The following is a 144179-nucleotide window of genomic DNA, read 5'->3' on the forward strand; positions in this document are numbered from 1 at the left end:
TCATTTAATAATGTATACCTAACTCTTCCCTTTCTTCTGCTTGGACCAAAGGCATTTTATTTTCGCCCAATAGTGTAGTATTTGCAACTTCTGTTTTGGAGTCTGCAGTGAGTGTTTCATGCTTAGCTGTGCATGCTGGGGAGGAAAGATATTTTAGTGGTTCAAATTAAGCATTTGGGTGAGTACAGAATAGAGGAGAAACATGTCAGTACTTCAAAATATTATTCAGCCATTTATTCCAGTCATCTGGAGGACTATAGGTGAGCTTTGGAACTATTAGGAAAAACGAATGGGATCTTTTAGCAAAGGAGATAACTAAAATTCAAGACATTTTCCCATCTAGTATAAGCTGAAGAAAGGTTAAAATTTGGGGAAAGTTTTGGGTAACCTAAGAGTCTTTGAGAGTAGGCTTATAATACAATGATGAGAGACTAGTCTTGAGTTTGGGAGCCAGGCCTGTGGGAGTGGAGGTGGAAACACACTAGTGCATCATTAGTTAAAGGGAGAATGCTTGGCTGGGAGGTGGTATGCCACTGGAGTAGCATCACAAGTTCCTAAGTCAGGGACCATATATCTATGGCAGCTATGTAAATACGCTTCTCAGATTTCCTACCACATAGGGGGACATAATTGACTGATGGCCCACCTGTACTGCATTGTGCATTGACTATTACATTTGTATGAGGCCCTGCTTCCCAACTAGTTGCTCCTAGCCACTGATTAAGCATGGCAGGGATATTAAGGCAGATACATTTCTGTGAGATGAGCCTCAAAGACTCCCCATTTGCTTCGCTGAAACTTTCTTAGAACCACAGCAGAGAGAGAGTCTAAGACTTTTCCTACCCAACCATCTTTCCTTCCCTCCCTCCCCTGCAGAGATCAGTCCTTCGTCATGCTGGGATGGCTCTCCTAGGCTCCCCTGGCTCTCTCTCTTTTCCCTCCAGGCATTTCTCCAGTAAATACTTGCACATCTAATTCCACCTTGGCATCTGTTTCTGAGAGGACTCAAATGAATGCAAGTGATGTCCGGAGTGGTCTGATAAAGTAGGCAGCAAGGTGGGGCACTGGGATGGTATATTCACCATCCGGATGGCAACAAGACACTTTCTGAGTGGTATGTGCAATATGGATAGTCCCTGGCACACGGTGGCGGTCCTATTCTTAAAGATCTCAACTGAGGTCACTTGGAAAAACTTCACAGTGGAGTGGAATATCTTCACAGGTGTGATGATCCAAGCATTTGAAAGATATGGGGCAAGTAATGCCTTCAAACATAGTTTAGTTGTCTGGTTACAGCTATGTTGTATTAACACTCTACAGAGAGGACAGTAAAAAACTGTATGTCCATTAACAAGCAGTTAAAGAATAAATGTGAGGACCAGAGTGTCTCTCTGGTAGTTTATTGAAAGGTCTTTATCTGTTGCAGTGGAAGAGTGGACCTTGTTAAGTGGCAGTTAGAGGGTCTAAGAGCTAAAGTTGAAGAGCTCCAGAGGTGAATAAATGATCTGTTAAGGCAGGTCTGCTATGACAAAGTCAAGGCACAGGTTGGGGAAATCTGAGGCCCTGGAATGTGTAATGGCACTATCTGGATATATTTCCCTGAAGGTGTTGGCTCTGCAGATTCCCCTGAACCCTAGGAATTTGCAAGGTAGTCCACCCTTCCCCTGTGCTGGAAGGTGTTGCAGAAGCCCTTCCCCTTCAAGGCAACAGGTGCCCTCCTCAGGAGCTGCCCTTATCTCCTCTCCTAGCTACTAGGCCATAACTAAGGTTAAATCCTAGGGTAACCCAACTGGAAAAGTGTTAGGCCACATAAGGCAGGAAAGAGATTATATACAGAAAGAACTCTAAGAATTAGCTAGCATGCAGTGTCATGAGAAAGGAGCATACCCCAGAGATTGGATTTTGAGGTGCTTGATCAAAGGGTCTGAAACGTAAGACTATAGATAATAAAGAATCCATAGACATGGAGGAACTTTCTTGGGATACATGGGAAAAGGGGAATACTCAGGATTCTTGGACACAGGTTCTGAGTTTACTTGGATATCTGGAGCCCCAAAGCATCTTCAAGGCACTCTGATTAGAGTGGGGACATCTCAGGACCAGGTGATAAATGGAATCCTGGTTACAGTCTGGCTTACAATGGGCCCACTGGATCTACAAGCTACTCAGGGGTCATTTCCATAGTCCCCAGGAATATACCTGGTATATACCTGGTAGTTGGAGTAATTTCCACATTGGATACTTGTCATTTGGGGTAAGGGTTCTCATAGTGGGGAAGGACAAGTGGAAATGTCTGAAACTTCCCCCTTTTCCCAACCAAGGTATTAAATAAAAAAAAAAAAAAAAACAAGATCACATTCTGTGGGATGCAGGGAGAGTGGCAGAGATTAGCACCACCATTAAAGATCTAAAGGATGCAAGGATGGTGATTCCTATCAGACCTCTGTTAAATATACCACTCTTATCCCTGAAGAAACTAGATGGATCCCGGAGAGTGATCGTAGACTACTGCAGACTTAACCAGTAGCCCTGTTTGCAGCTGCTGTGCTAGATAAATATCATTGGTAGAGCAGGAACATGATGTGTAGCCACTGATGTGGCAAATGCAGTCTTTTCTATCCCAATCAGAGGTCAGAGACAGTTGCATTCACTCAGGGAAGATAGTGTTCATTTAGTTTTGCCTTAGGGCTATGTTAAGTCTCCTGCCTTTCATCATAGTGTAGTCCAAAGAGAGCTGGCCTGCTTGGTCATCCCACAGAACATCACAGTGATCCATTACATTAACAATGCTGATCAGGTAAGTCAAACAATAGATGGCTAGTACTCTGAAAGCCTTGATAATGCACATGTGCTCCAGAGGGTGTGAGGGATAAACTGCAAAGTTTCAAAGACCTGCTTGAATTTTTAGTGAAATCTTAGGATTCCAATGAAGAAAACTTCAGTGACGTTTTTAGGGTCCAGTGGTCAGGAATATGCCAGGATATCCCCTCCAAAGTAAAAAAAAAAAAAAAAAAAAAAATGCATGCATCCTGATTCCCTTACCACAGAAATTGAAGCACATGCATGGTGGACATCTCTGATTCTAGAAAAAAACACATGTCTCACCTAGGAATGTTGAACTGGTCCATTTATTAGGTGACATAGAATGTTGCCAACTTTGAGTGGGACCCAGTGCAGGAAAGAGATCTGCAATAGGACCAGGCTGTGGTGTAAGCAGTCCTGCTGCTTGGCATAAGATTTGGAAGACCCTATGGTGTTGGAGGTATCAGTAGTGGGAAAAGATGTAGTGTGAAGCTTATGAAAAGCTTAACACAGCCCCCATAATAGAATTATAAATCATAGTAGAATGATAAATTTATGTCTACATCAAGAAATAAAATGCCTTTTGAGAAACAGCTCCAACATGTTTTGGGGCTGTGGTAGAGACAGATTGCTTGGTCATGAAGTACCAAGTGACTGTGAATCTGAAACTCCACTTTATGAAAAGAATTCTGTTGAACCCATCTAGTCAAGAAATTGGAGTACCTTCAGCAGAGTATCATAAAATGGAAATAGCACATCTGGGAAGGAAGATTAAGCAGGACCAGAGAACACAAGCCACATGAACAGGTAGATCACCTGCATCATTTGTACTAGCTCCCCTCCCCCTGCTTGCACCTATGGCCATATGGGCAGTCTCATACAACCAGTTGAAAGAGCAGGAAAAGTCTGAGCTCTCTTTGGATGGATTGGCTTGATCATGGATGCAAGCCAATATATATGGTGGCAGCATGACAGTCTTGTTCCAGAGTGGCCCTGAAAGATACTGGAAAGGGAAAAGAGCAGAGTTGAAAACAACACACCTGATCATCCACTTATTATAGAAGTGACTCACAGTGAGAATCTGTATGAATTCCTGGGCTGTAAGCAAGGGCCTGGCCATCTGATCTGGGGCCTGGTAGGAAAGACTGGAAGATTGGAGACAAGAAGGTCTGGGCTAGAGGCTTATGGTTAGACATATGGGAAGGGGCACAAAGTGTGAAGATTTTTGTATTACATGCTAACACTCACCAGAAAGCATCCATTCTGTGTGTTTGTTGCTTCACAGCAAATTATCCCCAAATTTAGTGGCTTAAAAAGACACACATTTATTATCTCAGAATTTCTATGAACCGGGAATACAGGCACAGCTATACTGAAGGCTCCACTTCATGGTCTCTCTCAAGGCTGCAAAGTATCAGCTCAGCATGTGTGGTCTTATCTGAAGGCTCAACTGGAGAAAGACCTACTTCCAAGTTCTCTCATTGGTTGTTGGCAGCATTTGGTTCCTAGCTGTTAGCTTATGGCCACCCTCAGTTCCTTGCAATGTGGGCCTCTTCAAAATAGTGAAAATATTGCCATCACTTTTATCAAGTTATATAAGTTTGAAGCAAGTCACTATGTTTCTTCTGTATTCAAGGGCAAGCAATTACATGAGGATGTGAATACCAAAAGTGGAGATCATTAGTGACCACCTTAGAAATGTACCTACCACAGATTTTTATTTATTAACTCTTAAGAAGATTTAGTGGTCTCTTTAGGGTTTTCAATATACACCTTAAGTTATTCAGCCTACCTTCAAATAACCTTTTAGAGCAATTAAAAATAATAAAAATGTGAAGTATATATTTACACTCATGCCATTTCTAGTGGTTTTCATTTATTTATGTTTATTCAAGTTTCTGTCTGCTTTCATCCTGACCGAAGAACTTCCTTTAACACTTCCTGTAGTGCATGTCTGATGGTAATGATTACTCTTATTTTTTGTTTTTCTGAAAAAATTCTTTATTTTGTTTTCATTTTTGGTGAATATTTTCCCTGTTTAGAACTCTGGGCTAACTTTTCTTTTTAAGCATTTTATGGATGATACTCCATTACCTTCTAGATTGCATAGTTTCTGATGAGAAATCTGCTGTTTTTCTGTCTTTGTTCCTTTGTGTGTAAAGTTTCTTTTGTCTCTGGCTGCCATCAAGAGTTTCCTTCTATTTTTGGTTTTCAGTGGTTTGAATATGATGTGTCTAGGTTGTGGTAGTTTGTTTTTTCTTTTTATCCTTCTTGGTGTCCTCTTTTTGGATATTTCTTTTGGTGTTAATACTTTTGGGCAATTCTGGTCATTATCTCTTCCATATTTCTTCCATTCCATTCTTTCTTTCTTCTTTTGGTATCCAAATTATACATATTAGACATTTGATATTGTCTCACAGATTGTGGATGCTCTGTGCTATTATTTTTCATTCTTTTGTATCTTTGTTTTTCAGTTTGGGCAATTTCTATTGATTTATTTTCATGTTCATTGATTCTTTCCACCACTGTGTTAAGTCTGCTGACGAGCCTTCAGAAGGCATTCTTCATCTCTGTTACTAGCATTGCACTACATTACTAGCATTACAAATTTTTAATTCCAGCATTTTTTTTATTCCTAGCATTTCCACTTGAAAATGGAAATAAAAACTTACAGTTTTTATTTTTCTGATGAAATTCCTTATCTGGCCAATGCATATTGGCAATCTTTCCCACTAGACACTTTGTTCTATTTATCAGACTTATTTTAAATTCTCTGTCTATTAACTCAAACAACAGCATCACATATGAAATTTTTTCTTTTGATTGCTTTGTGTGTTGAAGTTTTGTCCTTGCTTCCTCATGTGTCTCTTAATTTTTGGATACATCATCAGTGCTTAATTCTTTTGCTTTTAGGGGAGATAGGGAAGAAAGATCTGAACAGGATTTTGTGCCTTTCTTTCAGTGCTGCTATTTTCCTATCCAAGTTCTACACTATAAGGGAGGCTGTCTGGGGTCTCTGTTCTGTCTGAGGTCTTTCTTGTGAGCACCTGGGAAGATATGTGTAGAAGACTTGTGAATAGGTGAAAATTCTCATGTCTGTGGTTCTGGGGGATTCATTCTATACTTTCACACTGGCTCACATTAAGCTTTTAGCAATCCATCAGAATTTTAAGCTGAATTGTTCTTACCTATTTGTACAATGTCTGGCATTTACCCTAGGTGAGCAAATGCTAGCACCTTGTTTCTTCTTGGAGGTGCCTGTCTTTCCTTAAATTTCAACTAAATTGTTTGTACTGCTCCCTCAGCAATCTGATGGATTAAAGAAAAACTGTGACTTTGCAGTTACCCAGCTTTCTTTTTGTTATGGTGGGAGTGATGCTCTTTCCAGTTTGGCACATACTAAGCTGAATTCAGAAATTTGGTCCATTTACTCTTAATTGATTATGATTAATTTCATGCTATCATGTCATTATAGCTACTTTGTTCTTGCTTTTTCTACTCAAGATAGCTACATTATAGCTACTTTGTTCTTGCTTTTTCTACTCAAGATAACTATCATACTGAATCCATGCATATGATTTCTTTATTTTGCTTTTTATATAGTTTTATTGCAATTATATGTCTTTTTAAAACTTCATTATAAATCTAGGTGTTTAATTTTCTAATAAGGACATTAGGTTACATATAATCTTTTTAGACTTTTAATATTACATTAATATTACTTTTTAATATTACATTGGTAAAATTTATGCATATTGTTGACTGTCATCATGGTTCATTTGTTTTATTCAGAACTTTCTAAAAGTCAAGTAAAGTGTGGGGAAATATCCACATTCCTGGGAATAACACAATTTGAGCCCAGATTATCCCACTTTTCCTCATGATCATGATAAACTCATTTACCACTTGCTTAATTTGTTTACTTTTATTGATAATAAATGACAATAACCCTAAAAGAGACCTCTGATTCCTATGCTTTTAGAAATCTGATTGCATGTATAAAAACATTTTATATTCCTAGAAAAGTTACAGTATAAAATCAAATTAATATATAGACTCCCAGTTGAAAGACCTGACATGAAATATCCTCATTTACCCTATTCTCTACTTTCTAAGAATCTGAGTATGAGGGAGTTTTTTTCAGATTTCAGGACATGCTCCAATATGATCTCAAATGACTCCATTTAGTTGTCAGTTCTCATGTTGGTCTTTCCATGACCCTAATGTGTCCTTATGGTACCTTATTATTTCAGGAGTCTGGTGAAGTTTAGAGAAATTTTTCAAATAACTGGAAATAGCCTAGTTGACTATGGATGACTCCATTCGTCGCAGTATTTTAATCTATGAATTATGTAAGTTGGTATATTTCAGAGAGGAAATATCCTCTCTGAGCCTGACCTTTTATTTTCTTTTTAAAATATCACCATGAAATGGAATCTTCCGGACATCAAGAGAAAAAGAGACCAACTGAAAACTGAAATTATCTCAACAAAAGGTAATACTAGGTAGTTACCAAACATGTGCTACCCACTCCTGCCTGAAGGTGGGAGTCTTCAATTATATAATGGTCTAGGATAGAACTTGTGGAGGAGTGGTGACATCCAGCCCTAACTTATGTGAGTCAGGTTCCAGTGGGACATTCATTCATTTACTCATTTATTTATGTAATATTTATTGAGTCTATATCATGTTCTAGGCCTGGGGCAACAGAAGTGAATGAAATATGATAAAAATATACTATGGAGAAAAATAAAGGAGATGCAGGTATGTCAAGGGATACAGTGTTAAGTACGGAGGTGAAGAGAAAGCCTCACATAGAAGGTGACATTTAGATAAAAACCTGAAGTTCGGAAGCCAGACGTGCAGAAAGAGCATAGGAACGTTCTGGGTAGAGGCCAATATCCTGAGGCTGGAGAAAAGGAAAGAAAAAAGAAAGAAGAGCTCAGGTAGAGTAAGAAAGATAGAATAGTAGATGAAGTGAGAAGTTAGAGAGTGAGGTGTTCTATTTTGAGGACTTTACTTAGATGGAAAACTACTGGAAGGCTTTGAGCAGGGGATTGACACGAACTGACTAACATTTAACAGAACTACTTTGGCAACTGTTTTGAGAATGAACTGAGAGGAGGCAGGCCTTTCTTACCTTATATGAGTCAGTGGGGGGTAGTTTTTCTCCCCTTCTTTAACATGAATGTAAAAAGTAAAGGAAGTAAAATTTCTCTACAAAAAGGAAATTTTCACAGGGAATTTGCAAATATTATAAGCTCTCACTCCTTGGTGGAGATACACAGTCCATTTCCTGGGAAGGGACACTCATATTCTGGTGGTACTTTAAGAACAACAGGTATATGAAAAAACACTAAACATCACTAAGCATCAAGGGAATGCAAATCAAAACTACAATGAGATATCACTTCACACTTGTTAGGATGGCTATTATCAAAAAGACAATAGATAAAAAGTATTGGTAAGTGAGTGGAGAATAGGTAACACTTGTGCATGGTTGATGGGAATGTAAATTGGTCCAACCACAATGGAAAACAGTATGGAGGTACCTAAAAAAATAAAAAATAGAACTACCATATGATCCAGCAATACCATTTCTAGGTATATACCCAAAGGAAATGAAATCAGTGTCTTGAAGTGATATCTGCATTTCCATGTTCACTGCAGATATATATATATATGGAGTCAGCTCCATTTTTCTTTCTCAAGATTGTTTTGGCTACCTGGGGTCTTTTGTGTTTCCATAAGAGTTGTGAAATTTTTTGTTCTAGTTCTATGAAAAATGCCAGTGGTAGTTTGACAGGGATTGCACTCAATCTGTGGATTGCTTTGGGTAGTACAGTCATTTTCACAATGTTGATTCTTCCAATCCAAGGACATGGTATATCTCTCCATCTGTTTTGTATCGTCTTTAATTTCTTTCATCAGTGTCTTATAGTTTTCTGCATACAGGTCTTTTGTCTCCTTAGGTAGGTTTATTCCTAGGTATTTTATTCTTTTTGTTGCAATGGTAAATGGGAGTGTTTCTTTTATTTCTTTTTCAGATTTTTAATCATTAGTGTATAGGAATGCAAGAGATTTCTGTTCATTAATTTTGTATCCTGCTACTTTACCAAATTCATTGATTAGCTGTAGAATTTTTCTGGTAGCATCTTCAGGATACTCTATGTATAGTATCATGTCATCTCCAAACAGTGACAGTTTTACTTCTTCTTTTCCAATATGGATTCCTTTTATTTCTTTTTCTTCTCTGATTGATGTGGCTAAAACTTCCAAAACTATGTTGAATAAGAGTGGTGACAGTGGGCAACCTTGTCTTGTTCCTGATCTTAGAGTAAATGGTTTCAGTTTTTCACCATTTATAACAGTGTTAGCTGTGGGTTTGTCACATATGGCCTTCATTATGCTGAGGTAGCTTCCCTCTATGCCTACTTTCTGGAGGGTTTTTATCATAAATGGGTGTTGAATTCTGTCGACAGATTTTTCTGTACCTATTGAGATTATTGTATGGTTTTTATCCTTCAATTTGTTAATATGGTCTATCACATTGATTGATTTGCGTATATGGAAGAATCCTGCATTCCTGGGATAAACCACACTTGATCATGGTGTATGATCCTTTTAAGGTGCTATTGGGTTCTGTTTGCTAGTATTTTGTTGAAGATTTTTGCGTCTATGTTCTTCAGTGATATTGGCCTGTAGTTTTCTTTCTTTGTGACAACTTTGTCTGGTTTTGGTATCAGGGTGATGGTGGCCTTGTAGAATGAGTTTGGGAGTGTTCCTCCCTATGCTATATTTTGGAAGAATTTGAGAAGGATAGGTGTTAGCTCTTCTCTGAACGTTTGATAGAATTTGCCTGTGAAGCCACCAGGTCCTGGGCTTTTGTTTGTTGGAACACTTTTAATCACAGTTTCAATTTCAGTGCTTGTAATTGTCAGTTTATTATTTTCTATTTCTTCCTGGTTCAGTCTTAGAAGGTTGTGCATTTCTAAGAATTTGTCCATTTCTTCCAGGTTGTCCATTTTATTGGCATATAGCTGCTTGTAGTAATCTCTCATGATCCTTTGTATTTTTGCAGTGTCAGTTGTTACTTCTCCTTTTTCATTTCTAATTTTATTGATTTGAGTCCTGTCCCTCTTTTTCTTGATGAGTCTGGCTAATGGTTTATCAATTTTGTTTATCTTCTCAAAGAACCAGCGTTTAGTTTTATTGATCTTTGCTATTGTTTCCTTCATTTCTTTTTCATTTATTTCTGATGTGATCTTTATGATTTCTTTCCTTCTGCTAACTTTGGGTTGTTTTTGTTCTTCTTTCTCTAATTTTTTAGGTGTAAGCTTCGGCGTTTTATATGACATTTTTCTTGTTTCTTGATGTAGGATTGTATAGCTATAAACTTCCCTGTTAGAACTGCTTTTGCTGCCTCCCATATGTTTTGGGTCGTCGTGTTTTGTTGACATTTGTTTCTAGGTATTTTTTGATTTCCTCTTTGATTTCTTCAGTGATCTTCTGGTTATTTAGTAGCATATTGTTTAGCCTCCATATGTTTGTATTTTTTATAGTTCTTTTTCTTGTAATTGATAACTAGTGTCATAGTCTTATGGTCAGAAAAGATACTTGATACAATTTCAGTTTTGTTAAATTTACCAAGGCTTGATTTGTGACCCAAGATACGATCTATCCTGGCGAATATTCCATGAGCACTTGAGAGTAAAGTGCATTTTGTTGTTTTTGGATGGAATATCCTATAAATATCAGTCAAATCCATCTTGTCTATTGTGTCATTTAAAGCTTGTGTTTCCTTTATTTATTTCCATTTTGAATGATCTGTCCATTGGTGAAAGAGGGGCGTTATAGTCCCCTACTATGATTGTGTTACTGTCGATTTCCCCTTTTATGGCTGTTAGCATTTACCTTATGTATTGAGGTGTTCCTATATTGGTGCATAAATATTTACAATTGTTATATCTTCTTCTTGGATTGATTCCTTGATCATTATGTAGTGTCCTTTTTTGTCTCATAATAGTTTTTATTTTAAAGTCTATTTTGTCTGATATGATAATTGCTACTCCAGCTTTCTTCTGATTTCCATTTGCATGGAATATCTTTTTCCATCCCCTCACTTTCAGTCTGTATGTGTCCCTAGGTCTGAAGTGGGTCTCTTGTAGACAGCATATATATGGGTCTTGTTTTTGTATCCATTCAGCCAGCCTGTGTCTTTTAGTTGGAGCATTTAATCCATTTACATTTAAGGTAATTATCAATATGCATGTTCCTATTACCATTTTCTTAATTGTTTTGGGTTTGTTATTGTAGGTCTTTTCCTTCTGTGTTTCCTGCCTAGAGAAGTTCCTTTAGCATTTGTTGTAAAGCTGATTTGGTGGTGCTGAATTCTCTTAACTTTTGCTTGTCTGTAAAGGTTTTAATTTCTCTGTCAAATCTGAATGAGATCCTTGATGGGTAGAGTAATCTTGGTTGTAGGTTTCCCCCTTTCATCACTTTAAATATGTCCTGCCACTCTCTTCTGGCTTGCAGAGTTTCTGCTGAAAGATCAGCTGGTAACCTTATGGGGATTCCCTTGTATGTTATTTGTTGCTTTTCCCTTGCTGCTTTTAATATTCTTTCTTTGTATTTAATTTTTGATAGTTAGATTAATATGTGTCTTGGTGTGTTTCTCCTTGGATTTATCCTGTATGGGACTCTCTGTACTTCCTGGACTTGATTGACTCTTTCCCGTGTTAGGGAAATTTTCAACTATAATCTCTTCAAATACTTTCTCAGTCCCTTTCTTTTTCTCTTCTTCTTCTGGGACCCCTATAAATCGAATGTTGGTGGGTTTAACGTTGTCCCAGAGGTCTCTGAGACTGTCCTCAATTCTTTTCATTCTTTTTCTTTATTCTGTTCTGCAGTAGTTATTTCCACTATTTTATCTTCCAGGTCTCTTTTCCATTCCTCTGCCTCAGTTATTCTGCTATTGATTCCTTCTAGAGAATTTTTAAATTTCATTTGTTGTGTGTTCATCATTGTTTGTTTGCTCTTTAGTTCTTCTAGGTCCTTGTTAAATGTCTCTTGTATTTTCTCCATTCTATTTCCAAGATTCTGGATCATCTTTACTATCATTACTCTGAATTCTTTTTCAGGTAGACTGCCTATTTCCTCTTCATTTGTTTGTTCTGGTGGGTTTTTACCTTCCTCCTTCATCTGCTGCATATTTCTCTGTATTCTCATTTTTTAAAAATTACTGTGTTTGGAGTCTCCTTTTTGCAGGCTGCAGGTTCGTAGTTCCTATTGTTTTGGGTGTCTATCCCCAGTATGTGACGTTGGTTCAGTGGCTTGTGTAGGCTTCCTGGTGGAGGGGACTGGTGAATGTGTTCTGGTGGGTTGGGCTGGATCTTGTCTTCCTGGTGGATAGGGCCACGTCTGGTGGTGTGTTTTGGGGTGTCTGTGAACTTAGTGTGATTTTAGGCAGCCTCTCTGCTAATAGGTGGGGTTGTGTTCCTGTCTTGCTAGTTGTTTGGCATTGGGCATCCAGCACTGGAGTTTGCTGGCCGTTGGGAGGAGTTGGGTCTTAGTGTTGAGACGGAGATCTCTGGGAGAGCTCTCACCGATTGATATTATGTGGGGCTGGGAGGTCTCTGGTGGTCCAATATCCTGAACTTGGCTGTCCCACCTCAGAGGCTCAGGCCTGACCCCAGTCTGGAGGACCAAGACACTGTCAGCCCCATGGCTCAGAAGAAAATGGAGAAAAAAAGAAAGAAAAATAAATTTTAATAATTAAAAAATAATAATAATAAAAAAAGGAAGAGAGCAACAAATCAATAAACAAATCCACCATTGATAACAGGGTCTAAAAACTAAGATAAACATAAAAATCAGAAACAAATCAGTCACAGACAGCAAACCCCAAGTCTACAGTTGCTCCCAAAGTCCACCGCCTCAATTTCGGGGTGATGCATTGTCTATTCAGGTATTCCACAGACGCAGGGTACATCAAGTTCATTGTGAAGATTTAATCCACTGCTCCTGACGCTGCAAGGAGAAATTTTCCTTTCTCTTCTTTGTTCGCACAGCTCCTGGGGTTCAGCTTTGGGTATGACCCCACCTCTGCATGTAGGTCGCCCTCTGGTGTCTGTTCCCCACCCAGAGAGGAGGGGGTTAAAGCAGTGGCTAATTAGGGGGCTGTTGCTCATTCAGGCTGGGGCAGGAAGGGGTATGGTAGTTATAATTGGAATGCGGGGTGAGCCTGTGGTGGCAGAGGCCAGCATGACGTTGCAATAGCCTGAGACACGCCGTGTGTTCTCCTGGGGAAATGGTCCCTCAATCACTGGACCCTGGCAGTGGTGGGCTGCACAGACTCCCCTGGGGTGGGGGTGGGGGGGCGGCTGGGGTGTGTGTGTGTGTGTGTGTGGTGTGGATAGTGACCTGTGCTTGCACACAGGATTCTTGGTGGCTGCAGCAACAGTGTTAGCGTTTCATTCCCATCTCTGGGGTCTGAGTTGATAGCCGCATCTCGCGCCCATCTCTGGAGCTGGTTTCGGTGGTGCTTCGAATCCCCTCTCTTCGTGCACCCCAAAACAATGGTCTCTTGCCTCTTAGGCAGTTGCAGACTTTCTCCCGGACTCCCTCCCAGCTTGCTGTGGCGCACTAGCCCCTTCAGGCTGTGTTCACGCCAACCCCAGTCCTCTCCCTGGGATCTGACCTCCGAAGCCCGAGCCTCAGGCCCCAGCCCCCAACCCCGCTGGCGGGTGAGCAGACAAGCCTTTCAGGCTGGTGAGTGCTGGTCGGCGCTGATCATCTGTGCGGGAATCTCTCCGCTTTGCCCTCTGCACCGCTGTTGCTGCGCTCTCCTCCGTGGCTCTGAAGCTCCCCTAACTATACCCTGTCTCCACCAGTGAAGGGGCTCCCTAGTGTGTGGAAACTTTTCCTCCTTCACAGCTCCCTCCAAGGGCTGCAGGTCCTGTCCCTTTTGTCTCTGTTTATTCTTTTTTCTTTTGCCCTACCCAGGTACGTGGGGATTTTCTTGCCTTTTGGGAAGTCTGAGGTCTTCTGCCAGCATTCAGTAGGTGTTCTGTAGGAGTTATTCCACATGTAGATGTATTTTTAATGTATTTGTGGGAAGGAAGGTGATCTCCACGTCTTACTCCTCCACCGTCTTGAAGATCCCTCCTGGTCTTTATCTTTTAAAAATAAAGAAGAAAAGCCTCAAGAGTTCTATACAAGGAAATAACACTACCAGAATTTTATTTTATAGAAGTTGCTTGGACTATAGTCTAAAGAATAGATTGGTGCGGAGGAAAGCACAGTTGTCAGGAGACTTGTTAGGTAGGGAAGTAGAGAGCAATTAGGGGGAGTCATGGACATAGGGAGGGGTGGACTGGTGTGAGAGATACTTGGGAGGGAGAATTATCAGGACTTGGTGATTGGATGTAGGAGTTAGGAAGACCTCAAGGGTCCCTCTCAATTTTCTGATTGGAGCAATGGATGGATGATGGGGCAATTCACTGAAAGACAACACAGGACGAGGAGCATTTTTGAGAGAGAGAGACCAGGAGTTCAGTTTTGGACATGTTGAGATTCAGGTGCCTGTGAACCATCCAATGAAGATGTCGAGGAAACAGTTGTATATAGGGGTCTGGAGTCTAGAAGAAATCTATCTGTTGGAATTTAGGAGTTATTTATATATGAATGGTATTTGAAGTCTCAGGATGTGATTGCCAAGTGAAGGAATATGATATGAGGACAGCCTAGGATAGAGCCTGTGGTGGATGCTGTGCTCCCAGATAGATCCCCCTTTAGGATGGAAAGTCTTTTGTCCCTTGGCTGTTGGCTGACAGCCTTAGCTATTAACCCTCTCCAGGAATTGCCCTTGGCTGAAGAGTGACACTTTGGCTGAGGTCTTGCCCTCTTGGGAAGGGCGTTCACTTGCATCTTAACTCAGGACAACTATGAAGGGCCATCCCAGCTTTATAGGTACTTGTGAGATTGGCTGAGGGCTTTGTTGAGACTGTATCACCATTCAAGTGCTCCCTCTAACCAATTCTGCTTCCTTCCCTTCCTTTCTTTATCCTGAGAGCACTCCTGAATAAAATTTCTGCATTCAAACTCTCAAAATTGGCTTTTGGAGAAACCTGTCCCACAACAGAACTTTCCACTCAGTTGAGACTTATTTTACAGCATAGACTGGGAAGCACTTTGTTAGATGAGACAGATGAGAGGATCGATTATTTAACAGGAAGAGAGCCCCTTGGAATGCCTTTTAAACCATACATTTCCAGGCAAAATTTAGAAACTTCTCAAAAAACCTTTATTCTTATCAGCTTATTTCTTTCTAAGTGGATCCCCAGCCCTTAATTGGAATGGTTCTTTGTAAGCCTTCCTGTATCAAGCTGATGTCAATTTTCACCCCCAGGGCTTGCCTCCTTTACAGTGTCTCCTTCTTCATCTATTTCTAGCCAACTAGAGGAGACATTTGCACTGGGTTTTCTGCCACTTGCCTTTCTGTTTCTCTATTGTTCTTTTTCCCTTTAAATCAAAAGTAGGCAGTGTCCCCTTCCCTTTTTAAGAAGAAAGAGAATCTCAAGCTTTTCATAGCTTTCTGACTGCTGTTATTTGAAATTTAAATATAGAGCTCCTAGCAATAATATGAGCCTAGCTTCCCTTTATGCTTGCCTCTGGGAGAGTCTTAGGACAGATTTCTAAAAAGCTTATATTCCTATCATACCATTAAATTTGGAATAAACTCTTAAACTGACAACTAAACAAGATTTATAATGAGACATCTAAAGTGCTTTTCAAAAAAAAATAATTTATTTATGGCTGTGTTGGGTCTCTGTTGCTGCACGTGGACTTTCTCTAGTTGTGGCGAGTGGGGGCTACTCTTCATTGCGGTATGCGGGCTTCTCACTGGGGTGGCTTCTCTTGTTGTGGAGCACACGCTCTAGGCACGTGGTCTTCAGTAGTTGTGGCATGCGGGCTCAGTAGTTGTGGCACACGGGCTTAGTTGCTCTGCGGCTTGTGGGATCTTCCCGGATCAGGGCTCGAACCCGTGTCCCCTGCATTGGCAGGCAGATGCTTAACGACTGCACCACCAGGGAGGCCCCTAAAGTGCTCTTAGGGACTTCCCTGGTGGTCCAGTTGTTAAGCATCTGCCTGCCACTGCAGGGGACACAGATTTGGCCCTTGGTCAGGAAACTAAGATCCCACATGCCATAGGGCAACTAAGCCTGCATGCTCTAGAGCCTGCGTGCCACAACTGAAGAGCCCGCCTGCCACAACTACTGAGCCTATGTGCTCTGGAGCCCGTGCCACAACTAGAGAGAAGCCCACCCACTGTAGCTCTGTAACAAGGAGTCTGAACACCACAACAAAAGATTTCGCATGCTACAGCAAGGGTCCCGTGTGCTGCAATTCAGACCCAATGCAGCCAAATTAAATAAATAAATAAATAAATGAATATATTTTTTAAAATGTTACTTAACATGACCTAGTCAAGAAATAAAGTCCAATTATAAAAGACCAGTAAGAGCAAAATACAAACAACAGAAGGAAGGGTTTGCAATTATATTTTACATAGAAAGGAATCCAAATCATGAAATATTAAATAGGACTAATAGGTTATTTTACATCTATAAGCAAAACTCATAAGAAGATGTGGCATCATGAAACTATGTGCCAAATAATGTAGCTTTAATGCAAGGAGAAACATCACAACAATAATGGAAAACAGCAACACCCCTCTCTCATTTCTTGACCGATCAAGCAAGTAAAAAATCAATGAAGGTATAGAAGATTTAAATAACTTAAGGAACAGACTTGATTTAATAGTTATGTATAAAAATCTGCATTTATATAGAATATGACTTCTTTCTTTATGCTAAGAGAATTTTAACAGAAATAGTTCATATGTTAGGCTACAATGAAAATTTACTACATTCACCAAATCAGAAAAAAAACAGAAAACACTCTTGGACTACATGCAATGAAACCAGAAACTAGTCTCAAGAGATGTAAATTAGTAACAATGAAAACCAAGCATTTAGGAATTAAAATGAAACAAAATTATTTTACTGAATGACTCTTAAGTCAGAGAAGCAAATCTTCAGTTATACAACATTTAAAGGAGGATAATAAAAAAGCAGCACTAATCAGAGATATATTAAAGTAATAACATTAATTTATTTTATTATAGAACAGGAAGAAAGTAAATCAATAAACTAGGTATTTGTTCCAGGAAGTTCAAAAGAGAAAAATGAGATACAAACAAGGGAGTGAAGAATAAGAAAATAATTTAAAAAATAAGTTAATAAATTATAAAACTAAAAAACCCCCCTGAGCTAGTTATAAAAAATGCTTATCTAATAATTGAATAATAAGAGTAAATATTTATTTTTCACTTATAGTTGTTGTTCTAAGCAATATATATATATATATATATATATATATATATATATATACACACACTCATCTAATCCTTATAATGAGCCTATGAAGTATTACTAGTACTCTCAATTAACAATGAGGACATTGAGGCACAGAGAGGTTAAGTAACTTTTACCCCAAATCAGAAATCTAGGAAGTGACAGAGCTGAGATTTGACCCCAGACAGTCTGGCTGCTAAGACTATGTCCTTAATTCTCACACTATACTCACAATTATGAAGGAAAATAGTTACAAGCTCATGGAAATAATAAATAGCAATTTAAAAATTTATAAGTGAAAACAAGCCATATGATATTATGCTAAAAACATGGGTAATTTAAACATATTCTTTATAAGTAATATATGGTAACAGTCACCTGGAATTATCAGGTAATGCTCAAAAGAATAACTATTTCTTTGTTTTATCCAAGCCAGTGCCTATACACTACCTTAAGTGTGTATTATTAATTTAAAAGTAAAGTTGATAAACTAAACTGTTCATCAGGGGATTGTAGTATACACACATCAGTTTTGGTTGTTGTTTTTTTTTTTTTTTTTTTTGAGTGCTCAACACTCCTTCCAACTTTTTGAATACTCCCTTCCTTTCTTCCAAGAAATGGCTTTGTCCCCATCAACCATCTGGTTTGAGTAGGGGGTCATCTTCAGATCTCATTTCTCTTGTCAGAAATGGGCACTGGATTCAATTGTGCCCACCAGAGTCCTTCCTTGGAAGTTTTGAACTTAGGACCTGAGAGAACAAGTCTCATGTTGTTCTTTGGTATGAAGGAGATTATCTTAGCAATATTTCAGCTGAGAACAACTAAAATTTTGGTTAAAATAAAACCAGCTGTTTGAAACAGCGATGAGATACCACTACGTACCTATTAGATTGGTTAAAATTCAAAACACTGACAGCACCAAATGCTGGTGAGAATGTGGAGCAACAGGGACACTCATTCATTGCTGGTGGGAATGAAAAATAGTTCAAACACTTTGGAAGATGGTTTGGCAGTTTCTTTCAAAAGTAAACATACTCTTACTGTTCTATCCAATAGTACTGTTTTTGGTATTTATCCAAATGAATTGAAAACTATGTTTACATAAAAACCTGCACATACATGTTTAAAGTAGCTTTATTCATAATTGCCAAAAGTTGGAAGCAACCAAGATGTCTTTCAATAGGTGACTGGATAAACAAACTGTGGAACATCCAGAAAATGGAATACTATTCAGTAGTAAAAAATGACCAGTCAAATCATGAAAAGACATGAGGAACTTCAAATGTATATTGCTAAGTGAAAGGAGCCAATCTGAAAGAGCAACATACTGTAAGATTCCAACTTTATGTCATTTTGAAAAAGTGGAATTTATAATCTGTGGTTTCCACAAGGGATTTTTAAGGCAGTGGAACTCTTCTGTATGATACTGTAATAATGAGTATATTACATACTTGTGCTAGTGGATACATTATACATTTGCCAGAACTCATAGAATGTACAACACAAAGTAAACCCTAACGTAAACAATGGATTCTAGTTAATAATAATGTATAAATATTGGCTCATCAATTGTAACAAAGGTACCACACTAATGTCAGATGTTAATAATAGGAGAAATTGTGTATGTGTTTTGCTGTGTGTGCATGTGTGGGGTGGGGGGTGGCAGGAGAGAGGATATATGAAAACTGTACTTTCCACTCAATTTTTCTGTAAACCTAAAACTGCTTTTAAAAACAAAGCCTGTTAATTAAAAACAAAACAAAGCCCAAAGTAGCTGTTTGAAAGAGAGGGACCAATGAAGCAAGGAATTGAAGAGCTATGGTTCTGGAGAGAAGTTAATAATGGATTGGGGCAAGCCTCAGATTCTCTACTGCTTTCCTCCTTCACACTGCCAATTCTTGATGGCAGACCTAGAAGCTGAGAAGAAAGCAGTGGCCGAGAGCTTTCAGCAGTCTCTTGGGACTGGGGAATCAAACATTGGGGTTCATTGCTACCAAGATATCCAGGACTGGAAGGGGACATGTTCCCAGAGAAAAGGGAACTGCTGAGCAGTCAGCCCAAACTTCCCTACCGTTTTTTTTTCCTCAAGATGTTTTCTGATTCCTAATCTGTACTTGAGACTGATGGCCCAAATGTAAAGTGTATATGAAGAGGTTAAGAAACTTAAACAGAACATTTGAAGCCTCCTGGTGCCACAAGAGACAACAATTGGAGTTCAACGTCTGCCTTGGAGGAGGAGTCTTGGTAAATGACCTAGGCTTCTGTTTGAAACCCCCAAGGGACTGTTGAAACCCCAAATAGACCAGACCTTACAAGAACTGAAACTCAGCCTCTATCTCAATCCCTAAGTGGACCAAGGTGAATTGCTCCTACTTAACTCCCTGTGAGAATTAATTTAACTTTGTTAGAAGAAAATAGTATCTAGTTCCTTTATACTTTTTTTCATATACAATGTAAGACATTCAATAAAAAATTAATAGGCATGCCAGAATCTAATTAGTAAAAGTCAGGAGAGAAAAAGACATAATAGAGATTCACATGAGATACAGATACTAAAGTTATCAAACATGGATTTAAAAATATATGTGAGTAATAGCATCAAAAAATGACAAGATGCAGAGTGTCACCAAAGACCTGAATTTGATAAAAAGAACTATAAAAACTATTTAGAAAAAATTTAATAACTAAAATCAAGAACTCAATAGATGATTTAACAGTAAATTGGATAAATTAAACAGAAAATAAAACCCATAAAGATTACACAGATGAAAAGATTAGTCAAGTGGAAGATGGAAAATATTTAAGTATGTAGAAGAAAAATAAAAATAGATGAAAAATGCAGAAAATACCATAAGAGATATTGGGCAAAATCTAAAGCATATGTAATTAGCAAGCCAGAAAAAGAGGATAAAGTGGTGCTAATAAATATCTGAAGAAATAAAGTAACAGGAAATCAACAGAGAAAATCAATGAAACCAAAAGATGATTCTTTGAAAATATCAATAAAATTAATGAGCTTCTTACCAAGGTAACAAAGAAAAAAAAAGGGAAGAAATAAATTACTAATATCAGAAATAAAAGAGGGTACATCACTGCCGATCCCATGGATATTAAAAGGATTATAAAGGAATACTATGAGCAACTCTTTGCTCACATATTTGATAACCTAGATGAAACGGACCAGTTCCTTGAAAGACACAGAAAAAATAGATAATCTGAATAGGCTTATATCTATTAATGAATCTTAATCAATAATTAATAACCTTCCCTAACAGAAAGCACCAGGCCCATATGGGTTCATCAGTGAATTCTACCAAATACTTAAGGAAAAAATGATACCATTCTCTACAATCTCTTTCAGAAGATAGAAGCAGAGGAAAAACTTCCAAACTCATTATCCTAGTCCTAGTCTAGCATCATCCTAATGCTCAAACCAGACAAAGACACTACCAAAAAGAGAAAACCACAAGCCAATATCTCTTATTGAACATAAATGCAAAAATCCTCAATAAAATATTAGCAAATTGAATGCCATAATGTATAAAAAGAATTACACACGCAGCCAAGTGGGATTTATCCCAGGTATGCAAGGCTGGTTCAACATTTGAACATCAATTAATGTAATCCATTACCTCAATAGGCTGAAAAAGAAAAATCACATGTTCATTTCAATAGGTGCAAAAAAGCATTAGATAAGATCAAACATCAATTCATGATAAAAGCTCTCAGCAAGCTAGGAATAGAGGGAAGCTTCCTCAACTTGATTAAGATTATCTGCAAAAAACTACAGCTAACATCATAGTTAATGGTAAGAAACTGGAAGCTTGCCTACAAAGATCAGGAGCAAGGCAAGGATGTCCCCTCTCACCGTTGCTTGTTGACATCATACTGGGAGTACCAGATAATACATTAAGACAAGAAAAGGAAATGAACGTTATACAAGATGGGGAAGGAAAAATTAAAACTGTTTTTGTTTGTAGATGAGATGATTGTCTATGTAAAAAATCCAAAAGAATCAACAAGAAAATTCCTGGAATTAGTACTCAATTACATCTAGGTTGCAGAAAACAAACAATATGCAAAAGTCAATTGCTTTCCTATATACCAGCAATGAACAAGTAGAACTTGAAATTAAAAACACAGTACCATTTACAGTATCACTAAAATATGAAATGCTTAGGTATAACAAAATATGTACAAGATCTATATGAGGAAAATAACAAAAATCTGATGAAAACAACAAAAATCTGATGAAAGAAATCAAAGAACTAAATAAATGGAGAAACATTCCATGTTCATGGGTAGGACAAATCAATTTTTTCAAGATGTGGTTTCTTCTTAACTTGATCTATAGATTGAATGCACTCTCAGTAGAAATCCCAGAAAAAGTTATTTTATGGGTATCAACAAACTGCTTCTAAAGTTTGTGTGGAGAGGCAAAAGACCCAGAATAGCCAACACAATATAGAAGGAGAAGAACAAAGTTGTAGGACAGAAACTACCTGACTTTAAGACTTACTGTAAAGCTGCACTAATCAAGACAGTGTGATATTGGTGAAAGAATAGACAAGTAGGGCTTCCCTGGTGGCACAGTAGTTGAGAGTCTGCCTGCCAATGCAGGGCACACGGGTTTGTGCCCCGGTCCGGGAAGATCCCACATGCGGTGGAGTGGCTGGGCCCATGAGCCATGGCTGCTAAGCCTGCACGTCTGGAGCCTGTGCTCCGCAACGGGAGAGGCCACGACAGTGAGAGGCCCGCGTACGCAAAAAAAAAAAAAAAAAAAAAAAAAAAAAAAAAAAAGAATAGACAAGTAGAATAATGTTACAGAATAGAGAACCCTGAAATAGGGCCTACATAAATATAGACAACTGATTTTTGATAAAGGAGCAAAGGCAATAAAATGGAGAAAAGAGTCTTTTCAACAAATGGTGCTGGAACAATAGGGCATCCATATGCAAAAAAAGAAAAGAAAAAGAATCTAGACACAGATCTTATACCCTTCACAAAAATTACCTCAAAATGGACCAAAGACCCAAATGTAAATTGCCAAAATATACAGCTCCTAGAAGATAACATAGGGGAAATTCTAGATGACCTTGAGTTTGGTGTTGACATTTAACATACAGCAGCAAACAAATGGCTCATGGAAGAAAGAAGTAATAAGCTGGACTACATCAAAATTAAAATTTCTGCTCTACAGAAGACACTGTCAAGAGAATGAAAAAACAAATCACAGACTAAGAGTAAATATTTGCAAAAGTTGTATCTAATCAAGGACTGTTAACCAAAGTATACAAAGAATTCTTAAAATTAAACAATAATAAAAAACCCAATTAAAAATGGGCCAAAGACCTTAATTGACACCTACACAAACAAGATATATGGATGGCAAATAAGCATATGACAGCACCAAAAGCTGATGAGAATGCGGAGCAACAGGAGCTCTCATTCATTGCTGGTATGAATGCAAAATGGTACAGACACTTTGGAAGAAGTTTGGCCATTTCTTACAAAAGTAAGCATACTTTTATCATTTGACCCAGCAATCGAACTCCTTGGTATTTACCCAAATTAATTGAGAACTTATGTCTACACCAAAACCTGCAAACAGATGTTTATAGCAGCTTTATCCATAACTGCCAAAACTTGAAAGCCACAAACATGTCCTTCAGTAGGTGAATGGATAAACTGTGGTACATGCAGACAATGGAATATTATTCACACTGAAAAGAGATGAGCCATCAAGACATAAAAAAAACATGGAGGAAACTTAAATGTATATTACTAAGTGAAAGAAGTAAATCTGAAGAGACTACATACTGTAGGATTCTAATTATGACATTAGGGAAAAGGCAAAACTATGGACGGAGTGGTTGCCAAAGATTGGGGGGAGGGTGGTGAATAGATGGAATAAAGAGAATTTTTAGGGCACTGAAACTACTCTGTATGATAGTCTAGTGGTAGATGCATATCAGTATAAATTTGTGCAAACCCATAGAAGGTACAGCACCAAGAGTGAAACTTAATGTAAACCAGGGACTCTGGGTGATAATGATGTGTCAATGTAGATTCATCAATTGTAACAAATGTACCACTCAAGTGGGGGATGTTAAGAATGGAGGAGGTTATGAATGTGTAGGGGCAGAGGACACATGGCAAATCTCTGTACCTTCCATTCAGTTTTTCTGCTCTAATATATATATATTTAAAAAATGAGGTAAGAAAATTTCTCTAATCTGACAAAAGACATCAAACCACAGACTCAAGAAGTACAATGAACCCTATTCAAGATAAAGTAAAAACGCATTTTGGTACATCATAATAAAACTTCTGAAAATTAAGCCATGAGAAATATTAAAAGGATACAAAGTAAAAAAGAAATATTATCTTCAAAGGAGAAACAATAAGATAGACAGTTGCTTTATCAAGAAAAATGAAAGCAATATGATACCACCTTTTAAAGGGCTGAAAAATAAAATCAACTGCCAACCAAGAACATTATACCGAGCAAAAATATCCTTTTTAATAGAAAGCCAATGTCAAGCGAAAATGAGGGATCTTATTACAATAAAGCTATACTAAAGTAAATACTAAAGACTATTCTTTTTTAGAATAAATTTGAGAATAAAAATGATCCTAGATGGAAGTGCAAAATGCAGACAGCAATAAAAAGTGATATAAAGGATAAACATCTGGGTAAATCTAAATGAATATTGACAATAAAACTTAATTAAAACAATATCTATGTTGGAGAGGTTGGTTCAAGGTGGCTGAGTAGAAGGAGATGTGCTCACTCTTGCGAAAGCACTGGAATCACAACTAACTGCTGAACAATCATTGACAAGAAGACACTGGAACTCACCAAAAAAAAAAAAAAATACCCCACATCCAAAGACAAAGGAGAAGCCACAATGAGATGGTATGAGGGGTGCAATCACAATAAAATCAAATCCCATAAACTCTGGGTCGGTGACTCACAAACTGGAGAACAATTATATCACAGATGTCCACCCACTGGAGTGAAGGTTCTGAGCCCCATGTCAGGCTTCCAAACCTGGGGGTCCAGCAACAGGAGGAAGAATTACCAGAGAATTAGACTATGAAGGCTAGCGGGATTTGACTGCAGGACTTTGACAGGACTGGGGGAAACATAGACTCCACTCTTGGAGGGCACAGACAAAGTAGTGTGCACATCAGGAACCAGGGGGAAGGAGCAGTGACCCCATATGAGACTGAACCAGACCTACTCTCCTGCAGAGGCAAGGGGTGGCTATGGTTCACTGCAGAGACGAGGACAATTACAGCAGAAGTTCTGGGAAGTACTCCTTGGCATGAGCCCTCCCAGAGTCCACCATTAGCACCACCAAAGAGCCTATAGCTTTCGGTGCTGGGTAACAAGCAACAGGAAGGGGACTCAGCCCCACCTATCAGCAAACAAGTGGATTAAAGTTTTACTGAGCACTGCGCACCAGAGCAACACCCAGCTCTACCCACCACCAGTCCCCCCCATCAGGAAGCTTGCACAAGCCTCTTAGATAGCCTCATCCACCAGAGGGCAGACAGCAGAAGCAAGAAGAACTACAGTCCTGCAGCCTGTGGGACAAAACCCACATCAACAGAAAGACAGACAAAATGAAAAGGCAGAGGGCTATGTACCAGATGAAGGAGCAAGATAAAACCCCAGAAAAACAACTAAATGAAGTGGAGATAGGCAACCTTCCAGAAAAAGAATTCAGAATAATGATAGTGAAGATGATCCAGGACCTTGTAAAAAGAATGGAGGTAAAGATCGAGAAGACGCAAGAAAATGTCTAACAAAGACCTACAAGAATTAAAGAACAAACAAACAGAGATGAACAATACCATAACTGAAGTGAAAAATACACTAGAAGGAATCAATAGCAGAATAACTGAGGCAGAAGAACGGATAAGTGACCTGGAAGACAGAATGGTGGAATTCACCGCTGTAGAACAGAATAAAGAAAAAAGAATGAAAAGAAATGAAGACAGCATTAGAAACCTCTGGGACAACATTAAACACACTAACATTTGCATTATAGAAGTCCGAGAAGAAGAGAGAGAGAGAGAAAGACCTGAGAAAATACTTAAAGAGATCTTAGTTGAAAACTTCCCTAACATGGGAAAGGAAATAGCCACCCAAGTCCAGGAAGCACAGAGAGTCCCAGGCAGGATAAACCCAAGGAGGAACACGCCTAGACACATAGTAATCAAATTGACAAAAATTGAAGGCAAAGAAAAATTGTTAAAAGCAACAACGGAAAAATGACAAAATACAAGGAAACTCCCATAAGGTTAACAGCTGATTTCTCAGCAGAAGCTCTACAAGCCAGAAGGGAGTTACACAATATATTTAAAGTGATGAAAGGGAAGAACCTACAACCAAGATTACTCTACCCATCAAGCATCTCGTTTAGATTTGATAGAGAAGTCAAAAGTTTTACAGACAAGCAAAAGATAACAGAATTCAGCACCACCAAACCAGCTTTACAACAAATGCTAAAGGAGCTTCTCTAAGTGGGAAACACAGAGAAGAAAAGGACCTACAAAAACAAACTCAAAACAATTAAGAAAATGGCAATAGGAACATACATATTGATGATTACCTTAAATGTGAATGGATTGAGTGCTCCAACCAAAAGGCACAGGCTTGCTTAATGGATACAAAAACAAGACCCATGTATATGCTGTCTACAAGAGACCCATTTCAGACCTAGGGACACATACAGACTGAAAGTGAGGGCATGGAAAAAGGTATTCCATGCAAATGGAAGTCAGAAGAAAGCTGGAGTAGCAATAGTCATATCAGATAAAATAGACTTTATAAGAGACAAGGAGTGACACTACATAATTATCAAATGATCAATCCAAGAAGAAGATATAACAATTATAAATATATATGCACCCAACATAGGAGCACCTCAATACATAAGGCAAATTCTAACAGCTGTAAAAGAGGAAATCGACAGTAACACAATAATAGTGGGGGACTTTAACATCACACTTATACCAATGGACAGATCATCCAGACAGAAAATTAATAAGGAAACACAAGCTTTAAATGACACAATAGACCAGACAGATTTAATTGATATTTATAGGACATTCTATCCAAAACCAGCAGATTACACTTTCTTCTCAAGTGCACATGGAACATTCTCCAGGATAGATCACATCTTGGGCCACAAATCAAGCCTCAGTAAATTTAAGAAAATTGAAATCATATCAAGCATTGTTTCCACCCACAACGCTAAGAGATTAAAAATAAATTATAGGGAAAAAATATAAAAAACACAAACACATGGAGGCTAAACAATACATTACTAAATAACCAAGAGATTGCTGAAGAAATAAAAAATACCTAGACAAAAATGGCAATGAAAACACGATGATCCAAAACCTATGGGATGCAGCAAAAGCAGGTCTAAGAGGGAAGTTCATAGCAGTACAATCCTACCTCAAGAAATAAGAAAAATCTCAAGTAAGCAATCTAACCTTACACCTAAAAGAACTAGAGAAAGAAGAACAAACAAAGCCCAAAGTTAGTAGAAGGAAAGAAATCATAAAGATCAGAGCAGAAATAAATGAAATAGAAGGAAAGAAAACAACAGCAAAGATCAATAAAACTAAAGTCTGGTCCTTTGAGAAGATAAACAAAATTGATAAACTTTTAGCCAGACTCATCAAGAAAAAGAGGGAGAGGACTCAAATCAATAAAAATAGAAATGAAAAATGAGAAGTTACAACGGACACTGCAGAAATACAAATCATCATAAGAGACTACTACAAGCAACTCTATGCCATAAAATGGACAACCTGGAAGAAATGAACAAATTCTTAGAAAGGTATAACCTTCCAATACTGAACCAGGAAGAAATAGAAAATACGAACAGACCAATCACAAGTAATGAAATTGAAACTGTGATTAAAAATCTCCCAAAAAATAAAAGTCCAGGACCAGATGGCTTCACAGGTGAATTCTATCAAACATTTAGAGAAGAGCTAACACCTATGCTTCTCAAACTCTTCCAGAAAATTGCAGAGGAAGGAACACTCCCAAACTCATTCTACGAGGCCACCATCACCCTGATACCAGAACCAAAGGTACTACATAAAAAGAAAATTACAGACCAATATCACTGATGAATATAGATGCAAAAATCCTCAACAAAATACTAGCAAAGAGAATCCAACAACACATTAAAACGACCATACACCATGATCAAGTGGGATTTATCCCAGGGATGCAAGGATTCTTCAATATATGCAAATCAATCAATGTGATATACCATATTAAATACTGAAGAATAAAAACCATATGATCATCTCAGTAGATGCAGAGAAAGCTTTTGACAAAATTCAACACCCACTTATGATAAAAACTCTGCAGAAAGTGGGCATAGAGTGAACCAACCTCAACATAATGAAGGCTGTATATGACAAACCCACAGCAAATATCATTCTTAATGGTGAAAAACTGAAAGCATTTCTTCTAAGATCAGGAACAAGACAAGGATGTCCACTCTTGCCATTCATACTCAACATAGTTTTTAGAAGTCCTAGCCACAGAAATCAGAGAAGAAAAAGAAATAAAAGGAATACAAATTGGAAAAGAAAAAGTAAAACTGTCACTGTTTGCAGATGACACGATACTATACATACAGAATCCTAAAGATGCCACCAGAAAACTACTACAGCTATGCAATGAGTTTGGTAAAGTTACAGGATACAAAATTAATGCACAGAAATCTCTTGCATTCCTATACACTAACAATGAAAGATCAGAAAGAGAAATTAAGGAAACAATTCCATTCACTATTGCAGCAAAAAGAATAAAATACCTAGGAATAAACCTACCTAAGGAGGTGAAAGACCTGTACTCAGAAAACTATAAGACACTGAGGAAAAAAATCAAAGATGACACAAACAGATGGAGAGGTATACCATGCTCTTGGACTGGAAGAATCAATATTGTGAAAATGAGTATGTTACCCAAAGCAATCTACACATTCAAAGAAATTCCTATCAAATTACCAATGGCATTTTTTACAGAACTAGAACAAAAAAATTTTAAATTTATATGGAGAGAAAAAAGACCCAGAATAGCCAAAGCAATCTTGAGGGAAAAAAACAGAGCTGGAGGAATCAGACTCCCTGACTTCAGACTATACTGCAAAGCTACAGTAATCAGACAATAAGGTACTGGCACAAAAACAGACATATAGATCAATGGAACAGGATAGAAAGCCCAGAGATAAACCCATGCACCTATGGTCAACTAATCTATGGCAAAGGATGCAAGGATATACAACGGAGAAAAGACAGGATCTTCAATAAGTGGTGCTGGGAAAACTGGACAGCTACATGTAAAAGAATGAAATTAGAACACTCCCTAACACCATGCACAAAAGAACCCTCAAAATGAGTTAAAGACCTAAATGTAAGGTCAGACACTATAAAACTCTTAGAGGAAAACATAGGAAGAACACTCTTTGACATTAATCACAGCAAGATCTTTTTTGACCCACCTCCTAGAGAAATGGAAATGAAAAGAAAAAGAAACAAATGGGACCTAATGAAACTTACAAGCTTTCGCACAGCAAAGGAAATTATAAACAAGATGAAAAGACAACCCTCAGAATGGGAGAAAATATTTGCAAATGAATCAATGGACAAAGGATTAATTTCCAAAATATATAAACAGCTCATGCAGCTCAATATTAAAAAAACAACCCAATCCAAAAATGGGCAGAAGACCTAAATAGACATTTCTCCAAAGAAGACATACAGTTGGCCAAGAAACACATGAAAAGCTGCTCAACATCACTAATTATTAGAGAAATGCAAATCAAAACTACAATGAAGTATCACCTCACACCAGTCAGAATGGGCATCATCAGAAAATCTACAAACAACAAATGCTGGAGAGGGTGTGGAGAAAAGGGAACCCTCTTGCACTGTTGGTGGGAATGTAAATTAATACAGCCACTATGGAGAACAGTATGGAGGTTCCTTAAAAAACTAAAAATAGATCTACCATATGACCCAGCAATCCCACTACTGGACACATACCCAGAGAAAACCATAATTCAAAAAGACACATGCACCCCCATGTTCATTGTAGCACTATTTACAATAGCCAGGTCATGGAAGCAACCTAAATGCCCATTGACAGATGAATGGATAAAGAAGATGTTGTACATATATACAATGGAATATTACTCAGTCATAAAAAGGACTGAAATTGGGTCATTTGTAGAGTCATGGATGGACCTTGAGACTGTCACGGAGTCATGGATGGACCTTCACTCTGTCACAGAGTGAAGTAAGTCAGAAAGAGAAAAACAAATATCATATATTAACACATGTATGTGAAATCTAGAAAAATGGTACAGATGAACCGGTTTACAAGGCAGAGATAGAGACACAGATGTAGATAACAAATGTATGGACACCAAGGGGGGAAAGTGGGGGTGTGGTGGTGGTGGTGGGATGAATTGCGAGATTGGGATCAACATATATACACAAATATGTATAAAATAGATAACTAATACGAACCTGGTGTATAAAAAAATTAAAATAAAATTCAAAAAAAGAAAAGAAAAAATAATCTCTGGTGGGTTTTCAATATATGTATAATGTAAAATTTATGACAGCAGGATCACAAAAGTAGTAGAGTGTGGTTACATTGTTCTAAAGTCCTTGAAAAGTAAAAATATTAATTTATATTAGACTATAATAAATCAAAGTTGCACATTGCAATCTGCAAGTTAATGAGCAAAGTAATAAAAAAAGAAATAATTAAAACAAATATAGGTAAAACTAACAAAATATTTTAATAACCCAAAAAAAGGTAAAAAAGGAGAAAGGAATAAAGAATATATAGGACACATAGAAAACAAATAGTAAGATGGTAGATTAAACTCAGATATATCAATAATTAGATTCAGTGTTAGCAAGTCTGTAAAAAGGCAGATTTTCAGATTGGATAAAATTTAAACCCAGGTATATGCTGCTTGCATGGGGCATACCTCAAATATAAGAACACAGAGAGATTGAAGATTTCATCAAAGGTTGAAAAAGTATTTCCTGTACAAACATTAACAAAAGAAAGCTGGTACATCTATGCTAACACCAGATAAAGAAGACTTTAAAACAAGATGCAGCTGTAGAGATAGAGGATATTTCATAATGACAGAAAAGGGTTAATCCAACAGAAACAATTCTAAGTTTGTATCTACTTAATTTTGTACGCTCAAATATGTAAAGCAAAAGTAACAGAAATAGGTACTTCCCTGGTGGTCCAGTGGTTAAGAATCCTCCTTCCAATGCAGGAGATGTGGGTTCAATCCCTGGTGGGGGAACTAAGATCCCACATGTCACGGGGCAACTAAGCCTGTGCACTGCAACTACTGAGCACGCGAGCCACAACTAGAGAGAAGCCCTTGCCACAATGAAGAGTCCATGTGCTGCAACTAAGACCCAACACAGCCAAAAATTAAATAAATAAATAAATATTTTAAAAAGGGATTAAATAACTAACCGAAATAGGGATTAAATACTAACAGAAATAAAAGAAGTAGGTAAGTCCACAATTACAGCAGGAAACTTTAGTATTCTTATTGAAGTTATTGATAGAACAAACAGATGAAAAAAATCAATGTGCAGATTTGAACAATATGATAAACAACCCTAACCATGTTGACTTATACAGAATCCTGCACCCAACAATTCAAGGATACTCATTCTTTTCAAGTGCACATGAAATATTTGACAAAATTGGCCATAGGCTGAGCCATAAAGTCTGTTTTAATAAACTTCAAGGGAATAAAGTCCTAAATAACATTTTCTTTGATCACAGCACAATAAGGTATTCATTAATAACAAAAGAGATATCTAGAAAAATCCCCAAATGTTTGGGCACTAAACAGTACTCTTCGGAGAAAGGGAATCTCACTGTCCATTAAGAGGTAATCCTGAAGGCTGTTGTTAACCTTAACTTTTGTTTTATGGAGGAAAATGATCTGAGAAAATAAAGTCAACACAGAGAGAAACAGAAAAAATGATAGACAAATTAATCAATTGATCCATCTCTGTGGTCCCTACCGTTGGACTATTTGAGCCAATACATTTCTGATTCAATATAAGGTGACTCCACAAACTTGTTATTTGAAATCACAAGAGTCCTGATTAATGACAACACACAGGAAAGTTTTTCCTCAACTGACCTCCGCTCACTTCCTCTATTTCTTCTGTAGCTTAAACTCCATGCTCTGAACTCTGAACTCCAGCCAGACCAAACTACTCTGAATTCCTGGGAATTGTCCAAGCCTCAGTACATGTCTCTACCCTCTTTGCCTTCCTGTCTCTTATTTGTCCTCGGACCTCAGCTAAGACTTCCTCTGGGAAATCTTTCCTGTTCCTAGGCTAGTACTGGGTAGTGGAATCTCAGTAATCTTACTGTAGTCTGTGCTTCGCTTTATTATAGTGGTCCTGTTAGTGTCTGGATTCAGAGAGACTTCCAATTTTGTGACTTACTAGCTGCTTGACATTGGGCAGTCACTTCTATGAGTTTGATTTTTTTTCTCTTGTAAAATGGGGGTAATAACAGTATCTACACTATAAGGTAATTGTGAGAATTTAATGGTATTATACATGGTAAGTGCTTAGACTATTGCTTGGCACATAGTAAGTACTCAAAAAATGTTAAATATTGTTATCATTATTTCAGAAGTTTGTTGTGAAGTGTAAGAGAAAATGCATACAAAATCTTTATCACAGTACCTGGCACACAGGAAGGACTATGTATCTGCCTGCTAGTTGAGTCTCTTAGTGGACTGTGACATCTTCAAGATCTGGAACCATGTTGGAGGTGGGTTCAAAGCCCCATGTCTGACCTCATCATCCATGCTTTTTCCACTTCACATTATTGCCTCTGGGAAGTAGGTGAAGTTTACCTTTAAAGCATTTTAAGCTTCTTTCTTCCATTTAATCATGCTCGATTTCTTTCTCTATGAAGTCTTGGAAGGGGTCATAAAGATTCATTCATTCACACAAAGTTTGATGGACTTAATTATGTCCTCTTCTAGGACTCTAGTGGCTCATGATATTTGAACATCATTTAATGTGTTTATTTGCCACCTATTCGTTCTCTTTGATGAAGCATTTGTTTCAGTCTTTTGTTCATTTTCTTCTGTTTTACTGTCGTTTTTTTTTTTTTAAAGAAGATATTGGGGATAGGAGTTTATTTATTTATTTATTTATTTATTTTTGTTATGTTGCATCTTCATTTCTGTGCGAGGGCTTTCTCTAGTTGTGGCAAGTGGGGGGCCACTCTTCATCGCGGTACGCGGGACTCTCACTGTTGCGGCCTCTCCTGTTGCGGAGCACAGGCTCCAGACGGGCAGGCTCAGTAGTTGTGGCTCAAGGGCCCAACTGCTGCGCGGCATGCGGGATCCTCCCAGATCAGGGCTCAAACACGTGTCCCCTGCATTAGCAGGCAGACTCCCAACCACTGCACCACCAGGGAAACCCCTACTGTTGAGTTTTGAGAGCTCTTTATATGTTCTGGATACAAGTATTTTGTCAGGTATATATAATTTGCAAATATTTTCTTCAGTCTGTAGTTTGTCTTTTTAAAGTGTCCTTTGCAGAACAAAAATTTTAAAACGTGATGAATACTAATTTACTAATCTTTTATACATTGATTTTGGTGATTTTGGTGTCAAGTGTATGAACTGTTTGCCTAACCCCAGGACACAAAGAATTTTCTCTTATGTTTTCTTCACAACGTTTCATATTTCCATATTTTGCACTTAGATTATGATCTATATTTGTATAAGGCATATGGTTTAAGTCAAGTTTCATTGTTCAAACACCATTTTTTAAAATGATTATCTTTTATCCATTGAAATGCATTTGCACTTTGTCAAAAAACAATTGACTATTATTTATATGGGTCTATTTCTGTTGTCTCTATTGTCTTCCTTTAATCTATATGTCAGTCCCATTACTAATACAATGCAGTATAAATAACTGTAGCTGTGTATAGTAAGTCTTAAAAATGGGCAGTGTGATTCATCCAATTTTCTTTTTCTTTAAAAAATGGTTTTGGTTATTCTAGTTCTTTTGCCTTTTCATATACACTTTATGTTTTATATTTTTCTTATTATTTTTTAAAATTTATTTTTAATTTTATTTTACTTTTTTAAAAACAACTTTATTGGAGTATAATTGCTTTACAATGATGTATTAGCTTCTGCTGTATAACAAAGTGAATCAGCATACATATACATATATCCCCATATCTCCTCCCTCTTGCGTCTCCCTCCCACCCTCCCTATCCCACCCCTCTAGGTGGTCACAAAGCACCAAGCTGATCTTCCTGTGCTATGCGGCTGCTTCCCACTAGTTATCTACTTTACATTTGGTAGTGTATATATGTCCATGCCACTCTCTCACTTCGTCCCAGCTTACCCTTCCCCCTCCCCGTGTCCTCAAGTCCATTCTCTATGTCTGTGTCTTTATTCCTGTCCTGCCCCTAAGTTCTTCAGAATCTTTTTTAGATTCCATATATATGTGTTAGCACACAGTATTTGATTTTCTCTTTCTGACTTACCTCACTCTGTATGACAGACTCTAGGTCCATTCACCTCACTACAAATAACTCAGTTTCATTCCTTTATACGACTGAGCAATATTCCAATGTATATATGTGCCACATCTTCTTTATCCATTCATCTGTTGATGGACACTTAGGTTGCTTCCATGTCCTAGCTATTGTAAATAGAGCAGTAATGAACATGGTGGTACATGACTCTTTTTGAATCATGGTTTTCTCAGGGTATATGCCCAGTAGTGGGATTGCTGGGTCATATGGTAGTTCTATTTTTAGTTTTTTAAGGAACCTCTACACTGTTCTCCAGTATAGAGGCTGTATCAATTTACATTCCCACCAACAGTGCCAGAGTGTTCCCTTTTCTCCACACCCTCTCCAGCATTCATTGTTTGTAGATTTTTTGATGATGGCCATTCTGACTGGTGTGAGGTGATACCTCATTGTAGTTTTGATTTGCATTTCTCTAATGATTAGTGATGTTGAGCATCTTTTCATGTGCTTGTTGGCAATCTGTATATCTTCTTTGGAGAAATGTCTATTTAGGTCTTCTGCCCATTTTTAGATTGGGTTGTTTGTTTTTATTTATCATATATATTTTAGAATGATCTAGAATTACTTACAAAAATTGCTACTGAAGATAATAGAAAATTAATCCATAAATAAATTTTTAGAGTTGACATCTTTATTATGTTGACTGCTCCAATTCATGAATGTGGTATGTCTTCAGTTATTTACGTATTTGAGGTCTTTCATAAGTATTTCATAGTTTTTCCCATTCAGATTTGGTACATATTTTGCTAGATTTATACCTAAGTGTTTCATTTGGGGACAATATTTTAAATGATGTCTTAAAAACCTTTTGGTTTCTAATTGTTCACTGCTAAAATATAGAAATATTAAGTTGCATACATCCATGTGTCTGCAACTTTGCTACACTAGAGATTTAAATTTACATTTAGTCCCAGGAATTAAAAAATAGATTTCTTGGAATTTTCTATGTAAATAATCATATTGTCTGCAAGTAAGGATAATTTTATTTCTTCCTGTCCAATCTGTTTACCTCTTATTTATTTTTCTTGCATTATTGCAATGTCTAGTACTTCCAGGTATGCTGTTGACTAGGAGTAGTGAGAATGGACATTCTTGCCTGCCTGTTCTAGATCTTGGGAGAAAGACATTCAGTCTTTCACCATTAATTATGACATTAGCTCTTCTTTTCTTTCTTTCCTTCCTTTGTTCCTTCCTCTCTCTTTCTTTCTTTCTTTCATTCCTTTCTCCCTTTCTTTCTTTCTTTCTTTCTTTCTTTCTTTCTCTTCTTTCCTCCCTCCCTCTCTCCCTCCCTTCCTTCTTTCCTTCTTTCTTCCTTTCTTTCTTTCCTTCTTTCTTTCTCTCTCCCTTCCTCCCTCCCTCTTCTTCCTTCCTTCCTTCTTTCCTTCCTTCCTTCCTTCTTCCCTTCCTCCCTCCCTCCTTCTCTTTCTTCTTCTTCCTTTCTTCCTCCTTTCTTCCCTCCCTTCTCCCTACCACATTCCCTCCCTTCTTTCTTCCTGCCTGCCTTCCTGCCTTTATCTCTTTCTTTCTTATGCCCTTTATCAGGTTGGGGCACTTCCCTTCTATTCACAATTTTCTGAGAGTTTTTATTATGAATGAATGTTAAATTTTATTAAAATCATTTTCTTATTGAATTGCATCCCCATGGTAAAGCCCACTTGCTCATGGTGTTTCATTTTTTTTTGTCTAATGATGGATTTGATTTTCTAATATTTTGTTGAAGATTTTTGCACCTATGTTCATGAGGTATATTGAATTGTAGTTTTCTTGTCTTGTACTGTCTTTGTCTGTTTTTGTATTAAGGTAATGCAGGGTTTGCAAAATGAATTAGGAATTGTTTCCCTCCTCTTTTATATTCTGGAAGAGATTGTGTAAAATTGGTGTTATTTCTTTAAAAATATTTGGTTGCATTCACTGTGAAATCATTTTGGGCTGGAGATTTGTTTTTTCTGGAAGATTTTTAACTACAAATTCAATTTCCTTAATAGTTAGGACTATTCAGGTTATACTTTCATCTTGGGTGAGTTTTGGTAATTTATGGTGTTTGAGGAATTGGTCCATTTAAATTAGTTCATCAAACTTATGTACATAGAGTTGTTTGTATTATTCCTTTATTATCCTTTTAATGTCTGTATGCTTTGTAGTGTTATTCCCTCTTGCATTCATGATATTGGTAATTTGTATTTTCTCTCTTTTTTCTTTGTCAGTTTTTCAAGAAGTTTATCTGATTTATTAGTTTGTCAAAGAACCAGCTTTTGGTTTCATTGATTTGCTGTATTGTTTTTTCTGCTTTCAATTTTATTGATTTTTGCTCTTTATTATTTCTTTCCTTCTGCTTGCTTTGGGTTTATTTTGCTCTTCTTTTTTACTGGGTGATGGCTTAGATTATTGATCTGAGATCTTTATTATCTTATGTTATACACACTTAATGCTGTAAAGTCTCCTCTAAGCACCATTTTAGCTGCACTCCCCAAATTTTTATATCTCATATTTTCATTTCTGTTCAGTGCAAAACATTTTTAAATTTCCCTTGAGACTTTCTCTTTGACACATGGATTATTTCAAAGTTTGCTGTTTAATTTCCAAGTGTTTGGAGACTTGCCCATTATCATTCTGTCATTGATTTCAGGTCTAATTCTATTATGGTCAGAGGACATTCTTTATATAATTTTAAATTTGAAAAACTGTGTTCAGACTTGTTTTATAACTCAGGATATAGTATATCTTGGTAACTCAGGATATAGTCTATCCTAGTAAGTGTTCCAAGTTCAATTAAAAATAATACATATTCTTCTGTAGTTGGGTGAAGTTTTCTATACATGTCAATTAGATCCAGTTGGTTGATGATGTTGTTCAGTTCTTCTATAACAGTGGTTTTCAACTGGTAGTGGTTTTGCCCTTCTTTCTCAGGGGACATCTGTCAATGTCTGGAGATATTTTTGATTGTCACAACTTGGGGGAAGGTGCTGCTGACACGTAGTAGTAGAGACCAGGAATGCTGCTAAACATCTTACAGTCCACAGAACAGCCCATGTCCCCCACAAGAAATAATTATTCAGTCCAAAATGTTAATAGTTCTGAAGTTGAGAAACTCTGTTCTATAGCCTTGCTGATTTTTAATTTGTTTTTTCAATTAAGGAGATAGGAGTGTTTGAGTCTTCAACTACAATTGTGAACTTGTCCATTTCTCCTTTCAGTTCTGTCAGTTTTTGCTTCATGTATTTTGAAGCTTTGTTATTAAGTTCATGCACATTTAGGATTGTTATGTCTTCTTAGTCAATTGACCCTTTCAGCCCATGTAACGTCCCTCTTTATCTCTGGTAATTTTCTTTGCTCTGAAGTCTACTTTGTCTGATAATAACATAGTTACTCCAGCTTTCTTTTGCTTAGCGTTATCATGATGCGTCTTCTTCCATCTCATTACCTTTTTTGTTGTTGTTGTCAAATAATCCTTTAGTGAAATATTTTCCTTTGTAGTTTTTAACTGGCTGTGCATTCTACTGTACCATTGTTGATGTCATCTATGATGCCATGAGGATGAAGGCCATCAAATCACAGCTCATTGACTAGTCAGTCCCCAGCACCTCTTTAATGTTTCTAGAGAGTTCTCTAGCTAAAGACCAGTGCTGCATCTGTCAAGCAATGTTGACAATCTCATCAAAAGTGATATTTCCACTGTGCTTACTGTTTGTCTGCTTCTTTCTGTCTCTGGGTGGTTCCTTGAGGACTTTGGTGGTCAGAGCAGAGGCAGAATGTACTACTTCAATCTGAGCCTCTTTGTTCTGAATGGTTTCTCTATAATCCTTAGACCCTTCCAGTAACCAGTTGTCTTGGTGATGTCATCACCAACATTTTTTGGAGACAGATCCAGCAGGATGATTTTGGGGGCCAGGGAAGATGTGGCACTGACTTCCTCACAGGTGTACCTGAGGTTCATGACTTTGATCTCATTGAGGTCACACTTGGGTTGCATGACAGAGGCAGCTAGTGTCAGATGAACCCAGAGGTGGGAGGACAGAAGAGAGTTACACCTTGTCTTCCTTTGAGCTGAAAGTCTGAGCCAGTACTTTTATCCTGCCTATATCATTTTATTTGAAGTGAGTTTCTTGTTGACAATATATATTTGGTTCATGCTTTTCCTTCATTTTGACAAACTCTTCTTTTTATTTGGTTTGTTTAGACCACTTACACTTAATGTAATTATTGATATGTTTGAATTTAAGTCTACTATTTCATTATTTGTTTTCTGCTTGTTCTTTCTTTTTTTTTTTGTTGTTTCTCTGTTTTCCATTTTCTGCCTTCTTTTGGACTATTTGAACTTTTTTTAGTATTCCATTTAAATTTATATATCACATTTTGGAATTTATCTCAGTATATTTTTGGTTATACTAGCGATTACAATAGCATAATTAAGTTTTCACAGTTTAGTTGGAATCAGTACTTTACCACTTCAAGTGGAATATATATTACCACCAGATTGGTCCCTTTATCCTTCACTTATTATGTTGCAGTTGTCTAATATATTACATCTACGTCTACATACTTGGAGAACCTCATCAGAAAATATCATAATTTTTGTTTTCAGTTGTCAAACATCTTCTTCAGAGCTCTACAGGAGAATAATAGTCTATTATATTTAGCACCCCTCAATATAATTCTTCAACAAGGGGCTTCTCCACATCACTCTGGCCCCCTGTTTCTTTCTGCACCCTCTCTCCTGTCCTCACGTATAAGGAAGCCTGGATTTTCCATTTCCATGAGACAGGCCCTTATCCTGGACCTTACTAAACTCTCAGGGCCTGTGGCTTAGAGTTATTAAAGGTACAGTTTCTGCTTGTGAATCAATCACAAGCGGTGTTGAAGGGACTTCCCTTTTCCTTTGGAGGCAGCAATAATAGAATCAAATACAAGTGTTCACAATTGTTTCCATGTAGCTGTCTACATTTTGTTTTCCTTAGTCAATGCCTACACCTGAAAATCCTCCAGGTCTTTGGAAAAGCAGGGAGTGGGGGACTAACATTTATTGGAATACCTCCTTCTCATATATATGCATACCTCTATTAACAGAAGTACCCTACGCAGCTCTGATGTAGTAGAGCCTCTATTGTCTCAGAAACATCTCTCTCTTTTTACACACACACACACACACACACACACACACACACACACACACACACATTTCATTCCTAAACAGTACAGGTAATGTATATGTTTCCTCCTGGCCTTTTAGCTAGGAGACTATATGCTCAGTATGTGAACACCAGCTAAGGTGACCAAATAATTTATCGTGCAAGCCAGGATACTTTTGAAAGTGAAAGGGGTTGCTATTACTAATGCCAAGACCTCATGAAGTGCCTCATAAACAGCACTGCAGCTGGGAATGAATGGCCGAATGTGATTTGGACACAGCTGGGAGAAACCAGTGGAAACAGCCTTGACCTCGGAGGATTTGAAGAGCATGTAAGAGCAACCCCCAGGGATGAAACAATTCAGCCATTCAGATCCCTGTCCCTGAACTAAAAGGGGTTCCCTTGAGTGCAATCTCTTCTCATATTCACAACCAGTCTACAAGGGAGGTGTTATTATCAGAGATAAAGAAAGGGAGTCTTGGAGAGTGAATGCAAAATGTCTAAGATCCCCACAGCCAGAGTTTCGTAGAGCTGACACTAGGACTTTGCCCTCTCTGATTCCACACACCAACCTGGAAGCCCCGTAATGTCATGGACTGCATACAGACTTTGACAGCAATGGATTGGGGCTCAAATCCCAGTTCCTGGTGCTATACCAGCTCTGTGACCTTAGCTGACCTGCATGATGACAGTAGCATTGTGAGAATAGGAGCTTATGTTTATGCATTGCTTGCCAAGCACCCTGCTCTGAGCTAAATGCTTTCCCCAAGTTATCACATTCACACTTCACACTAACCCCATCATGTAGGTACTCTTAGAAATCACAATTTGCAAATGAGGGATATAGTCTGAAAGAGCCTGGAAAAGTCCCCACTGCGTGGGAGATAATGAATATTAGTTCTCCTTCTCTCCTTACACAGGTCAGAGCACGATGCAGGTCCTGAACAATTCTGTTTCATGATATTGTTCTGGAGGATCTTAGGAGTGGTCCGTTCTCCTAATGAATGTGCCTCCTTCTCCAGTTTTTCTAAAGGCTCAAGGATTGCTTATAATACGGTGCGTATTAATTTTTTATTTTTTATGGCCAGAATCCCTCCCACTTTTTTGAAACCATTTTGTTCCATCCTGTGGTTGTGGCCATGCATGAGAAACAGCAGGTGGTGCCAGATGACAGATGGTGTGGGAGCCCGTTTCCCGGTGGGAGGGGGCGCGAGCGAGCGAGCGAGCAAGCAGGCAGACAGCTGCGAGGAGCCCGCTCGCTTGCGCCTCGCTCTCGGAAGCTCTCACTCCAGACGCACGCAAGGCGCTGTCCTTTCAGCACCACAAGCTCCGGCTGAGGAGGGAGGACTCCTGGCCGTCCTCCTCCTCTTCAAATTGGCTTGAATCTGCTCTGACCCCTCAAGAGTGCAGCGCAGTAAGTAGGCATTTGTTTTTGCTATAAACCACTCCCCAATGTCCTCCAACCCTTTCCCTTTCACTTCCACAACAATCCTATTTTGTCTAATAACATTCCATCAGCAGGATTGACAAGAAAAATTCAGTTGTGCTGGGCTTCTGGGGCTGGGGTGGGATCACCGTTTCACTTCCAAGGGAGCTGGAAAGAAATAAATGTGATTTGTTTATTTAGTTGGCAATCTTGCAATATGGGGATTGCTAACTTTCCATGGAACCAAAAAAAAAAAAAAATGGCCCTTTGCTATTGAGGAAATGGAGGCATTCCATGGCTGAATAACAGGATCAGGTTCAAGCCAAACCTTTTTTGTTTTAGGAAATTGTATCTCCTGTACAACCTACATATTGAGTCAAAGGGTACACTACACATAGGGGCATTGAATGTATTTATTGTATTCTAGGGAGATTAATGGAAAAAAAACAACAACATAATAAAATAGCAACCAAGATGGTAAGGTGCAATTTATCATACTGCAGGGCGACCCAGAATAATAGGATTTATTTTTGCACTAAGAATAAGCTTTCCACTGAGATTATATGATTATGTTAGCTCTAGTGTCTTGGATATTTTTTTAAGATTGTATGTTTTGTACGTGAGCCTAGGATTTTCCTTGAGTTTCTCAAATTTGAAGGCTCTTAAGTGCCATGGGTAGGTGGCATATCTGGATGATTAAAGAAGTTTTACTGGATGATGGGAATCATGTCAGGAAATCTAGCAGAAGATCGATGACTGATCTGTACACTGAAGCTGCTGGAGTGGAACTGTTGAGGACAGCGCTATTTTCTCTGTCGTCAGCCCTCTGTTTTCCTGCCTCACTTCCCACTGTAACTAGAATCCCACTGCTTGCCTTAGGTCTGGGAAGAAAGGCGTAAGGATGGTGAAGCTGAACAGTAACCCCAGTGAGAAGGGAACCAAGCCGCCTTCGGTTGAGGATGGCTTCCAGACCGTCCCTCTCATCACTCCCTTGGAGGTTAATCACTTACAGCTACCTGCTCCGGAAAAGGTAAAGCAGGTGCTCTTTTCCTCATCAGCCCCCCCCTCATGCTCCCCCCTTCCCAGGAAATAAAGCAGCAAAAAATTCCACCTCCCCCAAACCCTTTCATTCCCTCATCAGCCAAATACATTCCCTATCTTGTAAAATGTAGTTATTCCTTCCAGAGACATGACATCTCTTATGTTATTTCAGATTTATGGTAAGTGTTTATTCATTCTTTTTTGTTCACATATACATACATGGGCAAGAAAATAATCTTTCCTCTTAAAAGTTCCATCATAGTAGATGAATACTAATAAGCTTCTAGATGATGAAAGAGAAAATTGTCTTGATTATTTTGGGAAGGTGTTTCAAAAATTGACTGCCACAGATTTGAGGACAGAGAATTGGATGCAGTCCAGCAGGCATTTAGTTTGCGCCTCCTAAGGCCCCATTGCTATGCTGCAAGTTGGTTATAAAAAGACACATTACGAAATCCCTATTCAGGATAACGCTTAAATTAATATAAAGCATCATGGTAAATGCAGTGCCTGAGCATTACAAAGATTGTGAGAGCACAGGAGTGGAAAAAACTAAACCCTGTTGTGGCAGAGAGGGGACTGGGAGGACAGATTAGGTAAGCTTCAGAGGAGAACATTTGAATTTGGCTTTTAAAGGTGAGTAAAAACCTCCCGGGTAGACCATTGGAGGAAAAGGCATTTAAGGCAAAGGGCACACATATGCAAAGGATGGAGAGCTTTGGGGAAATAGCATGACTGAAGTGGAGTGTCTTTGGCGGGGGCGTGGCTGGAAATGAGTGGCTGGCTGATGGCACGTCTCCTGACATGGGAGTAGTCCATGAGGAATGAAGGTGAGCAATTATACAAAAGTGGTGGAGTTATCCCACGGACACAGGTGGGAGAAAGGATATTGTTTAAGATCCCTCTGAGAGAACCTGGGGTTTTACAATGTGAGCTTTCACCTCCCATAAGAGAGAGCTTTGGAGGCAAATGATGAGGTTCCCTTGCTGAAGAGTGAACAATGGACCATTCCATTTGTTTGATTTTTCTCATCGGCATCTCCAGGAGGGCATTGTGTGTCTTAACCAATTGGCTCTATCCAATGAACAGAAGAGGAGCCGAAGCTAGATAGACGTCCTGGCTGATTGGCTAAGGGTTGAGTCATCTGTTTTGAAAGTGCAGAGGTTGTCAGTATGAAAATGTGCATAAGGGTGGCAGAAATAAAGAATCCTTGAGCCATTCTGAGAAACTGGTAAGACCTTTTGAAAATAAAATTTGAACAGGCAGTTAGCACTAAAGACATGTGAAGGAACAGTATTAATTGGGTATTGGCTACCTGTACAGCAGAGGTTCTCAGTTTTTGACTTGCATATTAGAGTCACCCGGGGAGCCTTTGAAAATCCTGTTATCTGTATCAGAGCAATTGTATCAGAATCTCTGGGGGTGAGACCCAGGTGTCAATATTAATTAACTCTTCCCAGGTGACTCCTGTGTGTAGCCAAAGTTGAGCGCCACTGTGTTAGATGCACATTACCCAGGGGTTATACATCCACGTTTGTGGGCAAAAGGTGAAGGACCAGAGAAATTTGGTTAGTTATCCAAATTCACAGAAGGAGTAAGTGGCAGTGATGGAATTTGATCCCAGATGTAATGGAGATTGAGGAGAAGCAGAGGGAATATTCTCTCAAGGTTTCGTGAAGTTTCAGGAAGAATCTTTACCCTTTACAGCCTCGAAGATCTGTATGTCCCTGACAGGTATGCAAGGAAAAGGGATTGGGGTGAGGTCACTTCTCCTCTTAGCTCTACACACATCTGCGGGTCATCCAGAGATATCATGACCTCTGTCTCCCCTTTCTCCCCACCCCATTTCCCACCTCCAAGGGCTTCTTTCTTTCCTTGAGAGAGGAGACACACCTGATAACCACTGAGCATCTGGTCCAGATGTCCCAAAGCCCGAAGATAATACATTGTGGACTTGCATGCATGGAAAGCAAACCAAAGTATCCTGTAAGATGCAAATCCCTAAAGGGACACATTGCCACAGGGGCACATCACAGACTCACTCTGATGTTCATGATAAAGTCTTTGTACCAGGCGGACCTCAGTGTTCTCCTCTATGACATGGGGAGGATCACACCTACTTCACAGTGGTTGGGGCAAAGTTAGATGTGGTCTTATAAATAAAGTGCCTGGCACAAAACTAACCATAAGAGAATAAAAATTATCATTTTCATGTGCTTCTTAAATGCTAGATGCTGTTGTAAATCACAAGTACATACACACACACACACACACACACACACACACACACACAATGTTCTTTCATCCTTTCAATAGTTAATAAGACCTAATAAGGGAGTTGCTACTTTGATCCAGTTTTTAAAGACGATAAAACTCAGGCATGGAGTGGTAAAGTCACTTCCCAAAGCGCAGAGTTGGTAAGCCTCCTGGCAAAATCTGGAGAACCCAGAGCCCAGGCAGCGCTGTTCTAGAACCTTCCACCTCAGCAGGAATAGGGAGCCAGCTGGTCTGGGAGTCCCCAAACTTGGACTCTAGCAAGAGCTCCGTCACCAACCTCAGCTCAACTCCTGTGAGTTTTCTGTGCTAGGATTTAGATTTTATAATATTTACAAGAGTAAACCAGGCTTTTTCCCCTGACATTAGAACAGATGTGTTAACAGTAAATTCCACTCAAGAAGCCAAATGCTGAGAGCAGTGTTGTGTTTACCAGCACAGACTTGGAAGCCCCTCTCTTGGGGGGTTCAGTGCTCTACCTTTTATGAGCCTACCCTGGCTGAGGACTTGAGTGAGGTTCTCTAACTGCCTCAGCCTCAGCCTCCTTATGGGTAGAGGGGGGACTCAACCTCAAGGGGCTGTAGAGAAGGCAAGGTGAGTTCTGACACACTTATCAGCTCTCTCACTATGTCCAGCCAGATGGTGAGGGTTTGAAGCTAAAGAGGTTATCAGAAAGAAGTATATTTAGCCCCAATGTTACATCATGGGTTTTCCTCTTGAAAATGTAAAATACGGAGTGTGCTTGGTGTGTAATACTGACAATTATCTTGTTCACTACATACTCTTTAGTATGGAATGCGAGTTTCTGGGGAAAAGCTTTCGGAGGCTAAGCAGTGAGGAAGAGCATGTCTGAAACCCTTGCTCTGGGCCAGGAATGGGCCATGCAGGGCATTCGTAGCTGTCGTTTCAGTTAATCTTCCCAACAGCCCTGTGAGGTGGGTGTTAGTGCACCCATTTCACTGCTGGGGAAACTGAGGCTCAGATCAATGGAGTGACTTGTCCAAGCTTCACAGAGAGAGTGGAAGAGCTGGGGTTGGAACCCCGGTGCACCTGACACCACAGCTTTCCCCTCTGCACCGTGCTACCTTCGATAACAAGAAGCCTCCCATCCCCAGGCAGTGCTTCCTCAAACTCCGCATTCCCTCATCTATGGCCATGGCTTCTTCTTGAGCTCTCCTGGATGTGCAGGTGGGGCCTGGGGCGATCCTGCAGAAAGAATGTCACGGCCTCCAGGGCTCCTTCCCTACCCAGTGCTAGCGGGACTGTGCATGCCTTAGGAGACGAGATTGGCTGGCCTCGTGGTTGTTTCCCCACCTCTTCTATTCACGCTAATCAATCCTCCACAGCGCACCTGCAGTAGTGCCTCTGGAGCTGTGACCAGTCCTTCTCCCAGGGAAAGCCTGTCCAGTCACCCGCACAGGGTACAGTCCTCAAATCCTGACCTTGGCACTCCAGGTCCTCCATTATCTGCCCCACTGGCTTCCATTCCTATCACTCCTCACTTTGTACCTTGAACACCAGCATGTCAGAACTAACCTAGAGCCGTGGTTTTCAACCGGGGGTGACTTTTCCCCACAGAGAGACATTTGGCAGATGTTTTTAGTTGTGGCAATAGGAGGAGGGATGTTTTGGGCCAGGAATACTGCTGAATATCCCACAATGCACAAAATTCCACCCCCCCATCCCCCTAAAAAAAGAATTGCCCTGCTCAAAATGTCAACAGTGCTGAGGTTGAGAAACCCCGCCCTGGAATTTTCTACACTCTCCAGGGTATTTCTTGCTCCCTCCTCTTTGCCCACGCCATTCTTTCTGCCCAGAATGCTCTCCTTGCCTCTTTGCCTGTCTGATAAGCCAGTGCTCATCTTTCTAAACCCAGTTCAGATGGCAGCTCTCCTGGATACCTTCCCTGACCACCCATAATTATATCTAAGGTTATACTTATTACACTGGAAGGTACTCACTCTCTCATCCAGCATGTCTATTGGGCACTTCTATGTGCCAGGCCCTATGCTAAGCTATGCATATACAGCCATGAAAAGTCAGGCATGGCCGTTGCGGGCAGAGGGACTTCAAACAAGCCGGCACACAAATAGAAATACAGAGATGCAAACTGCAAGAAGGGCTATTAAGGAAAGAATAAGGTGCTGTATTGTTAAGAGACGCTAAGACTTAAGGGGATTGGGCTTCCCTGGTGGCGCAGTGGTTGGGAGTCCGCCTGCCGATGCAGGGGACACGGGTTCGTTCCCCAGTCCGGGAAGATCCCACATGCCGCGGAGCGGCTGGGCCCGTGAGCCATGGCCGCTGAGCCTGCGTGTCTGGAGCCTGTGCTCCACAACGGGAGAGGCCATAACAGTGAGAGGCCCGCATGCCGCAAAAAAAAAAAAAAAAAAAAAAAAAGACTTAAGGGGATTAAATTATGATGGCAGGATGGTCAGGGGAGGTCCTTCTGAGGAGGGAGCCCTGGCTGAGAGATGGAGGATGAGTTGGTAAAGGGAGTAGGGGGCAGAGGGACCAGCATGTGGACAGACACTGAGGGAATGGGAGGAACAGTCCGGAGGTTGGGTTGGCTGGGTCAGTTGAGGGAGGGGGAGAGACTTGGGAGATGACGTGGGGTGGGCACCAGCTCATGAGGGGCCCCGTGCATTTTTCTGAAGAGGCTTAAAGAAGAGAGTAACAGGATCAGATTTCTATTTTAGGAAGATTCCTTTGGCTGCAGTGGGCCACCCTAGGGCCAAGGGACTCATGCTTGGTCTCCTGGTCTCTTCTTCCTCTTTTCTCCAATCCATCTTCCAAATGAGGCAGCACTAGAGAAATGTCCCCAAAACAGAGGCTACTGGGTTTCCTGCAGTACCACCAACCTCCCAGCCCTGGCCATGTATGGTGGAAGAAAAGAGTGGGGGGCAGGAGATCAGCTAGAAGGTTACTGCTGTGCTCATGAAGGGGATGGTGGTGGTGGGTTCTAGGACGGCGGCAGCAGAAATGGGGAGGTGGATGGATTGATGGAGACTTGGTGCTGGGTCAGCACTGAGGAGCTTTTCCTACTAGGCCTGAGGGTCCTGGCTCTGTCTCATCTTTGTACCCTTAGTCCTGGCATATGGCGGGCAGCAGGAAATGCTGGCTGAACGAGGCCCCCTGCCCCTTGCCTAGGGTAAGGCTGGGCTTAATTTTTCCACTTGAATCTAAGCAGTCTGATGGCTCTCTCTAGGTCATGGGAGCAAGCTCTCGAGAAGCTGGAACATCAGTCTGTAGATACCAATTTCCAGGACGTGCCTTTGGTTTACCTAAGTGACCACGATAACCCAGATGTCCCCACAACTCCTCTGTGAGGTTGTAACCATGCAAAACAGGCTCAGAGAAGGGGAATGCTGTCCTAGGACACACCAAAAGAAAACAGTGCAGCCAAGATCTGCACCCAAGAGTGCTGGGAAATGCCAGCTAAGGGATGGCTGGTCTGCGGAAAGCGAGCCACAGACCGGCACAACCCCACCTTGGCAAAGCCCCAGATGAACTGTGTATTCATCAAGCCAGCTGCCAGGCTCTAAGCAAATGTACCTTTCCTTTCTACTAAGTCTTTACACATCCTAGAGGACGTTGGCTCACCTGCTTGTGGGAGGAAAGGAACGCAGACATTAAAATATCAATTATTGATGTTTAGCACCCTTCACTCTGTGTGGTAGAGTGCATGTGCTTGGTTGTCTTAGAGACTTGGATTCAACTCTCAGCTAAACTAATTATGTACTGTGTGGCTTTAGGCAAGTTGCTTGGCATCTCTGGGCTTTTTTTTTTTTCCTTCTGTAAAATGAACATAATAGCTACCTAACCGGGTTACTGTGAGGAAAAAAAAAAAAGTGAAAATTGTCTAATGGCACAAAGATGGTGTTCATTGATAGAGTTTCCTTTCTTTCACTGGATATTCGGAATATGTCTCCCGAAGGTGACATTTTTGGAGGATGACTGTAAACGTGAGACATGCTGAGAAGGATGGGGTTTCAACAGCAGGGGAGCAGGGGTCCGACAGGACGGATCTGGAAGGATGTTGGGCAAAGGAGATGCTGCTCCTGTCACTGAGTCCTCCATGCCCTCTTGGTCATTCTCATGGCTTCACTAGAGGGTTTCTTTTTCTCCCTGATACACAGGATGAGAGAACTGTCAGCCTTTCCCTGGGGAGCAGAGAATGCACGTCTCTGCCGATTCCAGGCTCATTGAGCCCCCTCGTTCTGCTCTTCAGAGACTCACAAGATTATAAATCACCCTAAATTGGGCAAAGGCTTTGACTAGGTGATTCCAGAAAATAGACAAAAAATGACCTATAAGCATATTAAAAATTATTTATAATTTGAAAATATAATTTTAATGAAATATAAATTTTTACCTATCTGATTGGCAAAAAAAAAAAGTAATAGTGCCAAGTGTTGCTAACACTGGGAGAAAGCAGATCTTCTCATTGCACTCCGGTTGGTTATATAATGGGATGCAATGGTTTTTAGAGGGTATTTGGATATTGTTTATAAATTTAAACTGTATATCCTATTTAGTTGGTATGTTTGCTACTGGCAGGAATTTATTCTATGGGTATGTTTTTCAAGTATGCAAAGGCATATATATATATATATATATAGAGAGAGAGAGAGAGAGAGAGAGAGAGAACAATTGGAATGTTCCATGAGATTGGAGTGGTTGGACAAACCCTGGTGCATGGATGTGGAATAGTAAGCAATTGTTATGAGGATGAGACAGATTTGCTTGTGTTTGTGCTAATGTAGAAAAAGCAACAGACACATTGCTCTGTTAAAACAACTTTAAAGAGTGTGGTATAGAGTGATCCCATTTGTGGAAACACGTGTGTATGTTTCATTCTTATAATTCATAAAATAGTCTTGAAAAGGCACACAAGAAACCATTAGATGGTTAGAGTATGGATGGAGTGGTTGGGGTCCCTTTGAAAACTTTTATTCTACAATTTTCATACATTTTTTTACCATGAGCATATATCAAATTTTCTATTTTTAAAAAATCACCTCCATCTCACAGATGGTGAAACAGTCTCAGAGAGCTGAAGTGACTTACTTACTTGCTCACGTTCACACACGGAGAGACCACTGTGGAAGGAGCTAGTGCCCCTGCATGTAGAGGGAGGTCTGTATAGATGTACATGCATTATAGCAATGCAGTTTGAATTTGAATCCTAATTCCACCACCTACTCGCTGTGTGACCCTGGGCCAGTTTACTAACCACTCTGTTTCTCTGTTTTCTCGTTGTTAAAACAAGGACAGCAATATCTTCCTCTAAGAATTGTTTAAAGGGTAAAATGAGAAAATGCATATCGAATGTTTATCACAGGGCCCGGCAGAGAGTAACTGCTTAATGCCAGGTTGCTATTATGGTTGTTGCTGTTATCATCATCATTAGTTCAGTCCCAGAATCAGGATTGTTTTTCCTGAAGTGCACGGGGCTGGCCCCAGGCTGTAAGAAGGCTTGAGCAGAGAGGTGGGCTGGGCCTTGCCCTATAGGGGACAGGCCTGGGTGGCAGAGCTGTGGGCCAGCCTTGCTGTAGTGACTCCGGCCCCGGGAAGCTAGCCTCTGCTCAGAGCAGGAGCTGGCCGTCCCTGTAGGAGCCAATGAAGAGTCGCTCACCTTGCCCAAGTTTGTGCCTTGCCTGAGAGTTGGAGAGTCATAGACTTATTGGGCTAGACCATCCATTTGAGGCCATACTGGCCAGCCTTCCATTCTGCCCTGAGAAATCAAAGGCCCAGCAAGTAAAAGAGACTCAATTCCACAGAAAGAGCCCTGGACTGGGAGTCAGCAGGTCCATACTAGAGTCCTACTTCTGACACTGCCTTGTTGTGTGACCTGCAGCAAATCCCTCTCCCTTTCTGGGCTTCCATGTCCCCGTCGGTGAATGGGTGGGATTGGACAACACTGTCACTGATGTACTCTGAGCACTGACATTTTACCTTGTGTTCTGGGCCCACTACCAAACTTCAAGGGTCCAGGGAAAGACTCGAACGCAAAGAGATGGAGTGTGGGTTGAAGAGTGAGGCAGTCAATGGGAGAAGGTTCCCAACTATGTACTCAGGCCCCATTGGGGTGACTTCACCTTGTCTCTTTAGATGAAGGATTCATTCATTTGTTCATTCAGTTAATAGCATTTAGGGAGCATCAGGTGCCATAGGATCAGAGTTCGAGTGTTACGAGTTTTGAATGATGACCTTACTAGCGGCACTTGATCTGAGCCAGAAGCTCAGGTTCAAGCCTTGACTCTGCCTCTTAGTGGTTATGTGAGGTTGTGAAGTCATTTCTGCTCCCTGAGACTCAGGTTCCTATGAAATGGGGATAATCAGTCCTACCTCCGAGTGATTGAGAGGATTTACTGAGATATAGGATGTAAAGCTTTTGCTACAGTGCCAGGCACATGGCGGGTACCTTAAAAAAATGATAGAAAAAAGCAACGTGTTCTTGAGTTTGGATACCAGCTCAACCACTTACCAGTCATTTGATCGCAGGTAAGTGACTGAAGTCTCTGAGGCTACATTTCCTCATCTGAAAAATGAGAATAATAATGATCTTAAAGGAGAGATGTGAGGATCGGAGAGGGGGGTTGTGTGAACTAACTGAGGCCACATCAGTAGGGCCTGTAGGTCAGTGTCTGGCACACAAGAGGTGCTCAGGGGCTAGCCTTTCATTGTACTGCCCCGAACTTCTCTCTTTGCTGCAGGAATGAGCCGAAGGATACAGCTTAGGTCTATTTTTGGCCTGTGCAAGTCCAGCTCATAAAAATACAATCATGCTCCTTGTCAGCACTTCTGCATTTTTATTTATTGTTCCTGCCAATCCTGGGGCCTCTCCATGTACGAACCTCTTCATTATTGATAATCCTGGGAAGTAGTATTTTAAATTTTTATGATCTGTACTTTGCACCATCTGAACCACCATGTATTATCTGGCCTTGCCAGCAAAGGGGGAATATATCCAGATGAGGGGTCCTTTTGGGATGAATAATTTATCCCATTTTCACAATGCCAATTATGTTAAATTATGTTCTTCATATCAGCTGCTGACCGAACAATGGGGACTGATGTATTGATATGAAAAGAAAACAAATTTATTTCTTTGCCCATATCCACAATGATATTTGAAAACCTGGAGTTTCATTCTCCCAAGTGTCTATAAAACCCCACTTTTAATAATAACAAGAGTAGAAAGAATTTTTTCCTCCCCTCTCTCCACTTTTTCCTCCCATTTCTGTTATTAATCAAGGAGCTCAGGGCTCTGTTTTGCTCCACTTTTTTTTTTCAACTGCAGAAAATAGACCCTTTCTTTGCAAATTTATTTTCTCTTCTCTCTCTTTCTTTGCGTATGCAAGCTGATTCCTCCAAGGTACAATTAATAACGATTGGCTAACATTTCTTATGCTTTCCCCTTCATAGTACTAAAAAAAATTGACTGTTACTATATCTCCTTTTATAGAAGGGAATTGTTTCTGGCTCCAGTCCATGGGAACAGCACACCACGCTCCATGACATGCCCAGTAGCTGGTTGATTCCAGTAACTGTAGGGCTGGTTTTTCCTGCTCTCTACATCTCTCCAGCGTATCTTCACTGTGCCAGAGGCTTTTCTTCTACGTGTAATGCACACCTGGAAAGCCATTCTCTGGTTTATAATCCTTCCTCAGTTCCTCACTGTTCTCAAGTTCATCTTCAAGATGCTAGGCATGGCATTCAGAGCCTCTGTTTATCGCTCACTTCACCTGCCCTGTTCCCTGGCCACTCAAAACTACCTCTTTGTGGTTTTCCCAGGTCCAGCCTCCTGGATGTCTTCTGAATGTTTGCTGGTTTATGATACTGTCTTGGTCTAGAAATCTCTTTTTGTTTGGGTTTGGGGAGGCAAGGACGGAAACGAGGAAGCTCTCAGAGCAAAAGTTCGCGGAGAGAAGATGATGCTCTGGATTAGGGTGTTGGCAATGTAACTGGACAAATGGGTTTATTTGAGAGAAATTTTTGAGGAAGCAGGAACTGGTGATTGGAATGGATTTGGAGACTGAAGGGAAGGGACGGGTCATGAGAGATTCCTGTATATGACTTGACATAAACAATGACATATCATGCTGCTATTTTCTTATCTGGCGATTACACGGGGAAGAGAATGTTGAGGGCAAGATGGTTGGGGAAAGTGGGTCAGGGAACCCAAGTGCTTTGCTGGGGACATGGTAAATTTATGTGTGTCTATCCAAGGGCAAATGTCTAGTAGGGTGATCTGAGTGCTGGGTGGGGTCCGAATTGGAGATGTAAATTTGAGACTTATGAGAATAAAGATGGACTTGGAAATGATGGGAGTAAGACCACTCAGAAGGGACTTGTAGGAAGGAAGCATGCCCATGACCTAGCCCTGAGAGATTCTAACATTGAGAAGTCAAGCAGGGCGGGAGGAACCTGAGGAGGGCTGGTCAGTGAGCGGGGAGAAGACCATGGACCCGGGAGGAGGACTTTTAAGGAGGAGTGAGTGGTCAAAGAATATTACTGAGAGGTCAAAGAAGATGAGGCCAGCGGACTGCCCATTTGTTCCAGGCAAGTAGGCAAAGACCTGCTTTTGACGTGGAGAAGGGGTTCTAATGAGCCAACACTTCCTTAGGGGCAAAGGTAAAATATTACCTGGGTTGCTTTTGGAGAAAATATGGTATAGCTAAAGAGAGGAGCAGATGACTGAGGACTGACGCAGGGTCAGTCAACCTGTCTGTTGGCCTAGTTTGAACTCAGTGGTTTGAGAAGTGTTCTGAAGCCAAAAGAAGTGTTTTCATTAGAAACTCACTCAGGGCATAAGTAACATCTCATAGGGGTTCAGGGCAAAGTAGTATATGGATTTGAAGGAGGGCTATGACCCCAACCCTGCTTAAACTCAGCATCGCTCCTGCAAATGGTAAATGGCATATTAAATATATATATTTATTCAGATAATATATAAATTATTTTATATACATTGAACTTGATATAAATGAAATCACACAAGACATAAAAAAATACTTTTTGCATCAGATTTCTTTAGTTCAATATAATACTGTCTGTGAGAGTCACCCATGTCTATGTAGCATTGCTGTGTAGCATTCCATCTTATGAATACACCACAATTTATCCATTCTCCTGTTAATAGACATTTGGGTTATTCTCAGTTCTGTGTTATTATGAAAAAAAAGTGGCTATGAACATTGTTGTGTGTATCTTTTGGTGGATTCATCATATTTTGAGGTGATTTTTTGCTGGTGCAGAGAAAATCTATTGGTTTTGTTATACTTATTTAGTACTTGAACATCTTACTAAATTCGAATAGCTTTTCAGTTCATTTTTTCTTGGAACACATTTCTATCAGAAAGCTTTTCAACTCAAGTACTACAAAACACAACCTAAATTGGATTAAGGTTCAAAGAGTATATATTTGCCCCCCTCCCCACCCCCATGACTGCAGGGTACAGCATGTGTCTGGTTTCAGGCAAGGTGTGATCTAGAGGGCAGGGTGTCATCAGGGCTCATCTCCACTTCTCTGGGTTCCTCTTGGCTCTGCCCTCTTTTGTATGCTGCCTTTGACCTCATCCTGGCTCTTCCCCATAGTAGCAACAATTGCTTCAGCACTTTCAGAACTAAGTACTCACCACACCATCCAGAGGAAGAACATGTTCTTTCGGGAACACTCATAAAGAGCAAGGAGGTGTCTTCCCCCAAGTTCCCAGTCAGTATTGCCTCATATCTCTTTGATTCAAGTTAGGTAACATGCCCATCTCTGAGCCAGTCAAATTTTGTGATCAATAGAATAATATGCTCTGATTGGTTTAACCTAATTAGGGTCCATCCCCGCCATCAAGGAAGTCATCAGTTCCACCAAACCACATGGCTGCCACATGGGACAGGGGTGAGTTCTTGAAAGCAATATCGGGCGGTGGGGGGCGGGGGTTTTGGATTGAAGAAGGAAATGGATGTTAGAGAAGCAACCACAAAATATTTATTATGACAATTATAATGATATTGGCTGTAATGGTTATTCATTGTCTCATTCCAACAGTAATATTTGTTTAGTTTTGGCTCCTATCTCAACATGTTGGCCACTGCATGAGGTCTTTAAAAGTTACATGGAATGATATAAATGGTTTAGGGCTTTTTGAGAAGTTTTGGGAAAGATGTTTATAAAAATAAAGGGGCAGAGGGAAAGACTAAGAAGCTTAAGAAGAAGCTAAGAACTAAGAAGCTAAATGCTTCTTAACACTTGAGGTGTTATGCTTGAGACCAGTCTGATGGCTAAGGATCTAGAAATGAAGGACTCAAGCTAAGAGATGGTTGAGATGGACTTTGCAATGTGGGAAGGCATATTAGTTTCCTGTTGCTATGTGACAAATTATCAAAGCTTTAGTGGCTCAAAACAACACACGTTTATTATCTCATAGTTTGTATAGGTCAGAAGTTCAGGCACAGTTTAGATGGGTTCTGTGCTCGGGGGTCTCCTGGGTCTGAAATCAAGCTGTCAGCTAGGCTGCATTCTCATCTGGTTCTTAGGGTCCAGGTTGTTGGCAGAATTCAGTTACTCTTGGTTGTAGGACTGAAGTCCCCATTTTCTTGAGTGACCTGGCTGTTGATCGGGGTCATTTTCAACTCCTAGAGTCCACCGTCAGGTGCTAGCTGCATGGCCCTCTCACAACATGTTGACTTACTTCTTCAAGGCCAGCAAGAGAATCTCTCTCCAGTCTGCTGTGACCGAGTTTGCATAGCATACTCATGGGAGTGACTATGCCATCATATTCACAGGTCCTGTCCTCAGTCTTGAGGGAGGAGATTATACAGTGCATGTACACAGGGGTGGGAAGCTTGGGGAGCGTCTTAGAATGCTGTCTATCATAAAAGGCAAAGGCAGTTTTTGCCCTAAGGCTTATAGGTCACATGGCACACTGACCAGGAAATTCACTATCTTAGAAATAGACATTGAGATGGATTATAATATATTTATATATATACATACAGACATTAGATATATATACACACACAACATGGGGAATTGGGAGAAGAAACTATAATTTCCAGTTTGTGAATATTTCTAAAAATGTGGATTCGGAGAACTGATCAGACATCTAAATTTTCAATATACTTCATAGCCTGTCAGTTGATCTAGTGCTATTCCAAATATTTTTAATGATTACAATTTGTAGAATATCTTTTAAGTTCACAAAGCACCTGCGCATACATTGTTTCATTTGGCCCTTCCCAGAATGTTGTGAGTTTCTAACAGAAACACTTAGCCTGTGAACCGTGCCTTGGCATTTACTCTTACATTTATATTAGCTCTTAACTCTCACTAACACACTGAAGTTCACATAACACCAAAACGGCCAAATCTGTAGATTACATGCTAATTTACACTTTTGTTTATTTGACCATGTGGTTCAATTTGCATAAAGTATCTTGTCTTGTTCACCCAGGAAACTTCTATTCATCCTTGAAACCTTTTTTTTCAGACCATGCTTGAACAGTATTGTTCTTGAGAAATCCTTGCCTTGCTCTCGAAGGGCTGGACAGGGAGGACCTGCAGGCTGACAGGTGCAAGAGAGGCCCGATTCCATATCCGCCTCAGACACCTATTGGAAGAACATTTGGCAGCACTCAGAGGCAGTGTTCAAAAAAACATTGTTATTGAAGGAACGGTCTGAGTGCTTAACTTACATTAACTCATTTAAGCCTCCTAACAACCCAACCAGGTAGTGATGGTTATTTTCCCATTTAATAGAAGAGAAAGCTAAGACACAGAAGGTGTAGAGCTTGAGCCAGGATTCAAACCCAAAGCACGATGTTTCCTCTCCCTACAATATTGACAGTATCAGTATTTGCCCCACAGCACAGAATTAAGTGAGATAGTGCATGTCAAGCACTCAGTGTCTGCTGTATAGTAAATTTGCAAAGCATGAGGGATATTTTTATTACTTGTGGCAAAGAAGCTTCTGCTTTCCTATTCTTTGGAACAGGAGATAGAAAAAAATAAAAAGAACATTCCCCACCCCACTCCCCCGCAAAACCCTCATCCTTGTTTAGCTGTACCATTTCTTTAAGGAAGCCAGGGCTCACTTTTTAATATTTGGAGAAGCAGAATCCAAAGGGGGTGGAGCAAAACAACAGAATTTACATTTGCAAATGAGTTCTAAATGTCAGGAAAGGAGTGATGTTCTAGATGGGCTGGGACCCAGATCCTCCTTAACTAACATATTTAAGTGCCACACCGTAGATGTTCAATAATAGTAGTTCCTCCCCATCCTTTCCTTTTTGAGGAAAGAAAATTAAAATTTTCTTTAAATTAAAGAAAATTCTTCATAGAAGAATTCTTGCAGGAGTTCATACACTTGACTATTGTCTCTAGGAAAACTTGGTGAAAGTTTTCAGTGAAAATTTGGTTAATTTAAGCACTAATGAGAAGAATGATCATAGTTAGAAGATTGCTTCCTTTGAGCTGTGTGACCTTGGACCAGTGACTTGACAGCTCTGTGCTTCAGTTTTCCTTTCAGGAGAATGGAAATAGCAGTGGTATGTAGATAAAGTATATGGAGGGCTTGATCTAGCTGTGGCACATAATAAATTATTCCAAAAGTATTACCCACTATCATCTCATTCAACCCTCAAAACAGCCTTCTTAACTAGGGGTTATGATTATGATTATTGTCCATATTTTACAGCTGAGGCCCCGAGACTCAGACATCTTCTGTGTTACCCATGACACTGTGACACTTGGCAATAGTTATTGATTGTCTGTCAAGTTTCTTTTTTCTTCCACTTTGCCTACACAGTGGGATGGAGTCCCATAAATGTCTTGGCAGGTTGACAGCTTATCTGGAAAAGATATTAACCACCTCTGCAAAATATTCAGACTTCAGAAAAATAAGATGATACAATAGATTCAGTAGACCTTTCTGTTTTTCTATGTGGAAGGCCCTAAATGAAATTGGAATTAAGTATATGTGCAAACGTTTTGCTACAAGATGTTCATCATAACTTGTTTATATACCCTGAACTGTGGAAACAACCTACGTGTTCAGCCATCAAGACCGGTTAGATTAATTGTGGTATATGCACACAACGAAATATTAAGCTACATCAAAAGGCAAAATGAAATCATATATTTTTCTACGTGGAGAAAATGTTAGTAGAGTGTTGTGTGATAAAATGAAGTATGAATCCGTTTCATAAAGTATATATTTGCATAAATAGCAAATACATATGCAGAATATGTGCATATATATGCATATAAAAACTGGAAAGGTGAGACCAAAATTGTCACCTATGGCTATCTGTTGGAATTGGAAAGTATTATGGGTGATTTGAATTTTCTATTTTCCTGTGTTTGTTTGAGTGGGAGGCTCTTTATTTTCTGATCTTTATGCAATATACGGTAAATTCTAGTTACTAAAGAAAAGGAACAGAAAAGTCTTTCAAGTCTCTGTGCATGCTAACACTGGTTGAACATTTCAGGTGATTGTGAAGACAAGAACGGAATATCAGCCCGAACAGAAGAACAAAGGGAAGTTCCGGGTGCCGAAAATCGCTGAATTTACGGTCAGTGTCTTGATGGTGTAACAGAAAGACTGGGTGTGGGTCACTGAGTCTAATCACATAACTAAAGCTCTGCCTCTTGAGGACAAGTTATCCTCTCTCCTACTCCGAAATGTTCAGACAATTTGATAATGGATAAATGTGTCTCATTTCTTCTTTTTCCTCCTGTCCCTGTCTCTCTGCCTTTCCATCACAATCTTCAGGAAATGTGATAGAAATGTATAAAGAAACTCAAAGTTTAGACATTGGTTGATGGCAACAAATACAAAAAAGACAAAGGGAGAGAAAAGTTGACTTCTTAGTGGTAAAAACCGAATGGTTGATTTTCTATTTATTGGTGGCCGGGTCACTAGGAGCACTGGTGAATACATATCACTGTGATGAATTGCGTGAAGGAGCCATGAAGGCTGCTCTGTGAGGATGTATGGAGGAAGCTCAGGGAAGTACCCTGGGGAAGTCACTTAGATGGCTAAGGAGAGCACAGCTTGTGCAAAGGCCCTGAGGCTGGAGGGAAGTTGAACCCAACATTGAATAGGAATAAGGGCAGTGAAGCTCAGCTCTAGGAGGGGTGTGGGGACCAGACAGAGATGAGGTATGAAAAGTGGGCAGAGGGCAGACAGTCCCAGTCATCGTAGGCTGTATGGAGGAATTATGATTTTAGGCTAGAAGCATGAAAGAAACCCCAAAGGACTTCAAGAAGAGGAAGGATATGATTAAACTGGGTTTTTGGAAAACGCATGCTGGCTTTTACATGAGTAATAGGGAAGACTGCTGGGTTACTGCAAGTAAAAAAACAGTAGTGGCTTAGCAAAGGAAGGTGAGTGGAGAGAGGCCTAAAAGATACTTAGGAGGCAATATCAGCCATGGAGGCAGTAGAATAAGTGGTTCTGTGGATGGAAACTGACGCAGTCTGGCTGGGTCTGAGCCCTGTTTCCACCTCATACCAGCCATGTGGCCACAAGCTAGTCAATAAACTTCATTTATCAAATGGCGATAATAGAAGGTTACTGTGAGAATGGAATATAGAATACATGCAAAGCACTTGGATCTATACGTGATAAGTGCACGATTAATAGTAACTATTTTGTATCAACTGTGGCTGAGGGCTTTGGAAGTGAAAACAGCCGTTGGTTGGTTGTCTGTATGTATTTGCATAATACATACTTGGTTGGAGTACGTGTTATACATGGATAAGCATATTGGTCCGTTTCTGTCCCTATCTGTCTCCCTGCTACATGTGTCAGAGCAGCTGGGTGTGTGAGCCTGGGAGGGAATGTGGCACGTCTGTGTACACCCCCCCAGAATGTGGGACTTCCCTGGATGTTGACCCCCTCTTTGAGGGCAGGAATTGCTTTTATTTTTGGCTGTAGCTTTAGCGTCTGGCACACAGCATGGGCCCAGTGAACGCTGACCTGGCCTGAACTGCATGCAGGTATCTGCAAGAACCAGCAGGTAGCTGTGAGCGGAGGGTAGGAGTATCATGGTGCATAATGTATGAGCATCAGGCCAGGGAGTAAAGCTGACCTGTCCTCCTGGCGGCAGAGATCATCAGAAGTATGCCCAGATTCATGCACAAAAATGTTTATTGCAGTGTTATTTGTAAAATCGAAGCATTGGAAACGATGCTAGATTTTCAGCAGCTTTCTCATGATTCCATATGTAAGACCACATGCATAGGATGGACTGTTTCAGCAGTTTCTTAGGAATCACTTTTGGAGGGAGAGTATTTCGTTTACTCTGAATTATGGGCTTAACGAGATATTTTCATCTTTCTTGTACTTTCTCAATTTTACACGAGCATGAATTGTTACAATCATCAGAAAAAAATCAGAATATTTTAAAAATTTGCTCTTTTTGCCAAATAGAGTGTTACAGTTTTTGATGGAATTATTCCTTATTTAGCAATCATGTAAAATGATGGTTATGAAAACATGCAATAATTTGGGCAAATGCTTCATAGAGGAAGCTGAGTGAAAAAAGCAGAGGTTAAAATTGTATGTTTTCTATGGCTGGAACTATGAAAAAAACCACAAGTACACAGAGGAAAAAGGACATGGAAAGAAATGTCTCAAAATGTCGTTTGTGGCTGTGTTATCAGCCGTGGTGTTGGACCATGTTGTCATTGTTTTTTTTTTTTCCTCTTTGTTGGCAACTTTTGATGATGTGGCAATTTTATCATATTTGATGCCCATGAGTCCCTGAGAAGCTGATATAATCCCGTTTTTTTCAAGGGGAACTATGGCTCAGAGCAGTGATGTGACCTGCTCACCCACTAGCAAGTGGCAGGGCCAGTGCTGAAAGCCGGCCCCACCCCCCGCCTTTCTGTTCATCTGTGCTGCCTGCTTTGGGTAACTATGGGTTAGAACAGAAGCGAGTCAGCCAGGAGAAAATGAGTGGCTTGTCAGGGTCCAGGGCCTGAGGAAGTGCCCCACGCAGCTTGACTCAGTTGGCCCTGGGGGTTGGGAAGAAAGGGCGTTGGGGTTTGGGGGCAGCCCTTTGTCAGCACAGACTGTCAGGTGTGGGCGGAGGGCCCTGCCGCTTGGAACAAAATGGGAGGAATGGAGCAAAATTGTTTACTTTTGTAGAGCTGTGAGCATTTATTAGCCTGGCTTTTCACTTCCTTAAAGAGAGCTCCCCCCGGGCCACGTGAAGGATGCATCTGCTGGGGTGAAGGTGGATGCAGCACCCTAGGGAGGAGGTTGTGCTGCTGGCGATTCTGAGGCAGGAAGAGTCTGAGGCAGGAATAAAGACACAGACCTACTAGAGAATGGACTTGAGGATACGGGGAGGGGGAAGGGGAGGCTGGGACGAAGTGAGAGAGTGGCATGGACATATATACACTACCAAATGTAAAACCGATAGCTAGTGGGAAGCAGCCGCATAGCACAGGGAGATCAGCTCGGGGCTTTGTGACCACCTAGAGGGGTGGGATAGGGAGGGTGGGAGGGAGACACAAGAGGGAAGAGATATGGGAACATATGTATAACTGATTCACTTTGTTATACAGCAGAAACGAACACACCATTGTAAAGCAGTTATACTCCAATGAAGATGTTAAAAAAAAAAAAAGGAAGCGTCTGAGGGTCTGAGCTGTCAGCTGCAGTGGGACTCGGGGGTCCAGCTGGGCTGTTATGGAGGTAGAATGGTTCCTGGTTGGAGAAAGGGGCATCAGGGGCTCCTCCGTGTTTGGCTTGGCTGACTGAGCCGGGGGGTGGGGGGGTAGTGGGATGCTGTCCACTGGGTAGGAGGTGGGGGACCGGGCAGTGGGAGATGCATTGACTGGGAGGTGCCTGGGGACCATGGGAGGGGTGGGGCAGAGGCAGTCTGGCCACCCTTGGATGTAACGGGTCTGGAGCTCAGGATAGAAATTTCGGCTAGACCACAGGGGCTGGAAGTCAGAGAATTCCCAGTTCATCTTAGAGAGCATAACGCTGGTAAACAGTGGCCGGGCTGCCCCTCCAGGATACTGCCCGTGGCAGAAGTAACCACAGGGATGGCAAAGATGCCTCCCTCCCTCGTTCCAATATCTTCATGGAGGTGGCACAGCTTGTGAGTTCACATCTCAAATTTGACCTGGGGAGATCAGCTCATAGCAATTCTCTATGAGAGAGAATGAGAGGAGAGAGCAGGGAGGGAGAGACGAACTGAGAAAGATTGAAAGAATCGCCTGGAACTTTTTTTTAACATGAAGCCTCTTGCAGTCATTGCCAAAGGCCACAGACTTGAGAGACCGTTCATCAGGCTTCTTTGAGAAGATGGGAGCGTGCAGAGAGAAGCCCCTCCTTCTTTCTTAGTCCTGGGAGCCGGAGGTTCTTCTAAAGCTGATTATGCCATCGAAGGCGCTGGTGCATCCGGCCATGCCCTAAGATCTGATTGTCCCCAGGCTCACCTGTGAGAAGGAACTGAGTCTTGCATTTGGAGGCTGTTGGTGCCAAGCTGATGAGAGGTATTCCAGGGAACACCTGCACTTTGGGGCTAGATCCACTTGGCAACTTGGGTCACAGCCCTGTCACCTCTTAGCTTAGCTTCCTGACCTTGGGAAAGTCCCTTCACCTCTCTGAGCTCCTGATTCCTCATCAGTAAACCGGGACACAATAGCACAAAGTGTAAGGCCTTGGTGCACTCTAGCGCTCAATGAATGATCATTTTATTCTCTTCCTGTTCAGATCCCTTTCCTTCACCCTGGGTTCTTCGCTTGCTACCTCATTAGCTGAATTTTGTGTGTTGGTTGAGACAGACCTGGTCCTCCCTCTCCTGGCTTTTTCTCCCTGGGAATGTGGCTGGGAAAACCTGGAGGAACTGTTCTAAATGTAGCCAGTTCAATGTCAGGATCCATGGGTGGCCTCTGGCTCTCTACAGTGACCTAGAGAGCTATCTCTTTGCCTCCTGGGGAGTGTAGGCAATAGTTTTTGGTAGGCTACTTCTCAACACATCCATTATGAAATGAATAATCCTAGTACCTGTTAAAAATGCCTTAACGTCCACTTTGTAGGCTAACAACCACCTTGTGTACTTGTCACTGTTATTCTTATCCCCATTTTACGGACGAGGAAACTGATGCTCAGAGAAGTGAATTGTCTGACAAGGCCACGCGGCGAGGACGTGTCAGAACAAAATAAGAACCCAGCCCTATGGCTCCACATCCCACTCTCTCTGCTACACCTGATGCCACCCTGCCATTGTCCTTGCCAAACTGTGGCCTGTCTGAATTCTTCCCTTCCTGCCCGACTTCTTCCCTTCCTGCCCTTTCTCCCCTTTCTTCTTTGTCTTTATCAAATTTGCTCTGAGCTGGGCTGGATGCCTGTTGCTGGGAGACACACGGATATGCAAGACAAAATCCTTGCTCTGGAGGAGCTTGCAAAGGTGTGGATTAGACAAGAGTGTCCTGGCCAATTTCTTGGAATACTGTCCCTGTATGGTCACCTCCTCTGGGATGCCTCCCTTGATCCTCTGAGCTGGGTTTGGTGTCTCCTCTGGGCTCTGCAGATCATATGGGGTTCTCGAATGCTGCTGTACTGTAACTGGCTACTCTGGCATCTTCAGCCCCCTCCAGCCTCTGGTCCCTGGAGGGTAGGATCACACTGGCCCACTCATGTGTTCCTAGTTCCCAGAAGAGGGCCTGGCATAGAGTGGGTGTCACGTGTGCTGCAACGTGAGCCCCAGACTTTGGGGACCACCTCAGTATTCATCCCCGATAGCATGCTGAGTCTGGGTTCAGGAAATTTGACTCTGGTGGCTATGGTCTGGATAAGCTCAGATTAGAGGGTGTCCGGGCACATGGGGAAAGATCCTGGGGATGCCTACAGACCAGACCCTGAGCACAGTCAGTGGGGAGAATCCAGAATGGGAGGGATGCATTAGGGTAAAGGGACCAGAACCCACCATTCCCGTCAAGCAAATGGACGCATTAAAATAAAGCTGGTTGGGGAGAACTAGAAGCGAGAGCTTAGCAATTTTTAAGGAGCTGGTGTCTGTGGGCTATTATTAGAAACAAACGACAACAACAAACCAACAGAACAAAACTAAACGAAAATCCAGTTGAAGCTTCAGGCCTAATATTATAGGGTGTTGATTTTTCAGTGTTCCATCCATTCACTGATCCACTCAACTTTTGGGGGCTTGTGCTCTGCTCCTGACCTGACCTGTGATTGGCGCTTTATGTAAGGTATCCCACTGAATGATCCCAGCAAACTGGACTGGCGAGACTGTCACCCCACTTGCAGGTGAGGGAACCAGGCTCAGAGAGGCTGGGAATTTTCCCAAGTTCCACGCCCAGGAGGCTGTGGAGCTGGGATGTACTCGCAGGTCCAAAGCAGGGGGCCGTGGCCGGGTGTAAGAGGTTAGGGAAGCTGCCGCCAGTGGAAGGGAGCCTGACTACCAGTGAATAGCTCCCGGGGGATGCTGCTGGGCCAGTCTACCTGCCAGATGTTTCTTTCCTTCTCTTCCTCTTCCACCCAGCCAGGGGATGGGGGTGTTTGCACTCTGTCTCAGGCCTCAACTCTGTTCACATTCCTTCTAGCTCCAACCTGGGAAAGACATGGCAAAACACCAGAATCAGCCTCCCCGGCTGGGTGTCGGGAGTTGGCCACATCTAACAGCCGGCAGAGTCCAGGCCCCTCTCCTTCCTGAGAGTCTCTGGTAACTGTGCTTTCTTCTCTGGTCTCTGTCCTAACCCATCATCTCCTGGCCCATCCTCCTTCTGGGTCCCTCTGCCTCCTTTCTCAGCCCCCTCCTGCCCATTCTTCTCACCTCCCCAAAGGAGGACTCTTTCTAACGTGCATATCCTGCAAGGACACTGCCATCCTCTAACCCTGCCATAGCTTCCATTGCTCACCTGCCTTCTCCCTGACCTGCTCGAAGCCCTGGTCCTTCCCTTATGACACCATACTTCGTATGCCTCCCTGTCTTTGTTCGTGCTGTCCCTTCCCACTGGAATGCCCTTCCCACCTCCATCATTGGGCAAACTCCCTATTCATCCCTCAGCACCCAACTCAAATGGCTCTGGCCTGTGAGGGGTTGCCTGCCAGCCCTTGCGCAGTCTGTCCTTCCTCCTCGGGGTTTCTGCACCTGCTATATAACCCTCCAGTTATACAGTGTTGGCAACAACGTTACCTGCTCTGTCTCCCACTGACTTGAGGCTGGGATGGTGTCTTCTTTATCTTTGCTCCCCAAGAAACTAGCCAGTGCCGGCCCACACTTGGCAGCAAATGATGTCTTTAATAACTAAATAAACAGGTTAATGAGCAAGCAAAAATAGCTGGCTGATGGAAAACTACACACTGATAAACACCAGAGCTCTGGCTGCCTCATTTTCAATATCTTTATTTAAAATCGGGGCTCTATCTTTGCTTCTAAGCTTCTTGCCGATGACACATTCTCATAAATGTCCTCTTCCTGGTGTCACATTCCCTGGGAGGTGAGACCTCATTTATAGCTTTGCCATTTGCTTCTACCAATTTTTCATCAAAACCCCAGGGGCTGCCCTCCATTGGTGGGATTCTAATATTTGCTGACAGCAGCAAATGGGGATAAGCGATTTTACTTTATTATCTGTTGTCTTGGTTTTTATTGCCCTCTTTTTTTTTTTTTAACTTTTGAGGAACATTTAAGGTAAGTTATTAAAAACACTGCCTGCTGGCTTAGGAGCAGAGTCATCATCTGGAACAGAAAGAATTTACATGTGAGCGCTTGGTGGAGAAAATCTGCAATAGTATTTGATGTTTATGATCGCACTTCTGGCTAGGGTTTTATCAAAAATCAGAATAAAGATGTAGGCCTATGTTTATGGCTGGGTGCTTTCTCCTGGCCTCATGGAATGGTACTATTAGAGTGACCTTCAAAAACATATATTATTGAGAACTGAAAAGCAAATGTGGCTTAATTTTTTTAACAAAACATTTCCCTGGGAGAGAAAACATCTGTGGTGCTATCTCAGGAGGAATGGGCTCAGGGTTTGGATGTGGGACTGGGAGATTCAATGACCACTCCACAACCTAATGACTGGGCTGCTTTTATTGCCAGGTTCTCATTCTCATTGACTCAAACATTGGCAAATAAATGCTGTAATAAAGCAAGTCACTTGTTTATAAGTTTAGTGTAGATGACTTCTAGAGTTTAGTGAATATTCTTATTTCCTATGGGACTCCTGTAGGAGTTGGCTGATTAAAAGTTTGCACACTGCTCGTTAAACCGTTGGAAGTTTGTAACCAACCATGGTGGGAGTATTTACACCATGGCAATGAGCAAACAGTGTAAATCATGCATCACCCCCCTTTCTCAGCCCAGGAGGGTTTACCAGCACACTTGTGTGAAGGACAGTATGGAAAAGGGGAAATACATGGGCTGGGGGTTTGACACTGTGGGTATGTATGAGCTAAAGCAAGTCATTTCATCTCTCTGAACCTGTGTTTCCCAATCTGTAAAATGAGATAATGCTGTCTACATCATAGGCCTGGCCTGAGGACAAGATGAGATAATATAAGCCCCATGGTAGCTTGATCAATGTGAGCTGCCTCTTGTCGTTACATGATAGTTTCATTGCTGAGGTGTTGGTCATCCGGCTAGATGGAATGCTTCCACCCAGGGTGGGTCTCAGTGGGAAGCCACGCCTGGCTCCATCTCACTAGGCCCTCTGTCTCGACTGACATTGCCCTGGCTCAGTTGCTCCTCCTCGCCCACCATTCCTGCCGGGCCAGCTTTTGACCTTCCAGCTTCATCCCATCTTCCCCTTTCTACCTGTTATGAAGTCAGAATGATCATCAGATCCTGCTTGAGAAATCTCTGATGGCTCCCCACTCCGACAGGCAAAAATGTGAGGTTTTTGTGTGATATTGCAGGCTCTTGCAAAGGTGGTCCTTGCTGCTAAGTCCCTCCACCATTCCTGTGTCCTCAGTGCTCCGGGCCTCTCATGGCTCTGTAAAACCACCATGCCCTTTCACCCCTCCAGGTCTTTGCCCGTGCAGTTTCCTCTGGCTCTATTGCCAGCCCACGTTTTCCACCTTGTGGACCAGCTCACCTCCTCCAGAAACCTGTCCTTGATTCCCCAAGTCAATTTCTCATCTGGAGAATGTCCCAGCCTTTGCCTGCACCCACCACTGCTCTGAGATGCCACATTGGCTTCAACTAGAGTTCTCCTGCTACCTGGCTGGATTGCTGAAAGTAGTGCAGAAGGTAGGGCTTCATAAAGGTTTCTCACATCCCATGTTGGGGTAATGAAAGGAAGATGCTTGTGGAAAGTAAAACAAGATTTATTATTTGTAATTAATTAATAACAATAACTTCCATTTCACTGAGCTCCTATTATATGCTGGGTAGTTTGCTAGTCGTTTTCTATTTTATCTTTAACTCTTGAAGTAGGCGTTATTTTTGATAGCCAGATGAGGAGACCAAGGGTCAGAGAGTTTAATGAAGGTATTCAAGGTCATGCAGCCAATAAGTGGCAAGAGTCAGGCTTTTCTGGACCAGAGGGGTATGTATGTCTATGGTATGTATATGAGAGTATGTGTGTGTTCTTTTGTCTCTGTCAGCTTCCAAATCAGGAAACCCTGTACATATGGGTAATTGGCTAACTTAAACTAAACTGAAAAGTGGTTGCTAGAATACTAAAATGTTGCTGCCTATCCCTGTTACTTGCCAAGCATTAGGCCAATTTTGCTTTGGCTCTCTTCTTTTTTCTCTTTAAATACACTGTTTGGCCAAGTCCTAAATGCATGGATCCAAAAGAGAGGAGAGAAGCAAACATTTCCCAAGGAAGACATGCCATTTTCCTCATGGCTTGTCATGTGGCTTGTCTCACGGTCCCCTCACGCAGTGGGAGGATTAATCTCCTGACTGTCTTGCTCTCTGGGCCTCTGCTGCTGCAATGTGTGATTATTTTAAACAGGATTAAAAAAAAATTTATGATGTTTAAGCTCCTGGAACTGTCAGAGGAAGACAGGTCCTAACAAAGTGACTGTGTGGCTTTTTGTGTCACCATCATGTTCTATAATTATAAGAAAACTAGTCGTCATAGCAACTGCCACATAGGCCTGGCTTCCTCCTGGAGATGCTGGCAAGCTCCTCGGCTCTGTGATCTGAGCAGTTGCAGGTGGATTTGGTTCTCAGAGGGGATTCAACTCTCACTTGGGCGATAATCATGAATGCACTCTAAGACTCCACAACCCGAACTCAGTTTTACTATGCAATCTGACAGACCTGGGTTTGAATGCTGGTTCTAGAACTCAGTGGCTACGTGGGCAAGTCATCTCACTTGCATGAGCCTCAGTTTCCTCTTTAGTAACATGGGTATGCCAACGCCCACTTCGGAGGGTTGTTGTAATAACTGTGTTTAGGATGCGCCTGGCAGAGTGCCTGACACACAGGAACTCTGATATATACTAGACGTCTTCCCTTTCACCTCTTCACTGTGAACAAATGAAAGAAGAAAAATGCTAAATTAGAGAAGGATGGATGTTTTCATATTCTTTTATTATTATTATCATCATCATTATTGTTATTAATTTTGGTAGCATTTGTAGCTAGAAAAACAAGTTAGTAAATCGAAATTCTAGGCTGAGTCATGTATATCAGGGAGAGAAGGAGAGAGATGAAAAGAGAGAAGAGAGAGAGAAAAAATAAATGAATATTCAGCTAGATAAAACTGATTTGATTTATTTTTTTCCTTATCTTTAAAAATTTTTTTTATTTTGCATTGGAGCAGAGTTGATTAACAATGTTGTGTTAGTTTCTGGTGTATAGCAAAGTGATTCAGTTATATATATACATATATATACACATATATATATGTATATATATGTGTATATATATATTCTTTTATATACATACACATATTCTTTTTCAAATTCTTTTCCCATTTAGGTTATTACAGAATATTAAACAGAGTTCCCTGTGCTATACAGTAGGTCCTTATTAGTTATCCATTTTAAATATAGCAGTGTGTACAGGCCAATCCCACACTCCCAATCTATAGCTTCCCCCCCACCCTTCCCCCGGTAACCATAAGTCTGTGAGTCTGTTTCTGTTTTGTAAATAAGTTCATTTGCATCATTTTTTGTTTTTAGATTCTGCATGTAAGTGATATCATATGATATTTGTCTTTCTCTGTCTGACTTACTTCACTTAATATGATAATCTCCAGGTCCATCCATGTGCAACTGATTTGATTTAAAATTCCTCCAACTTTTTTTTTTTGTGGAAAATTGCATTTCTCTGAGGCTAAGAAAAAGACATCTGATCTCGGGACTTCCCGGCGGTCCAGTGGTTAACACTCCATGCTCCCAATGCAGGGGGCGTGGGTTCAATCCCCGGTTGGGGGAGCTAGGATCCCACATGCTGCACGGCGTGACCAAAAAATAAATAAAATAAACGGTAAAACTGGAGAAAAAGTTCAAAAACAGCAAAAAAGAAATATATCTGATCTCTAAAAAAAAAGTTCTAAAATGAGTAAGGAAACCTGGTTTCTGGTCTCAGCCTCAGAGCTTCAGTTTTCTCATCTGTAAAATGAGGAAGTTGGGTGGGACAGTCTCCAAGGGCTCTTCTGTGTGAGATGTTCTAAGACTGTGGCTCTCAATCAGGGATGCTTTTGTTCCCCAGGGGACATTTGGCAATGTCTGGAGGCATTTATGGTTGTCACCATTCTGTGTGTGTGTTTGTATGTATATGTGGTACTGGTATCTAGTGGGTTAAAGTCAAGGATGTTGTGAAATATCCTATGATGCACAGGACAGCCCTCCACAATGAAGAATTATCCTACCTAAAGTATCGATAGTGCCAAGGCTGAGAAAACCTTGGCCTAGGATTTATCGCCATATTTATTTGCCTGAAAATAGGAATTATGTCCCACCACGACATGTCAGAGTTGTTGAATATTCAGTTTCTTATCTTAGCCATCTCCTGGAGATTTGAAGCCCTAGAAAAATTAGTAAAAAGACAAAAGACCTCTCAAGGTCCTAAGGGACTTACTAAAATATGAGATGGTCACAGGAGGTGGGAAAAATTAATTCCTTTGAATTTTCGTTCCCCTTGGTTCTGCATAACTCTTCATGGCTCAAAGGTGATTGTTCATGGGCAAAGTAAAATGTACAAAATGCAATTTTAAATCCATAAACAGCTTTATTATTTTTCTATATATATAGGATAAAAATATTTCAATTGCATCCCTCATTTTCCAGCTTGTCTTTGATTTTGACATTCCAAGCCATAGCCAGACAGACGTCTTTTCTGAGAGTCACGTGTGATCAGTTCTCTCTCCTGCTTAAAGCCATTCTGGGGCTTCCCTGGCCTTCAGGGTAAAATCTGAACTCCTTAGTGTATTGTCCCTGATCCTCAGAACCTCTTTCTTCTCTCTTCAACCTCCTCTCCTTTCTGACTTCACACCCCTCCCACCAACCAAAATTACTCGTGGAATCCTAGGCATACTTTGCCCTATCCTGCCTCCACTCCTCCAAATAGCTGTTTCCTCCGCCCTGAGTGCTTTTTTCTCCCCCACGGTCTAGCGGGCACCTTTTCGTCTCGTAGGCTGGCTCACACATCACCTTCTGGGTGAAGCCTGTTCTAATAGCCCCTCCTCTCTTCCCCACTGTCATGTGGAACTGACCCTTTCTTCCTTGGGGACCTTACTCACTGGGGAGTTTGTCAACTTGACCTCCTCTGTGCAGTTATTTCCTTACATGTGTTTTCCCATGGCCCTAAGAAAGCCTGGACTCCTGAGGACAGACACCACCTTTGATTCACTTCTAAATCCTCTACTATGACTATCGACCCTGGGACCTTGGTGGTCAGTAACTTTTTAAATAAGAGTAAGAATTGGATGAAGGTAGTCAAAGGAATAAAATTCCATTTATAAAAAGATAAATAAATAATAGGGATGTAATGTACAACATGATAAATATAATTAACACTGCTGGATGTTATGTATGAAAGTTGGTAAGAGAGTAAATCCTATGAGTATTCATCACGAGGAAAAACTTTTTTTTCTTTTTCTTTTATTTTGTATCTATATGAGAGAATGGATGTTCACTAAACTTATTGTGGTAGTCATTTCATAATGTATGTAAGTCAAAAGATTATGCTGTACACCTGAATCTTATTCAGTGCTGTATGTCAATCATATCTCAATAAAACTGGAAGAAAAAAAAATAAAGTAAAAGTTTTGGAGATTCTGTGTAATCAAATGCCCATTGAAGAGCATTCAGATTGCGGTGTAGAGTATATTCTACACAGATGATAAGTTGAAGGCAAATAAAATGTGCTTTAAACTATTAAAAAAGTAACACATATAATACATGCACAAAATTCCAACACTATAGAAAGGCATAAACTGAAAAAAGATCTCCCTTTCTCTCCTTTCATAATCCTTCTCCCCCAAACTATCCATTGTCTAAGTCTGCGCTATCCAGATTGGAAGCTCCGAGCCGCGTGTGGCTGTATACATTTAAATCAGTCAAAATAAAATAAAATTCAAAATTTAATTCCTCAGTCACACAAGCCACATTTCAAGCGCTCAATAGCCACGTGAGCCTAGCAGCTACCATATTGGACAGCTCAGATTTATAGGACATTTCCATATTGCAGAAAGCTCTATAGAACAGCCTAGGAATATCTCCTTATGTTTCTATCCAGAGGCGTTTTCTACGTGTCGGCATATTTGTATTTATATATGCTTATGCACATTTGATATTCTTTTTCATTTTCTCAAATGGGACCATTTTATATACATTCTTCTGTACCTTGCTTTTTTTTCTCTTAATAATATATCTCGGAGACCTTTCCACATCACCACACTGAGATCCTTTTTTGTTCTTGTTAATGACTGTAGACTGAGGATTTTCACAATCTTTCTTAATCAGTCCCCTATTGTTTTAGCTTTCAGTCTTTTGCTGCTAAGAACTCTGCTTCAGTAATATTCCTAGTATGTGTATTTTCACACACATACACACACACACACACACATCTTTCATATATTTTACAAGTATAATTGTAAGGTATGAGAATCTTTATCTTAAAAACTTTACCAAAGCGAATATGAATTTTCAGTTTTAATAGCTTTTGCCAAATTACCTCCAAAAATTTTCCACCACATATACATCCTCCACTGTGCCTGCGAATGTATTCTTCCCCACATTGCCAGCACCTGTTTTAAGAAACTTTAAAAGTTTCACCAATCTGATATATAGAAAATGGCTCTTCACCTTTGCTTAAGTTTGTATGTCTTTCACTACTGGTGAGATCGAGCCTCTTTCCATGTACCAGTTGCCTGTTTGTGTCCTTCCCGGAAAACATCCTACTTGGTTGGACCACTTGCTGTTCCTTCTTGTTGATTTGCGTGGCCTCTTCCAAAAGCTGAGAACTTAGTCATTCTCACTTATTCAGTATTTTCTCAGTTGTCCTTTGCCTTTTTGTTTTGTTAATGGTGCAACTTCTTTTTTATATCTTCAGTAATTCTTACTTTTGCTTTATAACTCAAATTAATCACACACTCCAGGAGGCATAAAGGAAATTATGGGTACATTTGACTCTATAAAAATCAAAGCCTTCTCTCACCCTAACGTCATGTTTTCTTCTGCTGCGTTTATGATTTTTTTTTTATGTTAAAATTTGGATCCCTCTGGAATTTGTAAAGAGCAGGGTAGGAATCCAACTTGACTTCTTTTTGAATGGCAGTTTGACAGTTGATCGATGATTATTAGTTAATCCTTTCTCTCTCTGACTAGACATGCCACAGTTTTTAGATACTGCGTTCCCATATGTATTTGAGTTTACTTCTCTGCTCTCTTTCCTTCCATGGATCTGACAATTATTTGCTATTGATAACAGAGACAATGCTAAATTGTCTCAATTATGTAGTTTTATAATACACTTTAAAATCTGTGTAAAGTCTTCTTCTCTTATTCCTTTTACATTTCAGGAACTCCTAATCCATTCTTGCACATTTACTTTTCCAGGTAAATATTAACATATATTTTAGGTCCAAAAAACTCCTGTTAACTTTTTAAATTTGGGTTACATGAATTAAAGATTAACTTGAAGAGAAGCTACATCTTTAAAGTATTGAGTCTATTTAGAGACAAGATTTAACTTTGCATTTGTTGACATCTTCTTTTGAGGTTCTCAACTGCTCTTTAAAATCATCTTTACAGTTCTTATTAAATTTATTCTGGGGCTTCCCTGGTGGTGCGGTGGTTGGGGGTCCGCCTGCCGATGCGGGGGACACGGGTTCGTGCCCTGGTCTGGGAGGATCCCGCGTGCCGCGGAGCGGCTGGGCCTGTGAGCCGTGGCTGCTGAGCCTGTGCATCCGGAGCCTGTGCTCCGCAACGGGAGAGGTCACAGCAGTGAGAGGCCTGCGTACCGCAAAAAAAAAAAAAAAAAAAAAAATTTATTCTTAAGTATTTTACCTATTTTTTGTTGGTATTGTAAAAGGCCCTTTTCTTCCATTATATTTTCTAATTTAATTTTTATTAAGTTTTTATTTATACTTAATAAAAATGTTTTTGAAGTTTGTACCTTTATTTGCCACTAGGCAGTTACCAACTTCTCTTGTTGTTCCAAATAATTTGTTAAAAATTTTGATTCTTTGTGTTTCTACATATATAATTGTATCATCTGTCCATAATACTAATATAGCTTCCCTTTTCTGAAACTTCGTTTTCTTATGTTATTTCCTTTTTGAAATTTTTAGACTCCTAATGTCATTTTCTTATCTAATTGCATTGGTGAATACCTTCAGATCTGCTGTTTCTAGCATTTCACCATTTAAATTTTGATGGATTTTTTTCTCCTCAAATGCCCTTTCTGCATTTATGGAGATGATCACATGGTTTGTCTTCATTGACCTAGTATTATGGTAAATTATACTGATAGACTTTTAAATATTAATGCATTCTTACATAGCCTCATTTGGTCATGGTGTACCACTGAATTCTGTTTGCTAATATATTATTTTCAATTGTTGCTTTAATAATATTGTGAGGTTGTGTTGAGTTTTCTTTTCTGCGCTGTCTTTGGCAGGTAAGGTTGTTAGTGTTATGCTGTGTTTGTAAAGAGAATATACATGCTTTTCCTTTCTCCATGTTCTAGAAAATTGGAAAGAGTAGAGAAATAATGTTTCTTTGAGTCTTTTATAAAACAGAATTAACTCACAAAATCCTCTGGCTTAGTGTTATTGGGAGGGTGTGGGTAGTTTTCAGTAAATATGCGAAGAATTAATAAAAAAATTCCATTTGTACCCAGCTACCTCTCTAAAGCTTTAAAAGATGACATTATGAAATGCACCCACTGTCATTCTCCTAATTGTAACTCCCTTCAGTGATTTTTCTCAAAGTGGCCCCATTCAGTCAACAAGTATTTGTAGAGTAGCCACTGTGTCCTTGGCCTTGAGGTAGGTGGTACAGGTGATTCATGGAAGTACCTGACATGGCCCACAGTCAAATGTTCCCAGGAGCTGGCATACTGCTGAAACCTCCATTTATGTGAATTTGATTTGAAAGAAACATCATTCATCATTGAATATTAATAGAGCTCGGGGCTCTGTATTTACAGATCACCCTTTAGGCACACATTAGTTATTCTTGGATCTAGAGTAAAACATCTCACTCCAGGCTGCACACAGAGATGTAACAATTTGTCTTTCCTTTCTGTATTTGAGCCTGCTCCGTTTCTGATGCTGGTCTGCAGGGTAGGGCCACGTTGGTCAGCAGTGAGTGGAGCCCGTCAGACCTGCCTTACTCCCGGGCTTTCCCAGTGTGACTCACTTCTCTTTACCTCCTTGAACTTTAGACTTTTTCATCTGTAAGATGGAGATACTAATCCTGTTTTGTGATAGTTAAATGAGTATGTAAATGTAAAGCATCAAAACACAGTTGGCATCCATTTCTTTCGGTATTTCCCAAAGTAGCTAGCTCAGTACTGGGCTGTGAAGAAGACATTCATGGAATACTCGTTTAGGTCTGGACTATTTTTAGAGCCCTCGTTCTGATTCTCCTACCTCCCAATTTCATCCCGTCCAATTCAATTTCCACCCATCCATTTAATTTCCATTTTAAAATAATAATGGAGCCATGTCAGTGAATACCAGATGTCAAACATCTGTTAGCTCTCCAGTGCTCACAATAAACTCTTTAGTCTGACACCCATGCTCCTTCTTGAGCTTGCCTCTGTTTACCTTTTAAGCGTCATCTTTCATGTACCACCCACACCTCCATATCTTTGTACAGACTGTTCTCTCTGCCTGAATCACCCTTTCTCCATCTCTTTCCAGGCTGGCTTAAGGACCCCTTCCCCAGTGCTTTCTCCAGCACAGTGCTTCTCACTTTGTCTTCTAAAGTCTTTCTTAAGGGCAGAGACCACACATATGTCATCCCTGAATCCCATGTGCCTGGCCTAGACCTGCTATGGACCAGGTGTTCCACTAGTATCTGTTGTCAGGTGCATGGTTAGTCTTTGGGTTACCTGGTAAAATATGAACGAGATTTTCTCCATTTCGGTTCTCTGAGGAGCCCGGGGGAAACAGTTCTTTAAAATATGAAAATAAGACCAGGAGAATCAATTGCATTTCTTGGCTGCAGGAGACGATGGAAAAGCATGACTTTCCTGAGCTTCCTAGGGCAAGGCCCTATAATGGGACGTTAGAGGCACCTTTCATTTTAAAGTGGATTTAAGTGGGGCCCAGGCTGGAACTCACCAAACAATTCAGCCACCCACTGCTTGTGAAATTCAGGAGCAGGCCTGCTTGAAAAGCCCTGCATAGCTCCTTTCTTCTTTTTAGGCAACACTGAGCTGGCTGGGCAGCCTCGCTGATGATGTTACAGTTAAACACCCACACTCCAAGATGCCTCCTTCAATAAGTGCAGGGGGAGAAAAGGCCAGAAATATGACAGGGTGAATAATTGATAGAGCATCTTCTGGGTTCCAGGCACTGGGCTTGCCTCATTTATCATCTCCTTTGACCTTCGTAACTGCTCTGTGTTGGGGACATTATTGTAATCACTCTCTTTGTACAGACAACAAAACCAAAAACAACCAAAGAACTGGAGGGTGAGAAAGAAGTGACTTGACCAAGGCCACACATGTTAGATAGGAGCCATTTGTGCATCTCCTGAGCAATCAGTTTATTTTTATCTTGTGGACTCTTGAATGTTATAAAGGATCCAGTTCCTATCTGTGGCTAGGCGTCCAGAAAATCTTGTACCAATTTTTTGCCCCCCCTGCTGCAAGTACAGGCACTGTTATAACACCTGCTTCTGATGTATGTCCATCCTTGTTCCTTTCATTTACTTCGTTCTTTCACTTTCGTTTACTTCATTTACTTCACTTTCCTCATCTGTGCAATGGGGACTGTAATAATAATACCTATCACAAAGATTGCTGTGAAGACATAATGGGGAAACCATATAAGATGCTCAGGGCAAAACTTGGCAAACTGGGAGCACTTAGCGAATGTTAATGATTATTAAATCATGCACCTTAAATCATTTCTGGAAAAAGATAGGGGTGTAATGAAAATAAGATGAATGAAACTAGTTAGGGGCATTTATTTACTAAGCACAGATTTATTGAGCACCTACTGCAGTCAAGCCTTGGCCAAATGCAGGGGCTACCAAGATGAATCCTCAGGGCTGGGGCCCCCAAGGAGGAAACAGCTCAGTCAAAATTCAAGTCCCCCATAGGCATTCTCAGCAGGCTTGTGGTTTCCCACCACGGAGCCTCTAGCTGAGAACACTCTGCCTCTTCTGTCCTGCTTTATTTTCTGTACCCAGGAAGCAACCCTGACCTGAACCTCACCCCCAGCCCCATGGCTTTCTGCAACACTGCAAAGAGCAGCTTCGCATATATATGAAACACAATGATCCTTTGCTCTGGGTCACCATGCCCAGCTCATCCTGCCAGGACTGCTGGGAAGAGACAGCAGGCGGTCACAGTTGAATATGCACACAAACCAGGGACCCAGATTGCAGCCACTATGGGGAACTCATTGAGGAAAGGCAGTTTCCTTAGGTTCCAAGCCCTTACCTTAATGCTCTGTGGAAAGGTCTCTGCAGCATCGCAGACTAGCTGTGTGTGCAACCCTGTGTGTCAGTGGGTGATTTGCTCGTCTTCGCAGAGTCAGAATTGGTTTATAAGAGACATGAACTTCCATTGTTTGGAGCCAGGGATAGGGGGCAAGAGGCAAGGGCCTGAAACATGGTTTCCCAGTGAAATCATGGGAAAGTTAATTAAAGCTGTGACTCAACAGACCGTTTTGATGAAATTAAGAGGTCCAGCCAGGCATCATGCTATTTTAGTGACAGGACATCAAGCAGGTGGTTTTATAGGCGACTGCGTACGGAATGTACTTTAATGATAACGACAGTGATGATATCCAGCGTTGCTGGGAGCTTTACATCCAGAGTCCTTGGGAGTCCTACCAATGTGCCTGGTAGTGGCTGTTATGATTAATCCCATTTTTGCAGCTAAGGAGACGGAGGCTCAGAGAAGTGGCATCACATGCCTAAGGTCACACAGCCCGTAAGTGGTGGAGCAGAGACTGGATCCAGGCTTGCTCCCTCTTGTACCACCTGGCACTGCCTCCCTTTTAGATGCCTGCATCCCAGTCTCTGCAGATCTGAAATTGGACAGCCACACCGCCTTTACCCTGGACACTTGGATGCCTTTCATTTTCTTAATAATAAGCAAAAATCATAATCACAGCAGCAGTAAACAAACTTCATGACCTATCTGCTCAAAGCCTATTTGCCTGCACGTTGGGACAGATTTGTAGCTATGATCCCTCCCCATGGAAACAGCAAGGCTTGTGCAACATCTTAATTCACTGAGTTCCACTTTGTGCAAAATAACCCTGGTAAGATTTGTGAGGCCTTCTGGCCCAGACCGGTTTTTACAAAATACTGGTGATTGACCACATTGCAGTGGAAGCTCCAGGCTTCTCCTTGTCTAAAGCCTGGGCAGGAGGAAGGTCCAGGTGTTTTGAGCAAATGTTAGAACAAAGAGGCTCAACCCGGGCTGGCTGTGTGGTCCTGGGAAGTCCCCTCATGAAGACAGGAATAATAACATCTTCAAATAGTTGTGTGGATTCAGTAAAGCAGGGCATGTACAGCCTGGGGCCTAGCTTCTAGTAGTTGCTCAATAAATACTAGGTCCTCCTTCTCCGTGCCCCCAAATCCTTCCTCCATGATAGACAGTGCTGGGCCTCTTTGCAGCTGTTTCCTAGACATGTGCTCCAGACCCTTCTAATCCCCCACCCTGCCGTGTCCAGTAAGTGTCACAGGTGCTCTGGGTGCCACCTGGGCTGGCTCTCCACTCAGCCCCAGACCAGTCACACTCCCCAGCTCATCACCTTGGACCTCGTTACCTCCCTCCCGGAACAAATTGGGAGCGAGTCCTGGATTCAACCTTTACTGGTTGTTTGACCCTGGACCAACCACTTTTTGGAACCTTATTTCCTATAAAATAGGGTTAAAAAGACTGACTTTACAGAGTCACTGAAAGGTTTAGAATGAATAATGAAAGAAACCATAGTGTTGTATCTGCTGCCCCCAATTTAAAAATTGAGACATTTCACTTGTGGGCAGAATCTCTGTCTTTTCTTGAAAAAGGAGAAGAACAGCCATATTAGGGTCTCATTCCCATCCTTGACAATTGTCTGGGGCTGAGCAACTACCCCATGTGGACGGGACATGTTTCCTCCATTCCCTCCAGTCTCCACCCCTGGCCCTCTTGCCTCAGTTATGTGGCTTGTCTGCTGTGCGGTTGCACATAGTAGGTGACCAGGAAAGGATGGCTTCTCTCTTTGATAGGCTGTTTAGATCTAGGTACACTGGTTAAGATCTCTATTCTGCATTTGCCTTTGATTATCTGCTGATAAAGACACAGCCTTGTGAAGTAAGGCCTCAGCTTCTCCAACCTGTAAAAGGTTTACTCTCAAAGGTCTTAATATCCTCTGGCCCAAGCTGAACAATGGTTTGCCCTTGCAAAATGAAAGATACCTCAGGAGTCCAGAGATTTATCTCCTGCATAACCTGGGCCCCAGGGCCCCTGTTTCTTCTTTCTAATGATTATGCCAATAGCAAATTCAATTGGAAAATGAGCTATTGCTTTGGAATGTTCCAATTTAAATTGTGCCTTTTCTCTTTCAAGGTTTCCACTAATATAAATGAATTCCTGGCTCTGGCCGGGATCACACTTCTGTACCGCTCCACCTTCCGTGGGGAGTTGCCCTTTCTGGGTTCTGAAAGAGACTCTTGAATTTTTGCTCATATAAAGTTTGAGGCCACAGATGTTTCATTTTCCCTTTCCTTTCAAAAGGCAATTACCTCAGCGGGATTCACTGGGGCCCCAGAGAATGGGCTTCTTTAATGGCTTTTGGGGGGCTTCCATGGGAAGCTGACCAAAGAGTCTGACCAAACATAATCTTTTTGATTTGGGATGGAGAGAACCTTCGTATTCCAAACAGCCACTCTGGTAGCAGCCATTCCAGAGGAAGCGTATGTACACACAACCTTGGGGTTCACATCTGAGTTCAGCTTCTTCTCCACTCATTATTTGAGTTTACTTGGGCAAGTGACTTAACTTCTTTGGGTCTTACAACATTCTTCATTTATAAAACAGGAAAAATGATAAGACCTACCTTATAGGATTGGTTTTAAACGTTTTCAATAAGAAATAAAGCAAAACCATAAGCAAAGCCAACTCCTTCTTCAGGAACTGACCCCACGTGAGGAATGAAACAGAATATGGTCAGTAAACAGAACGGATGCTCACCCTCCAGACCTGACCTGCCATTTCAGCGTTTGCTTTTCTACCCAAGAGATAACATCTCAACAGAAATCATTCTGATACATTCACTTAGAAGGCACTTACCGAACACTGCTTCAGACCAAAGCCAGGCAGGTGATCTGTATGACCTCATGTTGCCTTTCAGAGCCTCTGGGAGCTAGGGATCATCGTAACTCCCATTTCATAGATGGAGAAACTGAGCCTTAGAGATGTCACAGAACTTGTCTGAAGTCACACAGATAGGAGGGGTGGAGCTGCCAATGGAGAGCATGCATGTTCTCAGAGTCTGCACTGGCTCTAGACTGGCTCTGGTTAGTAGTGATGGCTGTCTGCAGCCTCGTCCCAATATTTCATAAAACCCAAAGGAAATGGTTTCTTTTCTCCTGACTAGTCCAAACAAACCAACAAAAACACCATGGGTTGTTGTTTTGGCCCCTCTGGTTATTTCCCATTCACAGCTATGTGCGTGAGTCTGATGTGTCCAAAATAGGAGAATGAATTCATTAACATGGAGCGAATGCCATCTGTTTGGCATGAAAAAAGAAATCACTCAAAGCATGGAACCATGGGACAGGCAGAGGGCACGTGGTTTTAGATCCTGAGGCGTGTTCATTCTTTCCAGATCCTTGGGACGAATATCTCCGGCTACCAGCTCTGTGCCAGGTGTTGCCCTCTGTGTTTTCACATAGCGATCTCATTTCATCTTTACATTGGGGCTTCAATATAATTATTAGGATCCCAATTTCCAGAAGAGAAAACTGAGGCCCAGGAAATGTAATAAGAGAACCAGGAGGTGCTGGGGTTAGAATCCAAACATGGACATTTCTGGCTTCCAAGCCAAGGCTCTGGCCACCACCCCATTTTTCTCTCTTTCTTGCAACAGAACAGACTGATGGAAAATTTTCCATCTGAGGCCACAGTGACACAGGCATAGCTGATCTGAGAACATTTGGGCTTGGAGGGTAGATTCACCTTCTAGGTGCTGCTTGACGGTGAGAATGGTGAGCCCTTGACAGGGCCAAGTAGCTGAGGGGTCAGCCTACATACCCACAGCTGTAGATTGACAAGGGGTTGGAAGAGTTTTTGGTTCCGGAATCCTTCTGCTGTTTCCTTCTGAGGCTCCCTGCCAAGGAGGTCTGCACATAAGGATGGACCCCAAATGGCAGATGAAGAACTGCCTTATTCACCTGGTGGGCACCCAATAACCCAAGAAGCATCTTCTCCCATGAGCACAGCTGGGCATGAGGCTCAGAGTGGGAGGCCTAAGTGGTTCTCTAGCTTCTCACCCTGTTTTTTCCACCCTCACCCCAGGAAGAGATCTCATACTGATGGATACTCATCACTGGAGGGAAAATTGAGGTGGGAGGTAGGAGAGAGAGTGTCTGTTCCTAATTCCTAATATCGGGTTCACCTAGTGATAACCTTGGTCAAGATGCTGCAGGGGAGGGGAGGGATGGACGAGAAAGAGATGGCCCAGGCTTCTTCCATGTCGGAAGAGTGAGAACTTTACAGCCATCCTGACCCATGAGGCAAGGAGTCAGAGAAGAGGTGTTCATGGGGCCTGGGCTCTGGGGCGCAGGAAGGGAAGAGTTCACAGCTAGAAGCTGGTGCTGCCTTTAAGGCACAGGATCCATCGTGTAGCATAGCCATTGCTGCCAGCCTCTGAAACATAAGATTCACGGTGTCTCTCCTTCAGGGGAAACCGAAAAGGGGACAGCAAGGGGAATTGTGTTGGAGGTCTCTGAGGCCACCCCCAGGTCGATGATTCACTAGAAAGACTCACAGGACTCAGGGTGGAGCTGTAGTGTTGGCTACGCTTTAGTACAGCAGAAGGGTACAAAGCACAGGCAGCAAAGGTAAAAGGTGCAGGGGGCGACCTCCAGAGGAAAGCAGACAGGAGCTTGCAGAGACCTCTTCTAGTGGAGTCACGTGGGACACGCTCGCTTCCCCCAGCAACGAGCTGTGAGCGCACTCATGGAGAGTGGTGGACCGGGGAACTCATTAGAGGCTTAGTGCCCAAGGTTTCTGCTGGGGGCTGGCACCCACTGCCTAGCACGTACCCAAGTTCCGGACTCCAGAAGGAAGGCAGGTGTTCAGGCCTAAACCACGTTGTCTGCACGGTTTACGTACGGTGAGCCCTTTTTATTAGTTCTGGGAATCGTGGGAGCCCTCCCGACGTCCAAGTTCCAGGACGCCAGCCAGGGCTCAGCCTCCCAAGCGGGCTTTTCCAAGGGCAGCTGTCTCGGGTCTGCTGTGTTAACTCTTTTGTGAAAACACTCCAGGACTCCTCCCAGGTAGGGAGTGTGTGTCTGTGTCTGTGTGGGTGTACGTGTGTAAGGCGGAAGGCGTGAGGAGGTAGAAGGTTGGATAGAGTTTCCTTCCTCCTCATGGACAAAAGTAGCAGAAACTACTACTTCTGAGTAGTTTCTGAGGCAGAAATTGAGGAGAGGCAGGAACGCTTCCTCCCCCAAAGATGGCCACCTTCTGTCCAGAGGCGATCCTGCTGCGTGTGCTGCTGTGTCATTGGCAGGCATTCGTTCTCAGCCTTGCAGGAATTATAGGAAGACGCGGAGTAGCTTATCTGGCTCAGAACCCCCCGCTGGCACGCCTAGCAGTGCTACACATTGGAACTTGGAGAAGATGATTTCTAATTTTCCAAACCAATTTTGTTGACCTGATTTTTTTTTTTTTTTTTTTTTTTTTTTTTACCAATTCTTCTGCCAAGAAAGGGGATTGAGAAATGAAAGTAGCTTAATGGAACAGGCTATCTGGCCTGCAGGGTTGGTGTTTCCATGGAGATGCGGATGCAGGCTGCATCTAGACAAGGTTCGGCTGGGATGTGGTGAGGCAGCGGTGCACCTCCGACTGTGGCCAGCACGCGTGTAGTCGGCCATCTGGGGCAGGAGACCACCTGCCCTGCACTGGGGCCTGGCTCTGGGCTGGCTGAAGCAAATGGATGTGAGGCCTTCGAAGCTCACACATGTGCTCTTGGTCCTGAGCCCCAGCTGAGAGCTGGCAGGAGGTCAGTGAGGTACGCTCCCTGCCCTTGAGAAGCTCACGGTGCAGTAGGGCGTGCTGACAGGTCTAGAAGTCGTCATAACACAGAGCAACACATGACGGTGGTGAGGATGGAGCGAGGGGGAACCCAGAGAGACCTCACTCCTGAGGGAGAGATCTGCGGAGGCTGCCTGGTGTGTGGGGGTGACACCCTCCAGGGGAAGACAGTGGGAAGGCACGTCAGTAGCAGAAAGCCTAGAACTTTCAGGAACTAAGACTGTACTGTGTGTGTGTCTGTGTGTGTGTGTCTACATAGGTCTGTGTGTGTCTGTGTGATATGTCTATGTGAGTCCGTGTGTCTTTGTTGTGTCTGTGTGTCTTTGTTATTGTGTGTGTTTGTGCCCATGTGTCTCTGTGTGTGTCTATATATGTCTGTGTGTTTGTGTGTGTCTGTGTGTGTCTCCGTGTGTCTCTATGTGTCTGCGTGTGAGTCTGTGTGTGTATAACTGCGTATGTGTGTCTGCATGTGTGTGTGTGTGTCTCAGTGCATTTCTCTGTGTGTGTGTGAGGGCTCCTAGGGTCGAAGCAATTGGTGCTGTTGGACAGGTAAGTGGGGGGCCAGAGGATGAAGACAGTGCAGTGCTGAGGGAAGAAAATATGTTTTGGATCCAGACAGACCTGGCTTCTGGGACTTGCTTCACCACTGATGGTCTGGAAAATCCTGACAATTATGCAACCTCTGCAATCCTCAGTTTCATCATCTGAGAAACAGGAATATGGGCAGGACCCACTTTATGGGACACTGGGTAGGACTGCGTGAGATCATCTATGGAAAATGCTGAGTATCTGACCATCAGGGATGTGAGATCCTTGCTTTCTTCTCCTCAGAAGCCAAAGCATTTTGGCCCTCATCTTGATCTAACTAGTTTCCAGGTCACTTGCATCCAAACCTCCTGGACTTGTGTGGACATGCTGACCTGTGAGTGCTGGGCTGACCGAGGGAACCCGGATCTCTGGGTGCAGGGTCCAGGGCTCTGCATTTAATCGATCGCCTCTATTTGATGCGTCAGGGCTCTGATGCTCAGTAAGGTCCTGGACCCACTGTGTCAGGACACAAAATCTGCCCCAGAGCAGGCTCACGTGGGACCTTCAGCCCTACCGTGAAAGGTTCAGAGGGGTAATTTAATATGGGAAGATCCCATCGGTGGCCAGCAGGGACGGTGGACTGGGAGTGAGAAGCAGCAGAGACTAGGGAGGAGATGGCCCATGGCAGAGATGCTTTTCTCCCCCATCAACATGAATCACCAGCAAATCCTTTAAATAGTAGGACCCTCAGGCCCTCAGAAGCCCAAAGACAGAGGACACTGCCCTGCCCTGTAGGGGCGGCTGTTAGTTGGTCTGGGAGGACAGGTCACAGGTGATGGTAACACAGTGTAACAGCTGAAGGTCCTCGTGCTGAGGAAGTAACTGAACCACACTCAGCTCTGATGTTGTACAATTGTAAGGATAACAGTGGTGGCAACAAGAAGCATTAGCTTATCATTTTTGCCTTTACGTGGCAATTTGCTGTTTGCGTTATTCGTCTCGGTTGTACCTCACGACAGTTTTGTGTAGATCAGTGTAATGATTTGGGGCCACTTTGCAGATGGTGAAGTTGAGGCCTCTCTTCTTCTGGGGTGGCTCGGACTAGGCTTGTGACGATATTCTACGTGATCAGAGAAAGTTGGATGGGCCACAAATGGGTGAAATGGGAAGAAGCAGAAGGAATCAAGATGTATGCAGGGAGGCACGTGGATAGGAACAAATAACAAGCGTGTAAAAATGGACTGGAGATGGTGGCAGAATTGTAATGGGCGTTTCTCCTCTTGGATTTCCAATATTGTTCTTATAATGGTACAATACATTTTTAATAAAAATGAACTCTAACATAGTTATAGATTTACTGGCAATATAGCATATGGTTAGGCAGCTGGACTTCTGAGTTAGACAGACCTGAGTTCAAATACTCAGTTCTCACCTCATATAGGGAAAGTCTTTCCATTTGCCTCTGATAGACCATCTGTAAAATGGGCACATCGATAGTGCCTTCCCCATAGAATTGTGAGGACACAAAATGATGTAACGTGTGTGTGCTCCCCCTGGATGCTAACGAAGGTCATTACTTTGGGCCAGGCCTATGCTGGAGGGCTTCAGACGCTAGCACGTTCTGCCTCACAACAGCCGGTGGAGAGGAGTAGGCAGAGGATTCCAAAGGACAATCAGCTTGCCCAGGAACACAGTAATAAGTGACACAGCTGGGCTTTCAGACTGACGATCCAGCTCCAAAGACTCGACTCTATTCATTACTGGGTGCTAGGGAGAGGGCCAGGGAAACCAGGGTGTCATTTGGGCAGGATTTATGGATTCCGTGATTCTCTTGCACTTTCCTCTTAAGCCCTATTGTCAGGATCTTTGGGGCAGAGCCAGGAGCAGGGTGCCGGGTGGTCTAATTCTGTCTCTGGAGGTTCCAGCTGTCACATACAAAAGATGAATGTCTGTTGGGAAGCTCTGTTTTTATCTCCCCACAAAGTTTAATTTCCCTGTTATGAGTGGTTCTATTGCTTTGAGATTTCCAGAGTTTGCATTCTTCATAAAGAAGGACGGTTTATTCGGTATCGTGGTGCCGAGATGCTGCAGTACGTGAATGTTAATGAAGTTCATGTTTGCTGGCATAATGAGGGTCCTAGATCAGCACCCTGGCTTGGCAGAAGTGGGAGGGTTTTTGTTTTTCTCCTCTCTCTTCCTAACTCCTGGGGTTTCATGTCTGTGGTGACACATCCTCCTAGAATAAGTTTACAGTATACATCGCCTTGCTTCATTGCACTACTGCAAGCAAATGCAGCAGCAGGACTGAGGAATATTTATCAGAAAGTCTGTTAAGGTAGTGTTTAAGATTGAGGGCTACAGAATCAGATATTCCACAGTTCCAGTCAGGCTCTGCTACTTCAATAACCACGTGAGCTCAGACAAGTTACTCTGTGCCTTCGTGTGCACGGGGGGACTGTAAAATGGGGGTAATACTTAGGCTTGTAGGGCTATCATGAGGATTAAAGGAGATATTATATGAAAAGCTCTTGACACAGTACCAGTGCACTATTACAGTCAATAAGTGATTGCTATTATTGGTTAAGCCCAGGGGCCAGGACAGCACTGGATAATTTATAGACATCATCTCATTGAATCATCACACCAATCTTGTGGGGTGGGATTTTTGTTTCCATTTAACAGAAGAGGAGACGGGAGCTCAGAGAGGTGAAGCATCTTGCTGAAGGTCACACAGCTCATCAGAGGCAGAAGCAGAATGGGAACCTTGTAGGGATGGGGCCACAGCTACTGCAGAGAACTGCACGGACGTTGACTAGAATGAAGGTCTAATTCACCCAGCCATCAGAGAAGAGCTTCCCGTCTTTTAGGGCATAGCAGGCAGACAAGGAGATTGTTTCAGGGGCAAAACTAATCATTTCCCAGCATCGTACAGACTACTTCAGATGACCCAATGCAATGATTTTATCCAGTTACCCTGTCAGGTGTGGAACAGTTAAAAGGGGCCCTAAAATTCACTCTTGGTAGTGTTTTGTGCCAAAAATGAAGAAAGAGGTGTGGGGGTAGGGAATGTGGGATGTACTTTCTGCTCTGTGCCAGGTCTTGAGCTGGGACCACAGAGGCAAACATACAATAGAATGGATAGTCGTGATACAGGGGGCTGCGTGCTAAGTGGTGAAGGGAAAAAAAGTGTGGTGAGAACACAAATTGGCAAGGGAAGGCTTCCCAGAGGAGGTGAGATGTTGTAAGTTGGGCTTTGAAGCATGACTAGGAGTTCTCCAAGGAAAAAAGAGCTGAAAAGGTATACAAGAGAAATACATGTTGAGAAATGGCAGTCTTCCTGAGTGGTTGGAGCCTTTGAAGTACCTGCTGAGAAGCATGGCAGATGATATGGCGAGACGGAGGAGTGCACATCTGTATAGTACATATGCACCCTGGGGCTGCCACAGCCAATGACCACACACTGGATTAATGCAACAGAAATTCATCCTTTCCCAGTTCTGGAGAACAGTAGTTCAACATCAAGGTTTTGGCAGGGCCATGCTCCCTCTGAAGGCTACAGAAGGATCTATCTTTGCCTCTTCTAGCTTCTGGTAGCTCCAGGTGTCCTTTGGCTTGTGGCTGCATCACTCCAATCCCTGCCTCCCTATTCACATGCCCTTCTCTTCTCTCTGTGTGTTTGTCTCCCTCTGTGTGTTTCACATAACGGGACTTGTTCTTGGATTTAAGACCCACCTGCACAATCCAGGGATGATTTCATCTCAAGAGCATTAGCTTACTTACATCTACACAGACCTCTTTTCCAAATAAGATCATATTTACAGGTTCTGGTGATTAAGACATGGACATATCTTTTGAGAGGCCACCATTCAACGCACTATAGGGCTTCCCATCCATTATCTGATTTAATCCTCAGAATTCTGAGGGGCAGATACTACTATTACTCCCCTTTGCAGAAGTGGACACTTGTTGAAACAGTTAAAGGTAAACTGTACGAGAGCAGGAACCTCACTGTCCTCCTCAGCACTGTACGCCCAGTGTGTAGAATCCTCTCTGGCACATGTAAGCGCTTAATATTTAGTGAATACATGCTTTACGAGAAGTATAGCATAGGCTACGAGCCCAGGCCATACTCTAGAGAGTTAGACTCCTGACTATATTACTTAATTAGCTGTGTGACCTTGAGAAAATTATGTAACCTCTCTGTGCCTTAGTCTAAAAAGTGAAAATGGACCACCTTGTAGGGCTGTTGTAAGAATAAATCCACATGAATGGATAAAGAAGATGTGGCACATGTATACAATGGAATATTACTCAGCCATAAAGAGAAACGAAATTGAGTTATTTGTAGTGAGGTGGATGGACCTAGAGTCTGTCATACAGAGTGAAGTAAGTCAGAAAGAGAAAAACAAATACTTTATACTAACACATATATGTGGAATCTAAAAAATTGGTTCTGAAGAACCTAGAGGCAGGACAGGAATAAAGACGCAGACATAGAGAATGGACTTGAGGATATGGGGAGGGGGAAGGGTAAGCTGGGACAAAGTGAGAGAGTGGCGTGGACATATATACACTACCAAACGTAAAATAGATAGCTAGTGGGAAGCAGCCGCATAGCACAGGGAGATCAGCTCGGGGCTTTGTGACCACCTGGAGGGGTGGGATAGGGAGGGTGGGAGGGAGGGAGACGCAAGAGGGAAGAGATATGGGGACATATGTATATGTATAACTGATTCACTTTGTTATAAAGCAGAAACTAACACACCAATGTAAAGCAGTTATACTCCAATAAAGATGTTTAAAAAAAAAAAAAGAATAAATCCATGTCCAGTGCTGAGAAAAGTGCCTGGCACACAATCTGTGCTTAGTAAATGGAAGTGTGTTGTATTATTCCACACTGCCTCTCAGGAGGGGAGGCATAGAGGTGGTGGTTAATTAGAGTGCTCTGGGAAAAGTGTGTCAGGAGCGGTGAGCAGACAGGGCAGTGGCTAAATACCACCTGAAGACTCTGGGGAAGAGAAGAAACTTGACCTGGGTCTAGGATGAGCAGGAGCTTAATGGACTTGGGAGGGGAAGCTGGCATTCCGGGCAGAGGGCCCAGCAGTGCCGGCGCTTCAAGGTGGGGGAAATGAGGGTGCAGTCAGGCAGCAGGGGGAGGGGTCGGGGCCGAAGAGGCGCATCGAGTTTCCGTCAGGAAGGGCCTTGTCTGCTCCGTAACGAGTTCAGACTTGACCCTGTAGGTGTGATGGCTCGTTCACCAGGGAAGCAGCAATGCTCAGGCTGGCTTGTTAGAAAGTCTAGGGTGGTCTTAGAAGCCGGGAGGCTGGAGGCCAGGAGAGCAGCAGGGAGGCCGCTGCATGCAGGGGTGAGGTGATGGTGGTCCTACCCAGGGAAGTTATGATGAAGATGGTGGAGAGAAATGAACAAACCACACCAGAGGCAGAAGCTCCGGGAACCGGTGGCTGACGGGTGGGGCTGGGGACAGAAGTGGGAGGTCTGGCAGGGTCGGCTGCAGGACAACCCACTCGCCTCTGGACCTCTGCAAGGTCCAGAGGCGAGTGGGCAGAGCTGCTTCCCACCACAGCTGAGGGGAAGACAGCAGGTGCCCTTGAGGTACCTCGAAGCATTGTTCAGACTTATCTTTTACTAAATGTGGGACCTGAAGCAAGTCACCTAACCTCTCAGAGCCTCAGTTTCTCCATCAGCAAAATGGGGTTAAGAATTCTACTTTCTTCATATGATGGTGGTGATATTAGTATACAGTAAGCTCCCAATAACTCTTAGCATCTTTTGTTACTGTGACTACCACTACTGCTGCTATTATCACTAGATGGAGGTGTGGATCACAGGGTGGTCACGATGACTGCCATTTCAGTGCACCATCACCAGAGGCCCTGGCTGCACACTCTGTTTTAAGTTCTTCCTCTATTCTCTCCCTGACCTATGTCCAAAAGCTGGAGGAGAGATCTTGGGCAGGTCTTAGCTGATGCTAACCCAAACCCTGAGTTTTTTCAAGGTTAAGGTACTTTATTTTGAGCATGTGTATGGGCGGGTGGTGGAAGGGGTTGAGACTAGGGGCTGGAGAAGTACAGATGTTTCAGTGCCTCACCCCATCCCATGTGATGTGGTTTGGACCAGCTTGAGTGTCTGCGTGTGTGTATGTGGGGAGTAAGGGTGTGCATGTGTGTGTGTGCATGTGTATATGGGCGTGTTCATCCTCCAGGTCTTAAGTCAATTCGGCATTTCAGTTCAGGAAGTGTTTACGGGTGACCCCCACCATGGGAGCCATGGTGCTGGGTACAGAGGAAAGGATGAGATTACTGGCTGCCCAGTGCACTCCCAGCAGAGGGAGGGTTCAGAGGTATGAGGAGGTAAGGATGACATGGTGGATCCCATCAGGGCAGCCCAAGCAGGCCCCAGGTACAGAGCAGGGCAGGATCAGGTGTTCAGGAAAGGGGACCCAGGGCTGAACCAGGAGGTTGATGAGGAAGGACACGGTAGTGGGGATGATGTGTTCCAGGGCTGGGCAAGGCACGGATAAGCATGACAGAAGGAGCCCTCAGCAGCCTGGGGGTGGGGGGTGGCTGGAGGGGAAACTGTGAGCCAGGGAGTGGTGGCCTAAGAGGCTGGAGGGTGGCAGAGGGACGCAAGGCTGAGCAGGACATTACCTGGAAAACACTGGATGGAAGCTGGAGGAAGCTCCTCTCCTGGGCAGGACAAGGGTGATCTTGGTCTCCAAAGGCCTATAGGGTCTCACCTCAGCACTCTTTCCCCCTTGCCCCTCCTCCCATCTCAGTCAGACCGCTTCTTCCAGGTCCACTGAGACCCTGAGCTCCTCTTCTTTTTAGGGGTTTGGGGCTGCGCCTCGGTCTAGGTGGCTCTGGCCCAGGGTCTTCTTGGGTGGGGCTCTTTCTCCCACTCTTGCCCACCATATCTGAGGCTCCCCTCCTATTCACTGTTCCAGATCCTGCTGTGGTCTTGTTTTGAAGTTATTTATTTGGTGATTTGCTAGTTCGGCGTCTGACCCTCTCCCTGCCGTAAACTCCCACTGTATGGCGGCATCTGGCTCACAGTGGGCCCTCTAATAAACATGTGCTGAGTGAATGAAGGGATGAGCAGGGAGATGGGGAGCAGAGAGGACCCAGTCTCTAAGGAAATACTCAAATCAGCATTGAGAACTTGTTTATTTCTAATCCAAGGCTGTTACATTCAGGAGGTAAAGCCAAGGGCTTTAGAATGTTTCCAAGCAACAAGGCTATATAAACTGAGTCAATCAATACTGATGTGCTGCTGGCTTTCACATTCAGAGGTGCTGTATGGGGGAAGTGGGGACTACTCTCCGGGGGCCTCTGAGGCTCCCCTGCCACATCGGGAGCTTTGCTGCAGGGACCAAGCACTAGGACCTCTGACTTCCAAGAATCTAATCCGTCGGAAAGGGAGAGGCCAGCTTCAGGATGCCCCACGGAGACCCACCTTCAGGAAAAATCTCACCCTGGAACCAATCAGAAACCTTGGTCTCCCCCTCCCACCCCAGCCAATAGCCAACACTGACTCAGTCATTAAGAATAGAAATCCAGACCCAGCTCAACCTCCTCCTTCCTCCTTCCTTTTCACACCACTCTGCTCACCTCCCAGGCCTTCTCAAGCCATTGACCCCTTCCACCCTTACAGCCCCAGGTCTGGCCTATTTAGGGCATATGTCCTGGTGCATCAGCCTCCCCGCCTCCGGTGTTGCCCCTGCAAACCTGCTTCCATGTCCACCTCACTCCTCCCTTACCCCACCATACCATCTTTCCAAAACGTAATTCTAATCCTGTCATTCCCCTGCTTAAAACCTTCAGGGGCTCTCTGCCACCCTGGAGATAAAGTCCAAGTTTTAGCTTGGTCCTTCCTTATCTATTCTCTTCCTACCTACCCATTGCCTGAGGCCTGTCTCTCCCTCACTTGCATCCTCCGGACCAGCCATGACAAACCATATGATGTTTCCAGAACAGCCCCAGCTTCTGCACTGTGGCAGGTGTGACTTCCCCGCTCAGAACCTTCTTCCTCCCCTATCCTGGCATTCTTCCCTGAAGTTACTTCCGGAGTCACCTCCCACAGGAGGCCTTCCCTGATCTCCCCAACCCAGCAGCCCTCTGTGCTGATGTCCTCACTCATGGTGCCAACCTTGTGTTACAAGGTGCCTGTGTCCTCCTGTCCACCTCTCCCCCGCCCTGTGGGCTGTGAAGACTTGAGGGAGGGCTTGTGCCCGATTCACAGCCCTGAACTCTCTGACCTCCACAGGCTCTTAAGGAATGACTGACCTCTAGTTGTTGCAGAAGTTACCAAGATTCAGGGCGGGGAGGCAGACTTATCTTCGCCTAAAATGGCCTCCCATCACCCTCGTGCTGGGGCCACGGAACACGTGGCAGAAGTTAGCCTTGCTCGGAAGAATGCCCTGAGGTGAGCTGCACCCCTGGCGTCCCAGTCAGCATCAGACCTTGACTCTGATGGTCATATAGACCACCCTGCCTGGGGTCTGCGTCCCGTACTCTTCTCAATACTTGCCCGCACACAGCAACTGCCTTGGGATTCTGATGTAATTGGTCTGAGACGGAGCCAGAGCATCAGGATCGCTTAAAACGCTGCCCAGGTGATTCTAAGCTCAAGGACCCTCATACACAGTCATACTGGAGTAGCGGGTCTCATGTCTGGTTGTACATTAAAATTACCTGGAGAGTGTCCTGGACCCACCATCCCTGACCAGATAAATCAGAATCCACTGGGGTAGTGGCCATCTAGGCATCAGCACTGAATCCTTTAGGATCCCCCCTCTCTCTCTCCTCTCCTCCCTCTCTTTTCTTTTTTCAGAAACATTTGCTATGCTCACCCTGTCAAGCCATAGGAGCTTTGCTGCAGGGACCAAGCACTAGGACCTCTGACTTCCAAGAATCTAATCCGTCGGAAAGGGAGAGGCTAGCTTCAGGATGCCCCACGGAGACCCACCTTCAGGAAAAATCTATGGGGAATCAGATCCTGCCCCTCCTAGGTGGAGGCTGTTAACTCAGGGCTGTTAGGAATGAAAGAGGTCCCCCCCCCACCAACCAAAAAAAACCCACCATAAAGGGAACCTGTCTCACAGCCAGCCTGCCGGGCCCTGCTTCAGCTCCCAGCTCCATCACCAGCCTGCTGGGAACCAGGGGAAGCGTCCAGCCCTGCCTGGGGACGTCCACACTGGAGTCTTGTCCTGCTTCCGAGTCAGTGAAGAGACGTGGCTCTCTGCTCAGTCGGAGATTGGGGCTGTATGGGGTCATTTGGAGGGGGAGCTCTCTGAGGGTTCCCCCAGATCCTGCCTCAGGTGGTGGCAGGGCGGGCTGCAGCTCTCGACTTTTCCTTTGCATGTTCAAGGTCTGCGACCGTGGAGGCGACTGTGAGCGTGTCTGTCCCCGTCATGGGGGCAGCTCTGATGAGGGGGTGCTAGCAGGAGTTTAAGGTCCATTTGACAAAGTCAGCCAGAGCTCTGGGCATGTTTTAGAAAGTTGAGGTAAAATTCACATACCATAAAGTTGAGAACGTAGAGTGAAAAGTCCAGTGGCATTGAGTACATTCACGATGTTGTGCAGCTATCACCTCGATCGAGTTCCAAAAGGTTTTCATTACCCCCAAAGGAAACTCTATCCCCATTAGCAGTCATCCCCTGTTCCCCGCATCCCAGCCCCTGGCAACCACCAGTCTGCACTCTGTCTCTACGGATTTACCTATTCTTGATATTTTGTACAAATGGAATCATACAATAGGTGGCCGTGCATTTAGCATGTTTTTGAGGCCCATCCACATTTGTACGAGAACGTCATTCCTTTTTATTGCTGAATAATATTCTATTGTACAGATAGACCATAATTCGTTTACCCACTCATCAGTTGATCATGTTTGGGCTATTTCTACCTTTTGGCTATTGGGAAAACTGGGCATTTAAAATTCTTTACATCTATACTCCAAACACCTGCTAACTGGGTGTTCTTAGGTCCTCAGCAATGAGTAGTGGTCTTGGGTGGCTCCTGTCCCTGTACTAATCAAATACTATCTTTGGAGGTTCTAAGGGGTGCATGCGTCTTTGGGGGTGCCTCTTGCTCCAAATTCTGGCCTCTGACATCTCCATCTCTCTCCACATCTTGCTGGGTGACTCCAGTCTGACCTCTGTACCATTTCACCCCATGTTGTCACCACCCTAGTCCTGGGGAGGAGGCTGATGAGTGAGCAACAGGCTGCAGCTGAGGGTTTGGGATGTGAATGGAGAGGGTGGACAGCACACTGTGTGGACAGTAGTTTAGAACTGAATTTTATGTGTCACCATGTAAAAGGAAAAAACATTTTTTCTCTATACTCTCACTTCTGACACCAAATGTGTGGGGTTTTTTTCCATACCATGCACTTTTCCCATTCTTGGTGGAGGATTTCCTACAACTTAACTCAACTCTGACATTAACTGTCCTGAGTCAGTACAGACCCCACAGGTTGAGCGCTCAGTCCCACAAGACTGCCTCCACTTCAGATACCAGTCACAAATCTCAGGCTGACATCTGAACTTCTGACTGACTGGCTATAAACTGGGGGCTTCTGCAACCTCCTCCACAGGATCAGTAATTTGCTGGAATGGCTCACAGAACTCAGGAGAGCACTTTACTTAGTATTACTGGTTCATTATGAAGGATGATAAAGCCAGATGAGGAGATACATGGGGTGAGGTCTGGAAGGGTCCCAAGCACAGGAGTTTCTGTACCAGTGGAGTTTGGGGTACACCACCCTCAGGGGCATGGATGTGTTCTTGTTCACCAACCTGGAAGCTTTCTGAGTCCCTTCGATTAGGGTTTTCTGGAAGCTTCATGATTCATTAAGACATTGGCCATGGGTGGTTAACTTCATCTCCAGCCCCTCTCCCCTCCCTGGAGGTCGGGGAGGCAGCTAAGTTACAACCCTCCAATCAATGGTTAGTTCCTCTGGCAACTGGCCCCCATACTTAGGGACTTTCCAAAAGTCACCTCATAACATAATATAACATAACATTAACTCAGGTGTAGTTGAAAAGGAGTTGTTATGAATAATAGAAGCTGCTCCTTTCACCTTTATGGATCAGTTATTTCAGGAACTGGGCACAAAAACCAAATATTACAACAAAAGATGCTGCTACCCTGCTCTTATCACTTAGGAAATTACAAGTGTTTTAGCTCTGTGCCAGGAACTGGGAACAAGACCAAATAGATATATTTCTTACATCACAATAGCACATCGTCCTAAAACTTCATACACACACATGCACAGGAACTTCTCACGGACAATGTCTGCCCATAGGATTCAGATGGATGTCTCCCACACCCATCTTCCTCTTTTCCTTTTCAAATTCCTTCCATCCAGTATTTACAGCTGCTAACCAATGACTCCATTTGGAGTAATGTAGAATCCCATCTCCTCCTGTCCTTATAAACCATGTCCTGAGGTGGGAAGGAGATGGGATAGGGACGCCCCCCACCCCCTGACACTCCAAAGTTGATTTTATTTTTCTTCTGAATCACAGTAAGCCTTCTCTCCATGATAGGAATTCTACCATATTTCTAGGCCAACTGACTCAAAAGCCCAGCAGCTTTAAAAATAACATGAAAAAAGTCTGCTTATAAGACTAGGTGCCCAGCATCATGGGGGTTACCCTACCACTTTGTACACAGGCGGTGGGATGGGGCGAGTGCGAACCTGGAGGTGCCCCTGAAATTAGCTACTTAGTCCTTTCTGGTAAATCCTGTTGGTGACTTCAGTTTGTTTGGTGTTGTATTTTTTTTAAAGCTTACTTGTTGATAACGGTTAGGAGCTGGGCTTTCACTATGAGCAATTTGGAGACCATTAGATGCTTCTGAGCAGAGAAGGAACATGCCTTGAGTTCAAGTCTGAATGGACTTCTCAGGTTGCTGTGTGTGAATACATGTAGGGGTAGAGGAGGCCCCTAGTTAGAAGGCAGTTTCAGTACTGCAGGTGAGAGGTGATGAAGGCTTTGGCTGCAAAAGAGATGATTTAGGGGGTCAGAAGTGATTGGATTATGGATGTGTTGGAAGGCAGAAATGACAGCTTCTGCCGGTAACTAGGATGTCGAATGTGAGAAGAAGAGAGAGTCAGAGATGACTTCAAACTTTTTGGCCTGAGTGACTGCAAAGGTGAGGTTGACCTTTCCTGAGATGGGTAAAAATGCAGGGCGTGGAGCAGGTTTGGGATGGGAGGGAGGCAGGAGTTTTGTTTGAGAACGCACTTCAGGTGAGTACTGGACATCCAAGTGGAGGTGGAATGAGCATTGATACCTGAGACTGGAATTCAGCAGTGGCAGGGAGGGAGGTGATGGGAGGCAGGAACACCGTAAGTGAGGGCTTAATGGTCATCCCTCTGCCCCCACAGAGTTAACAGGAAAAGTAAATGGGGAGGAGGTGGAAATCACACATTGGGCCAAGACGGAGCTTCCGAGAGTTTCTGGAAGAAGGAGACACCGAGACCCAAAGACTGCAGATGGTTTGCTCAGGCTCACGCTCCAAGTTGGTGACAGAGCTGAGACAGAGCTGGTTCTTTGGGCCCCTGGCCACCCCCTACTCTTTCTAACATACCAGGCTGCCTATTGGCTCTGGGTTTCGAAGGCTGCACCACGTGAAATGAAGTCAGGCAAGCTGAGGCTGGAGGATTCTGTTTTGTTTTCTCCAGGTCACCATCCTCGTCAGCCTGGCCCTAGCTTTCCTCGCCTGCATCGTGTTCCTGGTGGTTTACAAAGCCTTCACCTATGACCACAGCTGCCCAGAAGGATTTGTCTATAAGGTAAGGGACTTCTGGCAGGGGAGTGGCCCAGGTGACTGTCAGCTTCAATTAAAGGGTTTATCAATGTCTTCTTTTCATCAGCATTTAAATTCTGGGTATGGCAACCTCCCTACAGACTGTTTAAAATGTAAGATGTGTCCAGAGAAAATGAAAACACTAATTTGAGGGCTTCCCTGGTGGTGCAGTAGTTGAGAGTCTGCCTGCGGATGCAGCGGACACGGGTTCGTGCCCCAGTCCGGGAAGATACCACATGCCGCGGCGCGGCTGGGCCCGTGAGCCATGGCTGCTGAGCCTGTGCGTCCGGAGCCTGTGCTCCACAACGGGAGAGTCCACAACAGGGAGAGGCCTGTGTACTGCAAAAAAAAACAAAACAAAGAAACAAAAAAACACATGTCCTTTGGTTATGCTACATGACTTCCTAAGATGACATTTTTAGTTGTTAGAAGCTGAGGTTCGGAAAGATTGGCAACAACTGTCAATAGGAGACAGTGGAATAAACTACGATGTATCCGCACAATGGAATTTCAAACAACTGTGAAAATGAGTGAGGGGGGGCTCCAGACATGGACACAGAATACCCTCCAGGATAATAGTGAAGAAAAAAAGGTGCTACATTGGAGTGAGAAAAGGGGAGGTCAGGGATGTTTACTTCTATTTTCAGAAAGAAATGCTGGATGGATAAATTTAAAAAAACTAAGAAAAATGGTGACTCAGGTGGCAGAGAGGGGACAGAAAGAATAGGGCTGGGGAGCAAGGCTGCTCTGGATGTATCTTACTCTACATTCGTCCTTGATGTGTATCAGTGTTTGATGTATTTGTAAAAATAAATAAAAAAAAATAATTCCTGAAATTAAAAACAAGCTAAAATCTAGCTGTATATCAAGTTGGGAACATAAACTTACCAAGAAAATAAATATTCCAAATGACTGTAGAATGCAGTATATTGACTGTACACCCTTAGTGGCATATATTCTAAGGACACAGAGAGCTGCAGAGAAATCCTATAGTTCCTTCAGTAGTCTAACTATTACTCATAATATTGCTGTTATTTTGTGACCATTTGATATATATTGTAGGATAATGCAAATATATAATTATATTAATGTTGTCAGGAACCAAAGCTTTTGGTATAAGAGAAAAGAGTTACAACTATCCAATCAAGGGAATGAAATGGACAGCAGTTGGCTGCAGGCAATGGCCCAGAGGAGGAGTTGGGGGTGGGTGAATCAGCCAGGTAAAGAGCTACCAAGTGCCTACTGTAACCCCACAGTCAGTAAGCAGAGGATGTTGACCTTGAATTAGTATCATCAGCAGCTTCCTCCCTCCCTCTCTCTCCCTTTTTCTTTCTTTTCTTTCTCTCTCTCTTTCTGCCTTCATTCCTTCCTTCTTTCTCTTTCTTTCCCTCCTTCCTTCCTTCCTTCCTTCCTTCCTCTCCCTCCCTCCCTCTCTCTCTCTCTCTTTCTTTCTTTTCTTTTCTTTCTCTTTCTTTCTTTTTCTTTCTCTCTTTCTTCCCTCCTTCCTTCCTTCCCCTCTCTCTCTCCCTCCCTCCCTCCATCTCTCCTTCTCCCTCCCTCCCTCCTTCCTCCCTTCCTTCCTCCCTTCCTCCCTCCTTTCCTTCCTTCCTCCCTCCTTTCCTTCCTTCCTTCCTTCCTTCCTCTCTCTCGCCCTCCATCCCTCCCTCCTTCTCTCTCTCTCCCTTTCTTTCTTTCTTTCTTTCTTCTTTACTTTTTATTGAGGTGTAATTGGCATATAACATTATATTAGTTTCAGGTATACAACATAATGATTCAATATTTGTATATATTGCAGAATAATCACCACTATACGTCTAGTTAACATCTATCACCCTGCATAGTTGCAAATTTTTTTCTTGTGATGAGAACTTTTAGGATCTACTCTATTAGCAACTTTCAAAAATGCAACTTTCAGTATTATTAGCTACAGTCACCATGCTATGCATTACATCCCCAGGACTTATTTATTTTATAACTGGAAATTTGTACCTTTTGACCACCTTCACCCATTTCTCCTACCACCTCTCCACCTCTGGGAACCTACAACCTAGCATCAGGTTAGTTTCTTCTGGCTTCAAGTAGGTGGCAGCTTTGATGATGGTGATGACGCTGGGGAAGGCCTGATGAGGGCCAGGCGCAGGCCAGGTACCATCCCCCGCCCTCTGGCTGAGAGCCTGGCGTGCCTGTGGGCCCCAGGTGGGGTGGCCGTGTTGCAGGGCGGGTCGGAAGCAGTCCACCGAGCTACCCCTGACTCTGTCTCTCTCTTCCCCAGCACAAGCGCTGTATCCCGGCCTCCCTGGATGCTTACTACTCATCCCAGGACCCCAGTTCCAGAAGCCGCTTCTACACGGTCATCAGCCACTACAGCGTGGCCAAGCAGAGCACTGCCCGGGCCATCGGGCCGTGGCTGTCGGCAGCCGCCGTCATCCACGAGCCCAAGCCGCCCAAGACCCAGGGCCATTAGATGCCCACCCCCAGCCAGAATCGGGGGCGGAGAGGGGGACCCCCGCGGGCTAAGCCAAGCTCCAGTTACAAGACAACACTGTACTCCCGGGATATGGGGGCGGGGGTGGGGCCGGGGGTGGGGGTGGGGGTATCTCACCGAAAATCTCCTGCACTGGAGTTGTCTGAATCAATATTTCTTTTCGTCCTTTGGTATGGTTGATTCGTCCCCGAGTCAGGCTCATGTACAAAGGCATGTTTCGTGTTGACTGTTCCCATGTAAGATATTTTCAAAGCCACTGCTTATTATTTGTTAGGAAAATTTAAAAACGGAAGAGGAAAGAAACAAAGAAAATGAACAAAAAAGGGTGAGACTGGCTGCACCTGGAAGACACTGAAGGGTAGTAAAGAGCACAGATGCTCTGGGCCTCTTAGACGAGAGAGGGTAGCTTCCGTGTGAGCTTCGGAAGGTCCAGAACTTGTGAGTGATGCAGGCGGGCTGCTTGCCTTGGCCTCCGGTCTGCAGGGGAGGAATACCAGAAGTTAGGAACTTCTGAGTTGGAGAGAAGGACTGATTTTGGCATTTATAAGCCCAGGATGCATGCAACCCAGAGAGAAAAGCCTCCACCACGTCGTGTGTTTTGCAAAGTTAGCACAAACTCGTCTGTATGGGCATCGGAGCTGGGGCCGGGCTGCATGGCCTAGGGATGTGTAGGGCATAAGAAACACTGAGCAGCGGACAGACTTCCTTTGTCTTTCTCTTGTGTTTCTAGCCCTACACCTGGGTACTGCCCAGGAGACAGAAAGGGTAGAAAGAGAAGAAAGGAGAGGCTGCGGGAAGAAAGCCCAGCGTGGGCATGTGACATTTGGCCAAGCTATAAGCACAGCACCAAGTTTAAAATCTGTGTCTGTTTGCTGTTTCCCAAAGTGCTAATAACACGAGGAAGAACAGGAAGGGTCCTAACCAGGAACCTCAGGTGACAGCCAGGGAGACTTTTCACTGGAGCTGCAGCAAAGCCAAATCATTTCTAAAGGAAGCTAAGACCTGTGGCCGTCTTTTGGCCACTCCTTTGTGTTGACAGGGGGCACCGTCCAAACTCCGCAGTCTGGTTCTGGAAGCTCCTAGCCAGGTGGCAGCATCCGACATTGCCCAGGCCTCCCGTGGCCCTGGTCCCACCTCAGGCGCTCCCGCAAACGTTTTGGGGAGAGCCCCTCTGTGTGGCGTTGGCTTCAGGTCCAGCAAACCAGCACTGGCTGGGAGAGGCTGTATGAGATGTGGTACTGGCTCCCCTCGAAGCTCAAACAGGCCGTTTAAAGGGCATTTTGTTGTGTGTGGCTTTGCTATGATGCTGAAATCATCGTACATAATAGCTGGGTAATAAGACAAGCGTAGCTCAAACTAGTCTGCTGAAAGCTATCATCTGACCTTTCCTCCCTCCCCACCCTTCAGTCACCTCGAGTCACTTGTAAATTCATTGGTCATTTAAAGCGGAATAACAAGTTGTCCCTAGCAAAACTGCTGAGCGCTTTATAATTTTGTGGTGTATTTTTGTCGGTAGGTAGCAGAGGCTGAAGTATTTTTTGGTGTAATCCTTGGACTTTTCTGACAGGAAACAAATAAAGATAGATGTGTCTGGGTCTTGACCTTCCTTTGCATTTTTCTTTATCTTCTGCTCAGTGAGCCTGCTGGGGAAGATGCTGGGGGCAGGGGTCCCTGAGGATGGGTGAGCTCTGGGGGCAGAGTGTCCTATTAGGCTGGGGCTGGATCTGGGCTGTGGAGGGAACTCCACCCTCAGCCGAATGGGTCTGAAATGATGCTGAGATCAAAAGCAAAGGACCAAGAGGTGCACCTGGCTCTTATCTTGCAGCCCAACATCCTTCATCCTATGAGCATCTGCTGAGCACCTGCAGAGGGCCAGGCTGTGCCGGGCATGGGGCATTCAGCCACGAATGACACATATTCACTCTCTGAAGTCTGGAGGTAGGGTCGGATGTGGAAACAGACATTGGCACAAGAAGAGTCTGAGGGTGCCATTGACAGAATGCATTTGGCCAATAGCTTAAGGAGGAAGCTGGTGGGTGATGAGTGGTCCGTTTTCATAATGAGCTCATTTAAGGCTTATTATTACCTAGGCAGGTAGAGATTATTGGTCCCCATTTGACAGATGAAGAGACTGAGGCTCAGAGGGATGGAGAGATGCCCTGGGGCTACAGCGGATGAGCTGGGATTCAAACCCAGGTGTGTGTGACTACTGTATCCCCCTCGACTGCTTCTGTAAGACCCCAAAGCAATGCCGTCAAGGTTCATGCCTCAGAAAGTCACGTCACACTTATAAAAGCGAACTAGCTTATTCTCAGCCTGAATTCAGTATCAGCAGTGAATGTTAAGGATAGCAAACATTTAAAGGTCCCTTTCTACATTCCAAGCCCTAAGCGTTTTGAGCATCCTGGTTCCTGTAACCCTTCCGCCATCTCCGTGAGGTAGGTACCCCCATACTCAACATCACTGTCATCATGTCATCATCACACCTATTTTGAGATGAAAGAGCAGCACAGCACCTCCACCTGAGGCCTGAAGTTAGGAAGCGGCTGAGGCGTGATTCCAACCCACATATTTGGGTACCAGCTTCTCAACCACAGTGCCATTCCAGCAGTAACCGCTTATCTCTGCCTTTTGCTTGGGAGTTTCTAGTTTGTGTTCACAGCTCTTCTCAACCTCAGATGGCAGACCATTGGGGGAGAGGTCAAGATTGACTGTGGGCAGAGCTGGAGGCTGATTCCCCAGCCTCATTGCTGCACTGGGGGGGGGGGGGTGGCCATGCAGGCACTGCTGGAGGGAAGGAGGAGAGAGGTAGCACAGCTCCTGCACAAAGGCGGCTGAGCACAAACGGGCCTTAGACAACCGCACCTGCACCCATAAGGCCTTAGACTGCAGCCTCTGTTCAGGGACTGGTGAGCTGGGCAGGCAGGGCCAGGCTGTGGGCTGGCCTCCCACTCTCAGAGGCAGCCTCATCCTTATGGCCAAGGCATAAACACCCACTATTTTTCTCAATTACGCAAAGTCAGCTAAAGACTTAGTGAACACATGTTCAAACATTCTGTCATAAATGGATTTGCCACTCCATTGCCTCAAAAAATAAACCAAAGCTATCTTTTCTCTGGAATGAACAGGCTCTGGGAGTACGACTGGAAGGAAGGGAGAACGTCAGGGACAGGAGACGGGGACAGAGATTTCTGATTTTAGGAGCGACCCTGGGACCATGTGCTATTCCTGGCGGAGTTGGAATTTTCTCATCAGAAAAAAGGAGGATGCTTAACTCCTCCCACAAGTATCCAAGGAGTGGGAGATTGGTTCTAGAAGAGTTTAACCAAAGGGGGTTTGGTCGGGGGAAAGCTGCCCTGGGTTTTGGAGGATGGGGTTTTGCAGGGCGCTGCTGGCTGACAAAGGGCCAAGGGGAACCAGGAGATGATGATAAAAACAGTGCCTTGGTTTGTAGAACAAGATCTGTTCGTGGCTTTTGCTCATTTTTTAATCTGCTCTCCAGCAGTGGGAACCTCTCTCAAGATGGTCACAGTTTTGGGGGAGGTCAGACAATCAGGTGTGCAGGAGAGGAGCTGGGACAGAAGTTCTCAGGAGGGGAGAGCGTGGCAGTGGGGTGCCAGCCTGGGGTTCTTGGAGGAACTGAACTTAGACCTGGACCTTGAAGGATTTTGCATTTTGACAGGAAGAAATCAGGAGGTGGAGAGAAGACACCGCAGAGCCGTCCTCCCAGGCCATGGGAACAGCCTCATAAAGGTGCCGAGGAGACAGCCCAAGGCTGCCCCTCACAGATGCCCCTGGGATGTCTCCCCAGTGCCAGTGCTGGATGCGAAGATTAAGCAGGCACAGGAAACTGCTGCTACTGCCCTGGGGCTCACGGTCCAGGCCAGGGAGAGGGGGAGGGAGATAATTGAAGGCACAATAGCTTCACCTTGGGGAGAGGCAGGAATGGCGCCTGGGGTGATCCCAGCAGTCAATCAGGTTTGAACATATTAGGGAGATGTACATTTTTCTGGAAAATTGAAAGACCACTTGGAGCTGCTGTGAATCACTTTATCTCCCCTCCATCCCTACGATGGGCTTTAATCCCAGGGGGAATTCATGTGGAGGAAGAATAAGAAATAAATTTCTGGGCTTCCCTGGTGGCACAGTGGTTGAGAGTCCGCCTGCCGATGCAGGGGACACGGGTTCGTGCCCCGGTCCGGAAAGATCCGACATGTCCGTGAGCCATGGCCACTGAGCCTGTGCGTCCGGAGCCTGTGCTCTGCAACGGGAGAGACCACAACAGTGAGAGGCCCGTGTACCGCAAAAAAAAAAAAAAAAAAAAAAAAAAAAGAAAAGAAAAGAAATAAATCTCCGATAATTTTTTCAAGAAGTACACAACACTGTCTCTTTAGAAAAATAGCTCTCGGGAGCCGTTGAGTGCTGGTTTCCTTGGCAATATCAATGCCGTGAGATGCAGTCTGGCACAGAGGGGTGTTCATCTGACTCTGCTCTTTTGTCAGAAATGATGTGTTTCTGAGAACCCAGCCCCAGAGACCATGAGTCCGAGTTGCCCTGAGAGGTGGCCACACCTCTTTCAGACTCTGCTCTGTCTCTTCTCTGTTCTTATCTGTCCTTGTCTGTGCCTCTGCCTCCCTGTCTCCTTCCAAGGGAAACGGTGTCTGGAGGTGCGAACTGACTTGCTGTAATTATGCTTCAGTTCTAGGTCCATGGTGGGCTCTGTGCTGGGTTTGGGCTGGGTGTGAAGTGGGGTGCATGGCAGAGGGTGAGACAGCCCCGGAGAAGTGTGGCTCCCAGGCTCTGCTCCTCCTGGCTCTGTAGCCTTGGCCAGTTCCCTTCCTCTCTCTAAGTTGCAGCTTCCCAATCTCTAAAACGGGCATAATAACTGTATCTACCTCGTTTTGCAAGAATGCAATGAAATAATAAATTTCTACCTGTAGCGGGCACTCAACAAATTGTGGCTGCTATATCTTAATAAGTCTCACTCAGACTCAGTTTCCTTATTCATAAATTGGAATTATTTATAAATAACACCCCCCCCCCCCACCACGCAATAGAGTCGCCGTGGCTTAAAATAATGCAGTGGCTGTGAAGCGCCCATAGCCCAGAAGTCGATTACCTCCCATGGGCCCTTAGGAAGCTCATGGGCACACCCCTTTCTTTCCAGGCCTCCCAGAGATCATCAGAGCAGACTCCCTGACACAGAGCCACCTGCACCCCATCTTCCTCTGTCTACTAACAGTTTTTATTTGCTAAACTAAGACACAAATATATCATTTTAATGAAGACATTAAATTTTTTTTTTAAGGAAAAAGAGTGAATTTACTTGTATTTCTACAGAGGCTGTGTGCTTCTTCCAGAATGGTTGCTAATGTCACTTTTTGTAATTTTATTCTTTTTTTTTAACATCTTTATTGGGGTATAATTGCTTTACAATGGTGGTTAGTTTCTGCTTTATAACAAAGTGAATCAGTTATACATATACATATGTTCCCATATGTCTTCCCTCTTGTGTCTCCCTCCCCCCCACCCTCCCTATCCCACCCCTCCAGGCGGTCACAAAGCACCGAGCCGATATCCCTGTGCCATGCGACTGCTAAGACATTAAATATTGCTTTGAGGTCTCCATCACATTTCCAGAAACAATTTTGATCAAACTCCTTACATGCATTAAAAAAAAAAAAAGAAACAACCAAACTACAGACTTTATTTAGATTTCACGAGGTTTCCACTAAAATCCTTCCAGGATCCCACGTTACATTTAGTCGTCTGCTTAGTCTTCTCTTATTTGTGACAGTTCCTCTGTCTTACCTTGTCTTTCATAACCTTGACACTTTTGAAGAGAACTGTTCTGTAGATTGTCCCTCAATTTGGGGTTTGTCTGCTGTTTTCCCATAGTTACACTGAAGATATGATTTTGGGGATTCTGAGTGGATATGCCGTTCTTAGTGCATCACGTTATGGGGTATGTGATATTGATCTGTCTTATTCTTAGTGTTGTTAACCTTGACCCCTCAGTTTAGGTGGTGTTTTCCAAGTTTCTCCATTGTAATGTTACCATGTTTCCCTCTGTAATTAGTAAAAACTGGGGGAAGGTACTTGGAGGATGTACAAATATCCTGTTTCTCCTTAAACTTTCTGACACTAATTTTAGCATACATCAGTGGGTCTTGCCTGCAGCAATTACTACTGTAGTGTTCTAGTAGTAATTTTCTATTTCTTCTACTTTTATTTATCAGAATTCTTCTGAAAGGAAGAGTTGTTTCTTGTCCCCATTTATGTGTTGATTCAATCATTCATTTTATTAGTGTGGACTCAAGGATATTTATATATTCTTTGGGTTATAATCAAATACTCTATTTTGTTGCTCAGATTGTTTCAGCTTTTGTAATTGGAAGCTCTTTCAGGTTGGTTCCTGTGTCCTTTTGACACATCCCACTTCTGTTTTCTTCACTTTATTTTTTTTAACTTTAAAAAAAAATTTTTATTGAGTATAGTTGCTTTACAATGTTGTGCTAGTTTCTGCTGTACAGCAAAGTGAATCAGCTATACGTATACATATACCCCCTCTTTTTTGGATTTCTTTCCCATTTAGGTCACCACAGAGCACTGAGCAGAGTTCCCTGAGCTATACAGTAGGTTCTCATTAGTCATCTATTTTATACACGTCCCACTTGTTTTCAGTACTTTCTTAGTTTCTGGCACTACAAGATGCTCCAGGCTCATCTTGTGTTCTCCCTTTCCCAGTCCTGGAATCAACCATGACTCCAAGGAGCTCTGATTCTTTTTTGTTGAGAAATCGTATTTAGAAACCAAGATCTGATGTTAATTGTGCTAGAGGAGTGCCATTGCTTCTAGTTCCTCTCAGGGGACAGAGTTAGGAAATGATGGAGGTACAGCAGTCCATGTACGCACACACACCTCTCTCTCTCTCTCTCTGTCATTCTCCATCTCTCTCTCTCTCTCTCTCTCTCTCTCTCCATATTTCTCTTTTATCATCTATCATCTATCTATCTATCTCTATCAAAATCAAACATAAGTTTATTTTGATACCTCTGGTTCCAATGTAAAGGGTTTATTCTAACATCCTCTCTTTGCTTGGTTGTAATTTCTTTCTCTGACAGTGAGACAGATGACTATTATTTACAATATATTTACTTATTCATCTCTCGTATACATGTAATGTTTCAGATACATGCCTTTTTTGACATTTAGAATTTCTGACATCACTAGAGACACATTTTGATTCGTAAACTTTGTGTTTTAGGGTAACCATCTTGCTTTGTGTTTCATTGTAAGACATATAGAGAGAGCCATTTATTTTCTGAAAGCTAACATTTTTGAATGGCTCAATGCATTGTGTTATATTTAAGCTGAGTTTCTCAGGCCTCACCACTGAGAGTAATGATGGGGTCTTAATAACAATAGCACCTTAAATGTCATAGACACCTGCCCCCATCTGCCTTTGGGAGATTCCATCCTCTTACGAAGACCACTCTTCCTAGCCCAGGTGGACTCTCACATGTGCTGGAGAACAGGTGTGAACCTGCTTGGGTCTGTTATCCACTGAGCTCCCTGGATACCCAGAATTTCTCAGACTCTGATGGGCAGGGCCACTGATGCCCTGGGGTCCTGTAGTTTCCATTTTCCTCAGGCTCTGGTGGGGTAAAGGGAGAAGATACCCTTTTCCCTTTGTATTTCAGTCTATCATCAGAGGACCACTGCAGAACTGCTTGTGTTCCCTGTGCCCTACAGAGTTTTAACCAAACAGCTCTTTTATTCTTTTATTATATTGACAGCACCTTTACCTCCTGCACACTCTACTTGGGACCCCAACATGAATCCATAGGGCTTCACTAAAAGGCAAATTTGAGGAAGAGCTATCATGCTTGGGTTGGAAGTAACTGGCCACGCACCATAACTACTCCTATCTGCACCTGTGGAAGACTGTGAATCTGTCACATCAGCTTTCTTACTGAGCCCTATTGCAGCCAAATCATCTTCCCCTACAACAGTTCTCCATGCTCCCTCTATCGCTCACTTTGATGCTGAGAGTGACAGAGATCCCTGGTTCTATTGAAAGTCCATGACCACCTTCTATAGCATGGAGTTGTCACCATGAGGACTTCAGTTGGTAAGGGATTATCTTTCTCACCCACTCTTGTTTCTAAGCTTCATTATATACTAGTTTTCAGCATTCGACTGTGAGTGGAAGGTGGAAGTGATGTGTGTCCCTTCTAGGATGGCACTTTTAAGCAGATAGTGCAGAATCTCTATTGTCTCTTCCTTCCCACTCCTCCCTACTCTGCGACGTTGTAAAGCTGAGGACTCTTGGGGGGATGATGGAGCCACAAGATAGAAGGAGCCTGGATCCCTGAATCACCATATGGAGAGCCACCTGCCTACACTGGGCTGTTACATGAATGAAAAACAACTTTTATGGTGTTATTAATGAAATTCTGGGTTTTATTTGTTACAGTAAAAAGAATTACCATGACCAATACATAAATGAAATCCATGTTCCACCTGAACACCATGCCTTGTTTAGGACTGGTTGTGACAATGACCTTCCTCTGGGGTTAGGTTCATGATTCCAGCTCCATCCTCAGGTGACCTCCTCAGCCTCCAAGTTCTCTCATCCATCAAGCACTTTCCAATTCACACCTCAGGACTCAGTTCAGGTGTCACTTTTTCTGTGATCTCCCTGATCTCTCCAAACTGGGTAGGATTCTCCATAGCAAATCCTGTGTATCCTTGTATCACAGAATGGCTACAATCTATTTTTATCATCAGATTACTTGTCAGTGATCTCCTGGCTGGATGGTTGAAGGGATGGATGAAAAAAAAATCTCTATGCCAATAACTTCTAAATGTCTGTTTCCAGCCCAGATCTTTCTATTGAGACTCATACTCATATATATCTCTTCATGCTGTTTCTTGCTAACTGACTACCCTTGCGGGCACCTCAAAGTCAACATGTTCCCCAGAACCTTCATCATATTTCCCCCAACTATGTTATATGCCCATGTGCTTTAAATTGGGTGATGATGTCACCAGACTGGAAACGCAGGTGCCATTTTAGATGCTTCCCTTTATATCAATGAACATTTTATCGGCTGCTAAGTTCTGACCATTCCAGTTTCAAAGTGACTTGAGTTGGCCCCTTCCTTTGCCAGAATCTGAGCCCAGGTCCCCCTCACTCCTCTCTCAGATGCCTCCTTACAATCTCCCTCCTTTAGTTTTTCTTCCCATCCAGGTTTCTCACTGGCTTAAATGGACTCCATGACTCCCCTGCCTGTAGCCTCTCAATGTTCCTCCTGGTCCTTAAGATTAAATCCAGTCTCCCAGACTTGACGTTGAAAGCCCATTGCAGTCTGCACCCTGGCTCCTCCCACCCCCCATGTCTTCCATGGACCACACCCCCCTCACCACACACACTCAGTCCCACCAGGATGGCCCTTCACAGCACCCACAGCCTCAAATGCCCTGTAAGCTGGGACACTGTTTCATTTTTTCCCCTCTCTCCATCCTCCTCACCATGCCTTATTGAAATAGGTATCTTTCTTGCGTGGGAAAAGGATAAGGCAGGAAGGAAAGCAGGAAGCGCTTTCCTGAACTTCTTGCTTTTGTTTCCAAAATCTACACCACAGAGGGGAGATAATTCCTGGGTACAGATGAAGTGTTTTGAAGAAACATGTAGAAAGATTTGTCTCATTCCAGAAAGGATCCCCTGGGCTGAAGGGAGCAGCAGATGGAGCAGAGAGTTTGGGGATCTCAGAGAGAAGAGGGACCCTGCATGCTAAGGGCACCAAGTGCCCCCTCCCCCACCCAAGGGCACCTAGGCCCCAGAGAGCAAAGGCATGTCCGGAGAATGGACATGCTGTACAGTCTTCATCCAGAAGACTGTAGGGGTTCATCTGTGGCTCAAAAGCAGACTGAAAAGACCATGGAGACAGGCACGCTGTGTCTCTAAGAGATGCTTCAGATCCCAGAACCAATTCCTTGAATGGCTTAGGCTACATCTCCTGCTGGCCCAGCAGAATGAAGGCTCAAGACAGGAGTTTAACTGAGTTTGGGGGAAAAAAAGAGAGCGATCTTGCCCACCTGAACTTACAGAGTGAGTTTCATACCCTCCCTGCCCTTCTCACCATTCTCAGGCTCACTCTCGTCAGCCTCGTGGTACAGACTTGCCCCTCTTCTGGGCCTCCATAGCTCCTTGTCTATTCCTCTATTACATTACTTATTTTATAATTCTTTATATATACAGTAGAATATATGATAGGTATTGTTATTCTTTCATTTTATAAATGAAGAAACAGAGGCTCAGAGGGGTCAGGTGCTGAGGTTTACACCCGCCCTGCTGCTCTGGCACCCAGGTGTGCGTCTCTGCACCCTTGTGTGGAGTCCATTTGTGCCCACCCTCGCCATCCTCCATCCTCCTTGTGGCCTTCTGCCATCTGGCTTGGAGGCCCCCAGTCCCACTCTCCTGCAGGATGACAGCATCCACAGCATCTCCACAGGTCAGCTCTTTCCCCTGCAGCTTTAAACAAACACATTTGATTAGGAGGATGTGTCTCTCTATGTCAGCAATTTATTCCCTTCTATGCAAATTGTCCCACTAATTAACAAGGAAAAACAACAACAACAACACAATTCAGACCAGTGAGCTCTTGAAAGAGAAAATGAAGGCGCTGTCAGCAAATAGGTGGCATCCAAGTCCTGGGCTGGGAGTCAAAGAGACCCGGATTTGAATCCCAGTTTCACTGCTCTCTGCCCACGGGCCCTAGGGCAGGTCACTTCACCTCTCTGAGCCACACTTTCCTCATCTGTGAAGTGGGGGTCTGGATCCCTACCTCATACCATGGCTAGAAAGGTCCTTTGAGAAAAGATCCAGATGTTTTGGGAATTCCAAGGTGCTCTGACAGTAGGGGAAGAATATTCATTTACATTATATTGCAGAAAAACACACAAGTAGGGGTTGCATCCTCTTAGGACCCTAGAGCATAGGATCCCACTGCTGGAAATGTACCTAGGTCTGGTGAACTCTGTTGTGGGTTGAAATGTTTCCCCCCCACACCCCGGACAAGGACACTGGCAGCAGAAGTTCTGTTGGCATGAGCCCTCCCAGAGCCCACAGTTAGCCCCAACAAAGAGCCTATAACCTCCAGTGCTGGGTTGCCTCAGGCCAACAAACAGGGAGGGAACTCAGCCCAACCTATCATCAGATAAGTGGATTAAAGTTTTACTGAGCACTGCCCACAAGAGCAACATGCAGCTCTACCCACCACCAGTCTCTCCTCTTAGGAAGCTTGCACAAGCCTCTTAGATAGCCTCATTCACCAGAGGGCAGACAGCAGAAGCAAGAAGAACTACAATCCTGCAGCCTGTGGAACAAAAACCATATTCAAAGAAAGGTAGACAAAATGAAAAGGCAGAGGGCTATGTACCAGATGAAGGAACAAGATAAAACCCCAGAAAAACAATTAAATCAAGTGGAGATAGGCAACCTTCCAGAAAAAGAATTCAGAATAATGATAGTGAGGATGATTGAGGACCTCAGAAAAAGAATGGAGGCAAAGATCGAGAAGATGCAAGAAAATGTTTAACAAAGACCTAGAAGAACTAAGGAACAAATACCTAGAAGAATTAAAGAACAAACAAACAGAGATGAACAATACCATAACTGAAGTGAAAAATACACTAGAAGGAATCAATAGCAGAAAAACAGAGGCAGAAGAACGGATAAGTGACCTGGAAGACAGAATAATGGAATTCACTGCTGTGGAACAGAATAAAGATAAAAGAATGTAAAGAAGTGAAGACAGCCTAAGAGACCTCTGGGACAACATTAAACACACTAACATTTGCATTATAGGAATCCCAGAAGAAGAGAGAGAGAGAAAGAGACCCGAGAAAATACTTGAAGAGATTTTAGTTGAAAACTTCCCTAACACGGGAAAGGAAATAGCCACCCAAGTCCAGGAAGCACAAAGAGTCCCAGGCAGGGTAAACCCAAGGAGAAACACGCCAAGACACATAGTAATCAAACTGACAAAAATTAAAGACAAAGAAAAATTATTAAAAGCAACAAGGGAAAAATGACAAATAATATACAAGGGAACTCCCATAAGGTTAACAGTTGATTTCTCAGCAGAAACTCTACAAGCCAGAAGGGAGTGGCACAATATATTTAAAGTGATGAAAGGGAAGAACCTACAACCAATATTACTCTACCCGTCAATGATCTCATTCTGATTTGACAGAGAAAACAAAAGCTTTACAGACAAGCAAAAGCTAAGAGAATTCAGCATCACCAAACCAGCTCTACAACAAACGTTAAAGGAACTTCTCTAAGTGGGAAACACAGAGAAGAAAAGGACCTACAAAAACAAACCCAAAACAATTAAGAAAATGGTAAAAGAACATATATATTTATAATTACCTTAAATGTGAATGGATTAAAGGCTCCAACCAAAAGACACAGGTTTGCTGAATGGATACAAAAACAAGACCCATATATTTGCTGTCTACAAGAGACCCACTTCAGACCTAGGGACACATGCAGACTGAAAGTGAGGGGATGGAAAAAGGTATTCCATGCAAATAGAAGTCAAAAGAAGCTGAAGTAGCAATACTCATATCAGATAAAATAGACTTTAAAATAAAGAATGTTACAAGAGATGAGGAAGGACTACATAATGATCAAGGGATCAATCCAACAAGAAGACATAACAATTATAAATATATATGTACCCAACATAGGAGCACCTCAATACATAAGGCAAATACTAACAGCTATGAAAGACGAAATCAACAGTAACACGATAACAGTAGGGGACTTTAACACTTCACTTACACCAATGGACAGATCATCCAGACAGAAAATTAATAAGGAAACACAAGTTTTAAATGACAAAATAGACCAGGGCTTCCCTGGTGGCGCAGTGGTTGAGAGTCCGCCTGCCGATGCAGGGGACACGGGTTCGTGCCCTGGTCCGGGAGGATCCCACATGCCGCGGAGCGGTTGGGCCCATGAGCCATGGCCGCTGAGCCTGTGTGTCCGGAGCCTGTGCTCTGCAACGGGAGAGACCACAGCAGTGAGAGGCCCGCATACTGCAAAAAAAAAAAAAAAAAAAAAATAGACTAGATAGATTTAATTGATGTTTATAGGACATTCCATCTGAAAACAGCAGATTACACTTCGTTTTCAAGTGCACATGGAACATTCTCCAGGATAGATCATATCTTGCATCACAAATCAAGCCTCGGTAAATTTAAGAAGACTGAAATCATATCAAGCATCTTTTCTGACCACAATGCTATGAGACTAGAAATCAATTACAGGGAAAAACTTTAAAAAAACATAAACACAAGGAAGCTAAACAATACATTACTAAATAGCCAAGAGATCACTGAAGAAATCAAAGAGGAAATCAAAAAATACCTAGAGACAAATGACAATGAAAACACGATGATCCAAAACCTATGGGGTGCAGCAAAAGTAGTTCTAAGAGGGAAGTTTAGAGCAATACAATCCTATCTAAAAAACAAGAGAAATCTCAAATAAACAATCTAACCTTAAACCTAAAGGAATTAGAGAAAGAAGAACAAACAAAACCCAAAGTTAGTAGAAGGAAAGAAATCATAAAGATCAGAGCAGAAATAAACAAATAAAAACAAAGAAAACAATAGCAAAGATCAATAAAACTAAAAGATGGTTCTTTGAGAAGATAAACAAAATTGATAAACCTTTAACCAGACTCATCAAGAAAAAAAGGAAGAGGACTCAAATCAATAAAATTAGAAATGAAAAAGGAGAAGTTACACTGGACAGTGCAGAAACACAAAGCATCATAAGAGAGTACTACAATCAACTCTATGCCAATAAAATGGACAATCTGGAAGACATGGACAAATTCTTAGAAAGCTATAACCTTCCAAGACTGAACCAGAAAGAAATAGAAAATACGAACAGACCAATCACAAGTAATGAAATTGAAACTGTGATTAAAAATCTCCCAACAGGGCTTCTGTGGTGGCGCAGTGGTTGGGAATCTGCCTGCCAATGCAGGGGACACGGGTTTGAGTCCTGGCCGGGGAGGATCCCACATGCTGCAGAGCAGCTGGGCCCATGCGCCACAGCTGCTGAGCCTGAGCTCTAGAGCCTGAGAGCCACAACTACTGAGCCCATGTGCCACAACTGCTGAGGCCTGCACGCCTAGAGCCCATGCTCCGCAACAGGAGGGGCCACAACAGTGAGAAGCCCACACACCGCAACGAAGAGTAGCCCTCACTCGCCACAACTAGAGAAAGCCCAGGAGCAGCAACGATGACCCAACACAGCCAAAAATAAATAAATAAATTAATTAATTAAAAAAAAATCTCCCAACAAACAAAAGTCCAGGACCAGAGGGCTTCACAGGTGAATTCTATCAAACATTTAGAGAAGAGCTAACACCTATCTTTCTCAAGCTCCTCCAAAAAATTGCAGAGGAAGGAGCACTCCCAAACTCATTCTATGAGGCCACCATCACCCTGATAGCAAAACCACACAAAGATACTACAAAAAAAGAAAATTACAGACCAATATCACTGATGAATATAAATGCAAAAATCCTCAACAAAATACTAGCAAACAGAATCCAACAACACATTAAAAAGATCATACACCATGATCAAGTGGAATTTATCCCAGGGATGCAAGGATTCTTCAATATATACAAATCAATCAATGTGATACACCATACTAACAAACTGAAGAATAAAAACCATATTATAATCTCAATAGATGCAGAAAAACCTTTTGACAAAATTCAACACCCATTTATGATAAAAAAAACTCTTCAGAAAGCAGGCATAGAGGGAAACTACCTCAACATAATAAAGGCCATATACAACAAACCCACAGCAAGCATCATTCTCAATGGTGAAAAACTGAAAGCATTTCCTCTAAGATCAGGGCAAGAGAAGGATGTTCACTCTCGCCACTAATATTCAACATAATATGGGAACTCCTAGCCACGGCAATCAGAGAAGAAAATGAAATAAAAGGAATATAAACTGGAAAAGAATAAGTAAAACTGTCACTGTTTGCAGATGACATGATACTATACATAGAGAATCCTAAATATGCCACCAGAAAACTACTAGAGCTAAGCATTGAATTTGGTAAAGTTGCAGGATACAAAATTAATGCACAGAAATCTCTTGCATTCCTATACACTAACAACAAAAGATCAGAAAGAGTAATTAAAGAAACAATCCTATTCACCATTGCAACAAAAAGAATAAAATACCTAGGAATAAACCTACCTAAGGAGACAAAAGACCTGTACTCAGAAAACTATAAGACACTGATGAAAGAAATCAAAGATGACACAAACAGATGGAGAGATATACCATGTTCTTGCATTGGAAGAATCAATATTGTGAAAATGACTATACTACCCAAAGCAATCTACAGATTCAATGCAATCCCTATCAAATTACCAATGGCATTTTTTTACAAAACTAGAACAAAAAATCTTAAAATTTATATGGAGACACAAAAGACCCTGAATAACTAAAGCAATCTTGAGGGAAAAAAATGGAGCTGGAGGAATCAGAGTTCCTGACTTCAGACTATACTACAAAGCTACAGTAATCAAGACAACATGGTACTGGCACAAAAACAGACATGTAGATCAATGGAGCAGGTTAGAAAGCCCAGAGATAAACCCATGCACCTATGGTCAACTAATCTATGGCAAAGGATGCAAGGATATACAACGGAGAAAAGACAGGATCTTCAATAAGTGGTGCTGGGAAAACTGGACAGCTACATGTAAAAGAATGAAATTAGAACACTCCCTAACACCATGCACAAAAGAACCCTCAAAATGAGTTAAAGACCTAAATGTAAGGTCAGACACTATAAAACTCTTAGAGGAAAACATAGGAAGAACACTCTTTGACATTAATCACAGCAAGATCTTTTTTGACCCACCTCCTAGAGTAATGGAAATGAAAACAAAAATAAACAAATGGGACCTAATGAAACTTACAAGCTTTTGCACAGCAAAGGAAACTATAAACAAAACGAAAAGACAACCCTCAGAATAGGAGAAAATATTTGCAAACAAATCAGTGGACAAAGGATTAATCTCCAAAATATATAAACTCATGCAGCTCAATACTAAATAAGCAAACAACCCAATCAAAAAGTGGGCAGAAGATCTAAAGAGACATTTCTCCAAAGAAGACAAACAGATGGCCAATGAACACATGAAAATATGCTCAACATCACTAAGTATTAGAGAAATGTAAGTCAAAACTACAATGTGGTATCACCTCCACTTGTCAGAATGGCCATCATCAGAAAATCTACAAACAACAAATGCTGGAGAGGATGTGCAGAAAAGGGAACCCTCTTGCACTGTTGGTGGGAATGTAAATTGATACAGCCACCATGGAGAACAGTATGGAGGTTCCTTAAAAAACTGAAAATAGAGTTACCGTATGACCCAGCAATCCCACTACTCAGCATATACCCAGAGAAAACCATAATTCAAAAAGATGCATGCACTCCAATGTTCATTGCAGCACTATTTACAATAGCCAGGACATGGAAACAACCTAAATGTCCACGAGCAGAGGAATAGATAAAGAATATGTGGTACACATATACAATGTAATATTACTCAGCCATAAAAAGGTACGAAATTGGGTCATTTGTAGAGATGTGGATGGACCTAGAGACTGTCATAAAGAGTGAAGTAAGTCAGAAAGAGAAAAATAAATATCATATATTAATGCTTATATGTGGAATCTAGAAAAATGGTACAGACGAACATGTTTGCAAGGCAGAAATAGAGACACAGTTGTAGAGAACAGATGTATGGACACCAAGGGGGGAAGCAGGGTGGGGGTGGTGGTGGGATGAATTGGGAGGTTGGGATTGACACATAGACACTAATATGTATAAAATAGATAACTAATAAGAACCAGCTGTATTAAATGAAATAAAATAAAATATTAAAATTGTGTCCCCCTAAAAGATTTGTTGAAGTCCTAACCCCTAGTGTCTCAAATTGTGACCTTACTTGGGAATAGGATCTTTAGGGAGGTAGCCAACTTAAAGTAAGGTCATTGGTTGCCCCTAATCCAATGTGACTGGTGTCCTTCTCAAAACGGCGAGTTTGGGCAGAGAACCAGAGACACGAGGTGAGCACCTTGTGCAGGCAGAGGATTGGAACGATGCATCTACAAACAGAGACACGCAAAGACTGCCTGCAAACCACCAGAAGCTAGAGGGGCGGGGCAGACTCTCCCTCACATCCCAGACCCAATCAACCCACCAACACTTTGATCTCGGACTTATCCTCCAGAGTGATGAGGACAGTAAATTTCTGTTATTTTAAGCCACTAAGTCTGTTGTCCTTGTCCTGGCAGCCCTAGCAAACGAATGCAGACCCCAAGGGCTGTGTTCTTTCTCTGAGCTGTATGTAGCAACTAGTCACTGTGTAGCTGTTACAATAAATGAATACAAAGTTGAGTGATCCATCCAGTTCAGTGTTCACTGATCACCTCCCACATGTAGAGTCTCCACTAGAAACTGGGGAGCCAGTGACGTCTAAAATGCAGACCCCACCTTCAAGGAGATAGTGACAGAGGCCAAACACGTACAGCTCCAGAGGGATGCTCTTTCATCCTTTTAAATGTTCCGTAATCATTCAGGCAGTGCCCAGGCTGCCTGGATCAGCTGCTGGGGACTCACAGGTGGGAGGACCTGGTGCCACCCTTACAGAGCTCCCAGATTGACCCTTGCAAGGCAGGATGCAGTGTTACACACAGCTTAGAGGGGGCCATGGGAAGGGAGTCCGCCATGAACTCTGGTGCCGGGAGCTTCACAGTGTGGTGAGGGGAGCACACTCCACAGGCAGTAACAACTGCCACACCTACCACCGCAGCCCAACCATGAGCTGGCCAGGAGGAAAAAAATAATGGGAGAAAAACTTCATGTGGACTAGATGAGCTGGAAAACAAACTTTCTCCCTAGCATATTTGCTGTTAGCTCTCCAACGCTTTTGTAATCATGAGTTAGATAAAATAGCATCAGCTATTTGGAATTGAGATCAGTCAAGGTGCTTGGCATCTAATTGCATTTGGAAAGAAAACAGGAAAATCTTTTAAAGTCATTATTGTATTTTCTCCAGCGTGAGAAGTGGTGCTTTTAATTACTTGTTCTTTGACCTTTTTCTCAGCAACACGCATGAACGGTGGAGCTGGGCTCGAGCCAGTCCTGCAGTCAGGTGCATCCTCTCTCCACGCTTCCTAAGCAAGCAGAGGGGCCGCTGCTGATACGGACGCCTCCTCGTTGGAGGAGAGCTGTCCTCCAAGTGAAGGTGGCAAAGCCTTGTGGGGTGAAAAGCACCAAGTGGTACTTTTTGGTTGGGCTTCGGCCTGCAGCCCCTTCCTGCAATTCTGGTAAGACAGCCTCTTTCAATGGAGGCCTTCGGGATACGGATTGGCCGAAAAGAGCACCCTGTGATTCTGTTGGTCTCTGATATGTCCAGCCTTTCATCAAGGCCCATCAGGCAGCTTTATTGTGGCTGATCAAATCCTTTGCAAATGCATTTCCTTTCCCAAAAGCAAAGGGACAGCTTTATCATTTCTTTCCCCTTAAGTTATGAGCTGGGGAGAATTCAATTCTCCAGACTTCCACCTGAAAAGAGCACAATAGTATTTATTTGGAAGAAACACCTTGGGAAGCCAGTTTGGATGAAGGGTGATATCCCAAGGCAGAGGTCTTGGAAATTTTTACTCCAAATCCCCCTGAAACAATAATAATTTTAAAAGCTTTTTCTCTTGCACATTTTTTCAGGTTAATAACGTAAATTCTTTTAAGTCACGAGTTTAGATGCTTGTAAAAGACGTACCTTATTATTCATTGTATAAGTGTTTGATTTAGATATATTTTCTTTGAAATCTTGAAGCTGCACATTTAGTGCTTTCAATTTTGAAAAATGTCAGCCCCCAGGCCTAAATGGCAAGGCCACTTACTGAAACTATCAGCCAGATCAAAGTGTTTGAAGGCTTCCCTGGTGGCGCAGTGGTTGAGAGTCCACCTGCCAATGCAGGGGACACGGGTTCGTGCCCCGGTCTGGGAGGATCCCGCATGCCGTGGAGCGGCTGGGCCCGTGAGCCATGGCCGCTGAGCCTGCGCGTCCGGAGCCTGTGCTCCGCAACGGGAGAGCCCACAACAGTGAGAGGCCCGCGTACCACAAAAAAAAAAAAAAAAAGTGTTTGAAAGAAAACATCTGACTGCATCACTTAGTTCAAATAAACTTGACATGAGACAACTATTGCACTTCTGAATTCTAATTCTAGATTAGTATATAAAATAGATAACCAACAAGGACTTACTGTATAGCACAGGGAACTATACTCAATATTTTATAATAAACTATAATGGAAAAGAATCTAAAAAAGAATATATATATATATATATATGTATAACTGAATCACTTTGAAACTAACGCAACATTGTAAATCAACTATATTTCGATAAAAATTAAAAAATAAACAAACAATTCTAAGTTAGATAGACAGACCGATAGATGGAGAGACAGATAAATAGATAGTTGAATAAAGTTAGAGGGATCCTGCAAAGAGGTTGTTCCAGTTTTCCTCACTATAGGTCTTTGCTAAGGGGCTCCCCGACTCTGCAGTTGTCCTTCTGAAATTTTTCCCGTTTATTTGGTCCTGGAGATCTTTGCCCTTTATAGCAATAATAAGTGGGAGGAGAAGCAAGCCTTTCTTTTGTTAAGTGCAAGAGGTGTGATTGTGAAAGAGAAGGTGGAAAAGAACAGGCAGACCCTGGAAGTTACCAGAGGGCCCATTTTAGAAACAAGGGCTTTTGGAAGCTGAAGATCTGGAAATTGATTCCCTAAAACCCGAGACTTTACATCCTCTCAGGGATCTGCACCCCACCCCAGTTTGAAGATTGCCGGCTAGTATAAGAGAAAAAGGGACTGATTAAAATTGGCTAAGGGATTCCCAGCTTCATTGAGAGGGCTGGAGACCCCAACACAGGCTTAGCTCTCTGGGCAGTGCCCACACCCTGCTGCTAGGAGCTGCTGGGGAGGCCATTCACTGTACCAGCTGCAGGGCGGTGAAGGAATGGAGAAACAGTCCGGAAATATCCTCATTTCTCAGCCCAGACTGGCCCCCCACCCGTATTAAATAGGTGAAACCTCGTTAGAGTTAATAAGAGAATACACTGGCACAAATGTTAAGATAGTCCACATTTATAAGTCTCTTTTCTCCCAAGAAATTACTGTCTAAATTCAGAATGAAGACTTCTCTCTCTCAGCCCTGTCTTGTGTCCTGGTAGTAGTTTGGGATTATTCTGAGCACACACACAGGAGCAAAATCCTGCTGCATTATAAACCTTTTAAAAAGAAGAGCAAGGTCTTGGTGATTTAGGAGGCACTTGTGCAGCTCCTGTCACCTACTCCAGAATGTTGCAAAGGCCTCTCAGTCCATCACCTGCCTGGTCTGGGCCCTTCCTCCTCCAGTTTACCTTCCTCAGAGACCACCAGGGTGATCTTCCCTTTTCAAAATCTTAGGAAATTGAAGGCAGTGTAGAATGATTTAGCTACTTTGTAGAACATTCTGGAATTTAAAAAAAAAACACTAAACATATCCCTACCTTATGACCCACAATTGCATTCCCAAGAAATATGAAAGCACATGTGTACACAAAGACTCATGTAAGAGTATCCATAGCAGAGTTTTTGAGAACAGCCAAAACACAGGAAACAGCACAGGTGTCCATAAGTAAGAGGATGGGTAAGCAAGCTGTGATCTATCTATATAATGGAAGGTGACTGAGAAACAAAAGGAACGACCCACTGAGACATGCAATAACATGGATGCATCTCAAAAACATTATATGAGTGAAAGAAGCTTGCCTCAAAGAGTACCTACTGTCTGATTCCATATATAAAGCTTTGTAACAATCAAAACTTGTCTCTAATGATAGAAATCAGGACAGCGGCTACCTCTGGGGAGTAGGCGGATGTGGAGATTGACTCAGAAGGGACATGAGGGAAGGTTCTGGAGTGATGGAAATGTTCTGTGTCTTGATAAATGCTTGCATTTCAGTGGTATCACTTGTCAAAACCCACCAATGGGTGCTTTTAAGATTTGTGCATTTCACTGTACTAAATTTTATCTCAAAATAAAAAATATATTGAACGTTGGTTAATGATATGCATGTAGAAATGTTGAGAAGGTAGAGTACTGATGTTGGCAACTTATTTACTTTGAAATGCATTAAAAATGAGATGGAGTAACAGAAGGCTAGAGGGGGCGGAGAGATGGAGAGGTATGTGATGGAGGAGATGCAGCAAAGCACTGATCACATCTAGGCGATGGGCGTGTGGAGGGTCACCATACAACTCTTTTAAGGTAAGCTTGTCCTAAGCACCACTCTGTACCCAGCACTTAACGCAATGCCTGCTGGGAACTACTTACCAGGCATTTTGCTCACTGAATCATCGGGACAATCTTATGAGGTCTGCGTCAGCCTAGGTTACAGATGAGAAAACAGAGGCTCATGTATAAATTCATATAGTTGGTTCAATGCAAGCCTGGATCAGAGCCCAAGCCTTCCACCTCTAGGACCCACCTTCTAATCCTCTCGACAAGCCCGCAGCCCATTGTTTTAGGGGTCAGTTGCTATTTTAAGTCCTGGGAAAGAAGGTTGGAGAAATCAGAAGTATTTTCTGTTCTCTAGCTGTGGACCAGGAGGCATCACAAAGGCTGGCTGGCTTCCGTGCAGTTCATTTTGTTCTCTTACATGGTCCCTACTATTTCTCCTTTAAACATTTTGGTTTTGAGACAATGACTGCTATGGGTTGAATTGCTTCCCCACAAATTCATATGTTGAAGTCCTAACCCCCCAGAACCTTAGAATGCAACCTTCTTTGAAAATACTGTAGGGTCTTCCCAGATGATCTTTAAGGTCATATAATCTAACATGACTGGTGTCCCAATCAAAAGGGGAAATTTGGACACAAAGACACACATGCCCTAGGGAGAATGCCATGTGAACGTGGAGGCAGAGATCAAGGCGATATATCCACAAGCCAAGGAATGCCAGAGATGACAAGCAAATCACCGGAAGCCAGGAGAGAAGCATGGGATGGCTTCTTCCTCATAGTCAATAGGTGGGACCAACCTCACCAACATCTTCATCTCAGACTTCTGGCCTCCAGAGCTATGAGACAATCAATTTCTGTTGTTTAAGCCACCCAGCTTGTGGTAATTTGTTACTGCATGCTTAGAAAACTAATACAACCTCAGAGCAATTCTTAGTCCCAGGCCATTTTATTGTGTGACTTGCTTTGAGAACCATCACACACACGCTCCAGTTTGGATATTATGTTTCACTGGATTCTTAAAGATGATAGGACTTAGAAATATGCTCCCAGAGAAACTCAACTCTGATAGCATCATGAAGGTCAGGGGAAGACAAGATTTAATTTATAGAAAAGTATTTTTCAAGTGACCTTTCAGGAATTAATCTATACATGATACACTCCCAGAAAGATTCTGGGAGTGAAAATTAATCTGCTTAATAAAACCATAAGGTTTTCACTGCTTTATGCTGACTATCCATATAGCTGTGGAAAAAGTAGTTCATGCTCATTTAAAATAATGAGACTTAAGGATGAATAGAATTTTTCTCACCTAAAGGAAAGGAATAGGGCACATTTTTTTCCTCTATTCCTTTTTCCTACCTTTCTTCCCTCTCTCATCTGAGCTCCTATAACATATTCAACCCTGTGCGAGCTGTTGGTGACAGTGTGTGGCAGACACCATCCATAAGAGATCCATGCATTCATTCCATGGTGTAGAGTTGTTGCAAAGAATCAGCTGTTGAGCTTTGGACTACATTTCCCAGACTCCCTTGCTTCTAGGAGGGGTTCCTATGCCTGAGTCCTGGATAACTTGTCCGAGAAGGTGATCTACAACGATTTTCCCATAAGCCTGGTTCTTAATGCTAAATTAGAGCTACTGGGCCTCTTAACTGCAGGAACCTCATCTTGTTATGTTTTTCGTTTCAATGATCAGAAACCTATTATTAAACATAGATTAAGGAAAAGAAAAATAAAAACCTGTCAGAGGGAGAGAGGAAAGATTTATTAGAACACTAGCTTTTAAAGGTACCACTGAGACAGGGAGATGCTTTTAGGAGGTTGGAGAGAAGGCACCATATAACATTGAATCACACCAAGAAAGGGTTACTATCTCCCTAAATCTCTATAAATCCTGATTACATTGAGAAGAAAGTCTCAGTTTAGGTCTGCTCTGCCTGAATGCATTTCTTCAGCATGTGACAGCATCTAGTTAACATTTACATCGTTTTATTTCTATTTACTTCCATCATTACCTCTAGGTGTAGCAAATACCGTTAACTTTCTACTTATAGTCTTGATATGAAATTTCCTCTTTGAATCAGAAGTTTTAAGAAAAAATATCTGGTCAATTGAAAGAATAGTATTAAGCAAATGGCAGTAGATGTGGCAAAAGGATGTGGTTAATTTAAAAATGGTGTTTGAATGCCCAAATATGGCTTTTTGTAAGGTAACTGGAAAATACAAGTCAAGAATATGCTGGGTCGTTCTACGGAGCTGGAACTCAGGAACCAGAGAATGGGAAGGAAATTTGTGATGCCCTCCTATCCTGCCCTTCCTCTGCTTCTCTCCACATACCTATTACATTTTGCTGTCACCCTGTAGAAAATAGTCATCAACAGCTCCCAAATTTGACAGCCACCTGGAAAGAGACTGATTGATTTGCACTCAGCCCCCATTTTGCCTCCCTTAATAATGGGATCACTGGCCCAGTGGGGCCAGGTGCCCACCTGTGACCCAACTGCTTGTGTCCACAAAGCCAAGATAACCCTGCAGGCACGTGGCTGTCTCAGCCATCATCACATGGTTGGGACCAGGAGTAAACTGGGGGGAAAAGGGGTGTCCTGACAAGCCATAGAGAAAATCTGGATGAATCTGACATTAAAATGGAGGATTCATTCTCAATGACGAATTGCACCAGAAAAGTTAATAGACAAATGACAGGCTGTATAAAGATTTTTGCAGTATGTCATATCAACAAGTTGCTGGTACCTGTAATATGTAAAGAACTCTTACAAATCATTTTTTTTTAAAAAGACAGAATTCAATAGGACATTGGGCAAAGGAGTGGAATAGAAGAGGAAATTCATATGGCTAAGCACTATATGAAGAAGGGCTCAAAGTCACTAGTAATGAGGGAAATGGAAGTGAGAACAATACTGTGATAACGGATTTCCATGTATTAATTTGGCAAACATTAGTACGTGAATAATTCCACATGCCGATGGGGATGTGGGGAGACCAGAACTCCCCTGCTCAGAAGCAGGAACATAAACTGGCAGAGTCTTCTGGAAAGTGCTCTGCATCACTTAGCAAAATGAAGCACGCATATGTCCATATGCCATATGTTCCCGTTGACACATTCCTAGGTATACAGCTCAGATAAATCGCTTCCAAGGTCTGCAAAGGAGCATGTCCTAGGATGGTCACTGCTAGGGTCTGAATGGAAGGGCAAGAGAAGATGGAAGGCAACCTGAGTGGCCACCACTGGGGCAAGAACAAATAAAATATGGTGGATGCGCACTGTGGAATACTCTGCGGAAGCCAGAAACCACAAAGTCGGTGTATTGACAGCTACACGAAAAGGTCTCCGTGCAGCAAAACTGAGAAAGAGAAGGGAAACCAAATGAACGTAATAGCATGATACTATTTATTTAAATTAAAACTCATTTTATACCAAGCAACCTCACTTAGCTGAGAAGAATCAGCGCACATTTAAGGCCACATATGAGACACATTAGGCTGAGTGCCGAGGTGGGTGATGCTCATAAAGAATCAGGGAGGAAGGAGAGAAATGTAAAATAAAGAAAAATGCAGGCAATCAGAAGGATGTGTGACCGCGCCTAGGTGGTGTAGAAATCAGAGGTGGGAGAATGGGGGACAGAGGACCCGGTCGGGGGCTATTGTAATAGTCCAGGGGAAAGAAGATAAGACTTGAACTAAGTAAGTAGTAGAGCTGCAGTAATGTCAACTGATTTAGAAGATAATACTTGAGGAGACTGAAATGATGAGGCACCTGCCAGATTGAGTGTGTGTGTGGGGGGGGGGGTGAGGGAGAGGGAAGAGTCTAGAATATTCTTGTGTTTCTGGGCATCTAAGTGACTGTGCTGGCATTATTAGGACAGGGAACCTGGGAAGAGAACCAGGTTTGGAGAGAAAAAAAAATGAATTCCATTTTGGTTGTCAATACATGATGGTGTGTTATGATGAAGCATGTAAGTGTTTCATCGCAGATAAAGATTGGGGCAGTCCATTTGAGCAGATTCTCCGCTTAATCCTACACATGCTGCCGTGATAAATTAGCCTTTTTAAACAAAAATGGTTAGGAGACTTAGTAAAGCAAATTTCTGGACTCAAGAAGAAGCAAATCATATTTATACTCCAGTGAAGGTTAGAAAATTGAGCAGACCCAGACTGAATATGAGGTTTTTATTTGAACAGAAATGCTGGAGTTCATTTTTAAATATCTGAGTTATAAACCAGGATTTGTGCAAAGTACTTTATTCCCTATTGACTCCAAATCATGGGGAATATCAATATTTTAGGGCTCTCATAATACAATGCCAGAGTTAACTGAAGGAAATAAATACTCATGACAGGGACAAAAATTTCCTTTCCCAACCAGTTGGCGGCCACAAAGCCAGAGGACTGGGTGAATGTGGGTTTGAACATTGACAAGGAGTCTCCCCATCCACAACAAGAATGGCTTTGAGTACTCATCTTTGCGGGGGTGTCGTGGACTCCACAAGGGTCCTGCCAGATACAGGGAATAGAAGGCAAGAAATTCCACGAGAGGCAGAGGAAAGGTACTGAACTCACTGCTAAGAGGCCTAGTTTTGCCACAGACTCTCTGGGGTGGGGCTTGGGTGCGTTTCCTCTGGCTTATAGTCCTGAATCTCATGTTTCCTCATTTTATAGGTTAAACTGTTCAAGGATGGCGTCTCTGAGCTTTCCCCCTACTTGGATCCAATTCCCTCTGCCCCACTTCAACCTTCTGGGTTCTAAAAACATATTTCAAGCTACACTCACATGTATGTGATTCTTTATAAAAGATTTTTCCATGCACCATCTCCTTGGGTCCCTCATCACATATCTGTAAGGTAGCCTACAGGGGTATGTCTCCTTCCTAAGTGAAGAAAGTGAGGCTCAGAAAGAGGAAATCATTTCCTGAGACTACACAGCCAAGACATTGGATGACCAGCTGCCTCAGTTGACCCACGACTCTCCTGGTTTTAATACCCAAAGTCCCGCATCTCGAGAAACACTCAGTCTGGGATGGTTGTCATTCTAGGGAAGTATAGTCTCAAGGATTTAAAATTGTGCTTCTTATTTTTCAAATCAAGTACTCTTGTTAAATAGATATTTTACTATATACTCAGAGGAGTGGTCCTCCCTTCTTTCTTTCTGTTTCTCAGTCACACTCCCCATTATCCTCACCTCTATTTCCCAGGAGATTCCTGGAAATCTTTGGAGGATCTTTGTAAAGTTTAGCTTAGAATTAAAGCGGAATGGCAGACAAGATATGGAGGCAACTAAATGTCCACCGACAGATGAATGGATAAAGAAGATGTGGTATATACAATGGAATATTACTCGGCCATGAAAAAGAATAAAATAATGCCATTTGGAGCAACATGGATGGACCTAGAGGTTATCACACTAAGTGAAGTAAGTCAGACAGAGAAAGACAAATATCATGGTATCACTTATATGTGGAATGTAGAAAAAGGATACAAATGAACTTATTTACAAAACAGAAATAGACCCACAGACACAGAAAACAAACTCATAGTTACCAAAGAGGGAAGGGGGTGGGGGAGTGATAAATTAGGAGTTTGGGATTAACATATACACACTACTAGATATAAAATAGATATACAACAAGGTCCTACTGTATAGCACAGGGAACTATACTCAATATTTTGTAATAACTTATAAGGGAAAAGAATGTGAAAAGAATCTGAATCACTTTGCTGTACACCTGAAACTAACACAACATTGTAAATAAACTATACTTCAATTAAAAAAAAAAAAAAGCAGAACAGCAGAGCCTGGCTAGTGGTTCACCAAAGCATTCCTTTTTTCTCTTCCTTCTGGGCACAAGCTACACTACACTTCTCAGTCTCCCGTGGAAAGCATGGCTCAGTGACCGAGTTCTGGCAAGTTAAATCCCAGCACACTACTTCAAGCCTACACTGTTAGATCCTCTCTCCCTTTTGATCCTTTATCCTCTTCCCCCATTTTCCATCTGTATAGAGAAAGCTCTCAGGATATGGAGGAGGGTTTGGAAGGAACCTGGGCCCTTGAGTCCTTGCTTACTGGGGAGCTACTCTTGGGAGATTATTGTTCATGGGGATTTCTCCTTTCTGTATGTCTTGTGAGCAGAGGCACTGACAGCTTTTGTTCCAGACTATTTTTTCAAGGATGTTTGTACAGTGAACAGCTTTGGGAGATAAAGATGGTGTCTGCTTCTGGAGCAGAGGGAAGATTTCCTCGCTGCCTGGTAGAATAAAGATAATACTTCCTTTCAGGGCAAAGATCAGATCGACTTACCACCCAGGCCAAAAGATTTGGGTTCCAGAAGCATGGGGCTCCTCGTCTGTGATGTAAGCCCGCTGTGCAGCACCCTCCTGGGCTGCTCTGCATCTCTGCTGTGGAGCCTGGGAACAAGGAGAACCAATGTGAACTTGACACTCACGTCCTTTGTCTCTGACTCAGAGTCCTGTGCCTTCTGCCAGCATCTGCGGAATGGTGGCAAGCCAACTTGCTAGCTTGCAAGCAGGGTAAAACCTTAGACCCGCACAGTTCTTCCTTATTACCCAGGGAATCTACCCCCCAGGGACACTCACTTTGAACTTCTGTGTGAATGAGCCATTCTCATGATGATCCACTGAAATGTGTTTGTTACAGCAACTAGTCTATCCTGACACACGCAAAGGATCTAGAAGGGCTCTGCAAGCCTGCAGCCTATTTAGCGCTTCCAGGCTGGGGGCGGGGGGAGTGGGATGGGTGAGGCGTGACTGTGTCAAAGGCTGAGAAGTTTAGTGCCTTTGGGTTCAAATTCTGGTTCCTTCCTGAGCCCAGCACCCGTGCGGGCACATGGCAGAGCGTGGGAAGTCTCAGTCTTCCACCCCCACCACCTCCTCTTACCTCCCACCGCCGACACCAGAGAGGAAGAGAGGTGCCCCTCTTGGGGGTGGCCGGCATACAGGCCCTGGAGCCCGCTGTTGTTCAGGCAGAGGTAGCAGGCAAACAGTGTGTGCCTCTGAAGTGCGTTTGAAGTCGGAGAAGGCAAAGCCATCTCCAGGCAGGAGATAAGGTCCTGACTTTCACAGCCTTTGAGAAAAGATTATTGATTCATATCATCAGCGGGAAGGTGGCAGCTGTGTGGATCCAGGCAACAAATCCCACCAGACACTGTTTGGAGAAGGTCTTTTTTGTTTTTATGGACTCTATTTTATTTTTTTAATTAACGAATGAATTTTATTTTTTGCTGCGTTGGGTCTTCATTGCTGTGCGAGGGCTTTCTCTAGTTGCGGTGAGCGGGGGCTACTCTTCGTTGCAGTGCATGGGCTTCTCATTGCGGTGGCTTTTCTTGTTGCAGAGCACGGGTTCTAGGCCCACGGGCTCAGTAGTTGTGGCACAAGGGCTCAGTAGTTGTGGCACACGGCCTCAGTAGTTGTGGGGCATGGGCTTAGTTTCTCCGTGGCATGTGGGATCTTCCCAGACCAGGGCTTGAACCCGTGTCTCCTGCATTGGCAGGCAGATTCTTAACCACTGTGCCACTGGGGAAGTCCGAAAAGGTCTTAAAGGCAAATGCTTATGGTTGGAATCTGCAAAAAACAGCTCCCATGGGTCTTCACCTTTTCTCCAAGGCCAGCCTCTTGTGTTTTCCAGCATACAGATACCTGCTAATTTGGGTCAGAGACAACTCTGATATTATCCATACTTATTATAGGTTTAATTGCATCCTCTAAAGATATGTTGAAATCCTAATTCCTGGTACTTGTGAATATGACTTTACTAGGAAATAAGTAATCAAGTGGAGGTCATTAGGGTGGGTCCTAATCCAATTTGACTGGTATCCTCATTAGAAGAGGAAAAAAAAGACCGAAGACACAAACATATGAGGGAGAAAGCCATGTGACGATAGAGGTAAAGATTGAAGGTCTGTAGGAAGCTTGGACAAACCAAGGAATGCCGAAGATTGCCGTCAAATAACCAGAAGCCCGGAAGAGGAAAGGCAGGTTCTCCACTCCAGCTTTCGGAGAGAGCACAGCCCTGCTGACACCTTGACTTCAGACTTTTAGCCTCTGGCACTGTGAGACCATCAATTTCTGTTTTAAGCCACCCAGTTTGTGGCATTTCGTTACAGCAACCCGAGGAAACGAACATGGTACAGCGATCTTTCTAAAACACCGAGTTTGGTCTGTGGTGGCTCTCGTCGCATAGAAGCTAGAGCTCAACCCTCTTATCTGCGCAACGTCCTCTCCAACCATTACCCTCACCATCCACCCTAAATTCCAGCCGCAGCCGTGAGCAAGCCAGACCCACACATTTGAACCTTTGCCCATAAGGAGTCTCCCATGTAAAGGGTCTTCTTGCCCCAACTCCATCAAATACCATCTTTCTGGGCCATATTTTATTCATCTCATCTCCTCCCATGTTTCCTCTTCTGAACTTTGCCCTGGCCACACTGATCTTCCTTCCCCTCTTTGAACATGCCACGCTGGCTCCTGACATCTTGGGAGACATCCTAGTGGGAAGTCTTGAGCTGATTTTTCATGCGGTCATCCAGGGTCATCGGGCCTGCCGTGGCCAATGTCTGGCTCTCTCTGTCTCCAGCTCTTCCCCGGCTGGCTTCTCCTTATGCTCAGAGAATGAGCTCATCTAAAAGGCCTTTCCGGAGCAGACTATCTAAGTCACCCGCTCCTCTGATGTAGTGTCATCACCACTTGCACACGTTATCTTGTTCATCTATTGTTTCCATCCTTATTACTTATCTTCCCTCCCTAGAATCTTAACTGCATGAAGGCAAGGACCTTGTTTATTTGGTCCCCTATCATGTCTCCCGTGATTAGAACAATGTCTGACATGCAGTGAACCTTAATACACAGATACTGAATAAGTGAATCTACCACATCCAACACAGAGAGCACTTACTTTTGTGGTAGGTATGGTTTTAAATACTTTAAATATATTAACTTGTTTAATTCTATAACAATCCCATGAGGAAACAGAGCTTAAGAGACTTGGCCAAGGTCACACAGCTGCTAAGTGGGCAGAACGGAGATATGAACAGAGAGTTGGCACTCCCAGCCACATCCTATGCTACCTCTTGGGAGAAGGAAGGAAAGAAGAAAGATTGTTGCAGCTATTTTGTCCTCTGAGAAGTCTTTCAAAACTCTTCTCCTGTGCTTACCTAGGGATCCCCACAGCCGCTGGGCAAAGCCCAGCCGTAGCACCTGCCGTACTGCATTGTTATTATGACTATAATATCATAATCTAGGTCTCCATCTCTCTAACCAGACTGTGTGCCCCTTGAGAGCTGCTACTGTTCGCTCTCCCCGTACCCCATGCTGAGCACAGGGTCTGGCGCACAGAGTGTGCTCTGCAGATTCCTACAGCTATCATCTCCCACCTTGCCCTCATGGTCTCATCCTCCTATCCCCTGGCCGTGCCAACCATGCTCGCCTCTGGGCCACGGCTCTCACAGTCTTTGGCCTAGAATGCCTTTTCCCTCCCCTCTTCCCGGCTCAGTGCCCTTTCCCACTTGAAGTTCATCACCTCCTCCAGGAAGGACTCTCTGGTTTCCCAGGCTTGGCTTGGGTGCCCTTGCTGAGGGTCTCCCGGTCTGTTAATTATTCTTCCACCACAGCCCCAGTGTCATCGGGGGCCACTGTCTGTTTACACAGCTGCCTTCCTTACCAGCCTGGGAGCAATGAGGTCATAGCTTATTTATCTCTGCGTCTTCCATGTCCAGAATCCAGAACACAGGAGACACTGAGTGGAGGGTAGTTACATAAGGCCAGAAGCTTTTTATTTATACTTTCAGCCAATATCTGTCTCTTGGGCGTTTACAGTGTGCCAGACATTGTTCTCATGCTGTCCCTGTGGGAGCTCACTTGTCCCCACCACCACCCAATGAGGCAGATGTTGTTTTATTCTCAGTTTACAGATTTGGAAACCAAGGCCTAGAGAGGTCATGTGACTTGCACAAACCTGCTCAATTAATATGAAGCAGGGTTGACTTTCGAACCCAGACAGTTCCAGAGTCCACACTCTCAGACTTAACTAAACTAAGTCTGCAAAGGGCCAACAAGCTCGCTGGGGGCGCTGCCTCAAGCCCCCAGGCCCCTCTGTGGGGTCCCTTTTCCGTGTGCTGGGGCAGCCCTCTGCCTGTGTTGGCCAGGACACGGGACAGGATGATGCCAATCATCACATCAGCATCCCTGGCCCGTGCCCTTAAAGCCACCACTCTAGTCTGTCAAGAGTCTTCAGTATGCTTTTCAATAAGCACTACCTCTCAAGATGTTTGGAAAGGAGGATTTGCAGGCTCTCTTGCATCAAGTTGTCTCAAATTTACTAAATCTAAGGTCTAGCCAAAAATATATATTCCCTTTTTCATTCATTCATTCATCCATTCCTTCATTGATCCAGTGCTTTATTGAGCACTTACTATGTACCGGTCATCATGCAGAGGGCTTTGCAGGCCTCATCTCTTTCAATCTTCACAGCTCTCATGCAGGTACTGTTACCTCTATTTGCAGGTGCAGAAATTGGGGCTCAGGGGCTTAGCAGCTTGTCCAAGGTGGTTGAGTTGGGGTACCAACTCAGATCTGCCCTACATCAAAACTTCCAATGAATGGGCTAGTGAGAAAAACAGTGAACTGACCATTTACTCGTTGAGGAAGGAATGCTAGGGAGAGGCAGCACCATCTGGCTATGCATTTGCTCAGCTGGGGTGATTCCTAGTCATTCCCTCATTCATCAAATATCAGGAGACTAGTATGTTCTAAGAACTCTGCTTGGGGGCGAGGGCCTAGGAGAACTGACCATGAGGCTCCCTAAGCAGAGCGAGGCAGGGGACATCTCTGATGGGTTTTTACTCCTCCCTGCCATATGTTCTGGCAACCTCCCTCCAGCTTTACCCATTCAAAAAGGAGAATTCTCTGTTCCTCTCTTCCCTCCTCCCCGCCTACTGAGCCTGTTGTAATTTCAATTAGTTAACTCACTCACACACTCATACAGACATTTGTTCAGTCAATACTTACTGGGCACCTCTGCTGTGTCAATCACTTACCCAGGTTTGGGGAATACAGTAATGAACCAGACAGGAAGGAGCCCTGCCCTCAGGGAGCTTACATTCCAGCGGGGGAGATGGGACTCTACTTCGGAGGGACATTTGGAAGGAGACTGGAGCTGAAAAAGGAGGAGCCACGGGAAGAGCTAAGGATGGGGTGTCTGAGAGGGCACAATAGATTTGAAAGCCTTAGAAAGGAAGAGGCTGGCAGGGTCCTGGTAGCTGCAAAAGGCAGAATTCGCTGACCGCCCCCCCCACCACCATCCTAAAGAGAATTAATCAGCTTTCCGTCTGCATCCCTGCAGCATTGTGCTTCCTTCCGTTCAAGCTCATGCCGTATGGTAATTGATTCATGTCTTTGTCTTCCTGCTGGAACTCGGAGTGCGTCTAGGTCAGGGACCATCTGTAACAGGTGATTAATAGTAGTGCAAGCCTTACAAACCTCACAGGGCCGTTGGGAAGATTAAAGGACATCACCCGTAGGAAGCCTTTAGCACGGTTTCTGGAACTGTAGAAGTCCAATAAATGTTCATCGTTATTATTGATAGTAGCCTAGTATTGACACCAGCTCAGGTATGGCCTATTGAAGGGATTCAGTGCTGTTTAAGGATGCCTGGAAATGAAGGAAGCAGGTGAGCGGGTCCAACAGAAAATCATTGAGGCTGTTGAGAGGTTGCTACCAACTGGCTGAGGATTTCTGCTTCGAGGAAAGTGTGCCTACTGAGAATCTCAGACCACAAGCTTAGGGCAAGAAACATAACTTCATTTTCTATCATTTACATTAGTTCTATTTTTAGTCCCCATTCTAGGGTGGTGGACACCATCAAATATTCCCCCGCTTCTTCCTAGGGTGGAGCCTAAGATCTGGAGAAGGGCCTGGCTACTCTGGTCTTTGACTACATCCTTTCAAACTCAGGGGGCTGCCCTTGTGGTGCAGTGGTTAAGAATCCGCCTGCCAACGCAGGGGACACGGGTTCAAGCCCTGGTCCGGGAAGACTCCACATGCTGTGGAGCAGCTAAGCCCGTGCACCACAACGAAGAGCAGCCCCTGCTCGCCGCAACTACAGAAAGCCCAGGCGCAGCGACGAAGACCCTACACAGCCAAAAATAAATAAATAAATTAATTAATTAAAAAAAAAACCTCAGCATTTTACTCGACAGGCCCTTGGTTAGTTGTCAACATGGGACATTTGTTTATCCAATAAATAGTCATTGATCACAAAGGAAATGTCAGGCATTCTCCTAAGTGCTGGGGATAGAGACTTGAAAGAACTAGACAAAACCATGCTTTCAGAGCTTAAAGAGATTGGGTTCTCAGGTAGTGTTTGAGCCGACACCCGAATGAATTAAAGGAGTAAGGTCCATGCCAGCCCGGGAGAATTCCAGATCCTGTGCAAAGGCCCTGAGGTGGGGTGTGAGCTCAGTGTGTCTGTGGAGAACTAGAGTGGCGGGCGCTGAGTGAGCACGGAGGATGTAACTGGGAGATGAGTTCTGAGGGGCAGGCAGGTACGATCTTGTAGGTCACAGAGAGAATTTGCATTTTGTGCTGCGTGAGATGAGAAGCTGCTGTAGGATTCCGAGCAGAGGGAGAATGTCATGATCTAACCTGTTTTTAAAGGATCACGCTGACTGCTGTGGCCAGAAAAACTGTAGTGGAATAAGTGTGGAAATAAGGTGGGAGGCTCATGCAGTAATTCAGGTGAGACGGTGATGGCTGGGTCCAGGGTGTGAGGATGGTGAGAAAGTCAAAGTGAAAATAATAATACTAGTGGGACAATCTCTTATGTAGATATGTGTTGAAGGATCAGTCTGAGATTTTCTAATGGTGTGTGTGTGTGTGTGTGTGTGTGTGTGTGTGTGCGTGTGTGCACACGTAAAGAGACAGAGAGAGACATTGGAGGGAGGGAGACAGAGAAACAGAGGGAGTGAGAGACAGAGGAAGGGAAAGAGAGACAGAGACAGAGACAGAAGAGAGAGAGAATGAGGGCTGCTTTCCTTCAGCAGTGCTGACTCTGCTGACCCCTGACTGAGTCCCTGGCTCTTTGGATGTTCAGAGGTTATTTCATTGTTTCCGCAGCTCCCGGTACCTGACACATCTGTGTGAGGCTGTTCATAGACTTGTTTCCAAGATACACCATGTATCACTTTCTGTGGTCTCTTTCCCCTCTCTTGGGCTCCTGTGGGCTGCAAGGGGGCAGGTCCTCTCTCCTCTGGAATCGCACAGACATCTTGGGGATTTGGCTCCCTTCTTGGGGCTTAGCCTGGAGAGAGATCGGGGCTCTTTCTTTAGGACCCACCCAGAGTATCTTGATTCTCCTCTAAGACCCTCTCTTCAGAGGAGAGCTATCCCCAGTCTGGAAAAAATTGGTTCTGATCTGCAGGGTGGTGAGCTACAAAGGAAGGGGAGACCTTGTTCGTACAGCCTCGTGTTTTCTCCTAAATATTTTGCCTGCTCTGTAAGGAGATTTCCTTGTCCTGAGGGTTTAGGTTTTTAAAAGCCAGGAGGAAGTCCCCCTTTTCCTGCTTTAGTTGCCCACGTTAATCCCTGAGGCTGCCAGCAGGATGGGCCCAAGGGCAGGGGAGGGGACGGCAAGGAGCAGAGAAAGTAATGTGAAGATGGGGAGGGAGGAGAGAGGATACTAGTCACCAGGTTCAAAGATTATCCCCCTCCCAAGAGCAAGAGAAGTTTACCTGGGATCTGAACATGCCTTCTAAAGCGACTGTGCTTGTCTACTTGGTTATCAGATCAGATATACTTTAAAGTTTTGCCACGAGACTGTTGTGTCTTTCTTTTTTGAAAGAAAGTAGACAGAAACTGCGAGGGCCAGGAAGCAAGTGAGGAGGCATCTGCAGATGGAGGAAATCACTGTCCTTAGGCCTCTAGGTCTTTCTGGACAAGTTTGAGGATTGAGAGCCTATTAAAATACAGGTGAGGCTAGTTTATTTCTCCTCCAGATGTTTGCATCTTTGCTTTCAGGAGACTCCTAATCCTTGAAGACAGAACGATACTCTACAATGAAAAAGATATAGTAGTGATAATATATAATAGATGAAAATAATGATGCATAAGCAACATGCATGGTATGAAGAAGACACGTTGTGATTTCGGAACAATCTTTTCAAGGGCAGAAAAAGAACAGACAGTCCTGGGTTCAAATCCTACCTCTTCTTTCTTTTGGTAATTGATATGGAACTTCATTGAGTCTGTTTCCTGCTCTGTATCATGGTAAAATGCCAATATATGTTTTTCTAGACTCATTGTTGAGATTCAAAGAGACTGTGCCTATGTCATCAGGGGTGGGACCTTTGACTCTGATCTGTCCACCTGAGTCCTAGATGCTGGGGCCACCCTTCAGCACCAAAGCATCCCCTGTGGGTGTCACAGGCCCTAGCTTCCAGTCTAGGAATATGGTGGGAGAGCTTATATGTGACCTTGGCTGCTGGAAGGAGGTGTCCTCCTGCGGTGTTCTGGATGTGGCTCAGCTTCTCTAAGTCTCCGCTGGACCATCCACAGGTGGGGTGGGTGTCGCTGCCTCTGGGAGTCCCTGGCTTGAGAACGGCAGGTACCCTCCTGTTTTCCTGATGCTGGTCTGTGCTTCTCAGTGTGCTGTCACATTCCACCTTATCCTCCACACCCTGGCTTCCCTCCTTCCATGCCTGGGGCACAAGAAGGGGCAGGAGAGGCTTAACTGTCCCCCTCTTCTCTTTTCCAAATCTAGGTCCATAAACTCTGCACCAAGCTTCTTTTGCGGTACGCAGTCCTCTCACTGTTGTGGCCTCTCCTGTTGTGGAGCACAGGCTCCGGACGCGCAGGCTCAGCAGCCATGGCATGTGGGATCTTCCCGGACCGGGGCACGAACCCGTGTCCCCTGCATCGGCAGGCGGACTCTCAACCACTGCGCCACCAGGGAAGCCCTGCACCAAGCTTCTTGCACAACCTCCCCTGTTGATTCTCCAGAGCTGATTTTGGGAGTCAGTACACATCCACCATGTCTGTCTCTTGGTCTTCCTGCTTAAACAACCCAGATTCCCCTCAAGGCCAGGCCAAGGGCTCCAACTGTTTAAAGAAAGGTCAGTAGAACCCAGAATGTGAACCAACCCCAAATGACCATCTAGAGACATCATTCTGTTCTTTGTGTATCTGTTCTCTGCACACAGTAGGGGATCAACAGCCCAGGATTCCCCTCCCTTTCCTTCTGAAGGAGACTTCTGGGCAATGGGAACCAAGCAGTCCCCTTAGCCAACCAGGCAGATGGTTTGGATGGAGGAAGAGGACGTAGATGCAGCGGGGGAAATTTTGAGTCAGACGAATCTAGCTCTGCCATATGCTGGTCAGCCTCTCTCTGAGCCTCAGTGTTCTCATCTGTAAAATGGGGATGATATCCCCTTCTTGAAAAGTTGGCTATGAGGATGTAAGGAGCCAATATATGTGAAATCATTTTATAATGATAAAGTACTGTTCAAAGATGAGTTGTTACTCCTGATTGATTAGTTCAATGTGTTTATTTGTCTACTTATCCTGAACTGACCAATTACTTTAGAGACTGAGCAGTGACTTTGTGGGCATGGTGACCACAGCAATCTAAAATACTAGTCCCTTCCCAGTGTATGACCAGTGATCCAGTCAATTTGCTGACAAGATTCCGGAAAATGTATTTTCCATAATGAAAAGGAGGCATGTGAGGATAAACTCTGCTCCACCATGTCACTACTATTCTCTGCCTTCTGTCTTTGAAGATGGTCAAGTGAGGCTGTGATGCCTGGTGCCATGACAGCCATCTTGTAACCATGAGAAGAAGGACAAGGGAACTCAAGGGGTATTGATCTAGCTCACTAACATTGTTGAGCTGATACACCAACCCTGGGCCACTTGCTTTCTGACTTTTTCTATGAGAGATAAATAAATGTTCTTAGTACAGGAACCAGAGTCAGGGCATTTTTTTTTTCCACTTCAACTGAAAGCCACCCAGTGGTACACTCCTGGACCATCATCAACTTCAATCGCATCATCTTCGACTTCCCGTTAAGCTCAAGTTCTTGCCCATCTTTTCAGCTGGTCCATCTCTCTGCCACAGGTCCAAGAAGGAGGAAAAGAGGAATCTGCTGCCTGAGGTTTTTCCCTTATCTAACTTTGTATGACCCTCAAAAAAGCCATGTCAGGTAAAAGTGACCATGGCGGACTCCAGCTACACTTTCCTTCTTATTGTACCTCAAGCATGCATCCTGCTAGCTTCTGACTCAAGACCTTTGCTCTTGTCATACCTTCTCTTCCAGTCACGTGGCTCCACCTGCGTACAAATGGGAGGTCGCTCTGTGCCTCGGAAACTAGACAAATGGGTTTGGTGAGTTCCAAGCCTGTGTTCTCTGCAGTGGCTCTACTCCAGCCCACCTTCATGGCTCGGCCCTCTGTCAGTCGTGGTCACCTGGGCAGGGACAGCTCTGTATTATGGGTGTATTGTTAGAACCCCAGCAGGAGACCATTCTGCCACTCTGCACCGATGAGGACATGATTCGTCTGTCTTCTCAACAAACCCGGATGGAGTAAACACTAGGTATCAGGCCTATACTTGGAAATGAAAATGCAGGTATAGAAGTTGACGTCACAGTGAGCAAGATGACACTCATGTGTCTACCCACACGTGCATTTTGCAAACATTTGTTCAGTGCCCAAGCTGTGCCCAGCAATGAGGAAATGGCCATAGGCTCTGCCACATGCCGGCGTGGACCCACATGATGGACCTGATATGCTCGGTCTTCGCCTACCAGTGTGACCCTGCATGAAAAAGTCCACCTCTGACTCACAGTTTTCTCACCTGTAAAATGAAGATGATAACACGTCACGAATCAACAATCTTGCATAGAAGGCACCTACAGTAATAGCACTCTCCTGGCTATTCAATAACTGGGATTTTCCTTCTCTTTAAGAACTTGGACTGTCTGCTTTGAAATTCTCGTTTTAAAGCCAAAGGTTTTTCCAACAATTGGCACGAGAAGAGAGGGAGAAAAGCAGGTCACAGTTTATGTCTCCACACTCTCAGTTTAAAGTATGAAAAGGAAATTAGTGCCTGAATCAGGAATGAGGAAGGATTTTTAAAAATCTTTGATGTTAGCATAATTAGCACAGAAGAAAAAAAGATAATTTGTTCTCTTTACTACTGGCATTTAGACAAGACAATTTGGCAATGAGAAAGAAAGATCCCCTTGAAGGTGAGCTCCAAGAGCAGTGTCTTGGTAGGTTTGGGCTGCTATAACACCATACCACCCACTGGCTACCTTACAAATGACAGAAATGTGTTGCTCATGATTCCAAAAGCTGGAAGCCCAAGATCAAGGTGCCACCATGGTTGCTGCCTTCCAGGGAATGTCCTCTTCCTTGTTCAAGCCAGCACCTTCTCTCTGTGTCCTCCCATGGTGAAAGGGGCAAGGGAGCTCCCGGAAGCCTCTTTCAGAAAGGCACTAATCCCACTTATGAGGGCTCCACCCTCATGACTTAAGCACCTTCCAAAGGCCCCACCTCCTAATACCATCTTTAGGGGTTAGGATTTCAACGTATGAATTTTGGGGGGACACATTCAGACCATAGCAGGCAGCACAGTTTTGTCCCTTGCTACTTTCTTTTCTTCCCCTCTTTCTAAAACCTGTCCCCCACTGAGTCTTCTGGGAGGCAGGTGATATAAGGTGAGGAACTTGGATTTTAATGTCAGAAGGAACTGTGTTTGATTCCTGGCTCTGCCCTCCATGTGAAAACCTGGGCAGATTCTTCAACCTCTCTGAGCCTCAGTTTCTTTGTCTGTTAAATGGAGAGAATAATGCCCACCTCGTGGACTGAGCGAAGCAATGAACGAAAAGTATCTGGCACATAGTAAATATCAACATGTGGTCTCATCTCCTCCCTTTCTACCTGGGGAATCTAGACTAGTGCTAACATCATAAAGCAGATGAGTTTTTCATTTAAAAATCTCTCAGTTCTTCTTTGTTCCTAATTTTGTTCTCATCTTGACTTTAGACATTCTCATTCCCATCTCCTTAACTCCCTGCCCTTGCCCCATTCAGGAGGCCCTGCCCCTCTCCTGGACCTGCCCCCTTCTGGACCTGCCCCTTTCCTGGACCCACCTCCTCCCTGGTCTCCCTGTCTCCAGTCACCCCCTCTCTAACCCACTGCACCGAAGTGATCTTCCCAACTGTGATTCTGATCCCACCACACTCCTGCTCAGAGCTCTCAGAACACCACATTGCTCTTTGATGAAGCACACAAGTCCTGACCTTGCATTTTAGGAACAGAACCCCAGCCTCACTTCTTTCAGTGCTCCAGAGCTCTCTTCCTATGCTGAAGCCATAAGGAACAGTGTGTCCTACCACCAATGCATCTCATTGTTCAACACCCTGGTTCTTTGCACCACAGTTTCTTCATCCACCTGGCTAACTCCTACTCACCCCTCAAGGCCCAACTCAAGTCTCTGCCCAGGGAAGCCTTCCTGGACTCCGTGGAAGCAGAGTTCCTGCCTCTTTTTGTTTTGTCCCTACTATTCCTTGTTCATCTGTTATCATGATCACATTGAATTGATACCACCTGAATGCTTGTCTGTTGTTCCCAAGCAGACAGAATTCTTTGGGTTCAGAGGCTGCACTTTGCTCACCATTTATTTATAAATTCATCCAACAAACATGGATTCAATATCTCATATGCCAGGTCCTGGGCTGGCACTGGGAACCTAGTGGAGAACATGACAGAGAAGGCTCTGTTGTAGCAGGAGAGTACAGATGGGGAACAAATGGATGAATAAAAAACGTCTGATAGCGATAAGCAGGAGAGAAGGAAATATATCAGCAGGAGACAGAGTAGAGGGGTGCCGTGTGTTGGGACTATGTTGGGTGATCTCTCTGTTTCTCCTGTAGAAGGCACTAGAATGCTTGCTGACAGAAAGAAGGAGCGGGGGGTGGTGAGAGCACGTACCTCTCTTGGGTGTACGTGGCCTTGTGACTAGCTCATTAGTGAGGAGTCTAAGTGAGCGCACCCTCGGTCCATATTTTTCCAGAATGACGATTCTCAGATTGGATTGGCGTCTTCACGAAGCTGACCAATATTCTCTCTCTCACCACAACCGCTGTGATTAACCCACAGCGGGAAGATCCAGAGCGTAGGAGCTGATGGGGAGCGAGTGTGGGCTCTACATCAGAGAAGCTCCGGAACAATTTGTGCTGTATGACAGCCTCATAATGACAGCAATTACTACAAAAATAACCCTCACTGCTGCACGTGGCTTTCCATTTCAAAAGTACATGCATAGCCAATATTGTATTTGAATCTCCCTGCAGACCTGTGAGACCACAAGCCCTATTTATGGAAAGGGAGACACTGGAACCCACAGGAGCGAAGTGGCTTCCCCAGGGTCATGTGCTGAAATGAATATCCAATCCAGGACTCTGATTCCAAAATCTGGGCCATCTTGGGAGGTGGTAAGCTCCCCGTCAGTTGAGGTATGCAAGGAGAAGCTGAGTATCCCCTAAACAAGGAGACAGAGGAGGCAATGGGGTGAGAGTTAAGCTATGTGGCCTCTTCTGCCTGCTCTCAGGGTCTGGGTTTCTCACTGTAAGATTGTGCAAACAGCACATCTCCAGGTGCATAAAGGCTCTCTGTCCCCCTGCCTCTGGGAGATAACAAGAAGCAGAGCCTGCCCTCTTTCAGGCTCTAATTGAGAGGTGTGTGCTTCTTCCTGCTGGGTGAGAAAGAAGGTCTGAAAACTAGTCCACATTTTGGCAGATGGACCCAAAGCATTCGAACTTTAACGTCTGATGGGCCTCACATAGACGCCAGAGTCTCAGTCCTGCACCTTCTCCTGTCCTTGAGCCCAGGACAAAGGGCCAGAAGAGACGGCTTTCTTGATGACCATTGGCGAGGTCACTGTTTGGCTTCCAGCCACAGCCAGCCACCCGCTGGGGTGTCTGTTGGGTAAGAGAGGGTGGCTGGAACAGGACTTGCCAAACAGACAAGTTCAAGGAGGGTGCTGGTGGCAGAGCTCTGAGTGGAAGTCCTGAGCCAAGGGGCCAGGCCCCTCCTGCTTTCTGGTGCCTTGGCCTGTGTGACGTCTCAGTAAGGGGGTGCTGGAATCACCCAGCTGTGACTGGCCGGCACTTTCATTCGCTCCGGGCCTTTGGCCTTCCTCGGATCTGGAGGCCTCAGAGGGCTGTGGGGCAGCGAATGGATGGCATGGGGGTTAGGGACATGTGCCACACCCTGAAGCAAAAGGCGGCCCCCCGCTTTGGAGGGCCCCCTGCGTCCCCGTGTCCCTGCAGGGCAGGTGGGAGCGTGTTCTAAAGACATAGCCTCAGAAAAAAAGTGCCTCTGACTTCAGAGCAGGCGGACAGCTCTGGCCACAGCCAATGGCAGCCTTTCTGGAAGTGCCTGGGGAGGTGAGAGGAGGGGTCCGGTCTCGAAACGCCCCTGAGCCGCAGCTTTTATGTCAGATGGAGCGGGCTTGTGTCCTGGATCTGCCGCTTGTTCCCTGGGAGACCTCAGCCCCGGTGCTTCGCTCTCTGAGCTTCAAGTTCCCCATCGTCCCCGACCGGATGCTCCTGAACGTGAGGGCTTATGCACGTAAGGCGCTTAGCAGAGTGAGAACTAGGCGCAAGAGATTGGTTACCTGTTATTATTGTTATTGTTTTTTAGGGGAAGCGTCACTTTGCAGGAAAAGGCTGTGAATCATCGGGCTGAAATTTTTTCTCAGCAGAGTGATGGCATTGACTTCCAGCGCTCACGGTACATAGGCTTTTTATGGAAGACATAATAAGCTGAGAACACCTGTTCGGGTATTGCGCAAGCCCTTAATTTTGTTCTCTTTTTGATATTTAGCATTGAATATAGAGAATATTGGAAGATGTTATTCCACAAACTATCAAACATAACAAGCTATATTTAAAAATAAAGTACCCCCAATTTTAAAGATGCTGTTCAGTGTTACTCAGGAAAGTCACACTTTGGAAATGAAAGAGTCTTTGGAAACGAAAATGAAACCTTTTAGAATAAATAATAATAGAAATCATGCTAATACCTGATAATTATTGAATGTTTCATACACGCTGGGCACTGTGATAAGCAGTTCCTAGTCAGTAACTCTTTATTTTTTAATTAATTAATTAATTAATTTTTGGCTGCGTTGGGCCTTTGTTGCTGTGCATGGGCTTTCTCTAGTTGTGGCGAGTGGGGGCTACTCTTCATTGCGGTGCGCGGGCTTCTCATTGCGGTGGCTCTTCTTGTTGCAGAGCACGGGCTCTAGGCGCACGGGCTTCAGTAGTTGTGGCTTGTGAGCTCTAGAACGTAGGCTCAGTAGTTGTGGTGCACGGGCGTAGTTGCTCCGCGACGTGTGGGATCTTCCCAGACCAGGGCTCGAACCCGTGTTCCCTGAATTGGCAGGTGGATTCTTAACCACAGCACCACCAGGGAAGTCCTGTCCACGTGTTCTTATTAACCCCATTTTACAGATGAGGAAATGGAGGCATAGCGAGGTTAAGTGATCTACTCTAGGAAACGGTATTAGTTATCGATGGCTGTGGAGCAAATTACCCCACAGTTTAGCAGCTTACAACCAACGTTTATTATCTCACAGTTTCGGTGGGTCAGGAATCCTGGAGTGAATTAGCTGGGTGGTTCTGGGTCGGGGTCTCTCATGAGGCTGTGTGTCCAGGTGCTGGCCGGTGCTGCAGTCATCTGAAGGCTTGATGGAGAGCAGGACCCGCTTCCAGGCTGGCTGTGTGTGTGTGTGTGTGTGTGTGTGAGTTCATGTCTGTAAGCATGTGTGTGCATGAATGTCTGTGCATGTGCTGTGGGCAGCCGGCATGGGGACCGGATTGTGAGGGATCTTGCGGGCCCTGGTAAGAAGTTTGGGCTTCGAATTGTGGTTGGTGGAGCCACATAGGGTTGAAGCAAAAAGTGCCATGGTCAGATTTGGCCTTTGGAAGGAGCTGCGGGATGGGGCATGGGGCGGGAGGCCGAGGCTGGCCTGGGGCGAGCACATACCGTCCAGGAGACCATGGCTAGATGAGCGTTGGAAAGATGAACTGAGAAGAAAGGGTGGGGGGAGAAAGGGACAGCTGCTGATTTGGTGAGTGGCACTGAGGTCGAGGAGGAAGGGAAAGGCCCACGATGACACCTACTTTATTCGAGGTGGCTGCCCGGTAGAGAGGCGCCACATCACAGAGAAGAGGACTCAGGAGGGGCGGGAGCTGGATGAGGGAGACGAGCCCAGTTTGTATCCTCTTGAGTGTGGTGCTTCTGGTTCCTCCATGGGTGCCAGGAGTGCTTGGCTATTTGGGTCTAGAGTTCTGCAGATGGGTGACGGCCGGGGAACAGGATCTGGGAGGCACCCTGCAGCATAATGACAAGAGCATGGGCCTTGAGGCTAGCTAGACTCTGACTGTGAATGCTTTCCTCTCCGGGCCTCGGAGTCCTCCATGGAAAATTGAAAAAGAACCGTTCTGAAGATGGTACACATAGTGCACACAGAGTTCTTTGGCATACAGTGGGCACAAAATCAACTCTTTGTCTCCACCTTGTACCAGAAGGCCCAGGGGATGGTGAGAAGGATGGTCCCCTGGGGGGAAAGCAGGAGCTAGAATTGAGGCTGGTCCCTCCCTAGAGCTAGAATTTGGGTATACATGATCCCCCTCACCACCCCCCCCACCACAAAAAGGCCCTGCTTCCACCAGTTCCCAAAGACTGGCTGTGAGTCATCTCTGCTGCTGCCTTTGTTTTGAGGGTGCCTGATGCGGCCTGGCTCTGCAACGATGCAGAAGCTGATGCTGTTGCTAGGCAACGGAGCTACAGCACAAATCCTTTGAGGCCTCTCTGCCACTCACCCTTCAACCCAGACCTGCTCACAGCGGTTGCCTTGGAATTGGCTGTGAAAATGGGGAGGGACTTTGGACTTCACATACCCTGAAGTCCAAAGGTATGTTAGGGCAGTGGGGGATTACACGCACAACAGGAACAATTGTAATAGCTTCCGTTTACTGAGCACTTGTTCTGTGCCAACCACTGTCCGTGGATCAACTCATTTAATTTTTTATAGCATCTCCAAGATGCATCTTATAACTACTCCCATTTTATAGGCGAGAAACCCATGATTTAGAGAGGAAAAGTGGCTTATCCAATTCCACCTAAATATTAAGTGGTGGAACTGAGATTTAAACCGAGGGCCTTCTGATTCTGGGGCTCATGAGTGCAAGGGGAATTCTGCTTTGATTTCGTGCCTGATTTCAGCACTCCCTGCTTCGTCTACCATCCTCAATTCATTCTCTGCAAAGCACCCAGAAATCAGATCGTGTGCTCCTGCCACAGCCCACGCACACTACCAGTGCCCTTAGGATACTCCTTAAGTTGAATAGCACTGCTGCCTGTGGCCTGAAGCTGCCAGGCACTCTTTTTTTTTTGAATGTAAGTTTTATTCTGTGTGTGTACCACAGGTTCAATATATATGAATTATGTCAAATTGATTACATTGTTTTTCAAAATAAAGAATTTTTGATATTCTACATCAGCTTCATAATATAAATGCAGAAAAACTGTATTTTTTTTCCTAAAGTTCATCCCTTTTTAACAGTTAGTGGTTTATAGTATACCGAAGGAGCCAGGCGCTCTTTGATGGGATGGCGTTGCTTCCCTAGTTCATGCTTCCTCCTCCCTCTTTTTTGTTTGTGCTTCCTTTTCTCTAAGCTTCATGCTTTTGGTTGCCTCAGAGCACATGACGTCCCCCACCTTCACCTTGGAAGCTCCTTCTTCTCCTCCAGGTTTCAGCTCAGACACCCCTCCTCTCAGCAGCCTTCCTGGAGGCTGACTGGGGGTGACTTTTGACTGCTAGGTCATCCTGCAGCCCCCTCTCTGCCCATTCACATGACTCTCCTTTACCAAGAACCGGGATTCCACATCTCACTTAACACTTCATCTGCTCCAATATCTGGTCCAGGCCCTGGCACACAGGACAGGCCCAAGAAATACTTTCTGAACGAATTGACAGCTGAAGGGTAGATGTTTGAATCCGGGAAGTGAGCTTCCTGGGGTCTTACATTCATTTGGGAGAAAGCTGAGCATTAGCATTCAATCTGCTGCTCTTCTGGGCCAGAATTTCTGCTGAGGTCTAGGGTCCATCCGAGGGTAAGCTCTCAGGCTGGACCAGTAGCCCATTGTGCAGGTGAGGAACTGAGGCTCAGAGACAGGAAGCGACTTGCTCAAGGCAGCACAGCTTGTGACTAACAGGATCTAAGCCCAATTCTCTCTGGTCCCATAGCTCTGCTGTGAAGTTGCAGGTCTCTCTGAAGAGCATTTAAAGTGAAATGGGGCAGAAAGAAGAGCACTGACATTTTCACAAATCCACGGTGTTAGACGACACCTGCCAGAAAATGAAAAGACCAAATGGGGGGGAGGGAGCAGAGAAGTGTGGTGAACAGCAGGGTTAGGGAGTTACAGGAAAGCACAGGGGAAGAGCGGCAGCTCTGTCCTGCAGAGGCCCAGCCCCTCCACGGGACACCAGGAATGCCACCTCCCATCCACCATGGAGGGTGTGGATGGGAGGACAGAGGGCAGCTCAGGGTCAGACCACTGGGACCATTTATCCCTCTTCAGGGGAGGGATTATTATCCCCAGGTTAGAGAGAACATGGAACCTCGTTCCTTCGTTTGTTCATTCATTCATTCATCCAGTGGGTTTTATTGAGCGTCAGTTGAGACTCATCAGCTTCATGAGGCTGCCTCAAAGCACTGCAAACTCTCCTCAAACCCATCCCTCTCCCAGGCTTCCCAACTCCATGAGTAGCTCTCCATCCACCCCAGATGAGAACAATTCTCAGTCCTTCTCTTCCATAGCCCATTCATTTGTGTCTACTACTTCTCTACTTCTGATATGCACTAACTGGATTCTCTAATTCTAATACTCACCCTCTGGTCCTAGTGGCCCTTATCTCCCACCAGGATGACTGCATCAGCCTCCTGATTGGTCCCTGCCTCCACCCCTCCCTTTTGTAGATCACAAACTCTATCATGTCCTGCCCCTGAAGGAAATCTCCTGAGGTTGCCTGGAGCCCTTAGAAGGGCATGTCGTCCTTACCTGGGACTCTGTGCCCACGATGGCTGGCCCTCTGCCCACTTCTCTGCACACTCATGCTTTGTCTTTGTGATTTCCCTGTAACACC

At 43.5% G+C, this 144179-nt stretch overlaps 1 protein-coding gene and 1 pseudogene across 2 annotated transcripts; one reads left to right on the plus strand and one right to left on the minus strand.

The window, feature by feature from the left end:
- Positions 1-37383: 37383 nt before the first annotated feature.
- Positions 37384-38664, minus strand: LOC307185113 (large ribosomal subunit protein uL11-like; annotated as a pseudogene). The gene has a single exon. The product of its transcript is annotated as a large ribosomal subunit protein uL11-like (transcript).
- Positions 38665-41359: 2695 nt separating this feature from the next.
- NSG2 (neuronal vesicle trafficking associated 2) lies at positions 41360-97551 on the plus strand (the record flags this gene model as incomplete). Its single annotated transcript, XM_079917216.1, has 4 exons — positions 41360-41488; positions 57262-57345; positions 94903-95013; positions 97300-97551. 4 exons carry the CDS (start codon positions 41360-41362, stop codon positions 97489-97491), a joined length of 516 nt encoding a protein of 171 aa, XP_079773342.1. The 3' UTR covers positions 97492-97551.
- Positions 97552-144179: the final 46628 nt, after the last annotated feature.

The sequence above is a fragment of the Stenella coeruleoalba genome, assembly GCF_951394435.1.
Source record: "Stenella coeruleoalba genome assembly, chromosome: 3".
Taxonomy (NCBI): domain Eukaryota; kingdom Metazoa; phylum Chordata; class Mammalia; order Artiodactyla; family Delphinidae; genus Stenella; species Stenella coeruleoalba.